This window comes from Calliphora vicina, chromosome 1 (assembly GCF_958450345.1).
Source record: "Calliphora vicina chromosome 1, idCalVici1.1, whole genome shotgun sequence".
In the NCBI taxonomy this organism is placed as follows: domain Eukaryota; kingdom Metazoa; phylum Arthropoda; class Insecta; order Diptera; family Calliphoridae; genus Calliphora; species Calliphora vicina.
In genome coordinates, this window is record NC_088780.1 from 74,594,858 (window position 1) to 74,739,036 (window position 144,179).

The 144,179-nt window shown below is 34.3% G+C and overlaps 1 protein-coding gene across 1 annotated transcript; it reads right to left on the minus strand.

Moving 5' to 3' along the window:
- Positions 1 to 25,854: 25,854 nt before the first annotated feature.
- LOC135963201 (NADH dehydrogenase [ubiquinone] 1 beta subcomplex subunit 2, mitochondrial-like) lies at positions 25,855 to 117,043 on the minus strand. Its single transcript, XM_065514969.1, has 3 exons — positions 116,860 to 117,043; positions 83,775 to 83,898; positions 25,855 to 25,993 (listed from the first exon to the last, which is right to left on the minus strand). The coding sequence occupies exons 1-3, from the start codon at positions 116,955 to 116,957 to the stop codon at positions 25,931 to 25,933; spliced, it is 285 nt and encodes a 94-aa protein (XP_065371041.1). The 5' UTR covers positions 116,958 to 117,043; the 3' UTR covers positions 25,855 to 25,930.
- Between the last annotated feature and the right edge of the window lie 27,136 nt (positions 117,044 to 144,179).

Consider the following 144,179-nt stretch of genomic DNA (forward strand, 5'->3'; position numbering starts at 1 on the left):
ATGACCACGGAGAGCATCCGCCAAACGATGCTGTCCGTAGTGCTGTGAAAAAGGCGAACGAGTCCTGGATACCTTTAGTTATCTGTGCTGACGCTAACTCGCACCACATTATATGGGGTAGCAGCGACACCAGAGTATGATTAAGAATTGGGCTGTCTCCGGTGACTGCTCTTTTTTTGATCACCTATATATTGATTTCAATATTAGTGTAACTTATAGGAGTGATATTACCATTCTAAATAGGAGAAGGACCAATTGGGAGATGCAGAGTGATGCACTCTCTCTGTATCTACCAAACCCGCCCTCTATCGAAAGTAGGGATGATATTGAGGTAGCAGTTCAGACACTTACATAAGCGTTCCAATCCGCTACTAATTTGGCATGTAAGCCGAACATCGGCAGGGGTAGGAATAAGCCTCCTTGGTGGAATCCTGAGATTGAACACGCCAGAAGGACGTGTCGTAAATTGTTGAACGAGGCAAAAAGGCCGGCATATAAGTCCTCAGTGAATCATTTTAAGAACCTTACGAGGAATGCGAAAAGGAAAGCCTGGAGGGACTTCTGTAGCGGCGTGGAAGGATCCTCAGAGACTAACCGATTACGTAAAATTCTACCAACCTCTCCTCTATATTCAGAAACCCTGTGGTAGATGGACTCTGAATAGTAAGGAAACACTTGAGGTCCTACTAGACACTCATTTCCCAGGCTGCCTCCCAGTCGACGTTGAAACTGTGAATGGGGCTGCTGATTATGTTGCTCCGTGTGAAAACTCTGTTCCAGTGAACAGAGAAAGAATTCAGTGGGTAATCAAAAGCTTCGATCCATTTAAATCCCCTGGGCCGTATGGCATTATTCCTGCTGATCTTCAGAAGAATGAAGAAATAGTTGTACCATGGCTCATTAACATATACACAGCGTGTATCAGATGGACCTATATTCCTACGTGGTGGACGAGGTGTAGTGTAGTCTTCATTCGTAAATGAGGTAAGGCGACTCATACTAAACCAAAGGACTACAGACCAATTAGTCTCGCATCCTTTTTGCTGAAAACCCTAGAAAGGGTGATTGATGTATACCTGAGAATGACCATTCCGACTGAACTCATCTCTAAATCCCAACATGCCTACACTAAGGGCAGATCTGTGGAAACAGTTCTACATTCGTTAGTTGGCTCCATTGAAGAGTCGCTATCACATAAGGAGTATTCACTTGTTGCCTTCCTTGATATTGAAGGAGCTTTTAAAAACGTCAGGCCCGACGACATCCTATCTGCGATGGATGAACTGGGGATTGATATTTGTGAACGCCGGTTAGTCGGAAAGATACTCGGCTATAGAGTCATATGTGCTACCCTAGGTGGTACAAGTGTTTCAATAGTGGCCAATCGTGGAACCCGACAGGGTGGTGTATTATCTCCACTTCTGTGGAACCTGGCTATGAAAACCCTGTTGGTCAGGATGGACAACAGAAGGATTAAAACAGACGTGTATGCTGACGATGTAGCAGTTTTTATATCTGGTAAATTTCTGGATACAATATCTAGTTGTATGGAATCGGCATTAAGTACACTGAGTGAGTGGAGTATATCGAGTGGATTTAGTGTGAACCCCCAAAAAACGGAATTGGTTCTCTTCACTAGGAGGTATAAGATCGATGACTTTAGACCACCTAGACTGAATGGAATCAGTCTTGAAATTAGGGAAAATGTTAAGTAACTTGGTATCATTCTAGATAAGAGATTATCCTGGAATATGAATATTTAGAACAGGATTAACAAGGCCTACGTGGCCATCTACTCCTGCAAAAAGGCAATTGGTACTAACTGGGGCATCTTGCCGAAAGGTATCAATTGGATCTTCAAAGCAGTCGTCAAACCCATCATGTTCTATGGAGTATTGGTGTGGTGGCAAGCCTTGGATAATTCTACTCACCGGAAGGCCGTTGAACGAGTTCTAAGGACTATTGCGATACTGATTACCTCTAAGGCACTTTTTACTATTCTAAACTGGTTACCAGTGGATTTGATGGTAATACAAATAGCTCTCAACTCTGCTGTGAGACTAAATGCGGGTTGTTCGTGGTCTGGTAAGGATCTTGGTCACTCTAGTATACTGAATTACTATGGGCACCAGCGTTGCCACTCATAAAATATTTTTCCTACCAAATTTCTAATTAAAAACTACCAAAACCTACCAAATTTATAATATTTGAGAAATGCTATATGGATTCGTTTCAAAATTAATAGTTAACTTAAAATTATATTATTGCTGCTATAAAATTACCCAGAGGAAGAAAGTTATTTAAGAACACTACAATCATAAATATGTTAAAATCGTTCAGTTTTCGAGATTTTATTTTTGAGTCGATTTAACATGTCCTTCCGTACGTCTGTCTGGCTAGTTGTCCATGTATTTCACATAGCCCCCATATTAATGTCCTGATTTATATAGATATTAAATAACATTTTTACAAATAAATTACACCTAAAAATTCAATTAATAATTGACCATAGCTCCCATATAAGTCCCTCTTCCGAATATTACTTAAACGAGCACTAAACTCCTAAAAGTGTTGGTATCCCGAAAAAATTCAACACAAATAAGTTTCATATAGAAATAAAGTGTCAGATGAAACTGAAATATTGAAGCAGAGTTTAACACATATTATTAGAAAATAAAAGTTACTAAATAAATACACATTTACCTGACTAAACTAAATATTTAAGAAAATGCTATCTTCATATTTTGCAAATATGTATGTAGTTTTATTATTTTGGCTTAACATAAGTAGTTTTTTCGTTATTATTTTAATTATTTTGTTCTTAAAAATACTTATGTATTCAGAAATATCGTAGCCTACCAAAATACGACAAATATCGGAACAAACCAACCAAACTACCAAAAGTCAATTTGTTAACTTGAAACAAATAATTTCGGTCCAATTGGACCAAAGTGGCAACGCTGATGGGCACATACATGGTAATGTCGATTACTGCATCGCAAAACCTTTTTTCGATAGGCATTTCCATACTGTGATCCCGAATAGGGATTTATGACAGCGCGGACTCATTCCTCCTGCGGATATATACTGATGGCTCTGATAGGGGAAATAGGGTCGGTGGAGGTTTCTATATTGAAAACTTGGGATAAAATCCTACTTTAGGTTACCTAACTTCTGTACTGCTTCAGGCGGAAATTACTGCCATTAAACGTGCATCCAACTGGCTGAGGTATTATCGAATATCTGGTGATATATGTATATTTACTGACAGCTATGCTGCCGTTAACAGAATAGCGGGTGTCATTACGACATCTAGGTCACGATGGCAATCAGGATAATTGTATAGCATATGATTTGTCCAAAAGGGGTGCGATGATGAGTGAGGAGGCGATCGATCCCTTTTCTGGTATTTCCCTTGTTAAATGCAAGATGGTTGTTCAGCAGAAACTGTATGAGACTGCACAAAACAGCTGGACTAATGAACCTTCCTGTGGTACAGCGAGGTCGACTTGGCCCGTATATGATGCCAACAGGACGAATCTACTGGTAGAATACCGTCGTGAGCAAATAAGGCTAATTGTCTCCTTTATTACAGGACACTGTTTAATCGCGACACATGCTAGAAGATTAGGCCTACGGTACAATAATTACTGTAGAAGCTGCCATAATGAAGAAGAGGAAGAGACTGTGTATCATCTCTTCTGCCAATGACCGGCTCTTACAAACCTGAGGGAACGCATCCTTGGATTTCCATTCCTATCATGCTTGGACGAGCTATCGAGGTTGAATCTTAAACGGATCAACTCCTTCATCCGGGAATCTGGCTGGTTTAATATGGGGGCAACGGAAATATTGTAAATACCCTGATGTCTACCCCTTGGGTATCACAACGGGATCAGATTTGAATGGACCCAAGTGAGCTGCTTGAGGAGCAGCAACCCATGGAACCTAACCTAAATATCTCTTGAACTAAAAGAGATAACTTACAGGTATAAGCATATTTTTTGTAGACCTTCTTAAGGACTATCTATAATTTCAGCTCATTCGGATAATAAATGGCTTTTTTGTAATTTTTTTTAAATGTGTGACTTTAAGGGTTCACCCACTGATCCCCATTCCGAATACCTCAGCCGAGTAAATATGTAACACACCACAACATAGAAGTGTGGACTTGATCACAAGAGTTATTCAACTTTACCGTAGCTACAACTTCGCCAAATATTGTTAGTGAAAAATTAGGAGTTAGTGGAAGTTATTCTAAAAAAAAGTAAAAAAAAAATGTTTCCTATATTTTTTTCAAAAAAAGTGCACGAAAAAGCTATTTTTTGGGAAAAATGTTAACAAAATTTGTTTGGTGGACTCTCAGCTATATTATTGCCATATAAAGTTAAGCGGTTTCACCAAGTCTGAATTAGCTGTTGGCCAAAAATTGATGACACCATTTTTTGAGGGCCCACATATTTACAGAATCTTTGGGGGCCCATAAAAAAAATTGGTCACCAAAATGGACAAACTGAGTATAGGGTTTTACTACCCTTTGGTAGTAGTGTCGAACGTATACTGTCATGATCGTGTGTTTTTTGCACTGTGTAATATTTCCAGAGATGTTATCTTTCAGAAAAATATAAATACATTTCTGTGGACATTTGACAAAACGGCTCTTTCTAAAACGTCAACTTTTCAGGAGAGCGAAAAAACTGTAAAAACTACTAACAAAAGTTTTTGTGTAGAAAATTAAAGAAATCTATATATATAAAAATGAATGTACAGTGGTGGCCAGGAATTTAAGACAAAAATTGTTTGCTAAATTCCACGTGATTGTCAATTATTTTTTCAAATATTTCGACAAATATGTATGCATGAGGATTGTTTTAACACACAAGTGTGTTTTATTCGACTGTGTCAATTCATACATATTCACCACGAACACATAAAATTTTTCTACAACTTGACCAAAAAAAAATTTTTTTAAATAAACATATTTTCTCACATTTATATCATTATATTTTTATTATTATAAAATATTCGGACCAAATTTCGTATTTTTAGTTCCATTAGTTTCGGTCATATCATGTTATTAACAGCGGATGTTCGCTGAGGTGGGTCAACATATTTCCACATATCTTTGTCCATATATGTTTTACCGATTTTTCCAAACATTTTTCAGAAACTAGAAACATTAATAATAAATTTCATACCCTTAGAGGTCCTTTTATTTTGGCTCTATCGCACTTAAAATTCAGTTGATGAAAAAAATTCAAGTATTTGTCTTAAATTTGTGGCCACCACTGTATGTCTGTTTATTTATTTGTTTATTTATTTGTTATTCTGTTCCTTATAGAAGCCAAAACTACTGGACCGATCTTCTTGAAATTTTTACTGTATATTCCTCTATATCTGGAAGGAACAACTGGATACTTCTTATTTTGAAATTTCACGGGCGTTGCACTTTCCATAAAAAGTAAATAGTTATTATGGAATATCTGTTGAATTTGGTGGACTATAATTGTGAAAGCCGCAAAACTTCGCGGAATTTTATTTGGTACCATTGAGCGCCCCTTGGCTGAAAATGGACGAAATTCGAAAAATGGGCGTGGCACCACCCATACCAAGTAAAAAGTAATTTTCGAATATCTGCAGAACTATAATTGTGACAGTCTTCAAACTTTATACGAATCAATTTCTTATTAGTTTATGAATCTACACCAAAATGGAATGGAACAGGTGGACCCTCCCATACAAAGTAAATAGTTATTTTCGAATATCTGGAGAAGTATAATTGTAGAAGTCTTCAAACTTTGTCCGAATAGCAAGCAGCCTTAGCATTTTACATGGTTTTACAAAATCAGCCCACAAATATATAACATTTCGCTATCTTTTCATGAGAAATTTAAAATATTGAAAAATTTGACCTTCACGATTTAAGGGTTAAAGTTTTCCGATTTTAGTAAAACTTTCAAACTATATTTTAAATTACCTGGACTATATTATTCTGAATAGCTTTTACTTAAAAATCATAACAGTAAGGAAATTCGGCTCATTCGACAAAATATGGCCCAAATATTAGTTTTTCTCGAAAATCTCAAAATTTAAATCTCTGGTACGGAAAAACTATAGGAGGTATTGTCATATTTTTTTCATACTTTTATTCCCTATTATGTTGTCAATAAATCCCCATGTGATGATCAAAAAATTCTGAAATTTGTTTAACAAAATTTTTAAGAATTTGTAATTGGAGTTTTGAAAATGCCGTTAAAAAAAACGGTATCCTACGAAGACAAAAACTCATATACAAGTAAATATGAATATATTATAAGTAGAAATAAGCTTTTATTTTAATATTTCTCAAAATATGTTAATTTTTTTCATACATTTCATGTTCTAGTGACCTGAGGCACGTTAATGGCCTGGCCTGGAGATTTTTTAATAACTTTAACATTTTTTTGTCTTTAATATCTTATTAGAACGACAATTACGTACACATTTCGATTCTTTTAAATTAAATTGCAAAAGTAATTTAATGGCAAAATTTTTACAAAACCTGAAAAAAATACATAATAAATTTACATTAAACCGATTTATAAATAAATATCTTTCAATTTTCTTACTTCTCCGTCATTATTTTTAGTATTAAATATATCAATTTCTGCCTTCATCAATACTCCACATGTTCAAAATCTTCGCTAAATGTACGCTAAAAAATACACTAACGGTAGTGAATGTGTACAATGTACCGTACCTTATTCGTAGTGTTTGCGAACATCATCTCACAATCGTAGTGTACGGTATATTGTATAGGAACATTAGAGTGTAAGTAAACTCTTTGTTGGTTGTATAGATCGTCACTTCATTTTTATGTGATTCTTGCGTTCAATGTTCTGTCCAACTGCTACATTCTCCACTTTAAGTTAAAATGCAATGTAAGCAATATTTTAGTATATAATCAATGAAATTTTAATAAATGGACACACTTTGCATTACCAACTCTGAGCTGTAATTTAGCACGAGCTTTTTGGTCTCGTAGTGGGATACGAGTGGAATATCTATCAAAATAAATATTTTGTAAGTCAAGACATACAATTTTTGTGTTAGAACATTTATTTTGATACTATCCCACTCGCATCCCACTACGACACCAAAAAGTTCTTAAAGGAATAGACGTAAGCTTTCTTTTGAATTTTAAAAAAGGGCCCCTATTGAAAAAAAGTTCGATTTTGCCAAAAAAAAAATAAAAATTGTATATCTTGAGTTACAAAACATTTATTTTGCTATATATCCCACTCGCATCCCACTAAGCGACCAAATAGATCTTAAAGGACTAGACCCAGGCTTTCTATTTAGCAAAAAAAAATTTTAAAAAAGGGCCCATTTTGGAAAAAAAGTTCGATTTTGAAAGAAAAAAAAAAAAGTGAAAAATTGCATGTTTGAGTTACAAAACATTTATTTTGAAAGATATCCCACTCGCATCCCACTAAGCCATCAAATAGGTCTGAAAGGAAAATATCCAAGCTTTCTTTTGAGCAAAAAAAAAAATTAAAAAAAGGGTCCATTTTGAAAAAAAAGTCAACAAAGTTTTTGATTTTGCAAAAAAAGTCAAAAAAATATCTTAGGGGAAAAGATAATTATGTTGCTGACGCATTATCACGTATATCCATAAATGACTTGAAAAAAATAAACAATGAAAATAACAATATATACAAAACTAGATGTCCCGTCAAACGTTGTTCTGCCATAGCTCACACAAATTTGAAGACTCCCACTATAGTAGTACTCCAGATATGCAAAAATAAATTTTTACTGTGTATGGGAGGTGCCATGCCCATTGTTCCTATATAAGTCAATTGTGAATCTAAACCATCCAGGGACCCACACAAACACACACAACAAATTTCATCGAAATCGGCCCAGCAGTTAAGGAGAAGTTCAGTTACTAACACACTAAAGATAAACACACGATCAATGGCAAAAGAGTCAGTTAAAAAGTCTCCAGTTACAATAAACAAACGGCATTTAGAAAATGAAAATGAGAAGACCAAAATATTTGTACCAATTATGAATTCTGACGTCAGAAAATTTTGTAAGCTACAGATTACCCCACAAAAGTTTTATATTAAAGTCTACGTAGACATATTTTAAGTTACCTATATATATATATATGGGGCATTTCACGTCAAGTGAACCAACTTTTGAAATCGATGTCTTCCGATCGCGATGAAATTTGCACCAATGTTAGTTCTATTGGATAGTAATTCGGACACCATTTTTCAACAAGATCGGTCAGGAACTCTCTGAGTTATAGGAGGTCAAAATTTGACATTTTGGCCAAACAGGTGTTTTTTTTTATCCATATAACTTATTACCTATTGTTCTTAGCAAAATGTGTCCCAAATAGTTTAGATAGCTATTTATGCAATCTTTCGAAAAAAAAAATTAAAAAAATTTAATAAAATATTTTTGATTTTTTTTTTTAAATCAAAAATATTTTTGACTTTTTTTTCAAAATGGGCCCTTTTTATTTTTTTTTTTATTTTTTTTAAGAAAGCTTAGGTCTTTTCCTAAGCGACCTATATGGTCGCTTAGTGGGATGCGAGTGGGATATCTATCAAAAAAAATATTTTGTAACTCAAGATTTAAAATTTTTGAATTTTTTTGCAAAATCAAAAACTTTGTTGACTTTTTTTAAAAAAATGGACCCATTTTTTAATTTTTTTTTTTTGCTCAGAAGAAAGCTTATGTGTTTTCCTTTAACACCCTTTTTGTCGCTTAGTGGGATGCGAGTGGGATATCTATAAAAAAAATGTTTTATATATATATATATATTGTAATAAAATTTATTATTAAGGTTATTGTAATCATTTGTTAAAGAATGTCCATACACTTAAAAACTGTATGAACATTCTTTCGTAAAAGGGAGGTGTAGCATAAACCATATGTCAATTATACCGACAGAATATTGAAATGCAAAAGAAATAATATCATTACAGAAACGATAAAATAGTAAACACTTTGTGTGTTGTATTGATAGTCACTTCATTTTTATGTGATTCTTGCGTTCATTGTTCTGTCCAACTGCTACATTCTCCACTTTAGGTTAAAATGCAATGTAAGCAATATTTTAGTATATAATCAATGAAATTTTAATAAATGGACACACTTTGCATTACCAACTCTGAGCTGTAATTTAGCTCGAGCAAAGTGGAATAGAAATAAAATAACTTTTGTTTTTTTCTTCTCTTATAGCTGAAACGGTACCCCCTGAAAACTTTCGTAATAAATGTACGCTAAAAAATACACTAAACGTAGAGAATGTGTACTATGTACCGTACCTTATTCGTAGTGTTTGCGAACATCATATCACAATCGTAGTGTACTGTATATTGTATATGTACATTAGTTTTTTTTAAGGAATTTCGGCTCATTCGCCAAAATATGGCCAAAAAATTAGTTTTTCTCCAAAATCACAAAATGTATATCGCAGGTACGGAAAACTATATGAGGTATTGACATATTTTTTCACATTTTTAATTCCTATTATGTTGTAAATAAATCCCCATGTGATGATCAAGTAGTTTTGAAACTGCCGTTAAAAAAAATATTTTTTTTGGTTATACCTGCGAAAGATAAAAACTCATATACAAGTAAATATGGATATATTTTAAGTAAGAATAAACATTTGTTTTAATATTTCTCAAAATATGTTAATTTTGTTCCTACATTTCTTGTTCTAGTAGCCTGAGAACGTTAATGGCCTGGCGATTTATATATCTCATTAGAACGACAATTACGTACACATTTCGATTCTTTTAAATTAAATTGTTTTTTTCTTCTCTTATAGCTGAAACGGTACCCCTGAAAACTTTCGTAATAAATGTACGCTAAAAAATACACTAAACGTAGAGAATGTGTACTATGTACCGTATCTTATTCGTAGAGTTTGCGAACATCATATCACAATCGTAGTGTACTGTATATTGTATATGTACATTAGTTTTTTTAAGGAATTTCGGCTCATTCGCCAAAATATGGCCAAAAAATTAGTTTTTCTCCAAAATCACAACGGAAAACTATAGGAGGTATTGACATATTTTTTCACATTTTTAATTCCTATTATGTTGTAAATAAATCCCCATGTGATAATCAAGTAGTTTTGAAACTGCCGTTAAAAAAATATTTTTTTTGGTTATACCTGCGAAAAGGTTAACTGTATGCTATGGAGATAAAAACTCATATACAAGTAAATATGGATATATTTTAAGTAAGAATAAACATTTGTTTTAATATTTCTCAAAATATGTTAATTTTGTTCCTACATTTCTTGTTCTAGTGGCCTGAGAACGTTAATGGCCTAAAATTTTTTAAGGTATTTCGTACATTTTGTAGCGAATGTGTATGTGTACTGTACATGAATACATAAATGTGTATGTATGCATACCACAAATTTTATATCTTGCAAAATTTTGACCATTGCATTTATATTTTATGAAATATTAAACTTATACAAAATTGTTGAAATACTAGAGGCTGGAGATGACAACATATTGTTTCCTCCTGAGGATGGTGAGGTTACTAATGAAGACAATGGAGATGAAAATGATGCCAATTTAATTCACATTCCTAGCCGAATGTTGGGCTCAGAGGTTGAAGTGCAGACAGACAGACAGACGGACAGACAGACAGACAGACGGACATGGCTTAATCGACTCCGCTATCTATAAGGATCCAGAATATATATACTTTATAGGGTCGGAAATGAAAAATGTAGAAATTACAAACGGAATGACAAACTTATATATACCCTTCTCACGAAGCTGAAGGGTATAATTAAAAAAACAAAAAAAAACCAAACCAAAAAAATTTTTTTTGCCTCAAATTATCGCCCATGTTCTGGAAAACGCAGCGTTTTCAAATCGCTTACGGTTTGAAAAACCCATTTCAGCATGTTCCGAAATCCACGCGATTTGCTAGCGTTTTGCTATTTTTCGAAGTTGTGTTCGAACAATCTGTCTGTCTGTCTGTCTGTCTGTGTGTCTGTCTGTCTATCTGTCCGTCTGTCTGTTGAAATCAGTTTTCTGAAGACCCCAGATATCTTCGGGATCCAAATTTTCAATAATTCTGTCAGACATGCTTTCGAGAATTTTGCTATTTAAAATCAGCAAAATCGGTCCACAAATGGCTGAGATATGAGGAAAAAACCAAGACAACCTCGATTTTTGACCTATTTTTGACCTATATCTGGATTACTTGTAACGGACCGACCACGAAGGCTCCAATCATCTAGAGGCGGTGCTACCTGTAGTACCGGCCGTGCTCAGGGAAATTGGGATGGTTCTTGCCTCTATTTGATTGAACTAAGTTCGGTACATAATTTATTTAAAAATTAGGTAGCAAATTTCCAAACCGACAAACCAAATAAACCAAAAAAAAAATAATATAAATGAAAATTGAATTGAGTAACTCTGAGGAAGAGGAAAAGGTGTTGTTACCTCTTCATTGATCTTCACCCACCCTACCATGCTATCTCATGAATATCTTGGATAGCCCTAACACTAACCTACTTGACGTCCAACCTTAACCTTTCATGGATAATAAAGTAATTTAATCGGACAAATTCATAATATAAATGTACATTAAAAGTATTTATTTAATGATAAACAAACAAAAAAAAAAATAAAATTAATTTAAATCTAATTAAATAATTACATTCTTTTAAATATGTTATACAAATCTATACTACAAATGTTTGTGTGGTTATGTGAAAGTTGTTTTTACTCAAAATTCAAATTCTCACAATTTAAAATTTAACTCAAAATTTGAATATTGAGTAAATGTTTATGTATTTTAAGGGTTGTTTTTACAATAAATGAGTGAAATTTTCCAAATTATATAATTTCATATAAAAACTCACCAATTTCAAAATCCAACGATGTCATCAGGCCTGAAGTTGAGGATTCTTGAATTTGTTTACCAATATTATTTAACTATTATGTTGTAATTGTTTAATTTTCACTCAAATATGTGCAAAAATATGGTGTATGTTAAAACTATTATTGTTAGATCAAAATTAATGTTTAATTACAATTTAAAACAGTGAAAATGAAATGTATAAAAGTAATATTTACATATTTATATTAAATATTAGTTAGTTTTGTTGTAGTTTTAGTTTTAGATAATGTTTAAAGTAAGTATAAAGTAATTGAAGTTAATTTAATATCATTTTAAGTCAATATTAAGATAATTAGAGTTTTAAATTAATATAAATTTAAGTTAATGTTAAGTTAAAGTGAAATTTATGATTAGTTTAAGACAAATTTAGTTAATTAAGTAAAATACGATGACAAATGACAACTCAGACACTTAAAATTGGACAATTTGATTCGTTTGATAAATACTAAAACTTATGACATCATTGTTTATAAGTGTAAAAGTATATTTAGGATTTGAGCGTTTTATTTTAGAGATTTCATTTAAGGATTCTTTAGAGGCTTTTATTTATATGATTCTTTTTATGTAGATGACTCTTTTTAGATGATTCTTTTTAGATGATTCTTATATTTGTGATTTGTAAAACTGGACTGTGTATTTATAATTTACTTATTCCGATGGAATTTGAAGATATTGGCCTTATTTTAGTGGTATATTGATGTATATTCTTTTGTTGACTGGAATCCTTTGTTCCAAATGGAACAAGAAAATTTTTAGATAGAAATTCCAGACCTTTGTGAAAATCGAATGTTAAAATTTCAACACAATTACATATTTCACTAGCTTACCTTTTCAAAGAATTGAACGTTTATTTTCTAAATAATATTCAATTATTTCGTTCTAATACACTGGCTATAGTGTCCTTTTGCAAAACGTTTTATTCTATATTTTATATTAAATATTTAAACTCGCGATATATGAAATATTCTATTTCCTTTTTCCGATTTGCTCAATTCAATTTTAAAATTTCAAATGAAAAATTTTAACATTTCTATGCTTTAATTTTCATAGATACTTCGAAAAATAATTATTTGAGTATTTTTAAACTGAGCAAGTATTCAATACACTCAAACAAAAAAATATAAAAACTTGCCTCACAAAACAGATACAGTTTTGAGTAATGTCTCAAAAAACTGGATCTGTAAAGGCGATGAAAGGAAAAACAAATATGTAAGTCTTAAACTGATTAAATCCAAATATCTTTGGCATGGTAAGTTCCTCTAGCCTTAGTATCTACATCTTCAAGTTCATAATATACCTGACCAATTTTGCGAATAATTTTAGCTTTTACCCCGATTGGAGCTAGTTTCGAATTAAAATTTTGAACCTTTGAACTATGTAAAAATGTCCGTCTGTAAACGTCTTGTCCCACAGTAAAAGTTCTAACTCGAGTCCGTAAATTATATGTGTGTGAATTTTTCTCATATGCTTTGCGCATGAATTCCCGAATTTTGTCCCGTATCAAAATGAATTCGTCTTGTCTTTCAATTTTAGAGTCCGTTTCGGCCAAAATATTCAGTTTACGTAATAATTCATAGTCTTTTCCATGTGAAATCATAGTCTGTCCGAACACAATTTTATATGGACTATTGCCAATACTTTGATGAATACTATTTCTTAATGAACAATTGATGCTAGGAATGTATTTGTCCCAATCTCTCTGATCATCACGTACATATGATCTCAAAGCTTCATTAATCGAACGATTTACACGCTCACTAGCGTTTGCCTGTGGACTATACACTGCTGTTAAAATGTGTTCAACTCCGTTATTTTTCAAAAAATTGTCAAAGTCTTTACTTTTAAACTGTGAGCCATTATCAGAAATAATAGCTTCTGGTACTCCATAACATGGAAAAATGTCTGTCCTGAGGTAGTCTATTATATGTTTTGAAATTAATTTCTTAAGTGGTTTTAAAAACGTGAATTTTGAAAAATGATCTAAAATAATAAGTATTCCAATATGTCCGGATTTAGTTCTCGGGAAAGGTCCAATCAAATCAATGTACAAGCGTTGAAATGGTCTGTCTGTTATAACCATTTGCCCTAGTGGTGGTCTCAAAATATTTGTCTGAGCTTTAGATGTTTTACATAACTGACAATTTTGTATATAGTCTCTAACGTCTGTCACAAGTCTAGGCCAATAAAAGTATCGTCTGATCCGTTCTAAAGTTTTGGCTATACCGCCATGTGCCGAATTTGGAATATCGTGAGCTGAGTATATAACGTCCTGTCGTAGTTCTGTAGGTACAAAAAGTTTCCAAGAATTAGATTCATCTAATTCTCCAGAAGTAAATTCCGTCCGTTTATATATATATTTGTCTATAATTTTGAAGTCCGGTAACTCCGAATTTGAAAAATCTTCTCTTAATTTTGTATATTCTGTACTGTCAAATGCTGTAGAATTTAAGTCTATTGTTGGTAATGTCTCTAGTTCAATAGATTCAACAAAATCTTCCCCTTCATGTACTCGCGAAAGTGTATCAGGTACTATATTTTCCTTACCCCTCCTATGTTCTATTGTAAAATTAAACCCTTGCAGTTTTAGGGACCATCGTGCTAAACGCCCGGACAAATCTCTTTGTCCCATCAACCATTTTAAACTCGCATGGTCGGTTACTACAACAAATTCCTGACCTTCAATATAGGGTCTAAACTTTTTGATAGCCATCACCACTGCTAAACATTCTAATTCCGTTATCGTATAGTTTCGCTGAGCTTTATTTAACTTCTGAGACATAAACGCTATAGGTCTTTCCACACCGTCACTGTCCTTTTGTGCCAAAACCGATCCAATGCCATACGTACTCGCATCGCATTGCACTATAAAAGGTTTCGCATAATCTGGATGCACTAATAAGGGCGCAGATGTCAGCCTTGTCTTTAATTTGTCAAAAGCCGCTTGAGCATCATCTGTCCAATTGAAATTTTTCTTTTTAGTCAACAGTTCAGTCAGTGGGAAAGTTAATGTGGAATAGTCCTGAATGAAACGTCTGTACCAACCAGTCATTCCCAAAAACCGCCTTAAATGTCTAATAGATTTTGGTACCGGAAAGTCCTGTATAGCCTTAACCTTGTCCTCGTCCACCTGTAATGTCCCGTTACCTACTACAAACCCGAGATATTTAACCTTGTTAAGTCCAAAACTGCTTTTCTTAACATTTATAGTTAAGCCTGCCTTTCTTAACTGTGTTGCTACTTCCATTAGATGTGTGAGATGTACGTCAAAGTTTTCCGAAACTATCAAAAGGTCGTCCAAATACACAAAAACGTGTGACTTTAACTGATACGGAATGACCATGTCCATAAGTCTGCACAACGATTGCGGTGCATTACACAGTCCAAACGGCATTCTAGTAAATTGATACAAAGGCCGATTAGGGACTGTGAAAGCTGTCTTAGGTTTCGAACTTTCCTCCAGTTTTATTTGCCAAAAGGCATCTTTCAAATCGATTTTAGATATGCAATGAACTGAAGGAAGTCTCGATATAAGTCCGTCAATGTTCGGTATTGGGTAAGCGTCCTTAACTGTCACTGAGTTTAATTTCCTACTGTCCACACACATTCTAACTTTACCAGGCTTTACTACTACCACAGTCGGCGAAGACCAAGGCGAATTTGGTGCTTCTTCAATAACACCTAAAGATAGCATCCTATCTATTTCTCCACTAATTTGTTTTTCAACAGCTGGGGAAATAGGATAGTACCTTTGTTTTATAGGTTTCGCATCTCTCGTATCTATGTAGTGTTCAATTAATGTCGTACAACCTAAACCTTCAACTTCAGAATTTGGAAAAGTAGCTATTACTTTGTTTAGTCGAAATCTCTGTTCGGGTGTCAAAATTAATTTGTCAGGGTCTGTCTCTGTACAGTCAATTTCCATAATTTCAGGAACTGAAATTTTTAAACCAAAAGTTTTCCAAAAGTCAAAACCACAAATCAAATTTTGTTGTATTGACGGAATAACTAGAAATTCAAATAATTTATTTTGTCCTTGAAAAGTAATATCTAATGTTACAGTACCTAAAACATTCTGTCTTTGTCCGTCCGCTGTACGTACGTTTCCAACACATTTTCTAAATCCTGTCTTTTTCTGTGTCTCAGAAGCTAAATCACCACCGATAACGCTTTTGTTCGCACCACTATCCAACAACGCAAAATGTTTGACATTATCTATTTTCAAAGTAATATAGGGTCGGCTATCACTATCTTGTGAAATTATAGGCGAAATAATACAAGTTCTAAATAATTTAAGTTTTCTATAAAAATTTCGAATACGCTGAGATGAACGCTTAGACTTTTTTGTATCACTAAATATTCTTTTACGAGCTTTCTCATATTCTGCCAATCTAATATGATATGGTCTTAATAGAGGATGTCTTAGTTCTGTCTGAGTGTCAATGTCATCTGTCAAAGTGTTCGAGTCTAAAGTTTCGTAAGTCTTGTTTTTGGATGTCCGAACTAAGGTCTTCGGACATCCTTCAGTCCGTTTCCCTGCTGTCTCTTTCCACATTTCGGACAATTCGGTCTGTAGGTATCCTTAGCACCACATCCATAACAGAAAATATGTCCTTGTTTGTCACAATTCCAACATTTAACTTCAGCACGAATTGCACATACGTCCGAATTGTCTTCGGAGGTCTCTAAAATATTTACCTCTTTACTTGTGTCGATTTCAGCTACACGAGCTTTTGCATTTTTGCGTACTTCATATGAAGAAATGTCTTTTACAAATTTCTCGTGCTTCTTTACTTCACGTCTAAGTTGTGATACACTTGAAATGTCTAAATGCAAAAGTTCGTGTCGTATTTCAGTTCGAAGATTTCGAACTAGTATAGTACATAAATCACCGTCTGAAATAGAATTTTTAAGTCTGTCAGTTAATGTCGAAATTGAATTAAAGAAGTCGTCAAATGTCTCGTTGTTTCGTTGTTTACGTCTGTGAATGTCTTCCATAATGTCAAAGTCGGTATAGTCACTCTTATATTGGTCTCGTAAAGCTCTAGTCAAAGATAACCAGTCTAGGTCATTGTCATGACGATGGAATCGCCAATAAAAATCCAAAGCTTTACCTTCAAATAATATGTGTGCATGTTTGCACAAAAGGTCAAAATTTCCGTTAAGGTTATTTGTCGTCAGTACGTTTATTCTGTAAACAAATTCGTCCACTGTCATTTGTTCTTCACAACCAGAAAACTTCACTCTCCAATTCCTAATAATATTGGAAACTTTTTCACCAATAAATGGTTCTTGTAAAGAAGATAAAGAATTAGTAGGAATATTTGGGACCTCGTTATTGGCAGAATGAGAATTAGTAGGTACTCTCGAATTGGTATTATCATTGGTATTATCATTTGTATTAAAATTTCGAATAAATGATCGTAATTCACTAGAAATCAAATCTGTCATTTCACTTCGTAAAGCTGTCATAGATTCGGAAACTATTTGTCTTAAACGAACTTCACTGTTTTCGCGATTCTGATTTCTATTAGTAGGTCTTCTAGCTGAACGTGATTGTGTTGGTGCCTGAGATGTATTTGGTTCATCCATGCTAACCGTGAAACTACAATTAGTTGGTTGTTCTATATTTGATAAATTTTCCTGACTTCTTGTTATAGGCATAGTATTAAAATTTGCGGTTTTCAAAATCTATTATCCATTACTTAGTTATGGTTGTGTCAAGTAGTTAGATAAATTAAAGGAATAATAAAAAAAAATCAAAGTACTCCTCAATTCGTACAAAAAAAAAAAATTCGATATGATACTATTAAAGAGTATACTTTTAATGATAAACCATGATTACAGTAAAAATCTCAAATATTAGTAACATATCTATGACAAATATTACACAAATCTGAGGCTAATGTAAGAGTAACTAAATGATAAAAACCATTTAGAAAAATCTCAATTACATATTACCCAGTGAACAATTCAAAATATTACCCAGTGAACAAAATAAAATATCAAAATCCAAAACATACATGAATGCCATTTATTGCGAGTAAAAATTTCGATATCAAACCAAAATCAGAAATCTCAGAAATAATTTAGCAAATGAATTTAAAAAAATCATTCGATCCCTATAAAATATGGTGTAGTAATCCAAAAAAAAATGAATAACTAAAATCCAAATATTTTACTAGAAATCAAAGGTAAATAAAATATAATTGAAATTAAAATAGTTTGTCGTTCCACGAAATTATAAAATATATGAATGTTTGTGTGACCATCAGCATTAAAATAATCTATATTTCCATTAGCGAAAGCTAAATAAGTGTTCTTGTTGTTGCTGAGGGCCCCACGTTGGGCGCCATTTAAATTTATGTAACGGACCGACCACGAAGGCTCCAATCATCTAGAGGCGGTGCTACCTGTAGTACCGGCCGTGCTCAGGGAAATTGGGATGGTTCTTGCCTCTATTTGATTGAACTAAGTTCGGTACATAATTTATTTAAAAATTAGGTAGCAAATTTCCAAACCGACAAACCAAATAAACCAAAAAAAAAATAATATAAATGAAAATTGAATTGAGTAACTCTGAGGAAGAGGAAAAGGTGTTGTTACCTCTTCATTGATCTTCACCCACCCTACCATGCTATCTCATGAATATCTTGGATAGCCCTAACACTAACCTACTTGACGTCCAACCTTAACCTTTCATGGATAATAAAGTAATTTAATCGGACAAATTCATAATATAAATGTACATTAAAAGTATTTATTTAATGATAAACAAACAAAAAAAAAAAATAAAATTAATTTAAATCTAATTAAATAATTACATTCTTTTAAATATGTTATACAAATCTATACTACAAATGTTTGTGTGGTTATGTGAAAGTTGTTTTTACTCAAAATTCAAATTCTCACAATTTAAAATTTAACTCAAAATTTGAATATTGAGTAAATGTTTATGTATTTTAAGGGTTGTTTTTACAATAAATGAGTGAAATTTTCCAAATTATATAATTTCATATAAAAACTCACCAATTTCAAAATCCAACGATGTCATCAGGCCTGAAGTTGAGGATTCTTGAATTTGTTTACCAATATTATTTAACTATTATGTTGTAATTGTTTAATTTTCACTCAAATATGTGCAAAAATATGGTGTATGTTAAAACTATTATTGTTAGATCAAAATTAATGTTTAATTACAATTTAAAACAGTGAAAATGAAATGTATAAAAGTAATATTTACATATTTATACTAAATATTAGTTAGTTTTGTTGTAGTTTTAGTTTTAGATAATGTTTAAAGTAAGTATAAAGTAAGTGAAGTTAATTTAATATCATTTTAAGTCAATATTAAGATAATTAGAGTTTTAAATTAATATAAATTTAAGTTAATGTTAAGTTAAAGTGAAATTTATGATTAGTTTAAGACAAATTTAGTTAATTAAGTAAAATACGATGACAAATGACAACTCAGACACTTAAAATTGGACAATTTGATTCGTCTGATAAATACTAAAACTTATGACATCATTGTTTATAAGTGTAAAAGTATATTTAGGATTTGAGTGTTTTATTTTAGAGATTTCATTTAAGGATTCTTTAGAGGCTTTTATTTATATGATTCTTTTTATGTAGATGACTCTTTTAGATGATTCTTTTTAGATGATTCTTATATTTGTGATTTGTAAAACTGGACTGTGTATTTATAATTTGCTTATTCCGATGGAATTTGAAGATATTGGCCTTATTTTAGTGGTATATTGATGTATATTCTTTTGTTGACTGGAATCCTTTGTTCCAAATGGAACAAGGAAATTTTTAGATAGAAATTCCAGACCTTTGTGAAAATCGAATGTTAAAATTTCAACACAATTACATATTTCACTAGCTTACCTTTTCAAAGAATTGAACGTTTATTTTCTAAATAATATTCAATTATTTCGTTCTAATACACTGGCTATAGTGTCCTTTTGCAAAACGTTTTATTCTATATTTTATATTAAATATTTAAACTCGCGATATATGAAATATTCTATTTCCTTTTTCCGATTTGCTCAATTCAATTTTAAAATTTCAAATGAAAAATTTTAACATTTCTATGCTTTAATTTTCATAGATACATCGAAAAATAATTATTTGAGTATTTTTAAACTGAGCAAGTATTCAATACACTCAAACAAAAAAATATAAAAACTTGCCTCACAGAATGAGGGCGTTCGGTTCTGCCGTGGTGGCGGCTGGGGCTACGGTGGTTGGACCCGACTTCTGGTTCGACGATCCAACCTGTAGCATCTTCGCAGAGACATCTGTCTTATCGACAGTGTCTAACAAAGGGTTTGTTGCTGGTATATTACCAGCGAGGGCTAATGCAGCTTTGGAGGTGCTCGGCTTGAAATCCAAGGCTACCTCGCTGCCTTTAGTCAGAAGGTTGGACAGATGACTGTTTGCAATCAGCCAGCATAGGTTTCCCCTGCTGGCATGGTATAATCGTTTTATACACGTCTTCGAAAGGGAGCAAGCGTTCTTGTCGAACAAAATCATTGCTTGATTTTCATCTTGGGACTAAAATCAAGCAATGATAACGATATTCGCATACGGTTACTTAAACTGATGGATGAATCAAGGGTTTCCATGAACCTAGACCAACTTTTTGAGACACAAAGGATTCTCGACCTCAAAACCGATAACATCATGATTGAACATCAGACAAAAGTTGTGTGTGCCATTGACAAAAATACAAGAGAATTTCAATCTACTACTAAAATTCCAAAACTACCATGCTGGCTTTGTGGAGATTTACATTATGTAAAATTCTGTCCATTTAACAAACACAAATGTTCTACATGTCATCAAAGGACAATTATTGTACTAGTGCTTAAAATGGATACAAGCCCAAAACACCTCACGTTGACAACAACAATAACAACGAAAATAAAGCATCAAAGAAGTTCTACACTTCAAAGTCAAACTACCACACTAATGCCGTATTTTCGACAAAACGGTTACAATTTCAAGAACTACGTAAGTACATTGAATTAAGAATTAATAAACACCCCGTTAAACTACAAATTGATACTGCATCTGAAATATCAATAATATCAACATCAACTTGGGAAGCCATTGGTAAACCTGAAGCATTCAACTCCAGTGCCAATGACGTAAACACCAATATTCTTGCCAAATTTGGTTGCAACATTTCTCTCGGCGACACAACTATATATCTTCACTGCTATATTACTGACATCGAAGAATTAAACATCATGGGCACAGATTGGATCGAATCATTTAAACTTTGGGACAAACCAATATCAGCTTGGTGTCGCCAAATAAGATTTGAAGATGATATTTCCGAACTCAAAACAAAATACCAAGCCGTATTTGATAATTCGTCGTTAGGACTTTGCACAAAAATCAAAGTTCACATACAATTACTACCGAATTGTAAGGAGGTATCCATTCCCAAACGTCCTGTACCCTACGCTGTTAGGACTGAAATTGAAACCGAGCTCCAGAGACTCGAGGATGCAGGCATTATTAGTTCCGTTTATACATCTAAATGGGCTGCTACAATCGTTGTTTGCAGAATGGTAAGACTAGAATTTGCGGGTCTCAATAATATGATCGAACCAAACCAATACCCTCTGCCTACACCCGAGGAAATATTATCAGATTGTCATGACATCATATTTAGTCACTTGGATTTATCAGACGAATATTTACAAGTTGAAGTTAACGATGAAAGTAAGGAACTCCTTACAGTCAACACCCATAAGGGTCTATATAAATTCAACTGCCTTACACCTGGTATAACATCCGCCCTAGGAGCATTTCAACGTATAATGGATCAACTTTGTACCGGCATTGATGGTTCGAAGGCTTATATAGATGATATAATGTTGTCAACAAAGTCTATTTCGGAACATAAAATTAATCTCGAGAAATTATTGCAGCGTATTCATGAATATGGATTCCGTCTCAAATTCGAGAAATGCCAATTGTTTAAATCACAGATAAAATACTTGGGTCAAATTATAGATAGTCAAGGAATTCGTCCGAACCCCGATAAGATCAAAGCAATTCAGAATCTCAAGATTCCGGAGAACATCACTGAAGTGCGATCCTGGCTGGGTTCTATAAACTATTATGGTAAATACGTCCGCAATATGAGAAACCTTCGCAAACCCCTTGATGATCTACTCAAAAAGGAGCAGTCGTTCACATGGACCACAGTGCCAAAATTCATTGGATGAATTTAAGAAAATTTTAACCTCGGAACTACTTTTGACACACTACAACCCAAACTTGCCAATACATGTTGCCGCAGACGCATCTTCTCATGGTATTGGAGCCGTTATATACCACACTTTTCCCGATAACAGCATTAAGGCCATACATCACGTATCCCGATCTTTAACTCCAGCTGAGAGGAACTACAGCCAAATCGAAAAAGAGGGATTAGCGCTTATATTTGCTGTACAACGTTTTCACAAAATGCTATTTGGAAGAAAGTTTACTCTTCACACCGACCACAAACCACTATTGACAATTTTTGGTTCCAAGAAGGGTATTCCAGTTTACACCGCAAAAAGATTTCAACGCTGGGCACTAATCTTACTTGCATATGACTTCGAGATAAAATACACCAAAACTCAAGATTTCGGTCATGCCGACGTATTATCAAGACTTATTGATAACCATGAAAAACCATCTCACGATTTCATCATCGCATCGATTTCTATGGAGAACGATAAAAGAATTGACATCAGTGAATCTGTGTCAGCAATTGGTGGTCCAAGCCACATGGTGGTCCAAGAAACCAAAAATGATGTTACTCTTCAGAGCGTTATTGACAACATGATCCGTGGTTGGCCTGAAAATAATAAAAACATAGATTTATCATTACTTCCATTCTACAATCGACGAGAATCACTCTCACAAGTTGATGGCGTTATACTATTCAACAGACGTATTGTAGTTCCGGAAATATATCGACCCAAGATCCTCAAAGAACAATCTCGGCTGAAAGAAGCAAATCTATTGCTAGAAGTTATGTTTACTGGCCGAATATCGATAAGGAAATTGAAGATTACAATAGGAAGTGCTCTAATTGAAAAATTAATGCCTCAAATCCTGTAAAAACGAATCTCTGTTCATGGCCTTTGAGAACTTATCCTCTTGAGCGACTGCATATCGATTATGCTGGACCAGTGAAAGGTAAATATTACTTGGTCATCGTAGATGCTTACTCAAAGTACCCAGTAATTTACGAGACAATCACAACGACAACATTTGCCATAACTAAACTGCTCAACGAATTTTGTTCACAATCCGGCAATCCCGAACAAATCGTTTCCGACAATGGAACACAGTTCTGTTCCGAAAATTTTGAATCCTGGTGCAACGAACGAGGCATTCAGCACACCAGAACCGTAAGATTTCAACCTAGTTCTAACGGACAAGCGGAAAAATTTGTAGACACCCTCAAGCAAGCTCTAAAAAAATCGGATAAGGAAGGAACGTCTGTAGAAACCCTTAATAGATTTTTAGAAGTTTACCGTTCAACTCCTAACCCTAACTCACCCAACCAACTCTCTCCAGCAGAATTACTTATACGTCGTAAAATGAGGACTGTTTTCGATGTAATTTTGAAACCTGTGCCAAGCAAATTGTTACGAGATACCAAAATGGAAAATCAGTACAACGACAAGCATGGTACTAGAAACAGAAGCTTTAAGGCCGGAGACTTAGTTTACGCCAAGATCTTCAAACGTAACACAAGTTATTGGGTACCAATACACACTTTGATCGAAGTTGGTGATCGCATGATTCTTGCAAGAGCTCATGCAGATCAACTACGAAAGAGAACTCCAACGGAGAATACATCACGGACTATAAGTTCCCAATTACCATTGCATATATTACTGAATGAGATTCAGATTGCAACTACAATCGATCCAGACGATTTTGTAACACCACCTACATCACCAGTGAATTTGGAATCCGTCACGTATAGTTTCCCGCAGAGAACCAGTTGAACCTATTTCCAGATCTCCTGAGCAAACTTAAAGAAGGGAGATGTTAGGGGTAACCCTGTTAACCAATATACAACCTGGCATTCTTATTTTATACTGTCACATTTGAATTTAGCTTTTCAGTATAGTAGCCAATTATATATATATAGGTATATTAATTATAATTAATATATCTTGATTGTAGCTTAACCGTCCATCTCAACTAAGCGTCTTTCATATTTTCTTTAATAAATATAGTTTAAGTTAAATATTAAACGTTGTCTTTTATTTATATACATTTAAAAGTACAACAGGTACATTACTCAGCGAGATTGTGTTGGGTACCAGGGCACTGTGACATACAAGGAAATGAGGTAGCAGATAAACTGGCTAGACATGGTTATGATCTAGATCATGTTACTACGGAACGGGGGGTTAAACCACCTATATGTCACTACTACAGGCTAATTTAAAAAGATTCCGCGAATATACAAATCAATCCTGGAGCAGTAGGACGGATTGCAAGGTGTCCAGGGCCTTGTGACCAAAACATAATGCAAACGCAACTAGAACACTGATAGAGTTGGACAGGTATAATCTCAGGATTCTAGTAGGAGTGATTAACGGTCATTGATGAATTCGAGCCTTTAAGGTAAATGGGATAATTGCACACAGGACTTTTGTAGTGTGTGGGGATGCAGAGGAGCTAGAGACAGTAGAGCACATCATGCAACTGCCCTAGGTTACAGGGTCACAGACTTATATGGCTAGGAAATAGATTTCTGGACGAAATTGGTAATGTTGCTGTCTGTGAACTGAGCAATATACTAGTTTTCATAAAGGGAATAGGGTGGCTATTTAAGGGGCGTTCTACAGCGATTCCTGATCCGTAACAAGCACCCTTGTCGTGGTTGGCGTAAACGTCATACGCCTACGAAGAAGCAGTTTGCATTTTATCTTTAATCTAGTACGAAACTGTCTTAGGCGTATGACGTTTACGCTAACCACGATAAGGGTGAAGATCTTTATTTTCTCTTTTTACCAAACGGTTTTGGACTCTTCTTTTACTCTTAATCTATCCTCACTTTTATATCTATTGAAGGGAATCACAATGGACCTCTCCGAGTGGAAGTGCACATAGTGTACAACACTTCCTAACCTAACCTATGATTTTACTTTTGATATTAAGGTACATCCATCTCTATGGGTGACCTCAATGCCTCAGAAACTTAACCATTTGCACGACTCTTTTCAGAGATTACTGTTTCACTTATTAGACCTCATGTCTCTGAAGGATGTGAATTTCCTATCCTTTATTATCTAATCCAGGTCGGGCAAGTTGCCTAAAACTACCTTGAATCTTCCCACTCTTAACATCTATGTGAGGGAAAATGCTATATGATCTTATCTATAAACACGTAATGCTCATTTTGGTACCTACTTGTATGAGTATGCCAAAGATCGACCATAATATCAAAATTAAATGACCAGACGAAAATGTACGGTTTAACAAAACTGTAAAACACTCTTACTTATTTATGTCTGTCTTTTGTTTTTGTTTACAAACTTTCCCTTCCAGCTGTCTACTTGTTTTTTTCTTTTTGTATTGCAAACTTCTTTTTTATTTTTCTTCTTTGTGAAATCGAGCACTTTCAAAAAACGACTTTAGGGTCCATTTTTAATGTTTATAAACATTTTAAATTCTACATTGTTGGTCTGTTAATTCACGTGTATTGGGAATTATTTATGTCACAGTGTTATATTTTCAGATTTTTTAAATGGATGATAAAAGTTGGAGCGATAAAGATTTCATATTTATTTTTTAGATTATATTTTTTGTGCAAAAAAAGGATGACATAGATGATATGAAGTTCGATTGAGGATTAAAATGTAAAGAAACAAATTTGTTTTTAAATGATTTTATTAACCATATTATATTACTTTAATAACATGAGTACATATATATGCGAGGTCATATTTTATGAAGGAACGCCAAGTTCTGCATTGGTCCACTTTGTTGAATCTGGATAAGTAAATTCACCCTGCAAAAAAAAAAGATTTACAGAAGAAATTATTGATATTTTTTCAATAAATAATTAAAAATTGAAAACCAATTACAAATTTTAACTGGCGTAGATCTAGTTTTCTAATTGTTAGTTAAACATGAAACAAATCTAGCCGAACTGTTTTTGTTAGCATTGCCATTATTTCTGTCAATTTATAAAGATGCATTCCTCAAAATTGTTCATATAAATATGGCAATACTTTAATTTTATAAAAAAGCAACCGCGTCCTAACTTTTTTTTGTAAATTTTAACTTTATAAAGAGAAAAAAGTGAAAGTAAATAAAATAGATATTAAAAATTATGATTTTAATAAAGCAAATCAAAAAAAATTGGTGAGCAGTTCTAACTTAGGTTTAACTATCCAATGATGATCAGGTAACCCATGATTATAAACTAAATAAACAGTAAGAGCTAGTTTCTGGGATAAAAATAATCTACATTCTTAGTTTAAAACTAGATTAAACTAAAAATTGTGTTTCTCACTTATTGTTTATTTACTATATAATCTAGGTTTAACTGATTGGCGAGTTAAACCTAAGTATAAAATGCCAAAGCACAAACAGATGAAAAATAAAATACAATTCAGCAGAGCAATTCTTTGTTTTGATTTGCTTTATTAGCATCAATATAATTTTGAATGTACATTTTAAAATTAATGTCACTTTTTCTATTACAAAGTTAAAATTTACAAAAGAAAGTTATGTGCGCGGTTGATTTTTCATATAAAATTTAAAGTATTGCCATATTTATATGAAAAATTTTGAGTAATAAACATGTGATTTGACTGAAAAGTATGGCAATTCTAACAAAATTAATCCTTAAGGTGAATTCACCCATGTGTTTCTGAAACATTTTTTGTTCGGAACATTATTTTTTTATATGTAGTTTGACGTTTTATTTTTGAGAGAGACTTCAAACTACATATAAAAAAAATAATGTTCCGAACAAAAAATGTTTCAGAAACACATGTGAATTTCAGCTTTAGTGAGAAACACAATAATTGGTTAAATCCCGGCTAAAAATGTTTAATGTGTTACCAGAAGGTGATAAAATTATAATTATATTTTTAACTTATTTTACAAACTAGCTGACCCGGCGCGCTTCGCCACCCCAATTAGAAGAAAAAAATAGTACTATCAAGTCTCACTATGTGAATCTAATTATAAATGTCTAATTTCATATTTCTGGGTACATTATTATAGAAAATGCAAAATTTTAAATTTTTAGGTTTATTATTATAAAATATTCAAAGAGTACCATTGCAGTAAGGAAATAGTACCATTGATTATCACTTTTAAATTCGCATTCACTAAACCATAACCCATTAAGTTTGAAATTTAGATTTGTATATCATTTCCTATATTATCAAATAATTTTGTTTCTATAATACTTAATATTTAATAAATTATCACAAAACCGAAACCGATCGGTTTTTAATTTTTTAAAACCGAAACAGTGTTTTTGAAATTCTTCGATTTTTTGGAAACTCTAGGTCCATTATTATAGGAAATTCAAAAAAGTACCCATGAGAATAAAGAAAAAGTACCACGAAGTATGCCTTTGAATTTTCACTCACTTGGGATCATATACGCCTAATTTCATATTTCTATGTCCATTATTACAAAAAATTCAAAAAGTACCATTAGAATATATAAAAAGTACCAAAAATCCCCCACTTGTGGTTTCCCACTCACTCGGGTCCATATAAGCTTAATTTCATGGCTTTAGGTTCATTGGTGAAGAAATTACAAAAAGTACCAATCGAATAAAGAAAAAGTACCAAAAAGTCTCCCCCTAGAATTCTCACTCACCTAGGACCATGTATGCTTAATTTCATGTTTCTAAGTCCATAGTTATAGAAAATTCAAAAAAGTACCATTAGAATATAGAAAAAGTACCAAAAAAACCACACTTGTGGTTTCCCACTCACTCGGTTTATATATAAGCTTTATTTCATGTTTCTAGGTTCATTGGTGAAGAAATTACAAAAATCACCATTCCAATAAAGAAAAAGTACCAAAAGGTCTCCCCCTAGAATTCTCACTCACTTAGGACCATATATGTTTAATTTCATGTTTCTAAAGGTACGGTCACACACAGCTAATATTTGACGTTTATCGTCAAATATTTCATTGCCTGAATCTGACCACAAATAAAATTTAGAGCAAACAACAAAACAGATGATTTTAGTCAAACAAAATTATTTGTCGGCAAACAAAATATTTTCTTAATGTGAACAAAGTGTGACCACTAGCTACATAAAAACCTAAAAAATATATAATTTGATCTTGCAAATATTTTTAAGGTTAAAGCACTTATTTCGAATTGTAAAGTAATCATTTTATTAGGGATTTATTGAACTTTGTTATCATATATTGAATTTAATTTTTCACTTTTTATTTGACCAAACTGCTGCGAAAAACAATCAGTAAATATATTTGCCGTGTGGTCACACTATATCAAACACTTTCATAAAATAATTGTTTGATCAAATAGAAAAAAACAGAAAATTATTTGCTCAGCATGGCGGAAAAATAAGAGGAGATTATTTAAATATTTTTCGTACTAAATTAAAGACACAAATTCACTATTTTTTTTTTAAACATAAATACATATTCAATATTTCTTGAATATTTTTTATTTAAATTATTTTCACTAAATAATTGCATCAATAAATGAAGTCTTCTTCTTCACATAAAAGTCATTCAGCCTAGGATGACATACTGGGAGAAAAACTAATTGAAGACATGAAGTCTATGTTGCGATTTTTGCAATTTTATGCAATTTATATTTTTATACGTTTAACATAGTCTGATGTTTGATTATTTTTTATTTATACATGGAGTTTGTCTATTTTCAAAATTTAAAATTGCTCATATGTACATATGGAATATTAACTGAAATTTTATACAGATTGAATTTAAAATCAAAGAAAATTTTTTATACATACATAAATGGTATGAATTGATTGTAATTAAAAAATAATTCTGTTTAAATTTTTTTCTACTGCAGAAGAAGAATATCTCTAATAGCATATTTTACTTTTCTGATTTTGGTATCATATAAAAATTTTTATTATAAATTTTTAGATAATATGATTGAATTGGAATTAATTAAAAATTTATGTAAAAAAGGTAAACATTTCCGTAAAATTTTATAATATTTGTAAACATGTTCTTATTCTGAATGAAAAAAGTTTGGAAAAAGTCGTGTTCGATTAATAATATGTATTAAAAAACCAATAAGCATTTTTACTGGAATTCAAGTTGATAGCAAGTGTAATTCAAGCCTTGAGTTATAGTCAAGCAATTGAATTACAGTTGTATTACACTTTATTTCAATAGCATTCTCCAGTAAAAAGGAAACATAAATTCAAGCCATATGTTTTTTGTTTGAAAAATATTTAATATTTCAAATATTTTTCAAGTATAAAACATGATTACATTTCCATTCAATTTCAATTATGAATTGTGATAGTAATATAATTTAATAAATAAACATATAATAATTATATTATTAAATTGTTCAAGCTTGTGTTCTTTTCGCGATTTGTTTTCATTATTTAGCGATTTTTAATTTAAGATATAGCAACACTACTTTTGCGATAACACATGATACAACAGCTGTTATTTGACGCTGTTTGATCTTGCAAATGAATTGCAAGATCAAATAAAAAAATACCCAAAATGCAGGAAAATATTTGCTGTTTAGTGGTCACACATTGGTCACATTACAAGAATGTTTTCATATTGGCAAATAAATTTGTTTGACCAAATTCAGCTGTTTTCTTGTTTGCAGTGCAAAAATATTTTCTGTTCAAACTAGAAACATAAAATATTTGACGCTTAAATAAAAGTACTGAAATTTCATAATTCTTTCAAATGTAAAGCAAAATCTGGTAATATTTTACTTTCTAGAAATGTCTTTTTTATTGATGAAAGAAATTAAAGTTGTTTTGCAGCTTTATTTAATAATTATTTAGAACAAATATTACCATGAATGTGACCACAAGTCAAATATATTTTCCCCTTTGTGTGTTTGATAGTATTTCGGTGTAGTTTGATTAAACAAATATGGCAAATAAATGTGTACAGTGTGAACACAAAATCAACCCATGAATTATTTGATGTAGTTTTGATCAAACACATGAAACATCTTGTGTCAAATAATTTGCGTAGTCTGACCCTAACTTAAGTCCATTGTTATAGAAATTTCAAAAAAGTACCATTAGAAGAACAAAAAAGTACCTATAATTCAGTTCACACATTTTGGTACTTAAATCTAATCCCCTATTCCTAACACTAACTTCACTAAGATGCATATCAGCTAACTTTATAATGTCTATAAGTGTAATAATTAAAATTCTATAATTCTCCCTCACTTAGGACCATATTCGCTTAATTTCGTATTTTTATTTCCATTATTACAGAAAATATAGAAAAAGTACCAAAAAGCAGTCACGTGTGGATTCCCACCCACTCGGGCCCATGTAAGCTTTATTTCATGTTTCTAGGTTCATTGGTGAAGAAATTACAAAAAGTACCATTCGATTAAAGAAAAAGTACCAAAAAGTCTCCACCTAGAATTCTCACTCACTTAGGACCATATATGCTTAATTTCATGTCTCTAAGTAAATTGTTATAGAAAATTCAAAAAAGTACCATTAGAATATAGAAAAAGTACCAAAAAGCCCACACTTGTGGTTTCCCACTCACTCGGTTCCATATAAGCTTTATTTCATGTTTCTAGGTTCATTGGTGAAGAAATTACAAAAAGTACTATTCCGATAATGAAAAAGTACCAAAAAGTCTCCCCCTAGAATTCTCACTCACTTAGGACCATATATGTTTAATTACATGTTTCTAAGTCCATTGTTATAGAAATTTCGAAAAAGTACCATTAGAAGAACAAAAAAGTACCTATAGTTCAGTTCACACATTTTGTTACCTAAATCTTATCCCCTATTCCTAACACTAACTTCACTAAGATGCATATCAGCTAACTTTATAATGTATATAAGTGTAATAATTAAAATATTAAAAAAGTACCATTAGGAAAAAAGTACCAATTTCCCTTTTCCTCCTTGAACACCCCTAAAGCTTGAAATTTAAAAATACTCCATTTTGCCAAAATTGTTTATGCTACCGACATGTCTCAAACGATTGAAATCTGTGTTAATGTGCCCAAAAAAAAAATGTTTTAAAAAAAGTACCAAAATGTTTACCCGGATTTGGCCCAATATACACCTATTCACTCGAGTTCCAAATAACACACTGTTAGTTAATTTTTGTATGAATCCAGGAACCAATGTTAAAAAAATTATCAAAATTGGCTTAATAATTTCAAATAAAATGCATTTTCCCGATTTTATACCCTTTTTGGTACCTTTTCCATCCCCATTGCGGTGGTAAAATTTTTTTCAAATAAATTTCTGTATCGTGGTGGGAGCTCATAATAAAATATTCATATATCTATGTCAAATTATAGAAAAAAATATTTTATGAAAAAGTACCAAAAATAAACACAATTTTTATCCCTTAAGGGTTCGAATTTCCAAAAAGTACCAAACTTATATTTTTTATTTTTTGATAAGTAAAGAATACTATTTAAAATTTGTTTCTATGTTTATTGGTTTAAAAGATACATAGGGTGCCAAAAAGTACCAAAATACAGTTTTTACCCGTTTTCTCCCCTAAAATGTTCGAATTTCGAAAAAGTACGAAACACCTGTCAGCTTATTTTTTAAATGGAGTAACATGCAATTTTAAGTTTTTTTGTATCTTTATTAGTTTTGAAGATATAAGGTTACCGAATTTACCCGTTTTTACCCTTTTTTACCCCCTAAACGTTCGAATTTCCAAAAATCCCTTCTTATCGGATCGTTTTGGGGAGGGAGGAACCCACAGTTAAAATTTCATGATTCTAGCTTCAGCCGTTTGGGCTGTACGATGATGAATCAGTCAGTCAGTCAGTCAGTCAGTAACGTTACTCTTTTATATATGGGGGATTTCATGTCAAGTGAACCAACTTTTGAAATCGATGTCTTCCGATCGGGATGAAATTTGCACCAAGGTTAGCTCTATTGGATAGTAACTCAGACACAATTTTTCAACAACATCGGTCGAGAACTCTCTGAGTTATAGGGGGTAAAATTTTGACAATTTGGTCAAACAGGTGTTTTTTCTTATCCATGTAACTTATTACCTATTGTTCTTAGCAAAATGTGTTCCAAATAGTATAGATAGCTATTTCTTCGATCTTTCGAAAAAAAATATTTAAAAAAAAAAATAAAAAATTTTTAATATTTTTTTTCCGAAATCAAAAACTTTTTTGACTTTTTTTTAAAATACGCTATTTTTTTTTATTTTTTTTTTTCTTAAAATAAAGTTTAGATATTTTCCTTGAACACCTACTTGGTCGCTTAGTGGGATGCGAGTGGGATATCTATCAAAATAAATATTTTGTAACTCAAAACATAAAATTTTTGACTTTTTTTGCAAAATCAAAAACTTTGTTGACTTTTTTTTTTCAAAATGGACCCTTTTTTAATCTTTTTTTTTTAGGTCAAACAAAAGCTTAGATATTATCCTTGAAGACCCTTTTGGTCGCTTAGTGGGATGCGAGTGGGATATCTATCAAAATAAATATTTTTTAACTCAAGACTTACAATTTTTGACTTTTTTTTTTGCAAATACGATTTTTTTTTCCAAATGGGCCCTTTTTTAAAATTTTTTTGTAGTCAAAAGAAAGCTTAGGTCCATTCCTTTAAGATATTTTTAGTCCCTTAGTGGGATGCGAGTAGGATATCTATCAAAATAAATATTTTGTAACGCAAGACATACAATTTTTTAATTTTTTTTTGCAAAATCAAAATTTTTTTCCAATATGGGCCCTTTTTTAATTTTTTTTTTTTGCTCAAAAGAAAGCCTAGGTCCATTCCTTTAAGATATTTTTAGTCCCTTAGTGGGATGCGAGTGGGATATCTATCAAAATAAATATTTTGTAACGCAAGACATACAATTTTTTAATTTTTTTTTGCAAAATCGAAATTTTTTTCCAATATGGGACTTTTTTTTAAAAATTTTTTTTGCTCAAAAGAAAGCTTAGGTCTTTTCCTTTAAGACCTATTTTGTCACTTAGGAAGATGTGAGTAGGATATCTATTAAAATAAAAATGTTGTAACTCAAGACATTCAATTATTGACTTTTTTTTGCAAATTCGAATTTTTTTTCAAAATGGGCCCTTTTTAAAAAATTTTTTTTTAGTCAAAAGAAAGCTTAGGTCCATTCCTTTAAGATATTTTAGGTCCCTTAGTGGGATACGAGTGGGATATCTATCAAAATAAATATTTTGTAACTCAAGATATACAATTTTTGATTTTTTGGCAAAATCAAAAACTTTTTTGACTTTTTTTTAAAATGGGCCCTTTTTGTAATTTTTTTTTTTGCTATAAAGAAAGCTTAGGCCTATTCCTTTAAGATGGTTTTGATCGCTTAGTGGGATGCGAGTGGGATATATATCAAAATAAATGTTTTGTAACTCAAGACATAAAATTTTTGTGTTAAAACATTTATTTTGATAGATATCCCACTCGCATCCCACTAAGGGACTAAAAATATCTTAAAGGAATGGACCTAGGCTTTCTTTTGAGCAAAAAAAAAAATTAAAAAAGGGCCCATATTGGAAAAAAATTTTGATTTTGCAAAAAAAAATTAAAAAATTGTATGTCTTGCGTTACAAAATATTTATTTTGATAGATATCCTACTCGCATCCCACTAAGGGACTAAAAATATCTTAAAGGAATGGACCTAAGCTTTCTTTTGACTACAAAAAAAATTTTAAAAAAAGGATTTGGAAAAAAAATCGTATTTGCAAAAAAAAAAGTCAAAAATTGTAAGTCTTGAGTTAAAAAATATTTATTTTGATAGATATCCCACTCGCATCCCACTAAGCGACCAAAAGGGTCTTCAAGGATAATATCTAAGCTTTTGTTTGACCTAAAAAAAAAGATTAAAAAAGGGTCCATTTTGAAAAAAAAGTCAACAAAGTTTTTGATTTTGCAAAAAAAGTCAAAAATTTTATGTTTTGAGTTACAAAATATTTATTTTGATAGATATCCCACTCGCATCCCACTAAGCGACCAAGTAGGTGTTCAAGGAAAATATCTAAACTTTATTTTAAGAAAAAAAAAAAAATAAAAAAAAATAGCGTATTTTAAAAAAAAGTCAAAAAAGTTTTTGATTTCGGAAAAAAAATATTAAAAATTTTTTATTTTTTTTTTTAAATATTTTTTTTCGAAAGATCGAAGAAATAGCTATCTATACTATTTGGAACACATTTTGCTAAGAACAATAGGTAATAAGTTTCATGGATAAGAAAAAACCCCTGTTTGACCAAATTGTCAAAATTTTACCCCCTATAACTCAGAGAGTTCTCGACCGATGTTGTTGAAAAATTGTGTCTGAGTTACTATCCAATAGAGCTAACCTTGGTGCAAATTTCATCCCGATCGGAAGACATCGATTTCAAAAGTTGGTTCACTTGACATGAAATCCCCCATATATAGATGGCCACTAATGCTTATCGTTTTCGTAAAATAGCAATTTCATTAGTTTTTATAAATAAAATTGTTACAAATATCTATTAAAATTGTTAACCTAACATTTTCCCCAGAAATGTTTGTATTTGTATATCATGGTAACACTTTATTGTTATTAATAAAAATAATAAAATTTGGTTTCAAGGACTTAAAAATAACAAATGCTGATATATAAAATGTTTATTTATCAAATTAGCTGTAAATTGTTTTATATTTGTGGCATTTCGGCTATATCATTCTCCTTCGATAACATTTGCAAAATGAACTTTTACTTGCATCTGTAATCGCTCAAGCATCTTGTAGACATTTCGATGTATTTTCGACATTTTCGATAATAATACGTATTTTCAACTTTCATCACTTGCATGTGTAAACGCAGCCTAAGCTAAGTTTAAACAAAGAATGTGGTTTATATTTATCCTAAAAACTTGTTCCTAACAATTTTTATAATTAAACTAACAATAAACCTGTTACTTTGTCGACGGAATTGTTAGAATAAAACAAAATAAAGCGACTGTAATCTATATAAATAAAAATCAAATGTCGTTCGTTGGTAATTGCATCAGTTGAGAACGCCTCGACCGATTTGGATAATTTTTTTTAAATGTTCGTACTAATCCAATTTAAGGTTTTATTGAAAAAGAAAATTGACCACGTCCACTTTTTTCGATTTATTAAAAACCGGAAAACGACCACGCCCACTTTTATTAAAACTACGGCCAATTTTATCCGTTGGATTGTTCCGTATTCGCTACTACTCTCAAAAACATTCAAAGCACATATCAATATTGCCATTCCGTGAAATACATCAATCCATCATGAATGACTTCCAACTGTTGCACAGTGGTATGAGAAAAAAAAATGGAAATAAATCTAAACCCTTAGTCCGATTTGAATGAAATTTACCATGCGCTCAGACGAAGTGTAGTCGAGTTTAAGTTTTGAATTTTGACCGCATGAATCCACCGGGGGTGCGACCAGGGTTCCCCAAAGTAATACACCTCGGGTATGTTCAATTTTTAAAACGATGCTATTTCTTCGGCTGTGTTCCGATTTCAAAACGATCGCATATATAGAATCTTCTCGTCGAGCACTACAAAAAACCTCGTCGTAGCTATCAATTATGTCTTATAACTTAAGCCTAGTACTCTGTTCATATTTGCGAAAAATCATGGTTTTTTCATGCGAAAAATTTTATATGCTGTTTGACAGCTAGCTGTTGCTTTTAATTTCGTGCGAAAGAAGTGCTGCTGTATGTTATTTCGTGTAGAAAAATAAGGTTGCCAGATGTATTTCACATGTTTTCCACAATAAAAACAGAGTACAACTTTTGCGAAATTATTTCGCATTCCAAATATTTTAAATGTATTTTGACAGCATTTCGCACGAAATTTTGAACAGAGTACCTAGCTTTAGGAGATATTCGCATTTGAAAATTAAATTTTCATCATTTTTACCCACCCTACTCCAGTTTTTTGATAACAGCGGATCCAAATATTTCCCGATTTTCTCCATTTTTCTTTTGTTGGACTAACAATAAATTTATGTATGAAATATAGTATGAAAATAAAATTTTAATTTAAAATAAAATTTTTATTTATGAATATTTTTTAACAAAATTTTACAGTAATATAGATTTTCGATTTAAAATGAAAAACTGAACACCAATTTTTAAATTTATAATTAGGAATCCCGCAATTCCCAAAAAAAGTGTTGAAAAATCCCAAAAATGGGATTTTTTAGTTCTTAGGCTATAATATCCATACCAGGGGCGGTGTTATCGGAACCCATTACAAAATAATTAAGAACATATTGGGCCATGTAAAATGGGTTACTATATTTTGATATCGAGTATGCGATTTGAGAATTTTTGCACTAAAGTTGAATTTTACATACAAAATAGGCGTACTTTGAATGGACCTGGTTCCCTCGGTATTACAAATTTTCAATTTTTTTAATTTAAAACATTCGATGTAAAGATAACTTTTTAAAAAGTACAAATTCTTTATACATCCTTTTAGAATTTTTTAGATAACTTAAAAAGAATAATAGTACTATTTTCCCAAAAAAATTGCGAAAAATCACATTTTTAAATATTTTAAAATTCAAATGCATGTAACTTTGGACTCAGTCATGATTTTTAAACAATTCTTTCTATATTTCATACATAAATTTATTGTTAGTCCAACAAAAGAAAAATGGAGAAAATCGGGAAATATTTGGATCCGCTGTTATCAAATAACTGGAGTAGGGTGGGTAACAATGAGGAAAATTTATTTTTCAAATGCGAATATCTCCTAAGTTATAAAAGATAATTGATAGCTACGACGAGGTTTTTTGTAGTGTTCGACGAGAAGATTCTATATATGTGATCGACTACACTTCGTCTGTGCGCATGTCAAATTTCATTCAAATCGGACTAAGGGTTTAGAATTTACAGATTTATTTCCCTCTTTTTTTTCTCATACCACTGTGTGTTGTTCATTTAGCCGTACATCTGGAAAATGGACAGATATTTAAAAAGCTTGTAGTATGATTATTGAATACAAGTTACTGATCGGTGTAACATTTTGGTTCAGTACATATTTTTTTTGATATTTGTGTAGGTTAATGTGTATTCCGGAAGTGATTCTTATATGGAGGCTATGACCACTTATGGGCCGATCATCATAAAATTTGGTATAGCGATTTTTGTATATGTACTAGATGACCGCTAATCGCACGTGATGTCATTACATACATGGACCATATTTAATTTTTATATACATACTAGTTGACCGCCCCGCCCCGGCTTCGCCCGGTAGCATTTACTAATGTTAGTTCTTCAAGTTTCTCCAACCCACGCACATCAGCCTGTTCTTATTTATTTGCAAATAAAATATCTAAATTTGTACTGCATACTTTAGGGAGCTTTTTTATTACTGGACTCACAAAAAAAGAATTTCCGAGTTTTACCCGGAATTTTTAATTTTTTTCTTTACAAACCATCTGCTGAAAATTTCGTATCGAATAAAAAAAATCAGCCAAATCGCTCTAGCCGTTCTCACGTGATGACATTACATACATGGACCATTTAATTTCTATATATATACTAGCTGACCCGGTGCGCTTCGCCACCCCAATTAGAAGAGTGAAATAGTACTATTAAGTCTCCCTTTGTGAATCTGATTGTAAATGTCTAATTTCATATTTCTGGGTCCATTATTATAGAAAATGCAAAAGAAAGTTACCACTAAGTCACCTTTTGTGAATTCAAATTCATTCAGAATCATGTGTACCTAATTTTAAATTTTTAGGTTTATTATTATAAAATAGTACCATTGCAAAAAGTACCATTGCAATAAACAAATAGTACCATTGATTATCACTTTTGAATTCGCACTCACTAAACCATAACCCGTCAATTTTAAATTTGTATAGCCTTTCCTATATTATCAACTAATTTTGTTTCTATAACAATTAATATTTACAAATTATCACAAAACCGAGAAAAAACGTGTTGTACTTTTAAATGTATATAAAATAAAAGACAAAGTTTAATATTTAACATAAACTATATTTATTAAAGAGAATATGAAAAGACGCTTAGTTGAGATGGACGGTTAAGCTACAATACTGAAAAGCTAAATTCAAATGTGACAGTATAAAATAAGGATGCCAGATTGTGTACTGGTTAACAGGGTTACCCCTAACATCTCCTTCTTTAAGTTTGCTGAGGTGATCCGGAAATAGGTTCAACTGGTTCTCTGCGGGAAACTATACGTGCAGGATTCCAAATCACTGGTGAAGTAGGTGGTGTTACAAAATCGTCTGGATCGACTGGAGTTGCAATCTGAAACTCGTTCAGTAATATATCCAATGGTAATTGGGAACTTATATTCCGTGATGTAGTCTCCGTTGGAGTTCTCGTTCGTAGTTGATCTGCATGAGCTCTTACAAGAATCTTGCGATCACCAACATCGATCAAAGTGTTGTAAATGACATTGCCGACTTTTTCTATTATTTCTCCTGGTACCCAATAACTTGTGTTACGTTTAAAGTTCTTGGCGTAAACTAAGTCTCCGGCGTCGAAGCTTCTATTTCTAGTACCGTGCTTGTCGTTGTACTGATTTTCCATCTTGGTATCTCGTAACAATTTGCTTGGTACAGGTTTCAAAATTACATCGAAAACAGTCCTCATTTTACGCCCTATAAATGATTCTGCAGGAGAGAGTTTGTTTGGTGAGTTGGGGTTAGGAGTTGAACGGTAAACTTCTAAAAATCTATTAAGGGTTTCTGCCGACGTTCCTTCCTTATCGGATTTTTTTAGAGCTCGCTTGAGGGTGTCGACAAATTTTTCCGCTTGTCCGTTAGAACTAGGGTGAAATCTTACGGTTCTGGTGTGCTGAATGCCTCGTTCATTGGACCACGATTCAAAATTTTGGGAACAGAACTGTGTCCCATTGTCAGAAACGATTTGTTCGGGATTGCCGAATTGTGAACAAAATTCGTTGAGGAGTTTAGTTGTGGCAAATGTTGTCATTGTGTTTGTCTCATAAATTACTGGATACTTTGAGTAAGCATCTACGATGACCAAGTAATATTTACCTTTCACTGGTCCAGCATAATCGATATGCACTCGCTCAAGAGGACGAGTTGTCAAAGGCCATGAACATAGATTTGTTTTTACAGGATTTGAGGCATTGAGTTGACAACTAGAACACTTCCTATTGTAGTCTTCAATTTCCCTATCGATATTCGGCCAGTAAACATAACTTCTAGCAATTGATTTGCTTCTTTCAGCCGAGATGTGTCCCTTATGCAGTTGTTTGAGGATTCTGGGTCGATATATTTCTGGAACTACAATACGTGTGTTGAATAGTATAATGCCATCAATTTGTGAGAGTGATTCTCGTCGATTGTAGAATGGAAGTAATGATAAATCCATGTTTTTATTATTTTCAGGCCAACCACGGCTCATGTTGTCTATAACGCTCTGAAGGGTAACATCATTCTTGGTTTCTTGGACCACCATGTTGTAAGAAACAGGAATGGCTGACACAGATTCACTGAGGTCACTTCTTATATCGTTCTCCATAGAAATCGATGCGATGATAAAATCGTCAGATGGTTTTTCATGGTTATCAATAAGTCTTGATAATACGTCGGCATGACCGAAATCTTGAGTATTGGTGTATTTTATCTCGAAGTCGTATGCAAGTAAGATTAGTGCCCAGCGTTGTAACCTGTTTGCGGTGTAAACAGGAATACCCTTCTTGGAACCAAAAATTGACAATAGCGGTTTGTGGTCGGTGTGAAGAGTAAACTTTCTTCCAAATAGCATTTTGTGAAAACGTTGCACAGCAAATATAAGCGCTAATCCCTCTTTTTCTATTTGGCTGTAGTTCTTCTCAGCTGGAGTTAGAGATCGGGATACGTGATGTATGGCCTTAATGCTATTATCGGGAAAAGTATGGTATATAACGGCTCCAATACCATGTGAAGACGCATCTGCGGCAACATGTATTGGCAAGTTCGGGTTATAGTGTGTTAAAAGTAGTTTTGAGGTTAAAATTTCCTTAAATTCATCCAATGAGTTTTGGCACTGTGGTGTCCATGTGAACGACTGCTCCTTTTTGAGTAGATCATCAAGGGGTTTGCGAAGGTTTCTCATATTGCGGACGTATTTACCATAGTGGTTTATAGAACCCAGCAAGGATCGCACTTCAGTGATGTTTTCCGGAATCTTGAGATTCTGAATTGCTTTGATCTTATCGGGGTCCGGACGAATTCCTTGACTATCTATAATTTGACCCAAGTATCTTATCTGTGATTTAAAAAATTGGCATTTCTCGAATTTGAGACGGAATCCATATTCATGAACACGCTGCAATAATTTCTCGAGATTAATTTTATGTTCCGAAATAGACTTACTTGACAACATTATATCATCTATATAGGCCTTCGAACCATCAATTCCGGCACAAAGTTGATCCATTATACGTTGGAATGCCCCTGGGGCGGATTTTATACCAGGTGTAAGGCGGTTGAATTTATATAGACCCTTGTGGGTGTTGACTGTAAGTAGTTCCTTACTTTCGTCGTTAACTTCAACTTGTAAATATGCGTCTGATAAATCCAAGTGACTAAATATGATGTTGTCATGACAATCTGATAATATTTCCTCGGGTGTAGGCAGAGGGTATTGGTTCGGCACGATCATATCATTGAGACCCGTGGAATAGTCTCCGCAAATTCTTGTCTTACCATTTCTTCTGCAAACAACGATTGGTGCAGCCCATTTAGATGTATCAACGGGACTAATAATGCCTGCATCCTCGAGTCTCTGGAGCTCGGTTTCAATTTCAGTCCTAACAGCGTAGGGTACAGGACGTTTGGGAATGAATACCTCCTTACAATTCGGTAGTAATTGTATGTGAACTTTGATTTTCGTGCAAAGTCCTAAAGACGAATTATCAAATACGGCTTGGTATTTTGTCTTGAGTTCGGAAATATCATCTTCAAATCTTATTTGGCGACACCAAGCTGATATCGGTTTATCCCAAAGTTTAAATGATTCGATCCAATCTATGCCCATGATGTTTAATTCCTCGATGTCAGTAATATAGCAGTGAAGATATATAGTTGTGTCACCGAGAGAAATGTTGCAACCAAATTTGGCAAGAAGATTGATCTTGTTGGTGTTCACGTCATTGGCACTGTCACTGGTGGTGAATGCTTCAGGTTTACCAATGGCCTCCCAAGTTGATGTTGATATTATTGATATGTCGGATGCAGTATCAATTTGTAGTTTAACGGGGTGGTTATTAATTTTCAATTCAATGTACTTACGTAGTTCTTGAAATTGTAACCGTTTTGTAGAAAATACGGCGTTAGTGTGGTAGTTTGACTTCGAAGTGTAGAACTTCTTTGATGCTTTATTTTCGTTGTTATTGTTGGTGTCAACGTGAGGTGTCTTGGTCTTGTATCCATTTTTAGCACTAGTACAATAATTGTCCTTGTGTCCCATTTGGTGACATGTGGAACATTTGTGTTTGCTAAATGGACAGAATCTGATATAATGTAAATCTCCACAAAGCCAGCATGGTAGTTTTGGAATTTTAGTAGTATACTGAAATTCCCTTGTATTTTTGTCTATGGCACACACAACTTTTGTCTGATGTTCAATCATGATGTTATCGGTTTTGAGGTCGAGAATTCTTTGTGTTTCATCGACAAGTTGGTCTAGGTTCATGGAAACCCTCGATTCATCCATCAGTTTAAGTAACCGTATGCGAATATCGTTATCATTGCCTGATTTTAGTCCCAAGATGAAAATAAGACATTTAAACTGGTCAATTTGCATTTCACTCAATCTAAACAATTCACACTGCAGGTTTACTTTACTAGCGTATTCTCGGAAATCCTCGTTATCGCCTTTTGTTAGTTGTAAACATCTATAGCGTTGGCTAACTTCAGTATCGACTTTACCAAATAGTTTGTTGAGTTTTTCCACGGTCTCTGTGAGAGTCATCTCAGCCGGTTTCCTTGGTAATACATAGTTCTTAAAACGTTCGTGTACGCGATCGGACATTTTCCTCCAGAGAAGTGCAACTCTGTTTTGTTCGTCAAGAACGCTTGCCTCCCTTTCGAAGACGTGTATAAAACGATTATACCATGCCTGAAAAACTAATCCGCTTTCAGGCTCGTAGACAAAGTCAGTCATGGAGTGTGCGAGGGACTCCATTAAAGCTGCCCTGGAGGTGCTTGCATGTTGGTCTGTTGACAACGATTTTGTTAATTCCTGGTTTTGTAGGAGTTTCGTCAGAAAATCCATCATCTGCGCCTGTTGCTCCATAAGTTGGACAATTTTGTCGTCGGACATAATTGCGTTGTTCTCTCCTCGTATCAGTAATAATAGGAAATAAGATACGTTCTTGCAAAAAATTAAGTCATTAATTTTATTTTTCACTCGTCGCCACTTTTGTTGTACTTTTAAATGTATATAAAATAAAAGACAAAGTTTAATATTTAACATAAACTATATTTATTAAAGAGAATATGAAAAGACGCTTAGTTGAGATGGACGGTTAAGCTACAATACTGAAAAGCTAAATTCAAATGTGACAGTATAAAATAAGGATGCCAGATTGTGTACTGGTTAACAGGGTTACCCCTAACAAAACGAAACCCCGGTTTTGAAATTCTACGGTTTTTTTTGGAAACTCTAGGTCCGTTATTATAGTAAATTCAAAAAAGTACCTATGAGAACAAAGAAAAAGTACCAAGAAGTATGGCCTTGAATTTTCACTCACTTGGGACCATAGACGCATAATTTCATATTTCTATGTCCATTATTGCAGAAAATTCAAAAAGTACCATTAGAATATATAAAAAGTAACAAAAAGCCCCCACTTGTGGTTTCCCACTCACTCCCATATAAGCTTAATTTCATGGTTTTAGGTTAATTGGTGAAGAAATTACAAAAAGTCGAATAAATAAAAAGTACCAAAAAGTCTATCTCTAGAATTCTCACTCACTTAGGACCACATATGCTAAATATCATGTTTCTAAGTTCATTGTTATAGAAAATTCAAAAAAAGTACCATTAGAATAAAGAAAAAGTACCAAAAGGTCTCCCCCTAGAATTCTCACTCACTTTAGAACCTATACGATTAATTTCATATTTTTATGTCCATTATTACAGAAAATTCAAAAAAGTACCGCTACAATATATAAAAAGTACCAAAAATCAGGCACTTGTGGATTCCCACTCACTCTGGCCCATGTAAGTTTATTTCATGTTTCTAGGTTCATTGGTGAAGAAATTACAAAAAGTACCATTCGATTAAATAAAAAGTACCAAAAAGTCTCCCCCTAGAATTCTCACTGACATAGGACCGTGTATGCTTAATTTCATGTGTCTAAGTCCATTGTTCTAGAAAATTAAAAAAGTACCATTATAATAAAAAAAAAGTACCATGAAGTATCCGCTTGAATTTTCACTCACATAGGACCATATACACTTAATTTCATGTTTCTAGGTCCACTATTATAGAAAATTCAAAAAGTACCATTCGAAAGAAAAAGTACTGTAGAAAACTTTATAACTTTTTAACGAGTTGTCATAGAAAGGAAATATTGATACCGTTTTGATAAGCTTAAAATGTCTTTTCATCCTGCATGTTTAAAATAGGGTTTCGAAGAACTACTAAAAGCAGTCGCATTTTACTGAATAGTTGACTTTTTACAGTCTCATGCTCAAAAAAAAAGTAACTAGTTTCAGTTTTTGATCACATGGTTACTGAAAACAGTTGACTGTGCACACACATTACAACAGCAAGCAGCAATCGATTTTGTTTTTTTCCAGCAGCCAAACGAATCAGCAGCCGCCATGTTTCAGTTTTCAACTCTACCGAACTGATTACATGACTTCAGCAGCAAAAACATTTCTGTGTGTGCTGCTTACGCATTGTCAGTTTCGAGTTTTGTTTTTCGTACTACGCAGCGTAACAAAAACTGCTAGCTCGACTGAATAGTACGACTGGCTAGTTTGGCTGGTTGTATAAAATGTGTGTACAACAACACACACTTTATGAAGCTAGGTTGAATCGTATGATTTTTTGGTTTTTGTGTTTACATATCACAGAGGAAATTTAAATGTTATTATTGTTAATAGAAATAAATAGGAAATTCTTATATTTATTATATCTTAATTAAAAATACTAAAAAATAAATTTAATAAAATTATTAATTAATAAATTTAGAATAAAAAATTATTTATATTTTTTTATTATATTTTATATTGACTAACACAGTACAACATTTTTCAGTCCATTGCTTTGGGACTCAATTCTGACAATTGCACGTGAAAGTAGCCCCAAAAATAAGGACTTATGTATCATTAGTTTTGTCAAGTTGGCTGCCATAATAATTTAATGGCCATACGAATTTTTTTCCTCAAGGTGGATTTTTATCAGTTTTTCTATATTTTAGCACGGTTATATCTCGTATACCGTACGGAATATCTCTTTTGTGGCTGAAGCAAAGTTGTATATATTGAATAGTAGAAGAAAAGTACGGAACATACCTACCCGAAAAAGTTTCATCCAGTGCCTTAAAAATCGCAAAAATGCACATTTTTTACCAATTTTTCACCTTTTTTGCTCAATAACTGGATTACAAATCCAATTATGGATCGAACACCATGAAATTAGGTCGTGTGATTTGTGTTTATATGAAAGTTATTTATCATGAATTTTTCTTGTATACCATAATTTTTAACAGATTTATTCACTTTAAAGTGATTTTCGGAAGCGGGTCTTATATGGGAGCTATGAATAATTATGGACCGATCATAAACAAATTTGGTACATATAATTTTCTCGCCACAAGGACGAAGCCTGTTGAAGTTGGCTGAAATCGGTTCATTATTTCACCTAGCCCCCATACAAATGTCCTCCCGTAATTGGACTTTATCGGTCATAAATGTTTAATTTATATACGTATCTACACAAAATTTCGCTCCAAATAAGTTTTATATATACAAAATCACCAAATTTTATTATGATCGGTCCATAATTATTCATAGCTCCCATATAAGACCCGCTTCCGAAAATCACCAAAGCAATGGACTGAAAAATGTTGTACTGTGTTAGTCAATATAAAATATAATAAAAAAATATCAATAATTTTGTATTCTAAATTTATTAATTAATAATTTTATTAAATTTATTTTTTAGTATTTTTAATTAAGATATAATAAATATAAGAATTTCCTATTTATTTCTATTAACAATAATAACATTTAAATTTCCTCTGTGATATGTAAACACAAAAACCAAAAAATCATACGATTCAACCTAGCTTCATAAAGTGTGTGTTGTTGTACACACATTTTATACAACCAGCCAAACTAGCCAGTCGTACTATTCAGTCGAGCTAGCAGTTTTTGTTACGCTGCGTAGTACGAAAAACAAAACTCGAAACTGACATTGAATTGGCATTTCTCGAATTTGAGACGGAATCCATATTCATGAACACGCTGCAATAATTTCTCGAGATTAATTTTATGTTCCGAAATAGACTTACTTGACAACATTATATCATCTATATAGGCCTTCGAACCATCAATTCCGGCACAAAGTTGATCCATTATACGTTGGAATGCCCCTGGGGCGGATTTTATACCAGGTGTAAGGCGGTTGAATTTATATAGACCCTTGTGGGTGTTGACTGTAAGTAGTTCCTTACTTTCGTCGTTAACTTCAACTTGTAAATATGCGTCTGATAAATCCAAGTGACTAAATATGATGTTGTCATGACAATCTGATAATATTTCCTCGGGTGTAGGCAGAGGGTATTGGTTCGGCACGATCATATCATTGAGACCCGTGGAATAGTCTCCGCAAATTCTTGTCTTACCATTTCTTCTGCAAACAACGATTGGTGCAGCCCATTTAGATGTATCAACGGGACTAATAATGCCTGCATCCTCGAGTCTCTGGAGCTCGGTTTCAATTTCAGTCCTAACAGCGTAGGGTACAGGACGTTTGGGAATGAATACCTCCTTACAATTCGGTAGTAATTGTATGTGAACTTTGATTTTCGTGCAAAGTCCTAAAGACGAATTATCAAATACGGCTTGGTATTTTGTCTTGAGTTCGGAAATATCATCTTCAAATCTTATTTGGCGACACCAAGCTGATATCGGTTTATCCCAAAGTTTAAATGATTCGATCCAATCTATGCCCATGATGTTTAATTCCTCGATGTCAGTAATATAGCAGTGAAGATATATAGTTGTGTCACCGAGAGAAATGTTGCAACCAAATTTGGCAAGAAGATTGATCTTGTTGGTGTTCACGTCATTGGCACTGTCACTGGTGGTGAATGCTTCAGGTTTACCAATGGCCTCCCAAGTTGATGTTGATATTATTGATATGTCGGATGCAGTATCAATTTGTAGTTTAACGGGGTGGTTATTAATTTTCAATTCAATGTACTTACGTAGTTCTTGAAATTGTAACCGTTTTGTAGAAAATACGGCGTTAGTGTGGTAGTTTGACTTCGAAGTGTAGAACTTCTTTGATGCTTTATTTTCGTTGTTATTGTTGGTGTCAACGTGAGGTGTCTTGGTCTTGTATCCATTTTTAGCACTAGTACAATAATTGTCCTTGTGTCCCATTTGGTGACATGTGGAACATTTGTGTTTGCTAAATGGACAGAATCTGATATAATGTAAATCTCCACAAAGCCAGCATGGTAGTTTTGGAATTTTAGTAGTATACTGAAATTCCCTTGTATTTTTGTCTATGGCACACACAACTTTTGTCTGATGTTCAATCATGATGTTATCGGTTTTGAGGTCGAGAATTCTTTGTGTTTCATCGACAAGTTGGTCTAGGTTCATGGAAACCCTCGATTCATCCATCAGTTTAAGTAACCGTATGCGAATATCGTTATCATTGCCTGATTTTAGTCCCAAGATGAAAATAAGACATTTAAACTGGTCAATTTGCATTTCACTCAATCTAAACAATTCACACTGCAGGTTTACTTTACTAGCGTATTCTCGGAAATCCTCGTTATCGCCTTTTGTTAGTTGTAAACATCTATAGCGTTGGCTAACTTCAGTATCGACTTTACCAAATAGTTTGTTGAGTTTTTCCACGGTCTCTGTGAGAGTCATCTCAGCCGGTTTCCTTGGTAATACATAGTTCTTAAAACGTTCGTGTACGCGATCGGACATTTTCCTCCAGAGAAGTGCAACTCTGTTTTGTTCGTCAAGAACGCTTGCCTCCCTTTCGAAGACGTGTATAAAACGATTATACCATGCCTGAAAAACTAATCCGCTTTCAGGCTCGTAGACAAAGTCAGTCATGGAGTGTGCGAGGGACTCCATTAAAGCTGCCCTGGAGGTGCTTGCATGTTGGTCTGTTGACAACGATTTTGTTAATTCCTGGTTTTGTAGGAGTTTCGTCAGAAAATCCATCATCTGCGCCTGTTGCTCCATAAGTTGGACAATTTTGTCGTCGGACATAATTGCGTTGTTCTCTCCTCGTATCAGTAATAATAGGAAATAAGATACGTTCTTGCAAAAAATTAAGTCATTAATTTTATTTTTCACTCGTCGCCACTTTTGTTGTACTTTTAAATGTATATAAAATAAAAGACAAAGTTTAATATTTAACATAAACTATATTTATTAAAGAGAATATGAAAAGACGCTTAGTTGAGATGGACGGTTAAGCTACAATACTGAAAAGCTAAATTCAAATGTGACAGTATAAAATAAGGATGCCAGATTGTGTACTGGTTAACAGGGTTACCCCTAACAAAACGAAACCCCGGTTTTGAAATTCTACGGTTTTTTTTGGAAACTCTAGGTCCGTTATTATAGTAAATTCAAAAAAGTACCTATGAGAACAAAGAAAAAGTACCAAGAAGTATGGCCTTGAATTTTCACTCACTTGGGACCATAGACGCATAATTTCATATTTCTATGTCCATTATTGCAGAAAATTCAAAAAGTACCATTAGAATATATAAAAAGTAACAAAAAGCCCCCACTTGTGGTTTCCCACTCACTCCCATATAAGCTTAATTTCATGGTTTTAGGTTAATTGGTGAAGAAATTACAAAAAGTCGAATAAATAAAAAGTACCAAAAAGTCTATCTCTAGAATTCTCACTCACTTAGGACCACATATGCTAAATATCATGTTTCTAAGTTCATTGTTATAGAAAATTCAAAAAAAGTACCATTAGAATAAAGAAAAAGTACCAAAAGGTCTCCCCCTAGAATTCTCACTCACTTTAGAACCTATACGATTAATTTCATATTTTTATGTCCATTATTACAGAAAATTCAAAAAAGTACCGCTACAATATATAAAAAGTACCAAAAATCAGGCACTTGTGGATTCCCACTCACTCTGGCCCATGTAAGTTTATTTCATGTTTCTAGGTTCATTGGTGAAGAAATTACAAAAAGTACCATTCGATTAAATAAAAAGTACCAAAAAGTCTCCCCCTAGAATTCTCACTGACATAGGACCGTGTATGCTTAATTTCATGTGTCTAAGTCCATTGTTCTAGAAAATTAAAAAAGTACCATTATAATAAAAAAAAAGTACCATGAAGTATCCGCTTGAATTTTCACTCACATAGGACCATATACACTTAATTTCATGTTTCTAGGTCCACTATTATAGAAAATTCAAAAAGTACCATTCGAAAGAAAAAGTACTGTAGAAAACTTTATAACTTTTTAACGAGTTGTCATAGAAAGGAAATATTGATACCGTTTTGATAAGCTTAAAATGTCTTTTCATCCTGCATGTTTAAAATAGGGTTTCGAAGAACTACTAAAAGCAGTCGCATTTTACTGAATAGTTGACTTTTTACAGTCTCATGCTCAAAAAAAAAGTAACTAGTTTCAGTTTTTGATCACATGGTTACTGAAAACAGTTGACTGTGCACACACATTACAACAGCAAGCAGCAATCGATTTTGTTTTTTTCCAGCAGCCAAACGAATCAGCAGCCGCCATGTTTCAGTTTTCAACTCTACCGAACTGATTACATGACTTCAGCAGCAAAAACATTTCTGTGTGTGCTGCTTACGCATTGTCAGTTTCGAGTTTTGTTTTTCGTACTACGCAGCGTAACAAAAACTGCTAGCTCGACTGAATAGTACGACTGGCTAGTTTGGCTGGTTGTATAAAATGTGTGTACAACAACACACACTTTATGAAGCTAGGTTGAATCGTATGATTTTTTGGTTTTTGTGTTTACATATCACAGAGGAAATTTAAATGTTATTATTGTTAATAGAAATAAATAGGAAATTCTTATATTTATTATATCTTAATTAAAAATACTAAAAAATAAATTTAATAAAATTATTAATTAATAAATTTAGAATAAAAAATTATTTATATTTTTTTATTATATTTTATATTGACTAACACAGTACAACATTTTTCAGTCCATTGCTTTGGGACTCAATTCTGACAATTGCACGTGAAAGTAGCCCCAAAAATAAGGACTTATGTATCATTAGTTTTGTCAAGTTGGCTGCCATAATAATTTAATGGCCATACGAATTTTTTTCCTCAAGGTGGATTTTTATCAGTTTTTCTATATTTTAGCACGGTTATATCTCGTATACCGTACGGAATATCTCTTTTGTGGCTGAAGCAAAGTTGTATATATTGAATAGTAGAAGAAAAGTACGGAACATACCTACCCGAAAAAGTTTCATCCAGTGCCTTAAAAATCGCAAAAATGCACATTTTTTACCAATTTTTCACCTTTTTTGCTCAATAACTGGATTACAAATCCAATTATGGATCGAACACCATGAAATTAGGTCGTGTGATTTGTGTTTATATGAAAGTTATTTATCATGAATTTTTCTTGTATACCATAATTTTTAACAGATTTATTCACTTTAAAGTGATTTTCGGAAGCGGGTCTTATATGGGAGCTATGAATAATTATGGACCGATCATAAACAAATTTGGTACATATAATTTTCTCGCCACAAGGACGAAGCCTGTTGAAGTTGGCTGAAATCGGTTCATTATTTCACCTAGCCCCCATACAAATGTCCTCCCGTAATTGGACTTTATCGGTCATAAATGTTTAATTTATATACGTATCTACACAAAATTTCGCTCCAAATAAGTTTTATATATACAAAATCACCAAATTTTATTATGATCGGTCCATAATTATTCATAGCTCCCATATAAGACCCGCTTCCGAAAATCACCAAAGCAATGGACTGAAAAATGTTGTACTGTGTTAGTCAATATAAAATATAATAAAAAAATATCAATAATTTTGTATTCTAAATTTATTAATTAATAATTTTATTAAATTTATTTTTTAGTATTTTTAATTAAGATATAATAAATATAAGAATTTCCTATTTATTTCTATTAACAATAATAACATTTAAATTTCCTCTGTGATATGTAAACACAAAAACCAAAAAATCATACGATTCAACCTAGCTTCATAAAGTGTGTGTTGTTGTACACACATTTTATACAACCAGCCAAACTAGCCAGTCGTACTATTCAGTCGAGCTAGCAGTTTTTGTTACGCTGCGTAGTACGAAAAACAAAACTCGAAACTGACAATGCGTAAGCAGCACACACAGAAATGTTTTTGCTGCTGAAGTCGTGTAATCAGTTCGGTAGAGTTGAAAACTGAAATATGGCGGCTGCTGATTCGTTTGGCTGCTGGAAAAAAACAAAATCGATTGCTGCTTGCTGTTGTAATGTGTGTGCACAGTCAACTGTTTTCAGTAAGCAAATTGTTGAAATTGAAGACTTAAACTTTTTTCAGTTCAGTCGTTACATGAGGCTATTTATTTTGGTGCTGAATATTAAACCCTGGTTTAAAATATCAAAAATCCTTTTTTTATGAAATTTGCGCCCCCTGTTGTGGATTAGGATTCAAAAAACACAGGGTTTAAAATTAGTTAAATGTTTTTTACATTTGATTACCGACTGTCCAATAAATATGAATCGTTTTCATTCATGTGCACAAATACTGAAAATATACAAACTATAAACCAATGCCATATATGCACAAGCATCATGGTAGAAATATATGCCGCTGTTTTTCCAAAAATATTTTGCCTTACACAATATTTTACGTTGCAGCTAGAAGACAAACAAAATTTTTCATTTTTAAAACATTTGCTGCCTAAATATATGTATGTATATTTTTGGTTAGCAAAAACAAATGAAATTGCTTGTGTATAATATACAAAAAATTTACTACGAAAACATCATACATGCAAACAAATTGCAGCGTGAAACCCATAAACTGCGCAGTGAAAAATTCAAACAATGAAAATATCTAAGATGCTAAAAGTACCATACGAAGTTGAAAAATGTAAAATACGAAATTGTTCGAAGATCAAAATGTTTAAAGCGAAAATGTTTATTTTTAAAATATTTCCGCCACATATATGGTTTTGATTTGCCGCATATAGTCATTGAGTAGAAAAATCTGAAAAAAACTATGAAGTTGATTTGGGTGTACAAAATAAAAAATTGTATATATTTTAGAAGATTTTATTTTTCTTGAATTTATTTTCAAAAACTTATGACAAATATCTGACTATTATTTATTACTGAATATGCTGGTGAAATGTAGTGCAATTGATAACCATTTAACTACCACTTTAGCAGCCACATCGAACTAGTTAGTTGTACAAGTAGTAATATAGCTAGTGCAGGTTTCCAATTGGCACTTTTCAAACAGCTGGGATAATTACGTACTTGTGTGTATAAGTTGATGTTGTTGCAGTTAATTTCCTTTTGCTCCTGTTGTACTTAACCTGTGCCTTTTTTGCATTTACACATAAAATTGTTTTTACACAATTATTTTCTATGCTGCTTATTTTTTTGTATGTTCTCCTGTTACAAATTTTACGAAAGGATACATTTGAATGTACAACACTTTATATGATAGATTCGATGGCCACATGTAATGCTGAATGTGGCCGTTTGTGTTTTCATTCTCACTGATGATGTAGAAAATGCAAAAATTGAGAGTAGACTCACATGTTATTCTTAATAACAATTAGAGAGCAGTACAAATAAGAGCTCTGTGGTTTAGTGGTTAGAGCATTTGACTAGAAAACGAGAGGTTATGTGTTCAACCCCACTCTCAGAAAAATTATTTTTTTCTTTTTTTATCAAATGCTGGAGTATTTGTACTAATGAATTTAATAGTGAAGTGTTATGCAGAATGTGCCAATCGACCACTTGCAATGACATCCCCGTGTTAAATTCACCAGTCAATAACGTTGCGAGTGGGTTGAAAATTCACTAGTAGTAGTTCTCAGTGGCTAACTAATTCGACATTGCGGAACTAGTGCAATGAACTACAGGGATGATATAAAATTGCTGTGTGTGTGTACATACATGTGTTCTGTAACTGCCCAGCAGTTAAGCAAGTAGTCAATGTATCCCTTAAAGAAAGTAATTGTCACAAATGTCTTATCACTTGGCTGCCTCCAATTTATTTATTTTGGTCATTTGACACGTGTGTGCACTTTGTAGTGCAGAGAGAAGACAATTGGTTACTTTATACATCCCAAGTAATCTAGCGTGAAGACGATCGTCACTTAAGTGTCTCTAAGTAATCTGGAATGTAGTCACCTTAATCGTTTTGTGAGTAATTCGTACTCAAATGTCTTATCACTTGGCTGACTCCAATTTATATATTTTGGCCATTTGACACTAGAGTGCTCCAAAAAAATAAAATTGCGAATTTTGACCGTCCCCCCTCTAGAATTGTTCTATGTATTGTAGAAACACATTGTGTAAAATACTAGGATGATGGGATAACGTTAACTGGTGGCGCAACGACGCTGAAGTTTTGAGGTGCATTTACAAGGGGAAAATATGCAATTTTTTCAGTTTTTGTAAAAATTTTGCCATTAAATAATGACTTTTACAATTTAATTTAAAAGAATCGAAATGTGTACGTAATTGTCGTTATAATAAGATATAAAAGACAAAAATTGGTGAAAAAATGTTAAAGTTATTAAAAAATCGCCAGGCCATTAACGTGTCTCAGGCCACTAGAACAAGAAATTTATGAACAAAATTAACATATTTTGAGAAATATTAAAATAAAAGCTTATTTTTACTTAAAATATATCCATATTTACTTGTATATGAGTTTTTGTCCACGTAGGATACCGTTAACCTATTCGCAGGTATGACCAAAAAAATTAAATTTTTTAACGGCAGTTTCAAAACTCCAATTTAAAATTTTTAAAAATTTTGTTAAACAAATTTCAGAATTTTTCGATCATCACATGGGGATTTATTGACAACATAATAGGGAATAAAAATGTGAAAAATGTATGTCAATACCTCCTATAGTTTTTCCGTACCTGCGATATAAATTTTGCGATTTTCGAGAAAAACTAATTTTTTGGCCATATTTTGGGGAATGACCAGAGGACAAAACCTCATATACAAGTAAATATGGATATATTTTAAGTAAAAATAAGCTTTTATTTTAATATTTCTCAAAATATGTTAATTTTGTTCATAAATTTCTTGTTCTAGTGGCCTGAGACACGTTAATGGCCTGGCGATTTTTTAATAACTTTAAAATTTTTTCACCAATTTTTGTCTTTTATATCTTATTATAACGACAATTACATACACATTTCGATTCTTTTAAATTAAATTTTAAAAGTCATTATTTAATGGCAAAATTTTTACAAAAACTGAAAAAATTGCATATTTCCCCCTTGTAAATGCACCTCAAAACTTCAGCGTCGTTGCGCCACCAGTTAACGTTATCCTATCATCCTAATATTTTACACAACGTGTTTCTACAATACATAGAACAATTCTAGAGGGGGGGACGACCTGTACCTAGAAAGTTTTTTTCGTCCATACAATCTTGGATCACTCTATTTGACACGTATGTGCTCTTTGTAGTGCAGAGAGAAGACAATTGGTTTCTTTATACTCCACAAGTAATCTGGCAGGAAGACAATCGTCACTTTAGTGTCTCTAATTAATCTACGCTGAAGTCACTTTAAAATATTATTTTGTGCTGTACTTTAGAAAGTAGTTATTTTACCCACCAGAAGTAATCAATTGAATAGTCAATTGTCTCCTAATGTCTCATTTTAGTCTGAAGTATAGTCTGTTTCAATTTTATTTAACTTTAGGGATAAGCCATTTTACTCACTACAAAAGTATAACTATAATTATATTTAAGGACTAGCAACTTTACTTACTACCTTATGTTACTTTGAAAATAATACTTTGAGACTAGTAATTTAACTTACGCTAAGTAACCTGGAGTCGGTCAATCTGACTATGTACATATTGTATTTTAAATATATCATTTTGGTTTTATAACTTATTACAACTTGAACTTAAGAAATTAGTTATTTAACTCACCAGAAGGATATGTCTTTTAGACTGACTATTTGTGGGCAATAATCTTCCGCATACGACACAAAAAGCTAGTAAGGTAACTGACTCTATGTAACCGGTATGTGAATCCAATACGTTGACTGCTTTGGACCAACTATAAGACAGTCTCAATGTAATCAAAAGGAGACAATTGACCCCCTGCCTAGGACATGCCAGTGTTAAAATGGCTAGTCACGTGGCTATTGAAGTGACTAGCTCCCACCCTAAATGATGGGTAAAATCACTATTTCGGTACTGTCTCCTTGAACTGCTGGGTGCAGTATAAATGCTAGTAAATACATAATGCAACAACAATTTATGCAAAAATCATAAACAAATACATAAATAGGTTCAATCGTGATTGATTTTGTAGCAGGAGAAAAAAGGATAAAGAGGAATAATAGAAAATGTAAGCATCAACAAAAGGAAAAGAAAAGGGATAGAAAATGCAACAACCAGATTATGGAAGGACACATGCATGAAAGCACAAAAATCCTTTACAAAAAACAACAACTCAGTGCACATGACAACAATTCCTCGATCTAAAAATAAACCTAGCATACTAGCAATTTTATATCATAATTACGTAATTACTTGTGTGTATAAGTTGATGTTGTTGCAGTTCATTTCCTTTTGCTCCTGTTGTACTTACCTGTGCTATTTTTTCATTTACACATAAAATTGTTCTTGCACAATTATTTTCTATGCTGCTTATTTTTTGTATGTTCTCCTGTTACAAATTTTACGAAAGGTTACATTTGAATGTACAACACTTTATATGATAGATTTCATTCATAAATTTTTTTTTTAGATCCTGTTATTTATTAATACATGTTGTTGTCACATGTTGTTGTTGCATTATCTAGCCTTTTTTAACCGCTTTAATACAAAATTATTTTTTTCTTACTAATTTTTCTGGACTCCTATTAGCACCAGCATGAATACATTTGAATTCGTATTAAAAAATCAAACAATCAATCAAAAAATACAAAAATATCCTCCGCTAACCTTTGTCCAGAATCTTATTTAATGTATTTTCATTGCATTGCTATCTTTCAAATACATACAATTACATACCTCAAAAAATAAAACTTCTATTTTATTGCACTAAAATTCTTTACTAAAACACATATCAATACAATTTTTTATTTTGTACACCCAAATCAACTTCATAATTTTTTTTCACATTTTTCTACTCAATGACTATATGCGGCAAAACAAAACCATATATGTGGCGGAAATATTTCAAAAATAAACATTTTGATCTTCGCACAATTTCGTATTTTACATTTTTTAACTTCGTATGGTACTTTTAGCATCTTAGATATTTTCATTGTTTGAATTTTTCACTGCGCATATTGTTTGCAGTTTATGAGTTTCACGCTGCAATTTGTTTGCATGTATGATGTTTTAGTAGTAATTTTTTTGTATATTATACACAAGCAATTTCATTTGTTTTTGCTAACCAAAAATATACATACATATATTTAGGCAGCAAATGTTTTAAAAATGAAAAATGTTCATTTTGTCTTCTAGCTGCAACGTAAAATATTGTGTAAAGGTAGGATCACACGATTGCCGCAATGCACCAATTATTGGTCTATTTTATACGTCAATCGTGTGATTTCACAACTTATTGGCTCATATGTCAAACCACAACAATATTGTGCTTATTTGGCCCAATCAAATGCAACCCTGGTACGGCAATCATGTGAATGCTTGATAGGCAACATGCACCAATAAAAAAGTTAAAAATACACCAATATTTATTGTGTTCTAGTGCGGCAATCAAAGAAGACAATTAGCGCCAATATTAATTTTTGTAAATGAAATATTGTTTTTGTCAGCCACTCTCTGACCCACATACATCTTTTAACATTTCTTTATTAATTTTTTTATATGATAATTAAGGCCGACGCAATTTTCTTTTTTTATTTAACAAATATTTTTTTCAAAAATAGATTGTTTTTACATTTATGTAAACAAAACAAAATTTAAAATCTAGCACAACAGCTGTTTCTCTGAGTTGCCGTAAACTAGAACAATCGTGTGACTGAAATGCGACAATTATTGCCACTAAATCGCTTTGCACCAATTTACGACAATCAAATTTATATAAAATGAAGCAATCATGTGACTGCAGAGAATTTGATTGGGACAATTTCTTTATTGGGCCCCAATTCAGCACAATAAAAATTGTATTAAATTGGTTCATTGCGGCAATCGTGTGATCCTACCTTAAGGCAAAATATTTTTGGAAAAACTGCGACAAATATTTCTACCATGAAGCTTGTGCATATATGGAATTCATAAATAGTATTTATATTTTTAGTATGTATACAATGAAATATTATTTTGTTAAATACTTGTTGCAGTTTTCATGTAAAATTATGATTTATTTGCATACTAATATAGTAGTAATTTTAACTTTGAAAAAACATCAAATGTACTAATTTTTGATGCAGAATCTATTGCAATATATTCAACCGATTTTGCTCTACAGAAAAATGTGCTCAAAATCCGCGTCTTTAGGTGCGTTGAACCACCACAAGGAGTGAAAATTTTCCAAAAAAAAGGACGCCATTATTTTTATTTACACAAAAACCTTCAAAAAAATTATGATACCCGCAAATCAAATTTTTGAAATTAACTCCAATATAGATATCGAAATTTTTTGTTTCGAATTTCAACTTGATAACCATATTTTTAAGAAATTTATGCATGTTTAGGTAATTTTCAGAAATGAACTTTATATGGGCCGATTCACGAAAAATTTAGTCATGTGATTTCTTTTAGCACGAAACATATTTTTGCTGAATTTTGTATGGATACTGAAATTCTGTAGGCATTTATAGACCATAGAATCATATTTCGTGAAGAAGTTAGTATGGGGGCTATGAGAAATCATGGAACGATTCTTATAATTTTCAGCAGAGTTAGTCCTTTTATCATAAAAGTAACGAGTGTAAAATTTTATGGTATTATCTGCAATATATTTATACAAATAACGAAAAATATTTGAAAATCATAATTCTTTTTTTTTAGGTTGTATTACATTTTGGTTCATAACTTTGATACTATTGATTTAGCTGATTTTCAACACTAAACTGCTTAGAACAATAATAAAACACGTGTGCGTGTTTTACACAGAAAGACAAGAAAATGTTGTGTATCACATTATTTTGATACACAAGATATTTACGGTACTTATAAGTACCATAACAATAATAAGCTTACAAAGTGCAAACAAAACATATTTTGACCCTTTTTGCCCAAAAGTACTTTGAAGTACACCATCATCTTTGGAATAATATATTTGTTTTGCCTATTGGCAAACTCGCTTACCCAGAATAACGGTGAATTATTTCATGTTCTCATTGTGGTGTTTATTTATGTTGTAATGATAAAAAATATTGTTTCGTAAAATAGAAAATATTATAAAAGTTACAAAACTAATCAAAATATAAAATTTTAAACAAAAATCTATGAGTTTTTTTATCTTTTGGCTGATAAATAACTTCCTGGAATCCTTATTTTCAATATTTCATAAAAAATATGAAACTTCTTCAACGATTTAAAACCTCGGTCAACAAGGGTTTAAGTTATACTTTGATGAAGTATATATAAGATTCGGCACTGCCGAATATAGCTCTGTTACTTGTTTTTTATTCATATGCGCTGGGGAGATATACTAAAAATTGTGTTAATGAAAAGTTTAATGTATTTTTCCCTTTTTTGTTGAGTCGGGAATTACAAAAATTGTTATTGTTTGTGTTATTATTAAAATTATAAACGTATAGTTTTTTATAAAAAAATATCTACTTTTGTTTTATTTGTTTAGAATTTTTTCACGTTGTAAATGCAAATTTTTGAAAATAAAATGATGTAAATGCAAAATTTTTGGAAAATAATCTAAAATAATCAAAAGAAATCTTTGAAAATAGTCGGATTATTTTTAGATTACTTTTGATTATTTTCTCATAATCTCATATAATCTTGATTATTTTTTCCGTGTGGAGTTCTCAGTCTCCCATCGGACGCGTCCCATGTGGCGGATAGGGGGAGCAATTGCTAGTCTATTGATACTGTTTTCGACAACAGGTCACTGGCCCTGACAATAGCTCGAGCGTTGAGATACATTTTTAACAAATGATCTGAACTTCTTGTCATAGCTAGGTTTGTAAACGGAACTGCGATAGCCAACTGATTCATTTTATAACTGTTGTATTCTTTAAATCTTCTTTATTAATTAACTTAAAATTACAAAGTTACTTCACAGTTATACTAATACGTTAATAACTTCATTTTCTTATATACATGTGTTTTAGGAATTGTTCTGAAATAATATAATTAAAGGTTACCATAAAACGATTCACTGGACGTCGTTGTCGTTGAGACCTTCTGGGAGTCGTTGTGGTTTCTATTTCATTTAAGTTAGTTAATGTTGGATGAGGTACCACTCTAGCATTTGTGTCTGAGGAATCAATAACAGTTGTGGATTCTGGAACATGGTCATCTGTTTGTGGATCGGGATTATCATATGTATCTAAGGCCATACACCAATCTCTTTTATCACTTATATTGTCGTCTTCATTGTATCTTTTTCTTAATTAGTTTACATGTGACCGAATTAATTTACCATTATTCAATAAAACGTTGTACATAACATTACCAATGCGTTCAATGACTCTTCCAGGACTCCAACAAAAATTCTTATTGCCTTTATATACTCTTGCATAAACAGCATCTTGCTCATTAAAATTTGTTTCTTTTACACCATGTTTACTGTTAAACTGTTCAGCAACTTTATTGTGAGGTAATGATAAATTTCTGTTATTATTCTTAGTCGGCTTTAAAAGATCTAAGGTGATACGTATTTTCCTGCCTAATAAAACTTCAGCTGGTGACTTCTTATCTGGTGTATTTGGGTTTGTTGTCGAACGATAATTTTGTAAAAACGTGTTTAAATTTTCGCATACTGTACCCTCTTCTTTTGATTTTGCAAGCATCCTTTTAAAGGTATCGAATAACATGTCGGCCATTTGACATTGGGTTTACTACCTGGAGCAAATATGTTTAATACCATTTTATTGCATAAATTCTTCAAATTGCGAACTCTTAAATTACGTTCCGTTGTCAGAAACAACAATTTCCGGCAAACCGAAACGAGCAAAGACTTCTCGAAGAATTTGAATTGTTTGTTGAGTAGTTATTGTTTTTGTTGCTATTATTTCAGGCCATTTAGAAAGGGCGTCAACTATAACCAGAAAATATTGCCCTTCAATTGGCCCAGCATAATCAATATGCAGGAGTTGCCATGGTTCTGAAGGTATTGGCCAAGGTTGCAGAGTTGTTTTCGTTAGCATTTTAGCAGCAGAGGCACAACTGTGACAATTTTGAACCAAAACTTTTATGTCATCGTCTATATTCGGCCAATATATGTAACTTCTCGCAATTGTCTTTGATCTCTCTATCCCTGGATGGCCATGGTGAATTTGTTTAAGAACTCTTTTACGATAAATTGAGGGTATAACTACTCTGTTTCCAAACTTAACCACGTCATATACAATAGACAAATCGTTTTTTCGGTTAAAATATGGTTTGAGATCAACGTCTTCTATTTTATCAGGCCAAACTTTTTCAATATATTTAAAAACTTGTTTTAAAATGAGATCTTTTTGTGTTTCATGTAGGGTATTCGAATTATTCGATTTTTCTCTTGCTCGAATAAAACGAATAATTCGAATAAGAGATTTTAACTTGTTCGAATAATTCGATCATACGTTTAAAATTAATCGAATTATTCGAATAATTTTTTTTTTTTAAAGTAATGAATGTCCCTTTTTTAATATTTTATTGTTAAAGAAAAACAAAAAAAAATAATGTTAAAGATAACAATTCAAGTATTGATAATATTAAAAAACATTCGAAAACAAAGTCCATCATTAAATTTTCATCAGAAATATTCTGATCAGATTAACTCCGGAACAAGTCCTTCGCCTGGGTAACGATCTTGAAGCGATGCGAGGACTTATATACACTCTGTGGTCTAGACCTCCTTTGTGATTGAGCATGTTCTCCTGGCATTTTCGCAAAGGAGGTCGCGACTTCAAAGGAGCGTATTAACTAAAGGTTACTCATCTTGTCAAGATATTGTGGCGATAGTGTGTCCCATAGCTGTCGCGTCAATTATTATGACATATATCCTTTCGTGATATCCACACTTGAGTTCGCCACTTGTATAGTAGAGGCTTTACCTGGGGTGTCACGAAAAATATACACTTTTAAGGTCAAGGTGAGTCGTAGCAGTGCCGAGGACCTGGATGGTTAGTTAGTGTTGAAATAAACTAGCCGCTAAAAGCTCCCCTCAGCGTCAGGGTAATACGCTGTTGTAAGTAGTTGCCTAGTCCACGCACGCCGTCACTGCGTTGATGGTCCGTTTTTTTACGTGCCTACTCGTGGGAACAAAATTGAGAACACAAATACTTTAAAATCAACAACTACTGAGGAGACTTCCGATTTCAGGGATACTAAGGAATCGGAAGGGGGGGTTTCGGACACCAAAAGGAGACAACTACTGAGGAGACTTCCGATTTCAGGGATACTAAGGAATCGGAAGGGGGGGTTTCGGACACCAAAAGGAGACCATTAAGAGGGCTAGATCTGGTGACGACCAGCCTACCTCGTCAACAAAGTAGGTTAAGAAGTCCTTGAGTCAGGACGTATATCTTCTGGCAGCGATAATTGATCGGAATGATCCGGATGGGAAGATCAGTACCGAGCAATGGCAGCTGCTTGAGGCTAGACTCCTGGACGAGATGGCCTTCCATAGTGGTAGGTCTGAAGACGTATCTTTTAAAGGTGCTGACTGGGCTAAGGGAGTCAAGGTCATAAACTGCGGAAATAAAAATTCTTTTGATTTTTTAAGGACCGTAGTTGGGAAACTTGGCGACCTTAATCCAGCCTTAAAACTTGAAGTGATACGCGCTTCAGAACTACCATTAAGGTCAATAGTGACAGTATGGATTCCTCCACCCGTAAGACCGGTGGAAACCATACTGGCACTGTTGAAAAAACAGAACGTTGATCTCCCTATAGACCGATGGAAGGCGGTAGCCTCTATGGTGTGCAAGGAGAACAACGGGAGGGATTTCCGGTTCGCAGTGGATCGTAAATCCCTCGAGATTTTGGACAAGGTGAAAGGGGTTGTCAATTTTGGTTTTGGCACTGTCAGGTTTCGGTACTCGAAACATGACACTACCAAAGAGGCTGCTAGTGGTGCAGATAAACCTGCATCATTGTGAAGCGGCCTCAACAGAATTGGCAAACTTTCTCACCAAATCCCAGACCGACGTGGCCCTGATCCAAAAACCTTGGATTAATCAAAATAAGGTTTGAGGGTTAGGAATAGCGGGATACACGTTATTTATCCCGTCCACTGAGAAGATAAGAACGTGTATCCTGGCATGGAGAGAACTCAAACTAATAATTTCTCATTCCTTTAGGTGCGGTGACATCACTGTTGTAAATAGGGAAACCAGGGGTGAGGGGACGCTGACTTTGGCTTCGGTGTATATGCCGTATGATGCAGCAAATCCACCAGGCAATGAGGTGTTGGAGCTAACGGCGTATACAAAAAGGAGAGGTGCTATCCTGGTTATGGGATGTGATGCAAATGCTCATCACAGCCAATGGGGCAGTGCTGATATCAATAAAAGAGGTGAGTGCGTCTATGATTTCATAACTGTCAATAATCTAGTTATCTGTAACAAGGGCAATATGCCCACGTTTAGGAACAAGGATAGGCAGGCGGTTATAGACATGACTTTGACGAACCAAGATGATAATTTCGTTAGAGATTGGAGGGTATCCACGTAGGGTTGCCAGACGGCCTGGAATGGCCTGGATTGTCCAGTTTTTTGTGTCTTGTCCAGTTTCCAGCTAAAACACAATTTGTCCAGTTAAAAAATAATTTCTTTCATTTTGCAAAATATTTTTATATTAATAATATTTTTTATTAATCAATATTTCGTACAGAAATATTTGAAAATTTATACAATTGTGATTGCAAATGTATAGTCAGTTGTATTTGTATTAGAAAGTGATTCCTTTACTATTATAGAACTGTACAGTGAGTAATCTTTTGAATTGCCTTAAAAATCGGTTAAAATATGGAAGCAAAGTTGTAGCTATTTTAAAAAAGATTTCATCTTTCGGAACAAAACGTTTACAATTAGAAGCAAATCAATTTTTAAAAAACGAATCGCTTTACAACAAAATTTAATTTTTAAATTTAAAACAATCCCTGTTATCGTGGGATAACTTATCAAAGCTTCCAAAGTTTTAGAAATATCAAATATAATTGACGACATGTTGCTTTTGCCGCAAGATAATGTTTTTTTTTTGCATTTTTAACACAGCGATCTTTGATATTTTTTACATTACTACGAAAATTAATCTTTAACCTTTTGAAAGTAAACAGTTTTATTTACACAATTTTAACACATTCGCGGACAGTTAAATTTTTCATTGTCTCATTGTGTGGCATAGTCTATATCTTTTGATTAACTGAAGATATTCAATCCGGGATTGGAGCGAAATCATTAGAATGAAGAATGAAGTAATATTTAGTCACATTTTTTAATAATTTTATTTAACGGTTAATATGTCTTGTCCCAGCCATAATATCAGGTTGGTATCACAGGACGCGACGGGAAGACCCGTCTTGACGGTATTTACCGTCTTGTCCGGGCCAGTTATTCTAAATGTGCCTAATGTGACAGAGCGGGATATGCCGTTATTACTTAAAAGCGATGTAAATGTAGATTACAAACTTTTTTTACAAAAATTCAAGATGATTAATAGTTTTTAGATAAAAAGTGATACAAATAATTTAAATTAATTTAAAATAAAAGTTATGATACAAAAACAACCAAAATAATTCATTTATTTAGAGTAAAAAGTTAAGACGGAAATAGGGAAAACCAAAATCTTCTAAAATTAACTTTAAAATAAAAATCAGAACCGCTATTTTCATAAATGGTAATCGTCGAAGCAATTTCTAGGACAGAGAGCACGTTTGTAAGGACAATGTTTGCACCTTGTTTCCTTACGGATCTTCGCTTTTGTGCGCTGGTTAAACCTTAGATATATTGTATTCCTCTTTCTGTTATGAGTGACCGGTAGTATTTTCTCGATGTAATGAGAGTTTATCGTGTTAGTACTTATGTGTTTCCTCCATGAACTGGACTCGTTCATTGACAATTACGTCTAGTCTCTATGTTTCCCTCTATGCTTTCGGGTTTCCTCTACGGTTTGCTCGTAGTGTGCCTGTATCGTGTGTGTTGTAGGATATCATAGACTTAGTGAGTTCAATGCTATTATAAAAGTTGTCCAAAAATGGTCCAGTAATGGCTTGATTTTGTTTCATCGTTTCTTTCAGGGATGCATCTCAAACAGCGTAGTAGCTGTTCAAATCTACGACCAGTCTTTGTATTTCGAAATAGAGCGGATCACTTGAAAACATATCTCGAATTTTGCGTGATTTGATTTGACCTTGGAGCAGGCAAAGGCCCAGAAACTGTAAACTACATCTATGCCTAACAGTAGCAAAATGTGCCTTTCGAGTTTAACTTACTAATTTCATAATTATATTTGCCGTTAAAATCGGATCAAATATACTTCTTGGAGTACAATTTTTATCAACATAAATTTTTCTTCTGCAGCTTGTTGAATTAAAATTGAATTGAGATACTTCTGTTGTGTTTTCCAACCAATCCTATTCGAACTCTATCTCAGGACGAGACTCCTCATTTTCTTCTGAATCTTATCTTAAATATTATCACATTCACTACAATCGATTAAATTTCCACTATATCTTTCTTTATCATTTCTGAGTATTGAGACTGAGTAGGTTATCCTTCTTTATCTAGGACTTCGTTGCAATTCTTCATCTGGCTAATAATTTGGAACTCTGCCATCACTGAATGGATCACTTACAGATTCTTCGCCAGAATATATTTCTTCAAACAGTTTCAAAACTCTACCTCTCTCTTTGCGGTATTGATAAATTTTTCCTGTAATCATTCACTACACAATTAGATAATTCCTTTATTTATGTATGTATGAACATATAAATTAATTTAAATAGTGTCCTGATTTGTTTTATCATAATAAACTTTACACACCTTTATCCGCAAAATTATTAGCTTGCAGTTATTGAAACAAAAGAAATGCAACAGGACACAAATAAAAATATTAACTGAAAACTAACGGCATTTCCCGTCTTGCTTCTGCTGATGTGAGCTTTATCACAACATGTGTTTGGACGTTTTTATGGGCATTATTTTGTGTTCTATGGCACACAAAAGAGAATTTATTGGGACACTCATTTTACCAAATCATAATTTAACATTAACTTTACTGCGGGAGCTACCGACTTGTCCCAATGATAAAAAGAATTGGTGACGGTATTTGCCGTCCTGTCCCATTATTTTTAACTAAATTTGACGGCATATGCCGTCTTGTCCGCGAATGTGTTAAGGGCAATATCTTTGCATTTAAAATGGAATCAAACATTATGTTGGATATAATTTTAACAAATTTTTAAATTTTCAAATCGCGATATTTTTGAAGTGGAAAGGGTTTCCGATGATTGATTTGAGGAGTCCTTTGGAACCGTAATATGTGTGGTAATTTTGATTAAAATCGAAGATGTCAAATCCAAAAATAGCAGTTTTCTGTCCGTTTTGATATGGATTCTCTCAATTGTGATATGGAAACAAAATTTTAAAATTTGGATTACAATAAAACTAGAAATATATTCTATAAAAAAGTACACTTTTCTTTTATGATATACGTTATTTTGAATTAATGTTTTCTAAAACTTAAATAACGTATCATCAATATAAATTTGTATGAAAAAATAAAATCTAAAATACAAAAGGAGTTTTTAAAGATATTTAAATTAAAAAATGTACTTATTAAATTTTCATAAAGATGGCCAAAAAAATTCTATTGCAACAGATTTATTAAACAATATAAGGAAACCACCTAAAATAGGGTAAAATACTATTTATTAATTAATTACTCAAAGCATTAACGTTATTTTGGTTAAGAAAATCATGTTACGTTGTTTGAATTTTGGTTATAATTTGGTTATTTTAGAAAGTTAAAGTTTAAAATTTTTTACACATATGTAATATGATGTAGTAAATCGTAATCAATAATAAAATCAACTTCGAACTTTTTGACGATACGTTGTTTTGCATTTTAGGTGACGATATGTATGCAGGACTGAATTTAACGTTTCTTTATTTTTGTAAAAAAACTTAACTAACATTTAACTTTTTTGAACTATAAGCGCATTTTTAAATTGTCCAGTTATTTTTTAAAAATCCAGTTAAATTTTTCTTATGGTCCAGTTATTTGACTTTTGTTATCTGGTAACCCTATATCCACGGACTGTTCCTTTTCGGATCATAGTAGGATTACTTTCACCTTGAATTTCAACTCGTCCTTAAAGGTACCATTTAGGGATCCTAGGCGGACAAACTGGGGAACCTTTTATGAAAAGGTTTGAACAGTTTACTTTATGTGAACTGATACCATCTAATTTGGAAAAAACGGTGAACAATTTCACCCGTTTACTAAATGAGAGCTTTGAGTCATCATGCCCAATAAAATTTCCCGGTAGGCGTAAACAGCCAAAATGGTGGACTAAGGAACTTCAAGTTCAGAGGTTAGGAAATCTTTTAATAGGGCGAAGCTCACTGGATTACAAGGAGATTGGAACAACTACAAGGCGTGCTTCAACAAATACAAGGGAGATCTGAAAAGAGCGAAGCGGATTTCATGGAGGAATTATTGTGAATCCGTTGATAGCGTCAATGAGATGTCAAGGTTTCGGAGAATTTTATCCAAAGGTCATAGGGTATATTCAAAGAGCTGACAACTCATGGACGGAATCCAGCTCGGAAACACTCTCCCTGCTTATGGAAACACACTTTCGAGGTTGTGAAGGTATAGGCACTAGGGCTGACGATCAGGGGGCTAACATGCCTGAGGGTACTAGTCATGACTCTAGACAAATTGAGGGAATAGTCACTAGGGAAAAACTAGCCTGGGCGGTGAAATCTTTCGACCCGTATAAATCACAGGGTCCGGATGGAGTATTTCCGGCGATGCTATGTAATATCCCGGATACGGCACTATTCCTTTTGGCGGATATCTTCAAGGCCTGTCTCAGTAGGAAGTATCTGCCGTGCGGGTGGAGAGAGGTCAAGGTTGTTTTCATACCTAAGTCCGGTAAGGCCAGCCACTCGAAACCCAAGGATTTTAGACCTATTAGCCTATCGTCTTTTCTTCTGAAGACATTATAACGACTGATAGATCTACATCTAAGGAACAATATAGATACTCATCTCATTAGCAACGCTCAACATGCCTACCTCAAGGGTAAGTCCGTTGAGAGTGCGCTTCATGAAGTGGTCGGTTGTATAGAGCACAGTCTGAAGCATAGGGAATATACGTTAGCTGCGTTTCTTGATATAGAAGGCGCCTTTAACATTAGGACAGAGGCAATTAGGAACTCGTTAGTAGAACTTGGGGTTAACGACTTCCTAGTGAGTTGGATAATCTTAAGGGGACGATGTGATCAGAAGACGGGTTACCAGAGGTACACCACAAGGTGGAGTTCTTTCTCCTCTTCTGTGGTTACTGGCGGTTAATCCTATTCTCAGGACCTTCGAATCTAAGGGTAGGAAGATAGTCGCCTATGCGGATGACGTGGTGATCCTGATTAAGAGAAAATTTCTCTCAACTATCAGTGACATCATGCAGGAGTCGCTTGGCGATCTCTCGGCCTGGGCAAAGACTAACGGGCTGGGTGTAAACCCATCAAAGACAGAATTGGTGTTATTTACTAGGAAGTATAAGGTAGAGAACTTCAACTTGCCGAAACTAGACGGCGTTGAGCTGAGTTTATCAGGGGGAGCCAAGTATTTAGGAACCTTCCTTGACAATAAATTAAAAAGGGGCCTCAATGCCTACTATACATGTAGGAACTCAATTGGCAAGAACTGGGGCTTGCGACCTAGTATGGTTAATTGGATCTACACTTCTGTTGTTAGACCTATTATTACTTATGGTTGCACAGTGTGGTGGGAGGCAATGAGGAAACGTAGCTACAGGGCTATACTCAACAAGGCTCAAAGGTGTGCATGTCTGGGCATCACAGTTGCCTTAGGTAGCACCCCGCAGGCGGCGTTGGATATAATCCTAAACCTACTACCCATTGAGAAATATGTTGAAAGTGTGGCAGCAAGGAATTTACTCAGACTATCAGTCTTCCTTGGTGAAACCCTTGCGGATAGGACACACTATGATACTGTATGAAGCAGGTCTTGTTGGTCAGGGCATTATTCCATCTGGAATCTCTGACTATAAGGTCGCGACCTTTAGCTTCGGTGCTTCACCCCCAATAGATGGGTGCGCAGTTTTCACTGACGGTTCCAAAATGGATTCTGGTACAGGGCCGGGGTTTATTTGGTCGACCAAGACATCAAGCGCTCATATAGACTCTCTAACGAGTGTAGCGTCTTCCAGGCAGAGATCTTCGCGATCTGGAAAGCCACAGAGTTGATAAGAGCACACATCAATAGAGGGGCTGTAGTGACGATATACGTAGACAGTCAGGCGGCACTGAAGGCCTTGGAATGTCATTTAGTACACTCCAACCTAGTAGAGGACTGTAGGAGAGCTTTGGGGGTGCTATTGGTACACTACTCAGTGAGATTGTGTTGGGTACCAGGCCACTGTGATATACAGGGTAATGAGGTAGCAGATGAACTGGCTAGACATGGCTCTGATCTGGATCATGACACTAGGGAACGGGCTGTTAGGCCACCCATTTGTCACTACTATAGGGTAATCTACGAAAGATTCCGGGACTATACGAATCAATCCTGGTGCAGTAGAACAGATTGCAAAGTGTCCAGGGCCTTATGGCCAAGACTGAATGCGAACGCGACTGGAACACTGATAGAGTTGGATAGGTATAATCTCAGGATTCTAGTAGGAGTGATAACCGGTCATTGCTCAATTGGAGCCTTTAAGGGTAAATGGGATAATGGCACACAGGACTTCTGTAGAGTATGTGGGGATGCAGAGGAGCTAGAGACAGTAGAGCACATTATGTGCAACTGCCCTATGCTACAGGGTCACAGACTTAGATGGCTAGGAAATAGATTTCTGGACGAACTTGGTAGTGTTGCTGGCTGCAAACTAAGCAACATACTGGGTTTCATTAAGGGAATAGGGTGGCTATTTAAGGGACGTTCTACGGCGAGTCCAAATCCGTAAAAATACTTCTCTTTCTTTCTTTCTTCTTCTTTTTAACAGACGGAACTTTGGACTCTTTTCTAACTCTAAGGCTATCATCTTTGTCTATCTCTATTGAAGGGAATCACAATGGACCTCAAGGTCTCCGAGTGGAAGTGCACACAGTGTACACCCCTTCCTAACCTAACCTAACTCCGGAACAATCTACAAAACAATTGACTATCAAAGCCAATAGCTTCCGTTTTGGAGCTATGCTTTAAAAAATTTGAGCTAGTTGGACATGATCCTGAATTCAATTACAATATAAACGTATTAAGAACTTTTTATGTCGTTCATTAATTCGGGTTTTAAAATGAGTAACTAATTCTTTAGTAAATGAATTATACACTTTATATAAATTATTTATAACAAATTGTATTATACCCTCAAGTTCTATCAAGGTTCCGAATCTTTGCTTAATCAAGTTGTCTTAGAGAATTATACAAATCTGTCCAAAGTTTGATATCATTGTCAGTGAACGTGGCTAATTTGAAGTCAGGCAGTGCATGATTGACGCATTTACAAATACGCAAAAAGTTTATTACCATGTTAGACAAAGATGTTCAACGATGTTCAAAATCATGTATAAGACGAACTCCATGCATTTCTTGCAGCAAAACGTTAGTTTGCAATATCCGTGTTTATCATTCGATTTATTAAATATTTTGCGACACTTACGTACGCGATTAATAACATCACTTATGTACATATATTTTAAGATCATGGCCTTCATATATTTCAATGTAATCATAAATGTTATCCTCAATATCACTTTCGACTTCCGTTTCAAAATCACATTCTCCATCACATTCAACTCCACTTTAATCTAAGTTAATATTTTGATTATTAATTGCGATTCTTCTAATATTTCGCCAGCTAAATAACAAATATTTTATTCCGTACCTTTTATTTTCATTGGTTCAAGTCCTAAGTTCAAAATTTTGAAAGATTTGTTTTTAGAATTGTAACTTCTTGCAGTAATATTCATATATTTATTTAGGAAGCTATCGGAACACTCATCTACAGTGATAGAAAGTCCCTTTGTCTTTAGTTATTTGTCGAATTTCAGAAACAATACAATTGTGAGTCATTATTACTTATTTAAATTTGAAATTATGCACAATTTTAAGCAATTCAATAAATTTAAATATATATGGACATTTATTCGTTTTATCGATTATTCTACATAAAATTGTTCGAATTATTCGTTATTCGAAAATGGTAATTTTTAAATTGTTCGAAATTATTCGATTAATCGAACGATCATTAGTCAATTGAATACCCTAGTAATTTGTCTAAATTTTCAAATAAAATTTGTTTAATTTCTTTTTCAAATTTATCGCTGTTGAATTCAATATTCTTCGCTGTTGAATTGTTGTTTGTCTATAAGACGCGATAAGACATCAGCATAACCAAAACTATTTGTTGAAATAAAACTTATGTCAAAATCATATGCTAAAAGTTAAACCGCCCATCGTTGCAATATATTTGCTTGGTGTACTGCTATACCAGTCTTCTTTCCGAATATTGCAAGTAACGGCTTGTGGTCAGTATGTAACTTGAATCTTCTTCCAAATATCATTTTATGATATTTTGTTACTGCAAAGACCAATGCCAAGGCTTCTTTTTCTATTTCGCTATACGATTTTTCGGCTGGGGTCAATGATCTTGAGGCGTGACTTATAGCTTTAATACTTCTGTCTACATATTCGTGAAGAATACATGCTCCCAAACCATAGTTTGAGGCATCTGCCGCAACAATAATACTCTTTATTGGATCATAATGAGTTAAGAGTAATTTCGACGAAAGAAACATTTGTTATGAACATGAGTCCACTACCATTTTACATTTGATTTCAGCAATTCATCTAATCCGTAAAAAATTATAGCCGCGAGAAATGATTCTGTAATATTTGTTGGTTCAGGCATTCTTTGAATGGCTGAAATACGATTTGGAACGGGTTGTAAACCTTCTTGATTTATTACATATTTTACTTCGGTTGCAAAAAAATTATATTTTTCGAATTTTATTTTAAAACCAAAGTCTTTTATACGACGTAGAACTTCTTGTATGTTGTTGTTGTGTTCGGTTACATCCTTACCTGATACAAAAATATCATCGATATAAGCTGCTACGTTTTCCATACCTGCTAACATTTTATCCATAATCTGCTGAAATATGGTTGGGAATGTTTTTACTCCAAAGACCATACGATTATATCTAAACAGCCCCATGTGAGTGTTTATTGTAAGAAATTGTTTTGATTCGTCGCAACCTCTATTTGTAGGAATGCGTCAGACAGATCGATGTGACTAAAATATTTCGAGTTGCTTATCTTTGAAAAAATGTCTTCTGGCGTGGTTCTAAGGCGTTGTTTAAACCTGTAGAAAAATCGGCACATATCCTAATGGACCCGTTTGGTTTATGAATAACCACTATGGGTGCAGCCCATTCCGAATAATTTACTTGTGAAATTACACCAATTTGTTGTAATCGTTCCAATTCAGCTTCCACTAAATTTTGCACCGCGTACGCGACAGGACGCCTGGGACGAAAAACTGGGTCTTGATTTGGCTTGACTGTTAAATGTGCCTTTGTTTTTGTACACAACCCTAAAGTTCCCTCGATCACTTCTGGAAATGAATCTTTTAGCAAGGACAATTTCTCATTAAAAACAAAGGGAGTTTCCTTCGTCTTTGATTGGACAGTATTACAGATGTTATCAATAGTCATTTCATTCAGCTTCAAAGCTTGGATCCAATCCAGTCATAATACATTTAAGTAATTAAGAGGCGTTACGTAACAAGTTACCATAGCTTGTTTATCTCGATATTTGCTTTTTGTTTCGTAGTTGGAGCTTTTTTGCTTTTTATAAAAACGATTTTGTTTCGCATTATTTTGTTTGACTTTCTTTTTATTTTTAGATACGCTGCAGCCCTCTTTGTGACCTACTACGTTACACTGCTCACATTTGTGCTTTTTGTATGAACACTCGTTTGCAAAGTGCATACCACCGCAAAACCAACAATGATATTTGGACCATGTTTTGGCTTTTTGTGTGTGTGTGTGTGAATTTGTTTTACAATCGCTTCTGACTTAGATTTTTCTATAAGAACTCATCATTCGTTGACACTCGGTAGCAAGTAGATCCAGTGTTATTTTATCACCTTCAGTCTCTAACTTATTCATCATTTTTGTGCGAATGTCATATTCTGTTGTTGATTTTAATCCCATGATGAATATTAAAAAATTTTTTTTTTTTTATTTCATATTTTATTTATTGCATCTCCACAAAATAATGTGAACTATCAATAATTAGTTCAAATCTTAAATCTAAATATTATTTTTTATTTACGTCCCACCACAGTTGGACGAAAAATTATGTGTAATTTATAGATCCTATCATCAGCGCAGGTCTGTTTGATATTAAACACTTATATTGATCTAGTGTCAGATCTTTTAGTTTAAACAATTCACATTGCCGATTAACAACACCAGCATACGTAATAAAATCGGTAGATATGTCTTTGTAATTTGCAGACAATTATATCTTATATTGAACTGCGAAGTTTGAAGTCCAAATAGAGCTGTAAGTTTTTCAACTGTTTCCTCGAACTGAAAATCACGAGCATGTTTTGGCAAGATATAATTGGTATATTTGCTGTGTACCATTGGGCTAAGATTTCTAAGCAACTAGCGAACTTTTGTCGCATCATCAAGTTTGGCAGCATCTATGGAGAATAAATCCTCGTACCTTGAGTACCACATGTCGAAAGTGAGGTTATGTTCATCATGATGGAACTCGGTGATGTTTGATGCCAGTGCTTCGATCAGAAATTCAGCATTTTCACCTTTATTTGTTGTTTCCGATTTATATGGAGCAAAATTTTTCATCAATTCTTGCATTGCCAAATGATCTTGGTGCTGTTGATCTTTTAATTGTTGTAAAAGTGAAGTTATTGCAGCTTCCATCGTTGTTGTGCTTGTTTATTTTTTTTGTATTATTGATAAAGCAATATTTGTTTTAATTTAATATTTCATTACTTATTTATTTTTAAATAAATTTATAAGTAATTTTATTTTTGCAATTATCAATTTTCCTTGCACTTCAACTTTTTTTCTCCTCGTCGCCAATGTTGTATTCTTCAAATCTTCTTTATTAATTAACTTAAAATTACATAGTTACTTCACACTTATACTAATAAATTAATAACATAATTTTCTTATATACGTGTTTTAGGAATTGTTCTGAAATAATATAATTAAAGATTACAACAATAACAAATGGTCACAGTAGGATGTAATTGGTGTTATGATAATGCTAAAACTGGCAATACATTTTATAACAAATGGTCGCCTAGTGCTAGTACATTATTTTTCATTTTTAGTGTTACAACGCGGACCAAAACTGTTCTTTCCTCTCTCTACTCTTTCCTTCCCCCCACTTGTAAGGCCAAAGTGATGGTAGCAGTGCCGAAGACCTGAATGACTAGTCAGTGTAATACAGGCTTTTGCCCCTTACGCGCTTACTCGTGGGAAAAAAATGAACACAAATAATAAACAAGAAAAACAAACAACAGCAAACAAACAAACCCCCCACTTGTAAGGCCAAAGTGATGGTAGCAGTGCCGAAGACCTGAATGACTAGTCAGTGTAATACAGGTTTTTGCCCCTTACGCGCTTACTCGTGGGAAAAAAATGAACACAAATAATAAACAAGAAAAACAAAAACAAACAACAGCAAGAGGTCAGCAGGGGAAACCTATGCTGGTGATTGTAAAAAGTCATCTGTCCAACCTTCTGGTGACAGTTTGATTAAAAGCAGCGAGGTAGCCTTGGATTTCTAGCCGAGCACCTCCAAAGCTGCATTAGCCCTCGCTGGTAATACACCAGCAACACTCCCTTTTTTGGACACTGACGATAAGACAGATGTCCCGCGAAGATGATACAGGTTGGATCGTCGAACCAGAAGTCGGGTCTAACCACTGTAGCACCACCTGCCACTACGGCAGAACCGAAGGACCCCATTCGCAAGGAACCATCTAGGAGGGCTTTCGTACAAAGGCGCCTTGCGCATTATCGATCGGCTTGGATCCAAGTCGGCCGATGCGCTTAACATCGACGTGTTGCAGCGCACCAAGCCGCATCTGCCGGGCCTAAACGGCAACCCTATGAGGAGCGACTGCATCAACAGCTGAGGAATAAACGTCCGAAGCAAGAGGCTCGTGTGGTAAGAAGGCCTTACAGTGAGGACGGAGCTATCTCCCAGGAGAAATGGCTGAAAATCCGTCAGGAAGATTCTCAAGGAGAATCCCAGTCCATCACCGCAAAAGGACGATGCTGGCTGGTATCAAGGCCATGTGAAACTGCTAGCGTGTACAAATGACCGCTCAGCTCTATTGCTAAAATTAGAAGGACCCCATTCGCAAGGAACCATCTAGGAGGGCTTTCGTACAAAGGCGCCTTGCGCATTATCGATCGGCTTGGATCCAAGTCGGCCGATGCGCTTAACATCGACGTGTTGCAGCGCACCAAGCCGCATCTGCCGGGCCTAAACGGCAACCCTATGAGGAGCGACTGCATCAACAGCTGAGGAATAAACGTCCGAAGCAAGAGGCTCGTGTGGTAAGAAGGCCTTACAGTGAGGACGGAGCTATCTCCCAGGAGAAATGGCTGAAAATCCGTCAGGAAGATTCTCAAGGAGAATCCCAGTCCATCACCGCAAAAGGACGATGCTGGCTGGTATCAAGGCCATGTGAAACTGCTAGCGTGTACAAATGACCGCTCAGCTCTATTGCTAAAATTAGCAATCGCGTCCCTAGGGGAATTGTGGCCTGGCGCGAAACTGGACGTGATCCCGGTAAGTGAGATACCTCGCAGACCGAGATCACTCGCAGTTATACCGGCGGAACCACATGAACATGAGGAGATTCTTGCGTACATTCAGAGCTACGGGAGAGGCAAAGCCGAATATACTACGGGTTTCCATAGTATTAGGCTGCGCGTCTATCGTGGTGACGAAGATCGACCCCGAAATTTCTGAGGTTAAACCAGAAGCTCCGCAGGAAATGGACGCAAAAATCGAGGTTGATGGCACTGGTCTATTCCGTGGTCTGGGTGAAGTGGAGAACGAGGACGCTCTTCTGGACACAGGTAAAAATTAGATCTTGCATATTGGCTAAAAACTATCTTAATATCTATCTATCTTCTAAATGATTATAGCGATGAAGACACTGTAACCGCTGTATGGGAGACAAGGTCATATAGTATATGGCCCCTCTCATGCTACATGGCCCACGACCAGGCCGACCCACCACCCAACAACTTAGAATAAGATGCGTGCTGCAAAACGCTCCCGGACTCCTGTGGTCATAGGGGCTGATGCCAATGCTCATTATACTATCTGGGAAAGCTCAGACACAAACGCTCGAGGTGAGTTTATATTAGACTCTAATCTAGTGGTAATAAATAAAGGTTTAGAACCAACTTTTGTAGTTGCAAATAGACAAGAGATTCTTGATATCACGCTTGTTAGTGCAATTCATTCCAACATGATCAATAACTGGAAGGTTTCAGATGACTGCTCCTTCTCGGATCAGATAGGGCTGTACCCTTTTTAAAAAGGAGGAGGACGAGATTAGATGAGCATCGGCGTATTCTATCTGAACTCCTACCCCAACCACCCATAATGAATAATATTGAGGACATTGTAAGGGCTGTAGATACACTTACAAATTCCATTAATGAGGCAACTAAGCACACTTGTGCATCCTGTACAAAGATGCAGAAATAGCGGACTCCAGGGCGAGATGTCGCACACTCTTCAATGATGGGGATCCAGAAGACGTGAAGGTGATACTCTAAGGCAGCTTCTGCTGCATTACTCCTCCACATCATGGCCCACGACCAGGCCGATCCACCACCCAACAACTTGGAATATGATGCATGCTGCAACCGCTCCCGGACTCCTGTGGTCATAGGGGCTGATGTCAATGCCTATCATACTATCTGGGAAAGCTCAGATACAAACGCTCGAGGTGAGTTTCTATTAGATTCTAATCTAGTGGTAATAAATAAAGGTTCAGAACCTACTTTTGTAGTTACAAGTATACATGAGGTTCTTGATATCATGCTTGGTAGTGCAATTCATTCCTACATGATCAATAACTGGAAGATTTCAGATGACTGTTCCTTCTCGGATGAGATAGGGCTGTACGCTTTTTAAATACGAGGAGGACAAGATGGGATGAGCATCGGCGTATTCTATCTGAACTCCTACCCCAACCACCCATAATGAATAATATTGAGGACATTGTAAGGGCTAAGCACACTTGTGCATCCTCTGTACAAATATGCAAAGGGCGACCACCACAGTGGTCACCAGAAATAGCAGACTCCAGGGCGAGATGTCGCAGACTCTTCAATGATGCTAAAAGATCAGGAGACTGGTCGACCTATAAGTTATCATTGAATAAATTCAAAAACCTGGTCAGAAATGCAAAACGAAAGACATGGAGGGACTTTTGAAGCGGCGTCGAAAGCACCACTGAGACTAGTCGTTTGCGCAAGATTCTGTCTAGATCACCATCCGTTCAGGGCTACATCCAAAAACAGGACGGTAGATGGACCACCAGTGGACATGAGACACTTGAACTGCTCATGGACACTCACTTTCCGGGAAGCATGCCTATATTATTTTATGGGGTCTCTGTCTGGTGGAGAGCAATGGATAGGGCCTCCAATCGCATACTCTTTGAAAGGGTATTAAGACGAATGGCAATCCTGATAACAGGGGCATTGCGAACTACGGCGACGAAGTCGCATTTTACTCTACTCAATTGGATCCCAGTAGATCTAATGGCCAGGAAACTGACACTAAACACGGCCTTTAGGCTCAACGCCTCCAACGCATGGAATTTTAAATTCTATGGACATCCTGCATAATAGGAAGCTTACAAAATCTTGATCATATTGATTACTGCACGCTAAACCCTTCTTCCTGAGGAATTTCGGTTTCTCAATCCCATCCAGTATGGAGCCTGCTGATGGACTCTCCGTCGATGAAACGAGGCTATCAGTCTATACGGATGGGTCCAAAAGGGGGAAAGGGAGGGCGGTTGTATATACATTCCTGAATTCGGAATATGAATATCCTTTAGACTCCCAAATGTATGCAGCATTCTTCAGGCAGAGATATCGGCCATAAGAAGAGCGGCAAACTGGATCAGATATTACAGTGTATCTGGTAGAGATATCCGTATATATAGACAGTAAATACGCAATTAAATCCCTGGTAGGTGTTTATACAACATCAAACATGGTCCAGGAATGCCGGACATCCTTAAATGAGATGGCGAGACATTCGACAGTTGTACTCACATGGGTACGTGGACACAGGGATAATGAGGGCAATTGTATTGCCGAATACTTGGCGGGAAGAGGAGCATTGATGTCGGACGACGAAATAGACTTCTTCTGTGGAATTCCGCTGTCAACCTGCAAGGAACTGATACATGACGCATATTACGAACTTGCCAAGCAAGGTCATATCATCCACGAGGATGATATAGCCTGCGCTGGACTGTAAACGCATGATGAACGACTGAACAACATGATGGCCATGATCAGGGGCATTGCACTTTCGGTACCCATGCTGCAAGACTTGGGTTACCTTACCACGACTTCTGTAGAAGTTGTCAGAATGAGGAAGAGGAGGAGACCATCCTACACTCAGCGTTGCTACTAAAGACTGCCGTCGCATCACTGGGTGAGGTTTGGCCGGGGTCTAGGCTTGAGGTGGTATCTGTGAGTGAGATACCCCGAAAGCCTAGATCCATAGCTAAAATACCAGCTGAGCCATCTAGCCCGGAGGAGATCTTGGAGATCCTTCAGTGCTGTAACCCACAGCTTCCAACTCAAGACTGGAAAGTTGTTAAGGTTACGGACGCTGAGGGCTCTTCAAGGAAAGCGATCGTTGTCCTGAATAAGGACTCTTTGGGGCCGCTAAGGAAGGCACAAGGGAAGGTTTACTATGGATTTGGTACGATCATCCTGTGTGTCTATCGTAGCGACAACAAAGGCGATACCTCCTCAGGTGATGTAAAGCCCATGCTCTCGGAAGAGGGCATGGATTGCAATGACGCCACTGATCCAACCGACACTGAAGATACCAACTCAGTCTCCGAACTAGTTGGTACATTCTTTGAACGGATGAATGAGGTGGTGGACGAGGACGCCCTCCTGAATTCTGACCAGGAGGACGCCGACGTCACTATTGTAAAAATGGAGCATGGTGAGGGTGACACAGATAAACCTTCACCACTCTAAAGCAGCATCAGCTGCACTGCTCCTCCGAATTGCTCAGAACGGTAAGGAGCTAGTCATGGTCCAGGAACCTTGGGTCCATCAGGATCGTATCTGTGGACTATGTCTGAAGGGCTATAAGCTCTACTTCGCTAAAGGCGCAGGTAAAATTAGATCCTGTATAATGGCTAAAAGCTCTTTGAAAATCTTCATTCTGTCTGATTACAGTAATGAAGATACAGTAGCAGTCTCATGGGAAACTAATGAAGGCTGTTTGTTATGGCTGATATCCAGCTACATGGCGCATGACCACGGGGAGCATCCACCAAACGATGATATCCGTAGTGCTGTGAAAAAGGCGAATGAGTCCAGGATACCTTTGGTTATCTGTGCTGACGCTAACTCGCACCACATTGTATGGGGTAGCAGCGACACCAACACAAGAGGTGAGAGTCTTTTCAGTTTCATACTTAATAGTAGTTTGGAAGTAGTTAATAGAGTTTCAGAACCTACCTTCATTGTTTCAAACAGAAATGAGGTACTAGACTTAACACTTGTGAGTGCTGAGCACCACAGTATGATTAATAATTGGGCTGTCTCCGACGACTGCTCTTTTTCTGATCATCTATATATTGATTTCAATATTAGTGTAACTTATAGGAGTGATAATACCATTCTAAATGGGAGGAAGACCAATTGGGAGTTGCAGAGTGATGTACTCTCTCGGTCTCTACCAAACCCGCCCACTATTGAAAATAGGGACGATATTGAGGTAGCAGTTGAGGCACTTACAGAAGCGTTCCAATCAGCTACTAATTTGGCCTGTAAGCCGAATATCTGCAGGGGTAGGAATAAGCCTACCTGGTGGAACCCTGAGATTGCACACGCAAGAAGGGCGTGTCGTAAATTGTTCAACGAGGCAAAGAGGCTGGGTAACTGGCCGGAATATAAGTCCTCAGTGAACCACTTTAAGAACCTTACGAGGAATGCGAAAAGGAAAGCCTGGAGGGACTTCTGTAGCGGCGTGGAAGGATCCTCTGAGACTAACCGATTACGTAAAATTCTATCAACTTCACCGGTTGTACCAAGCTATATCCAGAAACCCGGTGGTAGATGGACTCTGAATAGTAAGGAAACACTTGAGGTCCTATTAGATACTCATTTTCCAGGTTGCCTTCCAGTCGATGATGAGACTGTGAATGGGGCTGCCGATTCTGCTGCTCCGGGTGATAACTCTGTTCCGATAAACAGGGATAGAATCCAATGGGCAATCAAAAGCTTCGACCCGTTTAAATCTCCTGGGCCGGATGGCATTATTCCTGCTGATCTTCAAAAGAACGAAGAAATAGTTGTACCATGGCTCATTAGCATATACACAGCGTGTATTAGATGGACCTATATCCCCACATGGTGGACGAGATGTAGAGTAGTCTTCATTCCTAAAGGTGGTAAGGCGACTCACACTAAACCAAAGGATTATAGGCCAATTAGTCTTGCATCCTTCCTGCTGAAAACTCTAGAAAAGGTGATTGACGTATATCTGAGAATGACCATTCCGTCGGAACTCATCTCTAAATCCCAACATGCCTACACCAAAGGCAGATCTGTGGAAACAGCTCTACATTCGCTAGTTGGCTCCATTGAGGAGTCGCTAATACATAAGGAGTATTCACTTGTTGCCTTTCTCGATATTGAAGGAGCTTTTAACAATGTCAGGCCCGATGCCTGAACTGGGAATTGATCTATGTGTTCGCCGACTAGTCGAAAAGATACTCGGTTATAGAGTCATTTGTGCTACTTTAGGTGGTGTAAGTGTTTTAAAAGTGGCCAATCGTGGAACACAGGGGGGTGTTTTATCACCACTTCTGTGGAATTTGGCTATGAATTCCCTGTTGATCAGGATGGACAACAGAAGGATCAAGACAGTCGCATATGCTGACGATGTTACCAAGATGTTTACCCCCTGGGTATAACAACGGGATCAGTTTTTAATGGACCCAAGTGAGCTGCTTGAAGAGTGGCTACCCATGGAACCTAACCTAACCTATATGTCAAAGCAGTAACTAAGCTAGTTATGAATTGTGAATAAGATCTACAACTATCTATGAACTATTTTTATACCCTCCACCACCATAAGTGGTGAATGAGGGTATATATAAGTTTGTCATTCCGTGTGTAACATTGAGAAATATTCATCTGAGACCCAACAAAGTATATATGTATATTATTGATCCTTATGAAATTCTAAGTCGATTGAGCCATGTCCGTCTGTCCGTCTGTCTGTGTAAAACACGCTCACGTCCAAAGTAGGTAAACAAAATTAATAGACTTGCAAGAAAAATGTTTACTGTTCTCCTAAGCAGTTTGGTATTGAAAATCAGCAAAATCGGTTCAGTGGAACAAGAGTTATGAACAAAAATGTGAGACAACCTAAAAAAAAACTTGATAATTTTAATATAGTTTTCCTTATTTGTGCAAATATATTGCAGATAATACCATAAAATTGTACACACGTTATTTTTATGTTAAAGAGACTAACTCTGGCGAAAACTGTAAGAATCGGTCCATAATTTCTCCTAGCCCCCATACAAATTTCTTCCCGAAATATGGTTATATGGTATGTAAATGCCTACAAAATTGCAGTATCCACACAAAATTCAGGAAAAATAAGTTTTGTGTCTAAAAAAATTACAACACCAAATTTTTTGTGGATCGGCCCGTATTTGACCATAGCCCCCATATAATGTTCATTTCCGAAAATCACTTAAATAACCATAAATGTCTTATAAATATCTCTAAGTTGAAATTCGTCATAAATAGTCACCATATATACCAAAATCACTGTACCTAATTCTATGAAGATCGGCCAATAATTGGTTATAGCTCCCATATAAGGACCACTTCCGAAAAACACATTAACCTACATAAATATCTAAAAAGTATCAATATCAAAACAAAATTTTACACAAATCCATAATTTATATTTAGAAATCATATTACAGGATTTTGTGAATATCGGTCCATATTTGACCAGCTCCCATATAAGGTCCACTTCCGAAAATCAGTTAAGTACTCATAAATCTCTTATAAATATCTTTATCATGCTAAAATTCGACAAAAATAATACTCATATACATAAAAATCACTGTACAAAATGGTATGCAGATTGGCCGATTATTGGTCATAGCTCCCCTATAAGGCCCATTTCCGAAAAAGATATTAACCTTAAAAAATATTTAAAACATATCGACATCAAGATGAAATAACGGACAGATCAGTAATTTGTATCCAGTAATCATACTTCTGATTTTTTTGAATATCGGTCCATATTTAACCATAGCTCCCATATAAGGTCCACTCCCGAAAATCACTAATATCAGGTTGAAATTCAAAACAAATTTATTCAATATATACAAAAATCGATGTACCAAATTTTATACTGATAGGCCCATAATTGGTCATAACCTCCATATAAGAACTACTTCAGGAAAACACATTACCCTGCACAAATATCCATAAATCTACACTACTACAATATTTTTTAAATATTGGTGCATAATTCGGCATAGCTCCCACATAAGGTCCACTCTTGTTAATAGCGTTGTTTATATGAAATTCTACAAAAATAACCCTTAAATACTTAGGATCATAATAGGTCATAACATCCATATATTAAACCAAAATAGTACACAGATCAGTAATTTGTATTCAAAAATCATAATACTGAATTTTGTGAATATTGGTCCATAATTGGCCACAGATTCATATAAATACATAAAAATCACGTAAAAATATTTTATGACAATCGAATCATAATAGGACATAGCTCCCGCATAAGTCCCACAACCAGATATTTTGAAATTTGTCTAAATATATTTGTATACCCTTTTTTATACTCTGTTTCTTCGCTTGTGGTTAAAAGGGAAAAATGTTGATCCAAATATATTAAGTATATAAATTGTTAAATTTCATTTCATGATGTCCAGACTTAAACTCGACAACACTTCCCCTTTGCGCATGTGAAATTTCATTAAAATCGGACTAAGAGTTTAGAAGTTACAGATTTATTTCCCTCACTTTTTTTCTCATACCACTGTGCGCCACTTTGACACTCAGATATTGTAGATCGTTTAACCCACAAAATGTTTACGGTTACCTATGTAAGAAAATAATAATTTACACGAAGATTTAGAAAAATTAAATTTAGCCGACAATTTCTCAATTAAGAGACAATAATTAAATGTGTCAAACGTTCTAATAGGAATTTCAGTTATAAATTGCTGAATTAGATACAATTTTTTGTACATTTGAAATAAAATATCTTCTGCGTAAACTAGTCTTTCTAACAATTGTTATATTATTTCAGCATTTATACCATCATATTTAGGTGGAGGGTATTTAAGATTCGGCACGGCCGAATATAGTACTCTTACTTGTTTAGTATCTGTTTTACTAGTTCCGACTTTATTTATGATTTCTGAATATGCGCCAATAGATTACTTTTTGTTTACTCAAAACTTAAACATTACTACACGTTTTATTATGTATTTGTTATTTTAAATTCAGTTACAAATTAATAAGTTTTATTACAAAAAGTTAAAAAGTTTATTTTTTGAGATCTTTTAAGCTCAAGCACTTTTACTTAGAATGGAAACTACAAAAAATTTAAATTATTAATTGTAATACACATTTTCTGTTTTTTATCAAGTTTGCATACTAGTTTTAAAATTTTCCAATATTTTCTTTACTTTCTTGACAATTTTCAAATCTATTAAAAAATAGCACGCAAACGAACATGACCAGTACTGATATTTTAAATGCTTTTATTTATTTATAATCAAATAATAATGAATTTTTTCGAAATAGAAATTTGTCTTAAACATTGAGACTTTAATTAGATCTTTGCTTATTTCTACTTATCAAATGTGTTACTTTGTTCAAATATCTAATATATGTAATAGGTAAAATTTATTTTGAGCCAGAGAAAAAGTTACTTAGAAAAGCTCATTTATCTCATTGTAGTTAAGAAAACTTGAAAAATGTATTTGATTTGAAAAATATGTGGCATTATAAAACATTAGATATTTGAACTATATGCATAGCAAAACGCGCAAATTTAGCGCGTTTTTCAGAAAAAAATGATACTTTTGGGTAAAAGCTCCAAATATAGCGCGAAAAGCGCTAAATTGGCAACGCTGTGCCATACCATCAATCAGTAATCAGAAATTGTTCTAAAGAGAACTATATAATCAATTAAGTTATTTTTAAAAAATAATCTAATTGATTACTAATCGTAATCCAAAATTAACAGCTATGATTGGAAATATGGTAGTAAATAATAAATACGTTATGACCTAGCAATTTTCAATGAATAAAATAAAGAATTATTTTAAAGCATGATGTATGACTATTTTGGTAATTTTTTTAAAAAACTCAACTAATTTTAATACTGCATAATAAATTTTTTTAATATTGCAGATTATATCACAATATTAATAAAATAATTTTAGAAACTTACAGTGATATGTTCATATTCATGCCACAAATGCCAAAGAACCCACCACCACATAGCAGCTCCAACAAGTTCAGCACCGATTTTAGTGGCCTTTGAATGGGGTGGAGGTGCAACTCGATAAGAAACTCTGATAAAATAGATAATTTTAGGTTTTATTACATATAGAATTAAAAAAAAAAAAAATTCAAAGTAGCAACAAAAATAACAAAATCGAATGTGTGATAGATAATGATCAATATCTTACAAATTTATAAAAAGAGCTAAATATTAATTTGAAAATGTGTTTGTCATTCTGTTAAAATATTAAATTAGAGAATATAAGTTTATTATTTTTTTTGGAATTAGTTTAGTTTGCACTTGCACTCGGAGACCATGAGGTCCATTGTGATTCCCTTCAATAGATATATATAGAGTGTCCCTTAGAATTAAATTTTTTGAAATGTTGACACGGTACCCCCTGAATACTTTCGTAATGACCTAAAACACCTCCAAAATTTTTTTAGCTTGTTCTAAGAAGGGCAACCCGTGTCGACTTTCTATTTAATTTTGAGGTGCATTTACAAGGGAAAAAAATGCATTTTTTCAGTTTTTTTTTAAAAAAATTTTGCTATTAAGTAATTACTTTTGCAACTTAATTTAAAATAATCGAAATGTGTACGTAATGGTCGTTTTAATGAGATATAAAAGACAAAAATTGGTTAAAAAATGTTAAAGTGTCTCAGGCCACTAGAACAAGAAATGTAGGAACAAAATTAACATATTTTGAGAAATATTAAAACAAAAGTTTATTCTTACTTAAAATATATCCATATTTACTTGTATATGAGTTTTTATCTTCATAGGATACAGTTAACCTATTCGCAGGTATAACAAAAAAATATTTTTTTAACGGCAGTTTCAAAACTCCAATTTCAATTTTTTAAAAATTTTGTTAAACAAATTTCAGAATTTTTTAACCATCACATGGGGATTTATTGACAACATAATGCATTGAACACATTGAAGACAGCGGGCTACACGACTATACGAACAATACAATCGTTCCCACGACAATTGGATATCCGTTCCGGAACGACCCGAATCATATTCGGCCAAAGATTTTCAACTCAGCGACAGCTGTACAAACCGAAAGTTTTTTCCCCAGGTGAGCAAAATATGTCGGCAATTTTGCTCAAAATCCTTTTAATTATAGCCGGCGTTGAACAGAATCCAGGTCCCAGTATTTGGCTCTGTTCAGTATGTCAACAACGCATAATGCGTAACACCACCTCAGTACAATGCACCGTTTGTAATAACTGGTGTCACCTGAAAAGGTGCTCAGGACTCACCAGTCACCGCGACTGGAACCCCAGCTTCGTAGGATCTTGTTGTAGTACGCAGCCTCAAAACCCCAGCACTACCCCCATAATTACGATCCCACAATCCCGTGTCCAAACTCCACCCCCCGGACAAAATTTTGTCCAATCCCCAACCCCCGGACACAGCAGACCCTGTTCAAATCAATGGACATGTTCTGTCTGTTAGGACCTAATTAGAAGGAACATAACATCAATTCAGTGCAACGGCTGTAAATATTGGTGCCATATGAGAAGATGCTCTGGATTACGCTCGCACAAGGACTGGAGTAATAGCTTTTTAGCCCCCTGTTGCATAAACATACCCCCGGCGACAGTTGCCACCCCAGCCACACCTGTGCAATTCACCCCGCACAGTGTTGTGCAGACACCCCAACATCTGCCTCTACTACAACAACAAAACTCCGGCAAGAACTCCACCTCAACTGCCAAGTATATTAAATATACCACCCCATCAGCACCATACCCGGCGGTCTTTGCATTTCGGGGATTCCCAAGTATCGTTTAAGATCATTCAGTTAAACTGTAATGGTCTTAGAAATAAGGTCGTGGAAATCACCAATTTGATGCATGTTAATAACATCCTCATTGCGCCATTCAAGAAACGAAGCTAACCAGGGATTGTAGACTCTCGGCTTCCAGTGATTACAACATCATTCGGAAAGACAGGGAACGTGATCATGGCGGTGGCTTGCTTTTATCATAAAGCGAAGCGTCAATTATACATTGACAGTACCACCCCCCTCCCCCTCTCCTGACCCCTACCTGGAAGTAATGAGCATCTCAATAAAAACTGGAGATATTGAGTTAGAAATTGTCAATGTATATATTCCACCCGTAAACAGCATAGCACACCTTTTGCAAGGAGATAACAGAATAATACTTGGTGATTTCAATGCTCACCACGAGAGTTGGTCCTCCCAGCTACCAAACGATCCACGCGGTATTTCATTATCATACCAGATAGACGACTCGGACTTCGCTACAATTAACGAAGACCTCTCTACGAGAATAACTGCTCGATGTTCAAGCTCCCCAGACATTTCCATCGTCAGCATGTCGCATCTTGCCCATACCACCTGGCAAGCCCAAACGGCATTAAACTCCGATCACATCCCTATCTTGATCACAGTAGAGAAGTCTAGCGACTTTGTGGAGCCAGATAAGCGCACGTTCGTTAACTACAACAAAGCTGACTGGCACAGCTTTACGAACTACATAGACGATACACTACGTCACTTGCCGCCCCCCACATGTGCCAGAAGGGGTGAAGCAATCTTTAGAAAGATAGTCCTTCAGGCGGTAAGGCGCTTTATCCCCGCAGGAAGAATACTGAATATTAGACCAAATTTTCCATCACAGGCAGCACGATTGGCTCAAGAATGATAATGAGCAAATTGAGCAGTTGAAGGCTGAAATTGACTTTATCGTCGACGAACATCACCGCAACAAATGGTTGGACCACCTGAATCATTGCTCAACAGACTCTAAATCGCTATGGTCTACTATCAAAAGTCTATCTGGAAACAATAATCGAAATCAAAACCTCGCTGCTATTGCGTTTAATAACTTGCAACATAAAGATGCCAAGAAATGCGCAACACAATTCTGCAGGCAATTTATAGAACACTCCGCCACGCAGAACCGGACCAAAAGGACTGTAGTTCGGAGAACTAAGAATCTTACTCGAGATCCTCAGCCATGCTCCTTCACCTCCCGTGAAGTCGAGTTCATTATCTCCAAATCGAAACCTTCTAAAGCTCTAGGTCCGGATGGTATCTCAATGATAATGCTAAAGAAGCTCGGTAAAGTAGGTCTGGAATATCTCACCCACCTTCTGAATCTCTCGATTCACCATTTGTGATTCTAGATATCTGAAAAGTGGCTCGAGTTATCCCAATTCTAAAACCGGAAAAATCAGCTACCCTAGGAGAATCATACCGCCCATATCCTTATTGGCACCAATAGCAAAGAATCCCTACTATTACCCACCCTGAAAGAGCATTTCCCGCTCGCCACACATCAAAATGGATTCAGGGAAGCGCATAGCACAACAACGGCTCTAACTCAGATAACCTCCCAGATCGCCAATGGCCTCAATCAGCAACGACCGTGTCAACGTACCATCGTCGCCGCACTGGATTTATCCAAGGCATTCGATACGGTCGATCACTCGATGCTGATTAATGACATCGTGAACTCCACACTCAAAATTATGTCAAACGCTGGATATCCAACTATCTATGTGGAAGACATGCGTTTGTCGAGTTCAGAGGCCAGAAATCAAAATACCGCAAGATAAAGATGGGCGTGCCACAAGGAGGAGTACTATCACCGATGCTCTTCAACATATATCTTGCCAAGCTACCTGAACCCCCCCCCAAATGTCTTTATGGTGTCGTATGCAGATGATTGCACTATAATTTCATCAGGTGTCAACATCGACGACATAAGTGCCAAAATCACCCGATACCTGGCCACCATAACAGACTTTTTTCAGGAACGCAAACTCAGGTTATCTGCTCCGAAATCCTCGGTGTCCCTTTTCACCTCTTGGACTAAAGAAGTAAGGACGGCGCTCAACATCTCAGTCGAAGGTCGAACTATCCCCACGGTTCAAAACCCGAAAATTTTAGGGGTAGTCTTCGACAGCCTCCTTCACTTTTCAAGGCACGCAGCAACCTATATCAACCAAAAGGTTAAAAATAGGAACAAGGTCCTTAAAGCTCTAGCTGCCACCTCTTTGGGCATGAACAAAGAGACGATTGTAGCGACATACAAAGCAATTGGTCGCTCTCTTCTCAACTATGCTGCCCCAGTATGGACCTCATTCCTCAGTGACACCCAATGGCTCTCCGGATGGCTCTCCGGATCGCAACAGGTTGTGTCAAGATGACGAATGTGGATCATCTACATGAGCAGACCAGGTTACTGTCGGTCAGACAACATAATGTGTTGTTGACTAGACAGTTCCTGTTGGCATGCCATCTGCCGAGACACCCCAACCATCAGATTCTGATGCAGGATCCTCTTCCCCGACACATCCGGATGGACTTTCGACACTTTCGCAGCGACATCCAAGACGTCATACCATCGGACGTCGACACATTGTCTATTGCAAGTGCTCGGAAATTGTTGCATCAAACGGCGGTTACTGAAGCCATTAATGGCTACAGATGCAACAGAGTCCTAAATGAACACCCTCCTGCGATATCGGATTGTGAGAGACAATTACCAAGGCATACAAGAACTATATTAGCACAATTAAGAGCCGGTTGGAGCAGTTTCCTCAACTGCTACCGAGAACGTATCGTTCCTGGCACTTTAAACCGTTGCCCCGCCTGTCATCAAAGTCCTCACGATACAATGCATTTATTTAATTGTCCCACCAGGTTTACAAATTTGCGCCCCATAGACCTGTGGTTAAGACCAACTGAGGTGGCGCAGTTTATCCAGCTCCCACTACCACCTACTGACATCAACACTGTTACAGCAACAACACAATTACGAACACAAATTCTGCTGGCAGCTACTGAATTATTTTAAAGACGACAGCTTCAATGTAAACAGCTGATTTATAATTCAGTGGTGCCACTTCAATAAAATATAACCGTACAAAATTCCAAAGTAATTATGATTTAAACAATTATTTTGAGTAAAAATATATATATGGTTATAATTTATTATATACCTGTTATTAATTTACATCAATATGGTTATCAAAAACTTCTCTTAATTAAGTAAAAAAAAAAAATATTTTTTTAAGCACTAATATGATTTACATGTTTTATTATATTAGCAACACTATTTTTGTTTTGTAGTTGACAAAAATTGAAATTAGCCTAATTCGGCTGCAGCGGCAAAAACAATCGTGTGGCCGTGTAGCTGTGCAGTCGTCAAAAGAATCGTCTTCATATAAACGTGTGTATTCTAATTTTGACAGATTGTATTTGGTAGCCTGCTGTCTTCAATGTGTTCAATGCATAATAGGGAATAAAAATGTGAAAAAATGATGTCAATACCTCCTATAGTTTTTCAGTACCTGCGATATAAATTTTGTGATTATCGAGAAAAACTAATTTTTGGGTCATATTTTGGCGAATGAGCCCAATTTCCTTACTGTTATTAATTTTAAGTAAAATCTGTTCAGAATATTATAGTTCAGGTATTTCTAAATATAGTCTGAAAGTTTCATTAAAATCGGCCCAAAAATGTATAACATTTTGTTGTCAATCAGTGGAAATTACTTTAACTTTCTTTAAAGAAAAACTAACGGCACAACCAAGTTAATAAACAACACACTTGTTGACTTCATATAAACGACTGTAATGTATTTTTAATATTTTATAATAACTTCATTTCATAGTATGTACATTGTATATAACGCTACCTAAAGCTCTACTTATACCAATGTACATTATATATATACACACATACAAAATAACATTATTAACATAAATTCACTTAATGTTATTTAACAGCCAATGCTGCTGTTTGAGCTGTTGTTAAGAACATCGCTGTTCTACAACACCCCTTCTCGATGGATTAATGACAGCTTCTCCATGAGGTAAGCAAATTTTTGCTTTGGTAATGGCTTTGTGAGAATATCTGCTTCTTGTTCATTACTGCTTACATAATCGATTTCAACTACACCTTCTTCAACCTTTTGCCTTATAAAGTGGTGCTTTACATCGATGTGTTTTACTCTCTTATTTTCCATGTTATGAGCTAATTTAATGGCACTTTGATTATCCTCAAAAATTGTTATTGTTTTTACATCAATTAAGAGGTCTGACAATAAACCGCGCAACCAAACACCTTCTTGCACCGCCAAAGACAACGCCACATACTCCGCTTCGGTTGTTGAACATGCGATTACTTGTTGTTTCTTTGATGTCCATGTAACAGTATTTCCAAAAACTTTAAACAAATATCCACTTGTTGATTTCCTAGTTCGTTCATCAGCGGCATAGTCAGCATCAACAAAGCCAACTAATGGCTGTTCACTTACATTTTTCTTGTATAATAATTCCATATTTAAACTTGATTTTAAATACCTCACCAACCGTTTTACACCCTGCCAATGCACAATAGTTGGAGATTCTTGGTATCGGCTCAATTCAGATATAGCATAGCATATATCGGGTCTGCTGCATAGCATTATGTACATGATTCTTCCAATTACTTCTCGGTATGGTGCATTTACCTTTTCTTCACTTTTAATATTTCCAAATTGCATTGACTTATCCATTGGTGTGGAGACGGAGTTGCACTGTTCCATATTCATAAATCGAAGTACTTCCTTGATGGCTTTCTTTTGTGACATTGATATTACATTGGATTTTACATCATAGTTTATCTCTATTCCTAGAAACTGTTCAAACCGATCAGATACAACCATTTCAAACATTTTTGAAAGTTTATTTTTCACATCATTCAATTGCATATCATTCTCACCAACAAGCAGTAAGTCATCGACGTACAGCACCATATATATAACGTACTTATCTTGAGTTCTAACGTAAACACAATAGTCGTGTTGTGATCTGGTGAAACCCATTTTTATTGTAGCATCATAAAACTTCCTGTACCAACACAAAGGTGATTGTTTCAAGCCATATAAGGCTTTATTTAACTTGCACACCATTCCCTTTTTCACTCTCATACCGTCAGGGACCGTCATATAAACCGTTTCATTTAGCTCACCATTAAGAAAAGCAGTTTTAACATCCATTTGGCAAATTTTGTAACCTTTTTGAATTGCCACTGCTAGGACGGTACGTATGGTTGCAATTCTGGCAACTGGTGCGTAAGTTTGTTGATAATCGATACCGTAGTCTTGTTGACATCCACGAGCTACTAGTCTTGCCTTATACCTGATGGGTTGACCATTATTATCGGTTTTTAATTTAAAAACCCACCGACAAGTGATGACTTTCATATCTGGTTGTTTTTCTACTAGCAAAAAAGTATTGTTCTTTTGGAGAGACAAAAGCTCCTCTTCAATTGCTTGCATCCAATGTAGTCTATCGGGCCTCAACTCAATTTCATTAAAACAAGCAGGTTCAGCTGAAAGAATTACTTTGGACAGATTTATCTGATCAAAATAAGTATTATAAGTTAACTTGCCTGGGGTTTTGCGCTCACGGCAACTTTGCCTTTGACCTGCCAAATTTGTTTGCTGCCGGAGCGCAACTGCTTCTTCTTCATCATTGTTCCCTTGAATTTCTTTATCGTTGCAGGTACCACCATCATCAACAGCATCACCTTCACTAACAGCATCACCTTCACCACCAGCATCACTTTCATCACCAGCACCACCATCTTCAGTGATTGTCGTATCACCATCTTCATCATCGAAACCTTCAAAGGGTTCCATTTCCAAAATTGAATCGGCTTCTTCCCCTTCTACAACTGGCACTTTATTACTTTTTACAACAAGTACATCATCTTCATTGATTTTCGATTTTTCATCACCATCGCATTTTACTTTAATTTTAGACATTACTTTTGCTGGGAAATTACTTTCATCAAATTTTACATTTCTAGCCACAACGATCTGTTTATTAACGGGGTTCCACAGGCGATAGCCGTTAACAGCATAGCCAATAAACACCATCTCTGTACACTTAGGATCAAACTTTGAACGTTTTTCTTTCGGTAACAATTCATATGCACGACAACCAAAAATCCTTAGTTTGCTAACATCAGGTTTCACATTGTACCACACCTCTGCTGGAGTTTTATTTTGTACACTACTAGTAGGACTTCTATTTAACAAGTACACTGCAGCTTGAGCAGCCTCTCCCCACATACACTTGTTTAGACCAGATTCAATTAACATGGTTCTAGCTTTCTCAACTACACTCCTGTTAAACCGCTCGGCCACGCCATTTTGCCTCGGACAATAACCAACTGTTGTTTCAAGTTTTATACCTTTTAAATTATAATAAATCTTCTGTTCGTTCGACAAGTACTCCCTGCCCCTATCACATCTTAAATGAGCAATCCGGGAACCAAATTTTGCTTCTGCGTGTTGTTGGAAAACTTTAAAACAATTAAAAACATCAGACTTACGTTTTATCAGGTGTATCTGAGCAAAATGACTAAAGTCGTCTATAAAGCTTAGAAAATATTTATAATCATGTGTTGTAGGTGTGATCGGGCCGCAAACGTCCGTGTGAATTCTTTCAAGAATTCTTGAAGTTGGTTGTCGATGATTTTTATAAGGCAACTCCGATTGTTTGCCTTTTACACAATCATCACACACGACATTTTCCTCACCTGCTTCAAAAACAGTCACCATTTTGTTAACTTGCTACTTCTTTAGATATCCCTGATTTATGTGGCCTAAACGCCGATGCCACAAGTCACCAACTTCACATATATTTACTTGAGCATCACTTTTTATTAGGTTTACTACGTACAATGAATCCGCCATGTTACCAACTGCCACAATACGGTCATTTTTCTTAATCAGTGCTTCTTGATTATGAGTAAAAATTACATCCAGGCCTTTCTCTTGTAGGGCCTTAATTGAAAGTAAATTTACACGCAAATCTTTTGCATAAAGTACTTCATTTACTTCAATTTTTGTGATGTCGCCTCGAACTTTTGTAAAACCCAGAAAAACAACTTTATGAGTTGCCATAATTGTCCCACCTTCCTGTGCAGTGCTGATAGCTAGTGGCTCATCAAGAATTTCAACAGAATTTAATGACTTCAAATTATTTGTCACATGAATTGTACTACCCGAATCTAAAATCCATTTATCTTTTTCACAGTCGTTGCTTCCCACTATAAAGGCTACTGCAGAACTTTCATTATTTTTATTATTGCCGCCACGGCTTCGTTCTCTGCTTGGGCCACCACCACGTTTCTTGAATTTATTTCTTTTGTTTTGTGGACACTCGAAGCTCTTGTGCCCATTCTTTTTACACTTGTAGCACTCTCCATTAAAGCCAGTATAAAAAGCTGTGTCATTACCAACAGCCTCACCAACTAGTTCCCTACTTACATTTTGCCGCATCTCTTCATTTAACAGCCTTGATTTGGCATATTCCATTGTGAGTGTTTCGTCCGGCTAATTTTCAAGTGCCGTTATTAGTGGCTGAAAGTCTTCGGGAAATGACTTAAATAAATGGTAAATAATTTCATTATTCTCCAACTTTGCACCAGCCGCCACTAATTCACGCACACATTCATCAAACTTTGTGAAATGTCTCTTCATATCACTGCCCATTTCGTACCGCAATCTATCCAGCCTCGTTCTTAACATATTTTGCTTGGCCATATTTGTTCCAGAAAAAGTACTAACCAGAACACTCCACATTTGTTTCGCCGTTGTTTTACCTTTTATATATTCCAAATGATTATCATCTACTAAGCAGATAATCAAATTTTTTGCAGTTGAATTTCTTTCATTCCATGACGTAACTTCAAGGGCATTATCTTTTGTCACTATTGGTTTATCAACGGTTAAAACGTCCAGAACACCCTGAGACTCCAAGAAATTTTCAACTCTATACTTCCAAGAATCAAAGTTATGACCATCAAATGGTTTGATTTTTGCAAAAACTAATTCCATAACCGACATATTTGCGCTGGGCCCATAACCTGTTGTCAATCAGTGGAAATTACTTTAACTTTCTTTAAAGAAAAACTAACGGCACAACCAAGTTAATAAACAACACACTTGTTGACTTCATATAAACGACTGTAATGTATTTTTAATATTTTATAATAACTTCATTTCATAGTATGTACATTGTATATAACGCTACCTAAAGCTCTACTTATACCAATGTACATTATATATATACACACATACAAAATAACATTATTAACATAAATTCACTTAATGTTATTTAACAGCCAATGCTGCTGTTTGAGCTGTTGTTAAGAACATCGCTGTTCTACAACACATTTCGCTATCTTTCCATGAGAAATTCCAAATATTGAAAAATTTTACCTTTGACCTTCACGATTTAAGGGTTAACGTTTTCCAATTTTTTAATAACTTTAAAATTTTTTAACCAATTTTTGTCTTTTATATCTCATTAGAACGACAATTTCGAACACATTTCGATTCTTTTAAATTAAATTGCAAAAGTAATTACTTAATAGCAAAAATTTAAAAAAAAAAACTGAAAAAATAAATTTTTTTCAGTTTTCAAAACTAAATCGAAAGTCGGCACGTTGCCCTTCTTAGAAAAAGCTAAAAGTTTTTTTGGTGGTATTTTAGGTCATTACGAAAGTTTTCAGGGGGTACCGTGTCAACATTTCAAAAAATTTAATTCTAAGGGCCACTCTAATGTACATGTTCGCAAACTCTAAAAATTTTTTAAGGTATTTCGTACATTTTGTAGCGAATGTGTATGTGTACTGTATATATATTATATCTTTGCCATATAAACATGGCAGTGGGTCTTTGATGGTGTGGGTGTGCTGTGGGCTATATGTCAGCTGCAGGACTTGGGAATCTTGAATTCATTGTAATTACAATGAACAGCCGAGACTACTTACAAATTTTAAATGACAATCTGAAAGTAAGTGCTGAAAAATTAGGTCCTGTAACGCCATGGCTCGTTCAGAAAGTCAATGGCCCAAAGCACACCGCAATAATTGTTAAGGAGTGACTATTGTATAACGTGCCTAAGCAGTTATATTCACCTCCGCAATCTCCTGGCCTTAACCCAATAGAGCTCCAGTGGGAAATTTTAGACCGGAATATTGGAAAACGAAGCATTTCATCTAAGGACGAACTCTGAACCCTCTTTAACGGAAGAGAGGGGGGAAATTACTAAAGATATAACTGAATATCTTGGAAACTTTATGAAAAGGCAACTAAAGGCCGTAATTAAGCTCAACAAAATATAAACTTTTTATTTTCGGCTTTTGGTGATATAAAATAGAGTGCTTCCCATCAACTGTTTTTCTCATAAATTTTCCGCGAAATCAATTTTAATTTTCAAAGTTTTTTAAAATAATAAAAGATTAAACTCTAAATTTAATTTCAAGTTTAATCAAACTTATATTTTTCTTTCTATAATTAAAATATTTAGCTTCATAGGTGAAAATGCGTGCTGAATACTAAATTTTGACTCTGACTGTATATACATTGAGGAGAGATTGTGAAGAAAAGGAGTCCAAAACCGCCGTATATCACAAATAATATTTTGTCGTGGAGATGTTAGCTAACAACATTAATTTAAAACATTTGTATTTTTTATATACACATCTGCTCAAAATAATAGATACACCTAATTGGAAAAAATTTAAATGGCGGTAACATTGAAAATTTCCTCGCAAGCGTTAAGAATACATCATATTATTAAAATTTCTATCTGGCAATGTCATGTCAGTCAAAAATCTGGCAACTATTTGCTTTCATGTTGATTTTTAAAAACGAATTTATTTGAATTACAAAAAATTATTTGCTCATAAAAATAGATACACATCAGTAATTTGTAATTTGTTTATATACAATTTTTTTTTTTGTGCAATTTTTTGTTCCTATTTACGTGAAACAGTAAGTATAATTTAAATTTTAGCAACAATTTTATAAAAAATAGGACTCTTTTGAAGAAAATGGGACGAAATCATCATTGTACCGAAGATGAGAAAAAAATTGTTCAAACGATGAGAAATCAAGGAAAATCATTACGGGAAATAGCAAAGAGCATAGGAAGATCTTTACATTTTGTCCAAAATGCTTTATCTAAAAAACAAAAAAGAGAAACTCGCGGTAGACCAAAGAAAACCAGTCCAGAAACAGATAGGCGGATCGTCCTTATGGTTAAAAAAGACCCTTTCATATCATCGAAAGCTATTTCTGCGGAGCTATGTAACGAAATCAGTCCACAAACAGTTCGTCGTCGTCTTTTACAAGCTAAATTGCCGGGAAGAATTGCCAGAAAAGTGCCACTAATGCGCCAAAAAAATATCAAGACAAGATTAGAATTTGCTAAAGAGCACATACAATGGTCCGGGTGTGAAGGCGAAAAAAAATGGAGAAATATTTTATGGAGCGACGAAACAAAAATAAATTTGTTTGGAAACGACTGCCAAAGAAATGTACGCCGACCAAAAGGATAAGAATTCCACGTTAAATTTACAAAAAAGACGGTAAAACATGGCGGGGAAAACATAATGGTTGGGGTTTTCATGGAATGGTGTTGGTCCGATATTCCGAATAGAAGATACCATGAATGCTAGTGGGTATAGAGACATATTGGAAAACGTAATGCTTCCATATGCATCGGAAAATATGCCATTAATATGGACATTCCAGCAGGACAACGACCCAAAACATAGTTCAAGATTAGTTAAAAACTGGTTCTTGGAGAATAACGTACCTGTTTTAAGCTGGCCCAGCCAATCCCCTGATTTAAACCCAATAGAAAACTTGTGGAGTGAATTAAAGATAAGGCTTTCGAAGGAAGTTTTCAAAAATAAAGACGATTTATGGGAGAAAACGCAAAAAATATGGTACGAGATTCCATTGGAGAAGTGTCAGAACTTGATATCCAGTATGCCCAGAAGAGTGGAGAAAGTTTTACAAAACAAAGGTGGATATACTGGATACTAGCTTTACTTTAATAATAAACTAATTTTTTTAAGATAAAATTTATTAGCTTTTGTTTAATAAGAATTTTTAAAAATGTATCTATTATTATGAGCACCAAATTTTTCGAAATTTAAGAAATTTAATTTACTTTATAATATTTATTATTAATTATGAAATATTTTGTTTTTGTTTTTTACTCTCCTTTTAACTATAAATAAAAATCGACTGAATTTTTTTTATAATTTTACAATATACCATTATTTTTTTTCGTTTTTAAAAAATAAATTTTGGTGTATCTATTATTTTGAGCAGATGTGTACATATCTAAGAAATTTTACATATTTTAAATTTCATGGCTAGTGTAACAATACACATGAAATCTTACGCTGTTTTTGCAGGTCTATGCTTACATGAGAATTGTTTTATTCTCTCTCAATAAAATAAATGCATTAGAACAAAGAACAAAAAACAGATTTTTTGCACACGCAATTTTTTATTTGGTATGTATATATTGGACTAACAACAAAAAACTATTGTTTAAAAATCATAAATGACCCTAAAGTTATATACATTTGAATTAAAAAAAGGATTTTTTGCTACACAGAAAAAAGTTTCAACATAAATATTATGATTTTATTTCATTGATTTCAATTCATAACATTTATAAATAATTTCTTAAATAGCATGATTTTTATGTGGGTGAAGTTAGCTACGAAAGTTAGCTCCGTTTTTTAACATTTCTATGTTAATGTATAAACTAACATAGCTCCTACTCAAAGACTGTTAAGATAACAGAGCTGCTTTATATTACACTCAGTAAACATTTTATCAATAGAAACAAAAAAACTAAATTCACAATTTCATAATTTTGAAAATGTTGCTGCAAAAATGCTATACTGATTCTGAATATAAGCAATACAGTTTTGAAATCTATGAATACATAGCTTTCGACCCCATTAAGTAGATAAGGAGCACCTTTCCATTTTTGGCCAATTTTTCGGATTTCAAAAAATCCTTATATGACATAATTCACAATTTCATAATTTTGCAAATGCTACTGCTAAAATGCTATACTGATTCTGAATATAAGCAATACAGTTCTGAAATCTATGAATACATGGCTTTCGACCCCATTAAGTAGATAAGGAGCACCTTTCCATTTTTGGCCAATTTTTCGGATTTCAAAAAATCCTTATATGACAAAATTCACAATTTCATAATTTTGCAAATGCTACTGCTAAAATGCTATACTGATTATGAATATAAGCAATACAGTTCTGAAATCTATGAATACATGGCTTTCGACCCCATTAAGTAGATAAGGAGCACCTTTCCATTTTTGGCCAATTTTTCGGATTTCAAAAAATCCTTATATGACAAAATTCACAATTTCATAATTTTGCAAATGCTACTGCTAAAATGCTATACTGATTATGAATATAAGCAATACAGTTCTGAAATCTATGAATACATGGCTTTCGACCCCATTAAGTAGATAAGGAGCACCTTTCCATTTTTGGCCAATTTTTCGGATTTCAAAAGGAGATAATACTGTACAAGCAAAAATATCAACGATTGTTCATAATAAATATTTATTTTTTTTTATCCAAAAAAAATGTTATTATATATTAATGCTGAATGATCGGTAAACCCCTTTTTTTGTTTTTAGTGATAAAATGTTTACTGAGTGTAATATAAAGCAGCTCTGTTAACTTAACAGTCTTTGAGTAGGAGCTATGTTAGTTTATACATTAACATAGAAATGTTAAAAAACGGAGCTAACTTTCGTAGCTAACTTCACCCACATAAATTTAACAAGGGTGTGAAGTTAAATTCGTAAGTTAAATACGTCCCACATATATGTTAACTACTTAACATAACACTGTTAAATAAAGTAAATTTGAAAAACATAGTTTTTTTTGGCAAAAACATAATAAAATTAATTATTTTTATTCACCAATTAAAGAAAATACCTTAAATTTAAACTTTTAGTTAAAAAATAAAAAAAAACGCCTTCATATTAAGATTAAAATTACAGTTTGAATATGTAGTATTCAAGTTCATTGGCGGGCCACTTAGGACAGACCTGAATGGGGTTTGGATATGGTGGGTGAAAGCTGGGAGGGAGTAGATATCAAAACTATATAGGGTATACCCAGTTGTGTCTCAGGGAATGCTCTACTAGGGGCGGAATTTGTTCGATTACTTTGTTTACATTAATGTTCAAAGCGTTATAGGGGCCATTTAGGACAGACCTGAATGGGGTTTTGAGATACCGGGTGAAAGCTGGGAGAGAGTAGATGTCAAAATTATATAGGGCATATCCACTTCTTTCTCAGGAAGGGCGCTACGAGGGGTGCAATTTGTTCAAAAATTGTTGTAATGTTAAAAGTGTTATAGGGGCCATTTAGGACAGACCTGAATGGGGTTTGGATATGGTGGGTGAAAGCTGGGAGGGAGTAGATATCAAAACTATATAGGGTATACCCAGTTGTTTCTCAGGGAGGGCGCTACGGGGGGTGGAATTTGTTCCAAAATTTTTGTAATGTTAAAAGTGTTATAGGGGCCATTTAGGACAGACCTGAATGGGGTTTGGACATGGTCGGTGAAAGCTGGGAGGGAGTAGATATCAAAACTGTATAGGGTATATCCAGTTGTTTCTCAGGGAGGGCGCTACGATGGGTGGACTTTGTTCAATTACTTTTTTAACATTTATGTTCAAAGTGTTATAGTGGCCATTTAGGACAGACCTGAATGAGGTTTGAATATGGTGGGTGAAAGCTGGGAGGGAGTAGATGTCAAAACTATATAGGGTATACCCAGTTGTTTCTCAGGGAGGGCGCTACGATGGGTGGACTTTGTTCAATTACTTTTTTAACATTTATGTTCAAAGTGTGATAGGGGCCATTTAGGACAGACCTGAATGGGGTTTGGACATGGTGGGTGAAAGCTGGGAGGGAGTAGATACCAACACTATATAGGGTATACCCAGTTGTTTCTCAGGGAGGGCGCTACGAGGGGTGGACTTTGTTCAATTACTTTTCTAACATTTATGTTCAAAGTGTTATAGGGGCCATTTAGGACAGACCTGAATGAGGTTTGGATATGGTGGGTGAAAGCTGGGAGGGAGTAGATGTCAAAACTATATAGGGTATACCCAGTTGTTTCTCAGGGAGGGCGCTACGGGGGGTGGATTTTGTTCCAAAATTGTTGTAATGTTAAAAGTGTTATAGGGGCCATTTAGGACAGACCTGAATGGGGTTTGGACATGGTGGGTGAAAGCTGGGAGGGAGTAGATATCCAAACTATATAGGGTATACCCAGTTGTTTCTCAGGGAGGGCGCTACGAGGGGTGAACTTTTTTCAATTACTTTTTTAACATTTATGTTCAAAGTGTTATAGGGGCCATTTAGGACAGACCTGAATGAGGTTTGGATATGGTGGGTGAAAGCTGGGAGGGCGTAGATATCCAAACTATATAGGGTATACCCAGTTGTTTCTCAGGGAGGGCGCTACGAGGGGTGGAATTTGTTCCAAAATTGTTGTAATGTTAAAAGTGTTATAGGGGCCATTTAGGACAGACCTGAATGGGGTTTCAACATGGTGGGTGAAAGCTGGGAGGGAGTAGATGTCTAAACTATATAGGGTATACCCAGTTGTTTCTCAGGGAGGGCGCTACGAGGGGTGGATTTTGTTGAATTACTTTTTTAACATTTATGTTCAAAGTGTGATAGTTGCCATTTAGGACAGACCTGAATGCGGTTTGGACATGGTGGGTGAAAGCTGGGAGGGAGTAGATATCAAAACTATATAGGGTATACCCAGTTGTTTCTCAGGGAGGGCGCTACGAGGGGTGGACTTTGTTCCAAATTGGTTTTAAAATTTATGTTCAAAGTGTCATAGGGGCCATTTAGGACAGACCTGAATGAGGTTTGGACATGGTGGGTGAAAGCTGGGAGGGAGTAGATGTCAAAACTATATAGGGTATACCCAGTTGTTTCTCAGGGAGGGCGCTAGGATGGGTGGACTTTGTTCAATTACTTTTTTAACATTTATGTTCAAAGTGTGATAGGGGCCATTTAGGACAGACCTGAATGGGGTTTGGACATGGTGGGTGAAAGCTGGGAGGGAGTAGATATTAAAACTATATAGGGTATACCCAGTTGTTTCTCAGGGAGGGCGCTACGAGGGGTGGATTTTGTTGAATTACTTTTTTAACATTTATGTTCAAAGTGTTGTAGGGGCCATTTAGGACAGACCTGAAAGGGGTTTGGACATGGTGGGTGAAAGTTGGGAGGGAGTAGATATTAGAACTATATAGGGTATACCCAGTTGTTTCTCAGGGAGGGCGCTACGAGGGGTGGAATTTGTTCCAAAATGGTAACTGATTATTTGTTTTGTTTGTTTATTTTGTTATTTTGTAGCTTTCTAAGCGAAGTTTTTGCTGAATTTCTCAAACTACCCAGCAAAAACTTCGCTTACAAAGCTACAAATAATGTCTTTTTTAATAACTTACTTTTTAAGTATACTGTTTTTGTTTTTTAGACTTTACTATAAAATAAACAAACAAAACAAAAAAACTGTTACTTTTTTTCAATTTGCCCAATTTTTTTATTGCATGTTTATTTTTAGAAGAACAGAAAAGAATATTGCATTACTGTGTGAAAACCATTATTTGACGCACAATAAAATAACTAAGTAGTGGTGTAGTGAGTACAACAAGAGACTAGCAAACGGATGGTTGATGGTTCGACTCTTGGCTGCGACTTATTTTTTTTTTTATTTTTTGTTTTTATTTTAATTGAACAAAGTCCACTCATCGTAGCGCCCTCCCTGAGAAACAACAGGGTATACCCTATACAGTTTTGACATCTACTCCCTCCCAGCTTTCAACCACCATATCCAAACCTCATTCAGGTCTGTCCTAAATGGCCCCTATAACACTTTGAACATAAATGTTAAAAAAGTAATTGAGCAAAGTCCACTCATCGTAGCGCCCTCCCTGAGAAACAACTGGGTATACCCTATATAGTTTTGATATCTACTCCCTCCCAGCTTTTGCCCATTATGTTGAAACCCCATTCAGGTCTGTCCTAAATGGCCCCTATGACACTTTGAACATAAATGTTAAAACCATTTTGGAACAAATTCCACCCCTTGTAGCGCCCTCCCTGAGAAACAACTGGGTATACCCTATATAGTTTTGATATCTACTCCCTCCCAGCTTTCACCCACCATGTCCAAACCCCATTCAGGTCTGTCCCAAATGGCCCCTATCACACTTTGAACATAAATGTTAAAAAAGTAATTGAACAAAGTCCACCCATCGTAGCGCCCTACCTGAGAAACAACTGGATATACCCTATATAGTTTTGATATCTACTCCCTCCCAGCTTTCACCCACCATGTCCAAACCCCATTCAGGTCTGTCCTAAATGGCCCCTATAACACTTTGAACATAAATGTTAAAAAAGTGATTGAACAAAGTCCACTCATCGTAGCGCCCTCCCTGAGAAACAACTGGGTATACCCTATATAGTTTTGATATCTACTCCCTCCCAGCATTCACCCACCATGTTGAAACCCCATTCAGGTATGTCCTAAATGGCCCCTATAACACTTTGAACATAAATGTTAAAAAAGTAATTGAACAAAGTCCACTCATCGTAGCGCCCTCCCTAAGAAACAACTGGGTATACCCTATATAGTTTTGACATCTACTCCCTCCCAGCTTTTACCCACCATGTTGAAACCCCATTCAGGTCTGTCCTAAATGGCCCCGATAACACTTTGAACATAAATATTAAAAAAGTAATTCAACAAAATCCACCCCTCGTAGCGCCCTCCCTGAGAAACAACTGGGTATACCCTATATAGTTTTAATATCTACTCCCTCCCAGCTTTCACCCACCATGTCCAAACCCCATTCAGGTCTGTCCTAAATGGCCCCTATCATACTTTGAACATAAATGTTAAAAAAGTAATTGAACAAAGTCCACCCCTCGTAGCGCCCTCCCTGAGAAACAACTGGGTATACCCTATATAGTTTTGGTATCTACTCCCTCCCAGCTTCCACCCACCATGTCCAAACCCCATTCAGGTCTGTCCTAAATGGCCCCTATCACACTTTGAACATAAATGTTAAAAAAGTAATTGAACAAAGTCCACCCATCCTAGCGCCCTCCCTGAGAAACAACTGGGTATACCCTATATAGTTTTGACATCTACTCCCTCCCAGCTTTCACCCACCATATCCAAACCTCATTCAGGTCTGTCCTAAATGGCCCCTATAACACTTTTAACATTACAACAATTTTGGAACAAATTCCACCCCCCGTAGCGCCCTCCCTGAGAAACAACTGGGTATACCCTATATAGTTTTGATATCTACTCCCTCCCAACTTTCACCCACCATGTCCAAACCCCATTCAGGTCTGTCCTAAATGGCTCCTATAACATTTTTAACATTACAACAATTTTGGAACAAAATCCACCCCCCGTAGCGCCCTCCCTGAGAAACAACTGGGTATACCCTATATAGTTTTGATATCTACTCCCTCCCAGCTTTCACCCACCATATCCAAACCCCATTCAGGTCTGTCCTAAATGGCCCCTATAACACTTTTAAAATTACAACAATTTTGGAACAAATTGCACCCCTCGTAGCGCCCTTCCTGAGAAAGAAGTGGATATGCCCTATATAATTTTGACATCTACTCTCTCCCAGCTTTCACCCGGTATCTCAAAACCCCATTCAGGTCTGTCCTAAATGGCCCCTATAACGCTTTGAACATTAATGTAAACAAAGTAATCGAACAAATTCCGCCCCTAGTAGCGCCCTCCCTGAGAAACAACTGGGTATACCCTATACAGTTTTGATATCTACTCCCTCCCAGCTTTCACCCACCATATCCAAACCCCATTCAGGTCTGCCCTAAGTGGCCCGCCAATGAACTTGAATAATACATATTCAAACTGCAATTTTAATCTTAATATGAAGACGTTTTTTTTATTTTTTAACTAAAAGTTTAAATTTAAGGTATTTTCTTTAATTGGTGAATAAAAATAATTAATTTTATTATGTTTTTGCCAAAAAAAACTATGTTTTTCAAATTTACTTTATTTAACAGTGCTATGTTAAGTAGTTAACATATATGTGGGACGTATTTAACTTCACACCCTTGTTAAATTTCACAGTTTTTATCACAGTTTGGCTCTTTCTAAGCACTAAATTTTTAATTTGGTTCCACATTTGTTTTTGGTCTTTTGCATCGTTTACTTTTATTGTTTATGTATTTATTCTTTTCATTTTGTAGTTTCACTTTATATAAATTTCTAAACGATCTATATCTGTGGTCACAAGCAATAACCGCCTAATTCAAAAAAACATGTTTTTGAGAAAAAGCTATTTATAGTTATAAAAGCGATTCTGAAAAAAATAAAAGATTGCATTAGAAAAAGTAGAATGCAGAATCAAAGATTCTTACCCCCACAATGAAAAATTATAACAAAAGCTTTATTTATTAGAGAAATATTTAATAAAAACAAATATCATCGCTTAATGCAACTCAGAAATACTAAATTGAAAGTGCTAATGTCTGATTAGGCGTTTGTTGAAAATAAGTGTTTTGATTGTTGCTTGGCATATATTGAGTTAAGCTGTTATTACATATTTAAATATTACATGTCAAGTAATTAAGCCAATTTGCAATAATCGCTTATCCTTAGTTTGACTCTTATAACAGCACTCATATTTATGAAAATTTATTTTGTGAAAAATAACAATAACAACTAAAGTCATTATAAGCTATTTAAACAAAATAAAATATAATTGAATATAAATGCGATAGTCTTACTTAGGACTTAAGCCAATATGTTTCTAATTAATAACTTTTTAAATAAGAAAGTTAGGAAGGTAGGGATTTCACGTATACATACAGTTCTATGAAGAGAATAATGTAGCATATTTAACTCAAATCTTTCTTAAGTCGACTTAGAGCTAGTTTCTGGGATAGAGATAATCTACATTCTTCGCTTAAACCTAAATTAAACTAAAAATTGTGTTTCTCACTTATTGTTTATAGGCTATATAATCTAGGTTTAACTGAGCATCATTGGTGAGTTAAACCTAAGTATAAAATGCCAAAACACAAACAGATGGAAAATAAAATAAACAATTCAGCACAGCAGCTCTTTGTTTTTATTTGCTTTATTAACATCAATTTAATTTTTAATATACATTTTATATACTTTTATGTCGCTTTTTCTTTTAGAAAGTTAAAATTTACAAAAAAAGTTATGTACGCGGTTGCTTTTTCTTATAAAATTTAAAGTGTTGCCATATTTATATGAAAAAATTTGAAGAATAAACATGTGATTTGACTGAAAAGTATGGCAATGCTAACAAAATTAATCCACTAGTGAGAAACACAATCATTGGTTAAATTCCGGCAAAATATGTTTCAGGATTAATATAACAGCGTGTTAAGCTGAGTTTAACTGACAAGTAAGAAACTAGCTCTTAGGTGGTTATTGCTTATGACCACAGATATGTTAACCACGCTTCATTTGTATTTTGGAATTTAGCTATTTCATGTTGTCTGATTTTATGAATTCTCATTATTCTTAATTCCGTATTAAACCATTTGTTAATGTTATTTTGTTGTACTATACATCTTTTAATCGTATATTTGTTCACCGTTTCTTCAAAACATTTATCTAGCTGTAGGGCTTTCGTATTCAAGTTATCATGTTCATTTCAATCTATTATTGCACTTAAATGCCTATAAAATAAGTTCTTATTATATTTAAATGTCTCTTTGTATTCATTACTTTTTTCTTTTGGGTAGTTTTTTTATATTTTAATGTTTATATTTAATGACTCATAGTCCGCTATATTGTCTTCTTCTCTGTTTTCTACTGTTACATTTCCACTATTTGTCAACATGTAGTCTATAATTGTTTTTGATCTGTTTGTTACACGAGTATAATTATTTACTATTTGTCGAAGACCATTATCTTTTATGCTATTTTCGATTTTGTGCTTATAGTAACTATTTTGTTTCCAGTCAATATTAAAGTCTCCACTAATTATAATATCACAGTTAAGATCACAGATTTCTTCTAAAAAAAAAAAAAAAAATTACATCAAACGCCGTACAAAATTCGGCCTCACTACAGCTAGGGGACCTGTATACTGCACCAATTACTATGTGTATGGTATCATATTCTGCTTTGCAATTTAATATCCAGTATTTTGAGCCTTCGATTTTTTCAAGTATTTTAGTCATTCTCTATATTTTTTTAAAGTATATAATCACACCTCCAGTTCTTCGGGAATTTGATAAGAGATATCATTTGTTCATAGTTTTGCCAACTTCATTTTCTTCAGTAAAATGTGTTTCGGACAGTATTATGAAATCGAAACATCCAATTTCAGCCATTATTTCGATTAAATTGAAGTTATTTATTAATCCTTCAACATTTGTGTACATTCTATGTATATTCTTTGGTTGTTACATATATAAACCTAAATTCCTTTTCTTCATTTTCAATTTGTTCTGGTATACTGGACATTCTTTATTATTTGTTAGATGATTTTCATCTAAACCTATGTTTAGTCTGTTGTTCATTCTCACACAGTTTATACATTTATTTATTTGTTCATTATTGCATTCCTTTGTTTTGCGATTCCCATGGCATTTCAAACAACTCTCTTGGTTCTTACAGTCTTTCGCTATATGGTTATATCCTTTACATTTTAGACATTGGACCACTTCTGTTCCATCGAAAACTCTACATCTTTCCCATCCCAAATTTACTTTTTGTGCAGTTATCAGTTTGCTGTATGTATCATTGTCTACTATTAGTTTTACCGTATATATTATTTTATTGTTTATTTTATAATTATATTTTTGTATTATTTTTATTTCACCATTATTTATTATAGGATTTTGTTTTCTTAGTTTTTCTATTATTTCCGATTCTGCATATTCAAATGTTATGTCCGTTATTTTAATTTTTAAATCTTTTTGACTGGGCACCTTAATTTCGTAATTTTCATTTAATTGATTTTGTATTGCATTTCTTATTTTTTCTCTTCAATATTTTCGCTTTGTATTACCACTGTCCCATTTTTTCTGTTTTCCACCCTTGGATAAATACATTGTCAAATGAGATGTTTATAAAGTCATCAGAATTTCCGGAAAAACCAAAAACTATTGCATTTGTCTAGTTCTTATTGAATTTTAGTCTATTTAAAGTTGCCCAATTAGACGTTTGTAATAGAGAATAGTTTATGGTTGCCTCATGACAATCAAGGAATTGTTTATTTTTTATTTATTTTTATTGATTTCAATACATAAAAGCCTTCGTGGCCAATTATACATGTATTATTACCTGTAAAGAGTAAATTTATATCGTCAGCAAATATATACAGTATTGGCCATAACTAAAGCACCCCCTCAATGGATTTTTTCAAATCATAATTTTTTTGATAAAAACGGCTTTTTTGGGATGTATTTTGTATATATTTTATTAACTAATATTGTTAATGTTCATTTAATATTCATTTAGTAAAAGATAATTTTATTAAAAATTAATTTAAATGATAAATCATATAAAAACTCAAAACGCAACGGACAAAACAAAAGCACCCTCTTATAAGATGTTTAAAAATTTGACTCGGTACTGCATATTCGTAATGTGAATTATCGGGAATCACAATGAATTGACTTAAAAATTCCAAAAGATAAAAATATAGGAAGACGTGGTGTGCAAAATTTAAGTTTTATACAGTTTATTGTGAAAAAAACAATGACAAGGAACAAGTACTCCAGTAAATTTGAAATTAAAGTTATTGAAGACTGGAAGACGGGCTTATCACTACATGAATTTAGTAAAAAATATTCAATTAACAGATCAGTTATTTCCAGGCTCGTTTCAAAATTTTTTAAATCTCCGGTGCATTCTGGTTCCTTGATCAAAAGAGCAATACAAAAAGATCCTACAGCATCAGCTATTCAAGTACGAACAAGTTTAAGATTATGCGTTAGCGAAAGAACAATCCGTAGAAGAGTAGTAGAAGCCCGATTATTCAGCTGACGACCAGCTAAAAAAACATTTCTATCAGCTAAGAACAAGAAAGCTAGACTTAAATTTGCCAAAGCCCACATCGACTGGATTGTCCAAAAATGAAACACAGTACTGTTCCCTGACGAATCCAAATACAACTTAAAAAATTCCGCTGGAATAAGGCGTGTACGCAGACCAAAAGGAGAAAGACTGAATCCTAAGTATTTCAAAGGAACAATTAAACATGGAGGTGGCAATGTAATGGTCTGGGGTTGCTTTTCTGGTCAAGGATTTGGGCCAAATCATAAAATTTATGGTATTATGGATCGGTTCATGTACCGTGATGTATTGAAAGCTGTAATGTTGCCTTAGCCAGTGAAGAGATGCCAATTATAGGGAGCTTCCAACAGGATAACGATCCTAAGCACCCCTCCAAAGTTTGTAAGACTTGGCTACAGAGCAATAAGATTCAAGTTGTTCATTGGCCTGGTCAATCTCCCGATCTCAATCCTATTGAGAACTTGTGGCACATTGTTAATATGTAAATAAATCGTGAAAATTGTTGAAATAAGGATCGGAAATTTTCACGATTTATTTCATGCCGTTAAAATAGCCTGGGAAGAAATATCTAAAAACGCCATAAAAACATATTATCTTCTATGCCAAGAGATGTTCTTGTGCCATCCAAAACATAGGATTTGCAACAAAAAATGAACTAAATTTTTTTTTTATAGTATATCCTTGAAGGGGTGCTTTAGTTTTCTGTTTCATTTTCTACCTTAAAATATTTTTTGATTTTAAGTTACCTCTTATAGAAAGGTTAACTTTGAAAGTATTTGTTTATTAATACTAAACATATTAACAAATGAAAATAATATATAATAGATATTTAAAACTTTAATTTTATACAAAAAACTACCATATGGAAAAAATTCATTGGCCAATACTGTATATTTGACATTTCACTTCCGATTGTTGAATTATTGTTTGGTTATTGATATGAATAGGGGGGCATGATTATCTACGCAATGTAAATGTTATGTGTGTACATTTTTGCTCGTTGACTTTAATTTTCCATTGTTTTAACCATTTTTCTAATTCAAATATGTGGTTTTGTAAGTAACGAGACGCTTGCTGAGGGTTTTCATGAATGCTTAGAATAGCAGTATCATCAGCAAATGTTGACGTATGAGTGCGATTGTTAGTTGGCATATCAGACGAATATATCAAATAAAAAAAGGTCCCAGGATACTGCCTTGGGGGACTCCAGCTTCAATTGGTTGTGCAATACTTAAAAAGTTTCCATCTTTAACCTTAAAAGTTCGACCAGTTAAATAGCTTTCCAACAACTTATGTGTGTTTGCGAGTAAATTTTGACTCAGTTTGTATATTAATCCAGCATGCCATACCTTATCAAACGCTTGAGAGATGTCGATGAAGAGTGCGGAACAGTATTTCTTTTCTCACCATATTTACAAGTCTATGGGTTTGTTCGATAGTACTGTGTTTTCATCTAAATCCAAATTGATGATTCGGAATACAATTGTTTTCAGTTAACGTCGGGTACAACTTGTTCATAAGTATCTTCTCAAATAGCTTTGATATATTAGACAATAGGCTGATGGGTCTGGATGATTCTACTTTTGTGTGATCTTTGCCCGGCTTGGATATCATAGTAACCAGTGAAACCTTCCATTCTGGAGGATAATATTCAAGTCGTAATATACCATTAAAAAAAAAGAATTATTTTTATTGCTATCCGGTGTAGCTCCATAAGCATCTTGTTGCTGATCTTGTCCATACCAGGCGCTTTCTTGGGATTTAAATCAACAATAGCATTTTCGATCTCTCGAATCTCAAAACGTAGGGGTACGGCTGCTCCAAAATGGGGTGCAACAGGTGGCAACTCAATTGCTTCGTTTGATGTGTTCGGTGTAAATACTTTTTTTAAATGATTAACTAACATATTCCCTTTTTCAGTATCATTTCTTGCCCAACCACCACTTGAATTTCGCAAGGGAGACTTACATATAACTGGTCTTTTAAGACTTTTTGTTGCTCGCCATAATGAGTAATCCGAATGCGGGGACTGGACAGGCTTTCTAAATATTTATTCAATGATTCCATTTTTCGAAATTCCCAGAGCTTTTTAAGTCTTTTTATACAATCTTTAAGCTTCGGGTAGCATGTTGAGCAGCCAGTTTGAGATTTTTATCGAAATTGATAAGAGAGTGATCGATGTTTTCTGGTGTTCTTAGCGGTATGTTATCCGAGGTATTTTTATATTTGAGCCAATTTATTATTGTGCCTGCCATCGCTAAATTACCAGTCGGGGATACAATTTCTAGGGGGCTCAATAAAGTAACAATAGTGGGTGAGTGATCTGAAGATAGTTCCAGCGAGGATTCAATTTGAATCATTTCTCTAGGGACATTTTTCCTCACGCTAAAATCTATAACATCCGGTATTTTTCGTGGGTCAGTAGGCCAGTAAGTAGGTTGGCCGCTCGAAAGCACATTCAAATCCATTTTAGAAATTGTATCGAACAAAACACGACCTTTAGGGGTAATCAGTCTTGATCCCCAGAATGTGTGTTTAGCATTATAATCGCCAGAAGCCAGGAAACGGGGCCCTAGTGATTTAAAAAATCTATTATATTGACTTTCTGTAATTGAAAATCTAGGGGTGAGTATATCGATGAAATCACTAAGTTTCGATGAAAATCTTCAAGACAGATTGTAGTAGCTTGAAGATAATCTTCACAAAAATCTCACATTAAGTAGTGTTTGATTCGAGTTTTTATTAAAATTGCCGAGCCTCCGCATGCTCTACCTCTGGGATCTTTGGTGTCATATATTACATATCCATTTATTCGAAATGAACTTCTGGACGTCAAATGAGTTTCAGAAACCAGCATTACATCAATTTGTTGGTTTCTTAAAAAATATTCGAGTTCGTTTTTGTGTTGGCGTATGCCGTTTGCATTCCAAAAACATATTCTTAGGCAGTTCGTGGTCTGATTGCATCTTAAGCATTTCATGCATCATGTTACTCATTGAGTTTGTAAAGTTATTTACCGATTGCACAAGAGTTTCTATTGTAGATTCTAGTCGGGTAAAATTGAAAATTGGCGTTTGCTCTCTTACCTCTGGGTTCACATTTTCGTTTTGGAGTTGACGGACTTGCGTCTGAGTATGGTAGTTTCTAAGTACATTTGCATATGTTACTTTGTTGTCATATGTCTGTTGCAACGGGGGGTAGTTAAAATTGTTGTTATTTAATGGCTGAGCGGGGAAAATCTTTGGTTTCTGCCTTTGTGATTTTTTAACAATTGAGTAGACAGGACAACCCCTGTAGTTTGCTGTGTGGTTACCTCCGCAATTGCTGTATTTTTTTATTTTAGGATCATCTTTGGATTTGTTACATTGGGATGTGTTATGCAACTCCCCTCAAATAACACATACTGGTGGCAATTTGCAATATGCCTTGGTGTGTCCATATTCTTGGCAATTCATACATTGGACGGGGCCAAATCGTTTGTGTGGTTCTTCTACCGTAATTTTACGATGCGATAAGTACTTCAGGTTATATATGGGATGTGTTTCATTTTTTTCAGGTTTATGTCACCGGGTTCAAGTTCAACACGGAAGAGTGGTTGGGGTTTTTTTTCGCGATTTCTAATATTTATCACATTTTTTGTCTTAAAGCCTTTATCTTCTAAGCTTTGCTTTATTTCGAGTGGTTCAACATTACAGTCAATACCCTTTATTACAACTTGTAGACCCTTTCTTCCTTTCAGCTGATAAGTGCAAAAACTTTTCTTTTGAGTTTCAAAATATGTTACAACCTTTCTATAATCGTTTTCACTATTGACCTATTTTAGTTTCATGAATCGTGCCTTTCTTGATTGGGATAACGTAAAAAGATTTCTCTCCTATTAATGAGATCAGGCTCTGAACCAGTGAATTTGAATTATTTTCTCTCAAGTAAATAGGGGTGGTTTTGTAGAGGTAATTTTATTTACTGGTTCATCTGTTTCATATTCCAGAATAGAAAAACGATTTCCATTGTTTAGTCTAGCAGGTTCACTATCCTTATATAATTTAGAAAGGGGTGCTGCTTTAGAAGACTTGGGACTTCGTGCCCGTTTTAATATTGTAACATACCGGTCCATTCCAACCTGTATTTGGGATTTATTATCTTTATTTAATGGTTGACTAATCTTGGGTATAGCGCCGCTTAATGGGTTAATTTTAATTGTTGTCGGTGTGGTGGATTTCGTTTCTAAAGCTGATATTGCTAGCATACGTTCAGGCGTAAATAAAGTATTTGTATTTTTTGGTAACTCCAGATTAACAGTTGGGTTTTCTTTTGTTTGACAATCATTAGTTGTTGACAATGCGGGGGAACAAGAACGAGTACGGTTAACAGGCTTGGCGGTTAAAAACAAGTTGTCATCTATTCTTCTGTTTGTTTTGTTTATATTTATTTCATTTACATTAACTGTAACGTATGCATTTCTGCCGTTTACACTTAGCTTTCGCTCACTGTTTTCGTTAAAGAGACTCATTAAAGAGTATTTGTAATTACTTTCGTTAACACTCTTGATCTTTATTTAATAGTCAATGCACAAAAAAAGTTCAAAAAAAATATAAAGAATTTTCTTTACTTATTTGTCTTTTAGTTGTTGTTTTGATTTTTTTATTTAATAATATTATTAAAATAAAAGCGTCCTTTCGCGTAAATAATAAACAGGTGATATTTATATTTATTTTCCGATAGATACATTAAAATAACGAATTAACTCGGAGTAAAAATAAAACACGTCCAGTTTCAATCACGATCAACACTCGACTGTGAATGTTTTTTTAGCTTGTAATGAAGTTTGCCAGTAATTTTGTTAATTGAAATGAAGTATTTTTTATGTTGTTTTGTTATTAATAAATAATTGTATTAAATTGTTGAAATGAATTTATTTATATTTTGTAGGAAATTCATCAATCTATCTGGTGAATATATTTTTCTATTAAAAATCTCTACAATACGGCCTTTAAATCGACCTTAAAGTACAATGAGAATCCTGTGCCAATAGTTAAGTTCGGCACTGTATTTTTAAATATTTTTCATAATATACAGATATATATCGATCTACTGTGGTTGCCATAACATAGGCAACTGGCAACAGAATTTTACAAAAAATTATTCATGAGATAGTAATATTTTTTATTATTTAAAATGAGAAAATGTAATTTAATCCACAATTATTTACATTGAAAAGGAAAAAGCGAAAAAAACTACGTATAGGCTGATATTTCATTGGCCAAAACACATGGAACTTAGTGCTTCGAAAACATTTATGTCTACAAAACTTTCCGATTTCCCAATGGGTCTAAGATCTGGTGATTTTGGTGGCCATTCCATTACCGAAACTCTTTCTTGTGCACTTTTGTAAAATTCAATGGAGGACTGACATCGGCGAGACATTAAAACTTTCAAGTTGGCAATAAAATTTGCAGGAATAGCGTTCCAAGCATCTACCAATCTTTGAAATATAATATCTGAATTAATAAATTTTCGAGATCCATTCATTGATTCACGATTTCCCAATGGGGCTAAGATCTGGTGATTTTGGTGGACATTCCATTACAGAAACTCTTGTGCACTTTTGTAAAATTCTGCTACCAGCTGCATATGTTATGGCCACCACTGTATATATGTACTTTAGAGTGCTCCAAGATTGTATGGACGAAAAAAATTTTCTAGGTGGGACGGCCTCCCCCCTCTAGAATGGTTCTATGTATTGTAGAAACTCGTTGTGTAAAATATTAGGATGATAGGATAACGCTAACTGGTGCCGCAACGACGCTGAAGTTTTGAGGTGCATTTACAAGGGGAAAAAATGAAATTTTTTCAGATTTTGTAAAAATTTTGGCATTAAATAATTACTTTTGCAATTTAATTTAAAAGAATCGAAATGTACGCGTAATTGTCGTTCTAATAAGATACTAAAGACAAAAATTGGTTAAAAAATGTTAAAGTTATTAAAAAATCGCCAGGCCATTAACGTGTTTCAGGCCACTAGAACAAGAAATGTAGAAACAAAATTAACATATTTGGATAAATATTATAATAAAAGTACATTTTTACTTAAAATATATCCATATTTACTTGTATATGAGTTTTTGTCTTCGTTGGATACCGTTAACCTATTCACAGGTATGACCAAACAAATTTAATTTTTTTAAAGGCAGTTTCAAAACTCCAATTTCAAATTTTTAAAAATTTTGTTAAACAAATTTCAAAATTTTTTGATCATCACATTGGGATTTATTGAAAACATAATAGGGAATAAAAATATGAAAATACCTCCAATAGTTATTCCGTACCTGCGATTTAAATTTTGAGATTTTCAAGAAAAACTTTTTTTTTGGCCATATTTTGACGAACTTTACTGTTATGATTTTTAAGCAAAAGCTATTCAGAATATTATATTCCAGGTAATTTTAAATATAGTCTGAAAGTATTACTAAAATCGGAACACGTTAACCCTTAAATCGTGAAGGTCAAAGGTCAAATTTTTCAATATTTGGAATTTCTCATGGAAAGATAGCAAAATGTTATATATTTTTGGGCCGATTTTGATGAAACTTAAGAAAAATATAACACATAGTCTAGTATTTACAAAAACTGCAGACAAATTATAATTAACCCTTAATCAGAAGCAACAATAAGTCACGCCATTAAAAAATAAGGGTTGAACGGCCGTATTGCCCGAAAAAACCTTTCGTGAATTTAATGGTTTTTTCGGGCAATACGGCCGTTGAATAATAGGTTAAAATTTACCTACCAAGAGCTAGTTTCTTCCTTGTCAGTTAAACTTTGCTTAACACGCTATTATATTAAACCTGAAACATATTTTGTCGGGATTTAACCAATGATTGTGTTTCTCACTAGTGAATTAATTTTGTTAGCATTGACATACATTTCAGTCAAATCACATGTTTATTACTAAAAATTTTTCATATAAATGGCAATACGTTAAATTTTATAAGAAAAAGCAACCGCGTACATAACTTTTTTTGTAAATTTTAACTTTGTAAAAGAAAAAGTGACATTAAAGTATATAAAATGTATATTAAAAATTATATTGATGTTAATAAAAAAAAATCAAAACAAAGAGCTGCTGTGCTGAATTGTTTATTTTATACTTAGGTTTAACTCACCAATGATGCTCAGTTAAACCGAGATTATATCGTAAATAAACAATAAGTGAGAAACACAATTTTTAGTTTAATTTAGGTTTAAACGAAGAATGTAGATTATCTTTATCCCAGAAACTAGATCTAAGGAGCATATAAAAAATATGTAAATTGGTGGAAAGACGTAGTTTTCTCGATGAAAGCAAATTTAACTTATTTGGAAGCTATGGAAAAACTACGATCATAAGCATAAAGCCCACGTTGTTCGTGAGTGGTTGCTTTATAATTGTCCGTAAGTGATTAATACACCTGCCCAGTTTCCAGACATGAATCACATAGAAAATGTAGGGGACTATTTAAATCGCTGAGTCCGCGAAAATCCCGTTTCTTGGAAAAACGAAATCAAAAAAAGGATGCAGGAAGAATGGGATAAAATCAGTGTTGATTACTTGCAAAACAAATTATAACATGTTTAATAGTCTTTCTGAGGTTATGGAAAATAAGGGATATCCAACAAGATATTAAATTATTTTTTTTAAATTTGTATTTAAACAATGTTATATGTGCTAAAAAAAAACGAATATTAATGATGTGTCAATTATTTAAGTTTTTTGGTTTTTGTTTTAATTTTTTTTTGTTTGTTCAATATTCAGAATTCTTAAATAAGTTTTTTTTTATCTCTTAATGTCTTATGAATAAAAAAAATTTCACGGGTTTTTTTTATTATTTTCTATTAATTTTGTTGACTTAGTAACTCGAATATTAATGAGAATCACAGTATATTATACGAAGCCTGTGTTCGACTTACCATAGAATTTAAAACTTATATAGGTATGCGAATGTTATGTTTGACTTACGATAGAATTTAATACATATGAGCACGGTCGTATGCCGCTAATCAAAAAATTATTTTATTACGAAGCCGATGTTCGATTTACCAGAGTTGAAAAGCCTTCCCCTACCCTTCATTTTAGGGAATTCAAAAATCTATCAAATGATAAAAAAAATCTTTCAGTTACAAATTCAGAGGCAAATAACTCAAAAATATCCCCTATTTCAAAATTTATTTTTTCCTTGGCGCCCATAACCCAGATTTGTTCCAAATATTTCTCGTTATATCCGGCCTTCGGACGTGCAGACACAACACAGTGTGTGGAACACCGACTGCCGGAAGGAGTGGCGCCAATAGACTACAGTTTTGCCCATTAATGGGTCGATTTTGGATGGCAAACGAATTTCAGTTGCGTTGCCAGAAGGCCACCACAAATTTCTGATTGCCAATTTTTCAACAGAAATGATAGCTGCCAGTTTCCATCTGTAATACCATTTAGGCAACTGACAACACAATGTAACACTGTGTGCCGGTTGTAAATATATGCCAACAAATGTTATGTATATGCCAAATGTTATATATATGCCAACAAATGTTATCTCCGCAATAGAACAGTTTGACGTTTCGTTGTACACTAAAATGGAAAAATTGTAAAATGTTCGCACACAAGCCCACTAACAATCGAACAAATCAGAAGAAATTGAAAATTTTCAATTACTTCTGATTTGTTCGCTCACAGCCCCATTAACAAGTAACAAGACGTCGAACACGAACAAATCACACTCACAAATCACCCGTGTGTAGGCAGCTTTAGACAAAAATACTGTATTTCTCATACAAATTTGTTTAAGATCTGGATTGCCGCCCATAAAGTAGAGTTCAGTAAACAATTTTATATTGTTTTTATAACCATAATTATTATTTTTATAGAGTTTATTAAACAATTTTATATTGTTTTTATAACCATATAATTAATATTTTTATAAAAGTGTATAAGTACTATCTTTTATATTTTTGTGATATATTATATTCATGTTACATAATAATATGCATTACTTACACATGACTGTTCCTATACTGCATACAAATTTTATTTCCACATCTCCTCGATGCGTTCTGTAAAATTGGTTTATATAGCAACTTTATTTTAGATATCATTTTTAAATTACAATTCGAAATTTCAATTAAATTTTGATGGAGAACAACTCAGACTAGTCCAGATACGCCACAATCAAAGTATATTTACACAAGTACATGCCACTCTACAACAAATCAACAATAAAAAAACAACATTCATTTTGTTTGTGTAAAAACTTTGAGATTGTCAAAAACTGTTGACAAACATAGAAAGAAAAACAACAAAGTAAAAAATTTTGACAATCTCACAAGTATTTACAAAGGAAAATGAAATAAACAGAGATCACTTGCATGTACATGTATAAATAACGTGAGCCAAGATAGCGTCGACGAGATAGTGTCGATTTTGGGAATTTAAAAAACCGGGAAGTCGAAATACCCAATTTATGGGAATTAAGAAAATCGGGAAGAAAAAAACCCAATTATATAGTAATATTAATGCAAATGGAAATAAAAGCAAAAAACATAAAACCTAAGAAATACTAGAAAACTATAATTTAATTTTAACAAAAATTACTAGTTGGAATTTAGGTATAAGAAGGTTAATCAAAAATGGCAAAAAAAATCGTTGCTGATCTACCACGGGAAATATGGGAAGTGGCTCGGTACAAGCCATATATATTATGAAAGTAGACAGTTTTTGGAACATAATGAGACAATCGTGCTAAAAATCGTGTGAGTGGTTCCATAGAAAAATGACTTCCTCCAAAATGGCCAAAAAAAATCGTTGCTGATTTATTACGGGAAACATGGGAAGTGGCTCGGTACAAGCCATATATATTATGAAAGTAGACAGTTTTTGGAACAAAATGAGACAATTGTGCTAAAAATCGTGTGATTGGTTCCAGAGAAAAATAGGTTCTTCCAAAATGGCCAAACAAAATCGTTGCTGATTTATTACGGGACACATGGGAAGTGGCTCGGTACAAGCCATATATAATATGAATGTAGAGGGTTTTTGGAACAAAAGGAGCCAATCGTGCTAAAAATCGTGTGAATGGTTCCAGAGAAAAATTACTTCCTCCAAAATGGCCAAAAAAAATCGTTGCTGATTTATTACGGGAAACATGGGAAGTGGCTCGGTACAAGCCATATATATTATGAAAGTAGACAGTTTTTGGAACATAATGAGACAATCGTGCTAAAAATCGTGTGAGTGGTTCCATAGAAAAATGACTTCCTCCAAAATGGCCAAAAAAAATCGTTGCTGATTTATTATGGGAAATGTGGGAAGTGGCTCGGTACAAGCCATATATATTATGAAAGAAGACAGTTTTTGGAACATAATGAGACAATCGTGCTAAAAATCGTGTGAATGGTTCCAGAGAAAAATAGGTTCCTCCAAAATGGCCAAAAAAAATCGTTGCTGATTTATTTCGGGACACATGGGTAGTGGCTCGCTACAAGCCACATATATTATGAAAGTAGAGGGTTTTTGGAACAAAATGAGCCAATCGTGCTAAAAATCGTGTGAATGGTTCCAGAGAAAAATAGGTTCCTCCAAAATGGCCAAAAAAAATCGTTGCTGATTTATTTCGGGACACATGGGTAGTGGCTCGCTACAAGCCACATATATTATGAAAGTAGAGGGTTTTTGGAACAAAATGAGCCAATCGTGCTAAAAATCGTGTGAATGGTTCCAGAGAAAAATAGGTGCCTCCAAAATGACCAAAAAAATCGTTGCTGATTTATAACGGGACACATGGGAAGTGGCTCGGTACAAGCCATATATAATATGAAAGTAGATATGGCTTGTACCGAGCCACTTCCCATGTATCCCGTTATAAATCAGCAACGATTTTTTTTGGTCATTTTGGAGGCACCTATTTTTCTCTGGAACCATTCACACGATTTTTAGCACGATTGGTTCCTTTTGTTCCAAAAACTGTCTACTTTCATAATATATATGGCTTGTACCGAGCCACTTCCCATGTGTCCCGTAATAAATCAGCAACGATTTTTTTTGGCCATTTTGGAGGAAGTAATTTTTCTATGGAACCACTCACACGATTTTTAGCACGATTGTCTCATTATGTTCCAAAAACTGTCTACTTTCATAATATATATGGATTGTACCGAGCCACTTCCCATATTTCCCGTGGTAGATCAGCAACGATTTTTTTTGCCATTTTTGATTAACCTTCTTATACCTAAATTCCAACTAGTAATTTTTGTTAAAATTAAATTATAGTTTTCTAGTATTTCTTAGGTTTTATGTTTTTTGCTTTTATTTCCATTTGCATTAATATTACTATATAATTGGGTATTTTTACTTCCCGATTTTCTTAATTCCCATAAATTGGGTATTTCGACTTCCCGGTTTTTTAAATTCCCAAAATCGACGCTATCTCGTCGACGCTATCTTGGCTCACGTGTATAAATATACTTTGGCCACTATTGACAGAGTTGTAAACAGCGCTGCCAACTTTTTTTGGAAAAATCGTCAATTTTTAAAAAAAAATCGTCAAAATCGTCAAGTTAAAGGGCACCATACACTATCAAAATGCTTGATGTCACTTTCGTGTACGTGTAATTTGATGCTTTGATGTACACTTGATTGATGACTCGTCAATCTGCATTTTATTTTTGATTTTGTGGTGTTAACACCAATAGCGGGAATTATATTTAATTTTTATTTGCACAAAATGTATTTAAAAATTTCAATATCGGATGCATCTTTAATTGCAATAACGAGAACATGTTGAGAATAAAGAAAAAATCAAAAATAATAAGCGAAATATGTAATATAAAAAATTATTCTCTTCATCCGACACGCTCATCAACCTAACGCATTGAAATATTTTTGTAAATGACTTCGTGATTGATGAAAAAACACCATACACTATCAAAAAGTGACATCAAGCATGCTAAAAATCAAAATGTTTTTGATTTTCCATCAAGCGTTGTCGGTGTCACACATACAAACACATTTTCACTAATACTACCATAGTGCTTGATGAGTATTTTGATAGTGTATGGTGCGCTTAAAAAGAAAAATATCGTCAAGACAAAAATACGTTAAAAATACCAAAAATATTTTCTTATTAACTTTTTAAATATTTTTATTTTATTTACATGTAAATAAAGTTATTATTTAATAAAAAAAAAAATAATTTAATTTTGGTATTATGTACATTTCTGTTTGACATTTGTTTAATAAGTCATTTTTAATTGCTATATTAAAACACTGAGAATTATTTAACTTAAGATAATCTTTTGAAAACAATATTCCTTGTAATGTTGAAGAATCCAAAGCATTTCTGATTTTTGTTTTATTTAAATTTCCAATATTAAAATTTTTTTCAACGTTGGCCGACGAATGTGGTAGTGCCATTAAACTCGAAACAAATTGTGTTTTTGGGAAGGCCTTTGCATTATTGACTCTAAAATAGAAATATTTTTCCAATGTTTGGAGTTCGGTGAATTTCATATTACGTAATTCTCGAACTTCATTACCAAGTTCTTTTCCATTTAATAAATTTGGTATAAAATTGACTGTCTGCCTTTCAATTTGTACATTGCAAAAGGGGACTTACAATATTTTAATTTTAGGAAAAAAGGTTTTGCTTTTAAAAAATTGTCATTTTTGTTCGCGGGGAAAATGAAAAATCGTCAATAGTCATTTTAATAAATTTGACTTAAAAAATCGTCAAAGTTGGCAGCGCTGGTTGTAAAAGTATTGAGTATTTGGGTACTCAGTACTGGTGTTGCCAATTTGGAGATCTTTCCATCAAATCTATGGTTTTTATTTACAAAACGCGAAAAAAATATGTTTTGGACAGGGTTTAAAATTACTACTATATATGTCAAAACAAGTAAGAGTACTATAACTTCAAATGTACAAAAAATTGTATCTAATTCAGCAATTTATAACTGAAATTCCTATTAGAACGTATGAAATTTAACAATTTATATACTTAATAATTAGTTAATACGTTTGGATCAACATTTTTCAGTTTTAACCTCAAGTGAAGGAACAGAGTATAAAAAGGGTATTCAAATATATATTTAGACAAATTTCAAAATATTTGGTGGTGGGAATTATGTGGGAGCTATGACCTATTATGATTCGATTGTCATAAAATGTTTTAAAGTGATTTTTATGTATTTATATGAGAGGTGTGGCCAATTATGGACCAATATTTACAAAATTCAGCATTATGATTTTTGAATCCAAATTACTGATCTGTGTACTATTTTGGTTTAATATATGGATGCTGGCCCTAAGAATTTGAGGACTAATTTAGTAGAATTTCATATAAAGAACGCTATTAACAAGAGTGGACCTTATGTGGGAGCTATGCCGAATTATGGACCAATATTTAAAAAATCTTGTACGATTCTTGGTTCAGTATAGATTTTTTGTGGATATTTGTGCATGTTAATGTGTTTTCCTGAAGTGGTGATATATATGTATATGAGTATTATTTTTGTCGAATTTTGGCATGATAAAGGAATTTATAAGAGATTTATGAGTACTTAACTGATTTTTGGAAGTGGACCTTATATGGGAGCTATGGTGAAATATGGACCGATATTCACAAAATCCTGTAGTATAAATTATGGATCTGTGTGAAATAATGTTTTGATATTGATATTTTTAGATATTTATGTAGGTTATTGTGTTTTTCAGAAGTGGTCCTTATATGGGAGCTATAACCAATTATCGGCCGATCTTCATAGAATTAGGTACAGCGATTTTGTTATATATGGGGATTCAGATTTCAGCTTGATAGCGACATTTATAAGACATTTATGCTTATTTAAGATATTTTCGGAAGTGTACTTTATATGGGGGCTATAGTCAAATATGGGCCAATCCACGAAAAATTTTGTAATATATTTTTTTTTTTACCACGAAACTTATTTTTGCTGAACCATAGAACCATATTTCGGGAAGAAATTTGTATGGGGGCTAGGAGAAATCATGGACCGATTCTTATAATTTTCACCAGAGTTACTCCTTTTATCATAAAAGTAACGAGTGCAAAATTGTATGATATTAGCTGCAATATATTTACAAAAATGTCCAAAAATATGTGAAAATTATCAATTTTTTTTTGAGGTTGTCCCAAACTTTAATTCATAACTTTGGTTCCACTGTACCGATTTCGCTGATTTTCAATACCAAACTGCTTAGGACAATAGTAAACATTTTTCTTGCAACTTTACTAAGTTTGTTTGCGTATTTTGGACGTGAGCGTATTTTACACAGACGGACAGACAGACGGACATGGCTCAATCGACTTAGAATTTCATAAGGATCAATAATATATATACTTTGTTGGATGAATATTTCTCAATGTTACACACGAAATGATAAACTTATATATACCCTCATTCACCACTTATGGTGGTGGAGGGTATAAAAAGTGCAAATTTCATATTGTTACGTTTTAACCTTTTCAAAACTTTTGTTTATATCCTTTAAATAAACCGGATACTTTTGATTGCAAATAAAAGCCGTTTAGTAGTTTAAAAATTGTAACAACTCTTTATTTATTTAAAATGTACAACAATAGAATTAAATAGTCACTCAATGTTTTTTTTTATACACGTTTAAAATTCGCAGAAATACAGACACACTTTATAATGTACACGAATTCACTTGAAATACACACTACTCAGTTGATGTTTATTCGAAAAGCGTCTCTGATAAACTCATTCACGACTGCGACCTCTGCCACTATTTATAACACTGCCATCTGCATTCTTGATTGCTCTTTAACTGTCTAGAGCTTTCTAATACATACGCCATCTGTGGTGTACTTTCTACAATATTCGAATTTGAATATACGGTCGCAGCAAACAGCGTTGCCAACTTACGATAAATGGTCAACTGAAAGCTTTTATTCAATGTTAATAATGCCCACAAATATGTTAAAGTTTCGGCACTGCTATTTGAAAGCATTATGCAACTTTATATCAGCCGTTAAAATCGTTATATTTGAATTCAAGTACAATTTCGTACCAATATCATATTTATAAAATAAGAGCCATATACATAAAAATTTACAAAAGGTTTATAAACCAATTATAGGAAAATTTTCATAAATTTGTATTCATAAACGATTAATACCTTAAAATACCTTTGATAAACAACTGTTAAGTGTACAAATTTTAAGATACATTTACTTTTAATCTTAAAAAATGGGATTTTAAAAATAAATTTGGAATAATAGACGATACTATTGCAATTGCTAAACACAATGGCCCATAACACGGTGCTACGATGGAAAACAACTTGGAAAACGACCTAGCGTGGGTTATAGGTCTTGCTGAGTACATTACAAATTGTGTCAAAAAATTTCAGAAACACCCTCAAATTCAGAAGTTATTCTAAAAAAACCGTTTTCAGTGATGTTCGTCAACGTATCGACCTATAACTCAGTCAGTTTTGGTCCAACTTTAAATTGGGAAAGAAAACTGATTACGCTTTAAATGACATGCAGTTATTGATAAATTTGTAAATTATAAGTATTGTTTTTGTTAAGAAAATCTAAAATAAAAACTAAATTTATCAATATTTTTGATTTTAGTCGCTTTTCATTGCTTAGACCCCTTTCACATTATGCAATTTAATTGCGCATGTCTCTTGTGTTTGAAAATGCCAGAGGTAATGTCGGGTTAAGGAGAAGAAAATTTAACATGCTGTTTTGTTGTTGGGCAAGAGACTTGCGCAACTAAATTGCCTAGTGTTAAAGGGGTCTTATTTTGATATGAAAGCTTATACAAATTTATACCAATGTATAACGAAAATTTAGTTCTTAATAAAACATGGTTTTAATTTTTCAAATCGGATGAAAACAGTAAAAGTTATTCTACTTTTCATTAATACCTTTTTGAGTATTAATAAAACAAATATTTGTAAAATTTTTAATTTACAAGGTAAGTTTTTTCGAACTTTTTTCGAAAAATTTCCATTAGGCCGCTTTTCAAGTTCTGACAAAAAGTGTAATATTGTAGCAGAATGTAATCATAGACAAAAATAAAGAATACTTTAAGAGAATTATGTGCTATTTTTCTATAGCGAACGAGTGCTTTGAGTGGACGTTTTACATGTATTTTGTTTTTGTTACAATAACAAAACACATGTTAAATTTGCACTCAAAGTACTCGTTCGCTATAGAAAAACAGCATATTAAACTCGACTTTACTTAAGAGTGGACTTAAGGTCTATCATAGACAAGTGAGTAAGTAAACACTTTATTGAGACTTTTTTCTTAACATGAGATATACAAACGACCGTATAACAATATATAAATATTAGAACTATTATTGTCTTATTCTAATACACTATGTGTGAGGCAATAGCAATTTGCTTAAAATAATTAATAAGTAAAAGCGCACAGATCGACCCCTTTTCTGGTATCTCCCTTGTTAAATGCAAGATGGCTGTTCAGCGGACACTATATGAATCTGCACAAAGCAGGTGGACCAATGAGTCTTCCTGTGTTATAACGAGGTCTACTTGGCCCGTATATGATGCCAGCAGGACGAATCTACTTATGGAATTTCGTCGTGAGCAAATAAGGCTAATTGTCTCCTTCATTACAGGACACTGTATAATTGGGACACATGCTAGGAGATTGGGCCTACGGTATAATGACTACTGTAGGAGCTGCCATAATGAAGAAGAGGATGAGACGGTGTCTCGACAAAGCGGTTATCAAAATCGTAATTTACGATGAATTCTATGAAGTTTTGCCGAAGAAACCATGGGTCTAAAATCAAAACCGAGCTTCCCATTTTTAACGCGAAACTTTTCCTTTCGTATTTTATATTTTTGTTTAAATATACTAACATTTTATTGAGCTTTTTAAGAAACTTGACTATATTTGAAATTTTTCGAAATGAAAGAAAGGCAGAAAAGATGAATATTTGCAAATGTAGAAGATTAATAATAAACTTCACCAGAGAATGGTTAAAAAATCTCATATCGTGGTTGTGCGAGAACCTAAAAAGTGCAAATAAATCTGTAACTTCTAAACCGATAATCCGATTTTAATAAAATTTCCAACGACTATAGAGGAGGTGTTGCTGAGCACATTCTTTTCTCTTTCTTGTGTTACAACCCGCGGACCAAAACTGTTTCCTCTTTTTCTCTACCTCTTTTCTTTTCCCCCACTTGTAAGGTTAACGTGGTTGGTAGCAGTGCCGAGAACCTGAATGGCTAATTAGTGGTTAAAGAAGATTAGTCGATAACAGCTCCCCTCCGGTGCTTATGACACGGGTCGGTTGTAATTTCTGTCCAGTCTATGTACGCCGTCACTGCATGGATGGTCCATCCCCGTACGTGCCTACTCGTGGGACCAAAAAATGAACCTCAACAACAAAAACACAAATTACAACAACAACCCCCTGAAGAAAACCGATGATCTCGGTTCTTCTTCAGAAGGCGACCTACTAGCCTCTAGTCAAGAGACTTTGGTCGCAATGTCAGGCAGCGTGGGGTACCGTCACAGCACTCTACTGCCCTCCAATAACTCGACGAATGCTCCTCTTCAATCAGATGCCAAGACTGGCGACCAATTGAAAGACATCCTCAAATCTCGATACGCCAAGGCGCTATTCATTCTGGAGAAGATTGACAAGAATGCTGCCAACGGTGCCCCCCATGAACGCGATGAGGAAGATCGCGCAAAATACCAAGCTGTGGTAGATGAGTACCAAAAGATTCCGTGCCCAGCACATCCAAGGCAGCTGCCGTAGACACAGAGAGGTCCAAGCGTAATCGCTCTCAGGCAGAGGAAGAAAAATCGCCTAAACGGAGAAAGGTTGCCGACAAAAAAGCCGCTCCGGGACCTACTTCAACCACGACTACATCCGCCAGACGGCCCTTTAAAGAGGTGGCCAAAGATCATCTCTTTATGGCTCTGGCGACTGAGAAAGACGGTACCATCAATCCTGTAGTAACAGAATGTGGTGCCATCGAGTCAAAATTAGCTGAACTCGTCATGGAATACTTGCTCGCTAATAGGACTGGTACGGCACCTCGTTTTGACTCTGGTGAAATTCACCGGGGCTACAGGGTGATCAAATGCTTGGACGAGTTCTCAAAGGACTTTCTTAGCGAATGCATCGCAAAGATCTTTGGTGCATGGGAAGGTTTAAGCCTTAAACTGATCCTTGCTCAAGAAATTCCTATGAGACCGCGTGCACGAATCTGGTTACCAAAGATGAAAACCGATGCGCATAAGATGTTGGAGTGCCTGAAGAACCCCAATATCGACATGGATGACTGGTCCATCACCCGCATTAATCAAGGCGATGGCCACACTTGAATAATTCTCGCCATCACGGAATCTGGCTCAGTCGAGCTTGAGAAGGCGGGTTTTAAGCTGTTCTTCGGGGTGAGGGACGCAAAGGTGAAAGTGTTTCGGCCCACAGGTACGGGGAGCGGTGAAGCGGATGAGGTTGAATCGGCAAACTCTCTGCTCACAGAGATGAAGCTCTCCGAACCCCCTCTCAATAATGACAATGGCGCAAAAAGTAGTGCAGATAAATCTGCAGCACTCGAAATGTGCTACAGATTACGTTAGGGTACTCTTAGCCGAAGAGGACCTGGATATTGGGCTGGTGCAAGAACCCTGGGCTTCAGACCTGGACGTGAAGGATTTCCCGGCCTCAACATATAATATCTTCTATGCAAGAAACAATGGTAGGCCAAGATCATGTATTATTGCCAAAAAATCTATTAAAATTTTTCTTTGTACGCAGCTTAGTTCAGAGGACCTTACAGTAGCAAAGGTCGTGCAATAGAAGCTTCACGATTGCCTCTAGCTACATGGCACATGAGTGCCGAAGTGAGTGCTCTACTGTCCTCTGTTGGAGCATCTGACGACATTATCCTGGGCTGTGATGCCAACGCCAGGCATTCAATCTGGGGTAGCAGCGAAATAAATAAAAGGGGTGAGTCTTTACTTAATTTCATTAATTCCAATAAACTAAGTATATGTAATTCTGGTAACAAGCCAACATTAATTTTTCCAAGTTCGTACAACTATAATGGATGGGAGGAAGTATTAGATATTACACTCATAAATGATAGGTCTAAGGTATCAGTAGATAGGTGGAGGGTATCCAATAAAAGGTCATTCTCTGACCATAACTGGATTCTCTTCGAAATTAGACTTCAGAACTCGACAGAGAAAATACAATTTAGGAACCCAAGAAGGACTGATTGGTTCAAATTTAATGGAATCCTTAAACATAAACTTAAGAATATACCATTTGTAGAAGATTCGATCACTGGTCTTGAAAAAATAGAGGAAAACTTTAGTTAAGGCTTTCGAAGTTTCCTGTCTAGTCACTAAGGCTAAGAAAAGCTTCCCTCCATGGTGGAAGGTGCTTTCAATAATGTAACCACTCTTGCAATTCAGCAAGCTCTTACTAACCTAGACGTTGAAGAATATATCAATAACTGGTTAGGAACCATGCTGAAATCAAGAATAGTTACAGCAAATCTTGGTAATAGCGCCAAGTCCAAGCAAGTTGGTAGAGGCACACCACAGGGTGGGGTAATCTCTCCACTACTGTGGCTTATCGTTATTAACTCGAGGGTTTGCTCGACAACTAGGCCACGGTAAGTGGTCTTGGGGTGAATCCAAGCAAAATGGAACTTGTACTTTTCACGACAAAGACCAAGATTCCTAGCTTCAAACTTCCACGGTTGAAAAACTGCGAAATCCCCCTTTCAAATAATGCAAATTATCTAGGCATTATACTGGACTCTAAATTGGCATGGAAGCTAAATACTCAACCGGCGCACTAAGAACTAGTCCTTCAGAGACACTGAACACTATATTACACCTTGTTCTAATAGACCTTCACATAATGGCCACCTCTACCTGCAGCGCAGCGAGGCTTCAAGCATCTGGTTGTTGGAGATCGAGAACATATGGCCACGTGGGGATTTTGAGCCAGTTGCCTTCGATCGTTCTCCAACCATCTGAATATATTACTCCATACGCAGATTTTGATAGGGTTTTCAAGATCTTAATCCCCTCCAGGAGTGAGTGGGGTAGGGGTAATCTCGTGTAATATGACACTATAATGGATGGGATATATACCGACGGTTCAAAAATGAGCTGTGGTGTTGGTTCTGGCGTCTTCTGTGACGAACCTAAGGTAGGTTTTTCGTATCGTCTTCCGAATGAGTGTAGTGTTTTCTAGGCGAAAATTTTTGCAATCATGGCAGCTTGCAATACACTATATGAACATAATACCCGCGGCAATATAGGTATTTTTGTCGACAGTCAGGCGGCACTTCTCTCACTGAATGCCTATACAATCTCATCTTCACTAGTTAGGCAATGTAGGAACTCTCTGTCAAGGCTAGGTCGTCTATCTGACATTACTTTGATTTGGGTACCTGCGCACAGGGACGACTACGGTAATGAACAGGCAGACGAACTAGCCAGAATGGGATCTGCCTTAGATATCTCCAATGCGGTCTCAATAGCAACTCCACTGGGGACTATTAAAGGTATCATCTTCAGCCATTTTCTTACAAAGGCTGAGTATAGATGGCGTAATTTAGACACATGTAAGGTAGCCAAGTTGATGTGGCCATGTTTTAACGAAAACCGTACTATGCAGCTTATAACCCGAAATAGAAGGGATATATCAAGGTTGCTGGCGGTATTAAAGGGACACTGGGAGCTAGGCAGGCACGCAAATCGCCTGGGACTCCCTTTTAATGACCATTGTCGTAGCTGTAAGGATAGGCAAAAAGAGGAAACGATTTTCCACCTTCTCTGCGAATGCCCAGCTCTGAGCGTCAAGAGACATAAATTCATGGGCAACTATACATTGACCAACCTTGGTGAGGTATCCGGGTCTAAACTCAATGACCTACTGAGATATCTCACAGCTACATGTTGGGTCTAGCTAACACATTCGACTCTACTTGATTGTTCGCACGTAGTGAACTACCACGTAAACCAACCAACCAACCTACCTTTGTCTGTATTTTTGCAAATATCGGATTCAAATCTCTCCCGATTTTTTTCAAATAGTCGACATGACAGTCATGTCGACTGTGATTGAGATTGGACGTGTTTTATTTTTACTCCGAGTTAATTCGTTAATTTTTATCGGGAAATAAATATAAATTACACCTGTTTTTTATTAACGCGAAAGGACGCTTTTATTTTAATAATATTAAAAAAAATCAAAACATAAACTAAAAGACAAATAAGTAAAGAAAATTCTTTACTTCTTTTTTGAACCTTTTTTTTGCATTATCTATTAAATAAAGATCAAGAGTGTTAACTACTCTTAATGAGTCTCTTAAACGAAAACGAAATGAGTCTCTTAAACGAAACGGCAGAAATGCATACGTAACAGTTAATGCAGATGAAAAAAATATAAACAAAACAAACAGAAGATTAGATGATGACAGCTTGTTTTTAACCGCCAACCTGTTAACAGTGCTCGTTCTTGTTCCCTCGCATCGACAACAACAAATAATTGTCAAACGAAAGAAAATTCAACAGCTGTTCCAGAAAATACAATATTTTATTTATGCCTGAAAGTATGCTAGCTATATCAGCTTTAGATACGAAATCCACCACACTGAAATAAAATTAACCCATTAAGCGGCGCTATACCCAAGATTAGTCAACCATTAAATAAAGATAATAAATCCCAAATACAGGTTGGAATGGACCGGTATATTAAAGTATTAAAACGGGCACGAAGTCCCAAGTCTTCGAAAACGGCACCCTTGGTTAAATTATATAAGGATAGTGAACCTGATAGACTAAACAATGAAAATCGTTTTTCTATGTTAAACAAATGAACCAGTAAATAAAATTAACTCTACAAAACCACCCCCCATTTACTTGAGAGAAAATAATTCGAATTTACTGGTTCATAGCCTGAGCTCATTAATAGGAAAGAACTCTTTTTACGTTATCCCAATCAAGAAAGGTACGATTCACGAAACTAAAATACAGGTCAATAGCGAAAATGATTATAGAAAGGTTGTAACATATTTTGAAACTCAAAAGAAAAGTTTTTACACTTATCAGCTGAAAGGAGGTAAGGGTCTATAAGTTGTAATAAAGGCTATTGACTGTAATATGGAACCACTGGAAATAAAGCAAAGCTTAGAAGATAAAGGCTTTAGCACAAAGAATGTGATAAATATTAGAAATCGCGAAAAAAAACCCAACCACTCTTCTGTGTTGAACTTGAACCCGGTGAAATAAACCCGAAAAAAATGAAACACACCTCATATATAACCTGAAGTACTTATTGCATCGTAAAATTACGGTAGAAGAACCACATAAACGTAAATATCCCTAGAGAAATGATTCAAATTGAATCCTCGCTGGAACTATCTTCAGATCACTCACCCACTTTTGTTACTTTATTGAGCCCCCTAGAAATTGTATCCCCGACTGGTAATTTAGCGATGGCAGGCACAAGAATAAATTGGCTCAAATATAAAAAATACCTCAGTACACATTTCTCGAAAAACATACCGCTAAGAACACCAGAAAACATCGATCACTTTCTTATCAATTTCGATAAAAATCTCAAACTGGCTGCTCAACATGCTACCAAAACCCCCGACAAATCAGATATAATAGAATTAATTCTGCTGATGTCGAACGGCTCTTAAATGAAAAAGAAGAGTTCGAAGAGAGTGGCAATAGCACAGATCCCACCAACTAAAATCGAAGCTTAAAGATTATATAAGAAGACTTAAAAAGATCTTGGAATTTCGGAATTATTGAATAAATATTTAGAAAGCCCGGACGCAACCCCGCAATCGGATTACTCATTATAGCGAGCAACAAAAAGTCTTAACAGACCTGTCATATGTAAGTCCCCCTTGCGAAATTCCAGTTGTGGTTGGGCAAGAAATGATACTGAAAAAGGGAATCTGTTTGTTAATCATTTAAAAGAAGTATTTACACCGAACACATCAAACGAAGCAATTGAGTAGCCACCTGTTGTAGCCCATTTTGGAGCAGCCGTACCCCTACGTTTTGAGATTCGAGAGATCGAAAATGCTATTTTTGATTTAAATCCCAAGAAAGCGCCTGGTATGGACAAGATCTGCAACAAGATGCTTATGGAGCTACCCCGGATAGCAATAAAAATAATTCTTTTTATTTTTAATGCTATATTACGACTTGAATATTATCCTCCAGAATGGAAGGTTTCACTGGTTACCATGATACCCAAGCCTGGAAAAGATCATACAAAGGTGGAATCATACAGACCCATCAGCCTATTGTCTAATATATCAAAGCTATTTGAGAAGATACTTATGAACAAGTTGTACCCGATGTTAACTGAAAACAATTGTATTCCGAATCATCAATTTGGATATAGAAGAAAACACAGTACAATCGAACAAACCTATAGACTTGTAAATATGGTGAGAAAAGCGTTTGAAAAAAATGAAATACTGTTCCGCACTCTTCATCGACATCTCTCAAGCGTTTGATAAGGTATGGCATGCTGGATTAATATACAAAGTGAGTCAAAATTTACCCGCAAACACACATAAGCTATTGGAAAGCTATTTAACTGACCGAATATTTAAGGTTAAAGAAGGAGACTTTTTAAGTACTGCACAAACCATTGAAGCTGGAGTCTCCCAAGGCAGTATCCTGGGACCGTTTTTATATTTGATATATTTGTCTGATATGCCAACTAACAATATCACTCATACATCAACATTTGCTGATGATACTGCTATTCTAAGCATTCATGAAAACCCTCAAGAAGCGTCTCGTTACTTACAAAATCACATATTTGAATTAGAGAAATGGTTAAAACAATGGAAAATTAAAGTCAACGAGCAAAAATGTACACATAACATTTACATTGCGTGGAGAATCATGCCCCCCTATTCATATCAATAACCAAACAATAATTCAACAATCGGAAGTGAAATACCTCGGAATACATCTCGATCGTCGCCTTACATGGAAAAGTCATATAGATGCAAAGTTGACTCAAATGAAATTGAAATCAATTCAAATTAATTGGCTTATTGGCAGAAACTCTACGCTTAGTTTATATTGTAAACTTCTACTTTATAACAATATCATAAAACCGATATGGTGTTATGGCATACAGTTATGGGGCACGGCCTCAGCGTCAAATGTAGAAAAGATCCAAAGACGCCAAAACAAGTTTCTAAGAATGATCACAGTTGCCCCCTGGTATATAAAAAATGTGAATATACACAAACATCTAAACGTGCCCCTTGTAAAAACTGAGATCACGCAGAATGCAGAAAAATATTCAAAAAAGCTTGAAATTCACCCAAACCCATTGTCCCGCAACATATTAGTTAACCGTGGCCACACTCGATTAAGAAGGAGGGACACAGCAGACCTAATCTAGAACAAAGAATGCCAATTTAACCAAAACAACCATGAATACAAAATTATTCGTCCGGCACTTTATTTGTATATTTTTTAATTAACAACAAATTTATTTGTATTATAAGGAAAGATTTATTTCAAAATCGATACCAAACCAAAAGTCATGTGCACTTAAATTAAAGAAAATGTAAAAAGTAGTTTCTTCGCAATTTTTTTTTTCGAAAAAAGTATTAATCTTTAGTTATACAGAAAATAAAAACAAAATAAATAATGCATTTATATTTTTCTGAACGGTAACATTTTGGGAAATACTATAGATGAAAAATAATTTCAATATTTGTATAACTGAGTGGTCAAGAGCCTTCCGAAGTAGACCTATTTTTTAAGTAAATTTCAAATTTATGTCTAATGTTCTCTAATGGCATAGCTGCTTTCAAAAAATGAAAACCTTTTTTATAAGACCCAATAACTCAGGTCTCGTTTTATGCGGATTCAAATTTATGCGGTTTTTAAATAATTTTTTTTTTTTAGAATTTTATAAGATTTTGAAATTTTAGATGTTTTTTAAAGCTTTTTTACCATTTTTAAATTAAACCAAGTTCGATCTGTATTCCGGATATCAAGAGTTGCATAAGCAACTTAAAAATTCAAAATCGCAAAGTTTAATGACAAATTATTTTGCAAGATAAAAAGCAATTGAAGCTCCTAAAAATTCTTTGTTTTCGTCCCCTATTCACTTGATTAATTCTAGTGATGAAAATGATATTTTACCATAGATGACAATATGATTATATCATCTAGTGATGAAAGTGACGTTGAACCAATTCCAAAACGATGCAGACAATTATTCAGTGACACAGATTAATCATACATATTTACAGAATTTCCTTAAAAAATGTGTGTCGCCGATGGCTCATATATTTATTTATTTAAATTTATTATGATTTTTATTTTATTAATTTTGAATTATTTTGGTTTGTTTATATTTATTGTTTGTGAGCTACCTTAATGTTTACATATATTGTCTTATTTACCAATTGTATGATCATTGTTGTTTGGTTCATTTGTCCGTTAGGATTTTTTTATATTGTTTTGTATTCCCTTTTGTTCATATTTGTTTACGAACTAATCGCACTTTTTGTCCCTAAATTATACTGCAGTATTTTTGTTCAGTTTATTTACTTGGAAATGAACTGTTGTAATAACATAAACAAAAAGAAATTTGTAGGCTCAGTAATAACTGGCTTTAGAATTAAAATTTAGTTTGTTGGGGATAAAGACTTCGGTAAGTCGCTTAATGTATTTATAAGTTCTTTTTTGTAATAAGTTATCTTTTTAGAAATAAACGGTTGCTCATGTATATGCATCATTAATTAAAAATTTGTGGTTCATTTATTTGGGACTTGTTATCATTTTTGGATCATTTTCACTTTTTCTATAATTAATGAATTAATTCTACATTTTTGTTTATTTTTTTTAACGTATTTGGGTTTTATTGTTTAACTAAATTAAATAAATATATTTTTTTGTTAATTTTTTTATGCGATTTTGTTCTGATTTTTTAATTAAAATCTGAATTTATGCGGTTTTTCAGTATTTTGGAACGAATCATTAATTTTTATATGAAGCTAGAGTATCGTTTTATGCGAATTCAGTTTATGCGATTTTTTTTGGAACGCATCTATCGAATAAAACGAGACCTGAGTGTATGTTCTTGAATATTTTGCAAAGGCAATTTATAGCCCGGATCTCGGTATCGTCAACAGAGTCAAAAATCTCTGTTGACGGGAGAAAAAACGGAATTCACAAATTGGTTTTTCAGTTTTGCATTTTGATCAAAATTTTGTATATAAGCGTAAAATTTCACTGCCTTGCCGACTACTGTATTACCAAACATCGGCGATCAATACAAGATGAAGATATTCATTAGAGTTGTGTAGCTCATGAATGACCTAGTTCAATTGAACTATTCACTCAACTGAGCGAAGTGAATCATTAATCATACTAACCCATTTTTCGCCGCATCAAGTTCCCGTTGACTGATTTTCCTAAAATTTTATATTGGACCTATTTGTATGCTAATTAAGAAAATTCCAAACTTTGAAGTTAGTGGGTTTTACAGTTTTTAAGAAACTAATGTAATTATAATAACCATCGGCGGAATATGTAAACAAAACATTTCGAACTTCTTATATATAGGGTGCTGTGGCTTAATTGGTTAGCGCGTTTGATCATTAAGCATGATATGGTATTTGTGGCCTGGGTTCGATTCCCAGCCGCTGCCAATCAACAACATCAGTTTATAATAATTATTAGTCTACTAATAACTAATATTTATCACATCGCCCTCCTTCGGTGGTATAACACTAAAACGCCACCGAAGTATAATAATTAAATAAAGGTTGTTGGCTTGACTAATGTGCCATCTCACCACCACATGCGCTGCAACCTGCACTAATAACAAACATAACGCGCAATTGCAGAGTTGTCAATTAAAAAGCTTTTCTCCTCCTTTCACCACCTTTTCTTCTACACTCTATCCCCTTTCCAAAGAAAGTAACACAATTATATATAGGCATATTAATTGCCTGAGTGTTACTTATCTTTTTTAAAAAAAAATGGAGTGTGATTTTGGCGTTGATTACATCGTCGTCTTATTATCTTCATGCCGTATTGCATCTCATTTGTTTGTTTGTTTTTTCTTAGTCCCTCTGTTTTTATTCTCGCAAACAAGAAGTTTCGATTTCCCTATAGCTTTCCCAACTCTGCACAAAAGACTATGCAACTTCCAGACATTTCCAATAGCTGAGTCTACAGCATTAGGAAAGGAGGCCAGCAAAATGTTTTGCCTCTAACATTTATACGGTAGTTTGATATTACATTGTCAAAATTCGCAAAATATCATTTTGAAAGCTTCACAATTTCCAGAAAACTCAGGATCACGCGAGGTTCAAGTCCAATTTCTATGCAATACTGTCCCTGAGAACCAGCATAAGGCATGTAGCAAAACATATATCCATCTTATTTTTAAGCCGAAACGAATGGGCTTATTTCTAATATACATTTTGCTCCAATGCCTTCCAAAATATGGCACCATTTATTCGTCAATTGACAAATGCTCACTAAAAACTCCTAATTGCATAAATTGTTTGTTTTATCCACCAACTGATATGCAGACATTTTTTCATTCACCGAAATTCAAAAATTGTCAAGGCTTTTAGCACAATTGGAACACCTAGATTTAGCTACTAACTCCAATACATACTCATTCGTATTCATCAGTATTAGTTCCATAATTTCTTCATCAAAAAATAAGTGAAACAGCTCCAAAGGCGACTTTCTCATGAACTGTTCAAATAAACCATTATCATAGCAATAATATACATAAGTTGCTTTTGCTTTTAATGATAAAAATATATGTAAACGCATGTTCATAAACCATACTAAAAGCATACGTTTTTCGCCAATGGTAATTATAATCACCACAATATTAATCATTAAATTTTAGATTATATACACTGAATCAATTAAGTCTCCGTACAGAATACTCATAATATAAACAGCAATTTATGGTCACTTTTCAATACATATTTAAAATTTTTTTTAATTCATTTTATAAAAAAAATTGTGAACTAGAAATCAACATAAAAAAAAACTACAAACATTTTCATTAAAAACATGAAAATTTACATAAATTCAATAATTGTACGAAAAGTATCACAAAAAAGTCTCCGTACAGTTAACCGTTTTAAGGCAAGGAATCCCAAAATAAAACTTATATGCATTTAATATGTGGTAGGTCCTTCATTTTGAGCAATTGCAGCATTTAAATGGCTGTTGTTGTCAGGGAATGCAAAAATTAGCAAATTTCAATGGATAGAAAGAAAGTTATTATTAACCTGCAAAATGAATGAAAAAGTCTAACCGAAATCAAGGATATTGTAAAAGACCACGCTCTTCCATTCAGTATGTTATTCAACAGTTCAAAAAAAATTAACGATTTGCAGAAGGTAATCCAAAAATTAGCGGATGTGTAATTGCGGGAAACTTGAAAAGTAATGAATTAACGATAAACCATGAAAAAGAGATTGGATTACGCTATCGAGCATATTGATAAAGATTTTTTATTTTGGGATCGAGTTATTTTTAGCGATGAAAGTAATTTTTTTTTAATCATTTGATGGGTATAAATAAATTCACATAAGTTATTGATTACCAGTGTAATCAATAGCATAAATAAAAATGTATGTTATAAAATAAATAATATAAAAGAGTATTTAAGTAAATATATACATATGTACGAATATATACATTAAGATAGTTTATTATCTTAATGTTATCCATAAAAGAAGTTATATTATCCCAATCAATACTATTAAAATTCCTGTAGGTGTAAAATTCGGAGCAACGTGTAACACTAAAGTGGAAAGAGGTAAAAATTAAAGCGCGATGCGATATTGAAGGACATAGCACTTGGTCTAAAGTGGTAATCATAGAGCTATTACTTACCAACCAAAAATCCAATAATGAAGTCGATGAATGAGAAATATCAAAGTGAATAGGTTTAGAGTTGTGCAACACCGACAGATTACATCTTAGACACATAGATCTAATAGAAGCAGATTTTGTATCATTAAATAGGTTATTGTTGAAATCACCTACAAATACTACATCAGAATAACGAAGAAACAAATCATTATGAGTATTCGCAAAAACAACAAGATTACCAGGTAAGTAAACAACACCGAAAAGTGCTTTAACGCCAAAATTCTCTAACTGAATAAAAAGTGTTTCGCAAATACCAGGATCAGAAACCTTATAAACAACCTTATATCGCAAAGCATTAGATACAAAAGAAAAACCTACCCCACCTCCCCGCATAGTTATCCTATCATTCCTAACTAATGTATAACCAGGTAATTTTAGTGATGAGCTAGATATATGAGGCTTCAACCAAGTTTCAGAAATAGCTATTAGATCAAAATTCTTGTTTACAATGCTCTTGAATTCAACAAACTTAGTAGAAGTTAATAAGCTTTGACAATTAATATGTGAAACCCTCAAGTTGTTAGGGTACTTGGGAACAGATAACTTAATTGAAGAGCTACTACTAATAACGGGACCAATATTATCACATAACGTCATTAATAAAAGCGAGGATGGGGAACCAAAAATATAGTATGAAGTTTCAAATATACATTAATATTAACTCAGCTACAAAATAACAAAATGAGAACATATAACAAAACAATTAACAAAATCATCTCAAAAGGAAATAATAAAGTTATGGATATAACGCAAAATACAAAATAGAAATAAAAATTTAATACAATTAATAAGAGAGAAAAATAAATATTAAATAAAAAGTGTGAAAAAATGCGAAATATTTCATTAAATAAGGTTTTTTCGTGAAAACAATTTAAAAAATATATAAAATTTATACTTTGATAATACTAGTTGGAGGTGCTAAAATTGATAGTAAATAGTTGCGCACATTGCTCTCTATTGTATATAACCTCTTTTCCATCAATCAAAGTTAACTTGGCCACGACCTTATCAGTATTCAATATCCTGTATTTTAGAATTGAATATTGTTTCTTTAATTTCCGGCAAAAAGTATTTAGATTCGAAGCAGAAAAATTGTCATTTAAGTAGACCCGACTATACACTCGCAAATTCCTTGATTTAAAATATGCCTTCATAAGATTGTCCCGTATTGTCACACAATTAAATTTGACCAGTATAAGTTTTTTGTTGTTCATATAACAAACTTGATTAATATCGCGATCATTAATATTGATATCAATAAAAATTTAGTAGGGCTATTATGGACGGTGTAAGATCGTTCAACCCAGAAGGCATGCCGCTTAAGATAATGTCACCACGGTAAAGTCTACGATGGAGAACATGGTTTTCAGTTTCCAAGGCGCTAATTTTCGTTGCAGTAGACGTGTCGATGTTATTGATGAGTTTGCTGCAGTTAATTTAACAACAGCATCAGCTGTTCTTCGCCGAGTAAAAGAGTTCGTCACAAAGTAAAAAATGTTTAAGTTACAAGATATTGGTAGAGATTTTGCAATTATTGAACAGTTATCAATAAAATTAGTACCAAAATATCGTAATTATGATATTAATCTTATCTTTTCCATTTTCCACAACAAACAACTTTCTTTCTTTAGATGTCCCCGTTACTTTTATTGTTTACGTTTTTTGGATTTTTTTTTAATTTTGTATGTCAGCTGTTCAGCGTTGCCAATTGTCTGTTTTTTGTTGTATATTGTATGGAAACATTTTCTACATTTGCGGTGGCACCCAGTTAAAGTCGGTTCAATTTAAAACATACTTCAATTTTGACTATGGTTGCAAATTAATAAAAAGCAGGTTTTTATTTTAAAGTTGTTTTTAAAAATAACCGACTTTAGTGTTTGACTATGATTATGGGCCATGATGTTTTTACTGTATTGTCCAATAGGAATGTTGTGTACATATGGGTGGAATGTTGACCAATGTAGTTTCATTAATCATTAAATTCGAAAATGATTTCAATGATAAAATATATGATGATGTGGGAGATTCCTCATCTTTCGGGGGTGTCGTACAATGTGTACAGATTTCATCAGTTTTTTGACAGCTCTTGTCAGAGACCAATTTCTCTCTTGGTGATGTTTGTATGGATGTATTGGTACACTTGCTTCTAGGAGAAGTTGTGATGGTTGTAGTGTTTTTGTCTCTAGGAGTGGTTATATTGGCACTCATAATGCCATGATTCCTTTGGATGGGTGATAATATTTTTTCAATACGGGGCTTAGCAGTCTGAGTCCCATCTTCCGGATTTACTTCCTTTGCCTCTAAAGTGGTAACTGGGACAGCAGTTTTGATATAAGGCTGGAATTGAGAAGCAGCCTCTTCACCGTCACTTTCTGCTAGTAAATCACCTCCAACTTCGATGCAGGAAGATAAAGGGTCGCAATCCTCTTTATGCAGCAGTGTAAATGACCAAGTGAAACCTGATGTAGCATGTTTCAACCGAGCACTTTCGGTTGATTTTAGGAAATCATTGTGGCTCGTAAGTAGTGCATAGCTTGCTCCCAGAAAGTTCCATCCATTGTCGGAAAACATGATCTTAGGAAGACCTCTGCGCCCAATGAATCTGTCAAAGCAGGCTAAAAACGCGTCGGTTGAAAGATCAGAGCACACTTCCAAATGAACAGCTCTAGTAGAGAAACAGACAAATACAGCAGCATAGCCCTTTAGAATTTTTGCGTTTCGTAATTGGGAAGATTTTATACTAAACGGCCATGCAAAATCGACGCCAGTATAAGTAAAGGGGAGGGAAAAATACACTCGTTCGGGGAAGAGATGCCATCATTTGATTTTGAAGTTTATAAACTGTGCACGCCTTACAATTAAGTTTTTCAATCGTTGTATGTAGAAACCTTGTCTAATTGCTCGTAGCATAATGTGATGTTCAGAGTGTATAACTCTCAAGCAGTTCACTTCATATGAAAACTAATACATTTTTTTGTTTCCAAATCTACTGGATCAAAGGTTCGTGGCGTTGGCCATAACGTTGATGGTTGTTTTAGCCAGGGAGGCCCATTCCACCATAGTTGACTTTCGGAAAGTTCTTGAGGAGTGCAGCCGCGCGTTCCCAAATCAGCGGGATTATCCTCAGTTCTTACATGTTTTCAATCGGTGCTTTCGTTAGTGCTTAAAATTTGAGTGGTTCTGTTAGCAACAAAGGTTTTCAATGTATTTGGTGGTTTTTGGAGCCAACCAAGTACAATTGATGAATCTGTCCATAAAAACAATTCATATTGGAACTTGGAAAGTTCTTGAGGAGTGCAGCCGCGCGTTCCCAAATCAGCGCGGTTATCCTCAGTTCTTACATGTTTTCAATCGGTGCTTTCGTTAGTGCTTAAAATTTGAGTGGTTCTGTTAGCAACAAAGGTTTTCAATGTATTTGGTGGTTTTTGGAGCCAACCAAGTACAATTGATTAATCTGTTCATAAAAACAATTCATATTGGAACTTGGAGTTCAAAACTAAGTTCCGTAATAGCTTAGTAAGCAATAAAGCTCCACACAATTCGAGCTTTGGGATGGTAATCTTTTTAAGTGGAGATACTTTAGTCTTTGCTACCAGCAAATGACTATTCAAATTACTCGTTTCACTTTCGGTTCTGATGTAAATTGTGCCACAGTATACCTTCTCCGACGCATCACAAAATCCATGTATTTGTATGCGATGGTTTGGTGAGAAATGAACCCATCTTGGTAATGTCACAGTAGAAATATAGGGAACTTTTTTCACAAATGCTTTCCACTTAATTTGAATAAGTGCAGAGACTTTTTCATCGCAATCACACTTTTCTTCCCATAGTTCTTGCATCAAAAGTTTAGCGATTATAACTACAGGTCCTAGCCAACCTAGGGGGTCAAAAAGCCTAGCAATGATTGACAAAATTCTTCTTTTTGTGGTAATGGCGGCCGATTCTATCGGCTCAACAACATAATAAAAGGTATCGGATATAGCATTCCAATTTATCCCCAAAGTTTTTGTAGTGCTGGAATCATAGAATCTAAAAAAATCTTCGTTAAGAATATCCTCTCGGGGCAATTTATCCAGAAGAAACTTATGATTGGCTGTTACCTTCTTCATAGGAAATCTAGCAGATTCTAATGCCTTTGAGAGCTCATCTTGTTTATATTTTGCTTCTTCAAGCGTGTGGCCACCAGATAAAATATCGTCTACATATATTTCATTCTTCAATATCTTAGATGCCTTCGGATAAAGATTTTCACAATCTTTACTTAACTCTAGCAGAGTTCTAAGCGCTAGGAATGGTGCACAATTTAATCCGAATGTTAGTTTTCAGTTGAAAATCATTAATATCTTCCTCTCGTTTTTTTCTAAATACAATGCGTTGATATGGACGATCATTCTCATGTACCAAAATCTGTCGGTACATTTTCTCAATATTCCCTGTAAATACATGTCTATAATTACGCCATCGTAATATTACTTGCATCAGATCCGTCTGTAAAGTGGGGCCTTAGTGTAAAACATCATTAAGAGAAAAACCGCTTTGATGCATTAATACAACCCGTACTAATGCTTTCGGGTTTTATAACCGCATGATGGGGTAGAAAAAATGAAAACAGCTTTTCCTCTTTTGTTTCGCTGTGTACAACTTCTTCCATATGATCTAAGTCCATATATTCTTGTAGAACTTCAGTGTACTGTTTCTTTAACTCGGGCGTTTTATCTAAAGTTTTCTCCATTCTATAGTACTGAGCCAGTGCCATGTTTCTCGAATGGCCCAAAAATACGTCTGGCGGAAATTCTTTTTTAAAGGGTAATCGTACCATGTAGCGGCCATCAGGTTGACGGGTCGTTGTTTGTTGAAAGAAGTTTTCGCAAAACTAATCACCCTCGGATTGAACTACATGTTTCTCCGCCTCTTCCAGTTCCCAGAATTTTCTAATTTGGTCATTAAGTAGTGACTCATTAATTGGTGAAACAATTGTTGAAAATGTGTTAATTTCATTTGTTATCTCAGGTCCGGACAAATACCAACCAAAGTGGGATTCTCTGGCTTCAATACTATTGCCTTTAAAAAATTTAACACCCTCCAAATTTGTGAAAGGCAAGTAGTTGCTTCCAATAATAAGATCAATGGGTGCTGGTTATTTTAAAACGGATCCGCTAGCTTTAAGTGTTGAATGGTTTCTAAATTTGGAATACTAATAGCTCGAGAAGGCTAAAATTGTGTTAAATTTGATAACACAAACGCTTTGATCTGTATCTTAAAATTCGATATTCTTGGTCTCAATGTGACATTGCATCTTGTTTTTGAATTTCCTACAACGGTTTCTCCAAGTCCTGAAATTTTGGTACTATGAGCTTCTAGTGGAAGTGATAAATTTTGTTGAATGCGTTTTGAAATAAAAGATTTTTCTGACCCGGGGTCCAATAATGCTCTAACATTAAATTGTTCATCCAAATGTTCTATCTGAATTAAGGCTGTGGGTAATATAGTGGTTCCTTCGTGTTGAGAGAAGTTAGCTTGAACTGAATCAGTTGGTGTAACACTAGTAGTTGTAGTTTGTGTAATTTTACTGAAGTTTTGTGTGTTGGAGCCGGAAGGCATTTCATCTTCTACTTGATTGGTGGAATTTAAGCTAGGAGCTAAACCGGTTTTTGATTTATCCGATTTCTCCAAATGTAACATAGTGTGATGTTTTCGATTACATTTTAAACAGAAAAATAGGCTCTGACATTTAGATTAAATGGTTTGCGAAAGACAGTTTACACAATACTTGTTGTTATAGACGTATTTTATTCGATCTTTTACGGACAATGAATTAAAGTAATTACAAAATTTAAGACCGTGATTTTGTTTGCATTTCTTGCAACTAAATTTGGAGATTTCTGCATTAGATTGAGAATAAAAGACGTGGCTTTTTTGAACTTGATTGTCTTTTGCCACAGGTTTCCGTAAATTTTGTAAGCCTCTAACATTTCAATTCTGCTAGTTAAAAAATCGCTCATTTGTTGCCAAGTAGGCAGAATCTTGAGGTTCGCTAAAGATGTTTCCCATGCTCGCACAGTTTCATCAGGAAGTTTGGAGTAAGATAAATAAACCAGAAATGGGTCGCAATTAGCTACATCTACGCTAAACGATTTCAAGACTGATATGCTACCATTTACTAAACTTTGCATATGTCTCATTGCTTTTGCATTTTCTTGTGGTATAGTAGGCATTCCGAATAATTGTTTCATTTGTTGATGAACCAAAACTCTAACATTCTCATAACGGTTCTTTAATGCTTCCAAAGCTATGGAATAATTTTCATCTACCAAACCTAATGTTTTATGGTTCGAAATGCTTCCCCCCTTAATTTGCTGCGTAAGTAGAATAATTTTTCAGCTGGAGCCATGTCGGTCTTGTTTGCACAGACAGCCTGAAACATGTCTCTGAAGGCTGGCCATTTCGAGACCCCTCCATCAAAATTTTGCATATCACATGGTGGTAACCTAAATCTCGACATTCTATTGATGATCTTTCTTGATTACTATTTTCATTTTGTTCTTTTATCATATTTATTATTAGAGATTTTATTTGGTCGTACTTTATATTGGCTTCTTCGTATCGAATCGAGGTATCATCCTTGAAGTCTTCTGTTACACCTTTATCTTCTTCCAAAATATAATTATCATATGATTCTGGTAACTTCGAGCACCTTTTATCTAACTCGTCCCTTTTTATCTCTAGCAGAGAAATATGAATATTTTCATTTGAAGCCTCTTCCCAACTCGTAATATAAGAAATTAAAAGATGAAGATCTAATTTACATTTTCTTCTTAAAGCCATTTTTATATTTTTATTAAATTTATTTGCCAATTAATTTTGTACTACTCACTGTTTTCCCAAAAAAAATTTGACACTAGTAGTGTATATAAATGTACTTATTTTAAGAGATTTTATTACATTTGCTGTCTTTAAGAAATTTTTTAACACTCGTAGTGTAATCACAGTGTCTTTCTTTTCAAAAAATTTGCTTTTCTTTATAAAAAACACAAGATGATATGTAGGTACCACACTATTTTTTCCCAAAAAAGTTTTGACACTCGTAGTGTATATAAATTTATTAATTTAAAAAAATTTATTACATTTGCAGTCTTTAATAAATTAATTGCCTAAAACATTTTGTAACACTCGTAGTGTAGTCACACTGTCTTTTTTTTTAAAAAAAAAGGTTAACACTCCTAGTGTATCACCAAACAAAATATTTAAACACTCGTAGTGTATTGTACTGTTATTAAAAAATTAGCTGTTCTTTATAAAAAAACACAAGATACCATGTACCACACTGTATTATTAT

Excerpts from the sequence above, each read along its gene's own strand:
- LOC135963201 (XM_065514969.1), bottom strand. The coding sequence starts at position 116,957 with ATGATATCTAAAATAAAGTTGCTATATAAACCAATTTTACAGAACGCA. Across the intron at positions 83,899-116,859 it reads CAGTATAGGAACAGTCATGT|AGTTTCTTATCGAGTTGCAC; the intron begins GTAAGTAATGCA and ends CTATTTTATCAG. Across the intron at positions 25,994-83,774 it reads ATGAATATGAACATATCACT|GGTGAATTTACTTATCCAGA; the intron begins GTAAGTTTCTAA and ends TTTTTTTTGCAG.